At 54.3% G+C, this 143305-nt stretch overlaps 1 protein-coding gene across 1 annotated transcript; it reads right to left on the reverse strand.

Annotated features, from left to right (window-relative positions):
- Positions 1-2999: 2999 nt before the first annotated feature.
- Positions 3000-119537, reverse strand: TENM4 (teneurin transmembrane protein 4). The gene is made up of 16 exons (XM_048494008.1): positions 119342-119537; positions 114708-114868; positions 110862-110918; positions 110665-110743; positions 91353-91473; positions 82289-82550; positions 69013-69280; positions 66045-66188; positions 62870-63119; positions 56357-56377; positions 26358-26530; positions 24787-25022; positions 18759-19055; positions 15506-17120; positions 9157-9299; positions 3000-6062 (listed from the first exon to the last, which is right to left on the reverse strand). Exons 1-16 carry the CDS (start codon positions 119535-119537, stop codon positions 5304-5306), a joined length of 4782 nt encoding a protein of 1593 aa, XP_048349965.1. The 3' UTR covers positions 3000-5303.
- Positions 119538-143305: the final 23768 nt, after the last annotated feature.

Here is a 143305-nt window from a genome sequence, read left to right on the forward strand (position 1 = left end):
ATAAAGCCTAGAGGAAATGCTAATGTAGTGTGTCTAGAATGACTCATACCCTGATCTGGATAATCCAGGCTAGCCCTATCTTGTCAGATCTTGGAAGCTAAGCAGGGTCAGTCCTGGCTAGTGTTTGTTTCTTGCCTTGAAAACCTGGAAGAATCGCCCTGTCAGCTATGACTTGACAGCATTTTTCACCAGATGACTCATGCAGAAGCTGCATAGCCTTCATCGCTCTCTGCACTGATGCTCTATTTTGAACGTTCGACACTTGCCAAAGAAGAAGAGTTTGGATTTATACCCCACCTTTCTCTACTGTAAGGAGTCTCAGGGCGATTCCGCACACGAGTAAAATAGGTTTGACCCAGTTCCCTGAGAAGGGTACTGACCTAGGTTGAAGCCATTGTTGTTCCCCACTGCAACCAGCTTGATCCCAGCTCGGAGGGCAGGATCATCCTGTGCCTCTTCGCCGCTCCATTCCGATTGGCTACTGTTCTACGGCCATGTTCCGTCTATCCCCACACACGTTATAAAAAAAAACTGCCACAGGAATGGAGGGACAAAGGTGGCGTTTTTTGATTGGCCAGCTGTACGCATGCCCGAAACACTCAGCTGTGATTGGCTGAATGGGGGACTCCTGGCGCCAGAGATCTCGTGCAGAGTTACACCCGTCCAAGGTACAGGCAGGGTAATGCTGCTACATTCATCTTGTTTGTATATTTCCTAGAGGCACCCAGTTGGCCACTGTGTCAACAGACTGCTGGACTTGATGGGCATTGATTTTCTTATGTTCTTGAGACTATTGATGTGAAAATTGTAACCCTGCTGAGGATAACACATGGGATGGCCCAGTCCTGAAACGGTTAGATGCCACCAATTTCCTTTAAAATGAATGGGATGTGAGTGGCCCAATTCAGTTCCTTGTGGCCGGGACCCACTAATTTACACAATTTATCTTTGGGGCTGATAGTGATGATGGCAGAAGATGTTGAATGTTGAATGTCCACATGGCCCAACAATATACCCTGGAACGACCCCGTGTTTGCAAATATTTGAGGTTTCCAATGGGAAAAGCAACAACAGTGGACACATCTATCAGACGCTTTAACCACTACTAGTAACCTTTTCTTACAAGCACAACCACAAGACTGTGTTGGAGTGGGTACTTTAGAAGCCGCTCTCCAATTGTGTGGGCCAAAAAGGAAAGCCAATAGGACAGACCAGAGGAACCGAGATTGTGCATCATAGAAATGTGACCTGTAATACGAACATGAGCCAGAATCCTATACAATGCATGTATAGTGGCTTCCATGCAGTGTGACAGGGATTCTATGGCAGATAAATAGCATAAAAAAGGGTTCCCTTGATATAGAAAGTCTGGAATCCACTGCCTTCCTTCCTATCAAGAATCTACCATAGATCACAACTCAACAACTTTTTAGGAACTATTTCCATCTCCAAATGCCACCATCTCCCTTTGTGAATATCCTGCCCACCCCCAACCAACCCCAATTCAACACTTCCTTCCTTTTTCATGTCTTCAAGATGTTTAGAAGATCTGAATAGGGTTTCCTAACTGCCTCCCTGCCCCTCCCCCTCCACCAATACTGGCCAAACCTTATTTGGGCTTATGCTGCCATGTGCATTCAATTTCTGGAAGAGACGTGGTATGATATTCCCTACAGTTGGAAACACAGAAAATGTACATGTTCCCCCTTTTGTTTTTGGTAATAAAAAAGTGGGCGTGGGACAAACAAAGTAAAAGCAATCAGGGGCCAATATCTCTTGATGCCATGTAAGAGTCAGCTTACATTTTAGCTGTCCTTTTCCACAATGAATAGGCTACGCTGCAGAGAATGCTATCTATTTATGCATCCAGATAGGAGACCTCTTCCTATGCTACATTTATCAAATAGAACAGCTTGCAAGGAGGTACCCCCCCAGCTTTGATAAGATCTCCCCTTCTCTTCCCCACAAGCTGTTCCCCCCCTGATAAATGTAGCACAGGAAGAGGTCTCCTGTCTGCATACACTGCAGCCCGATCTTTTTGGCCATATCTGTTCCATCTACAGGGTTGAGTTCCTCATTCTACCAGCCACAACCTCCCACTCTGTTACTCGCCTGAGCGTAGGGACGAGTGGAGAAGCAGGCCAAAAGGCACACAGGAGATCAACATGACCTGCCTCTCTTGGAAGCAGTGCATGCGGTTCACTAGCAAAGCGTGTGCCTTCCTATCTAGCCGTCACAGTTCCCCAAACACTATGCCTTCTTTCTTGCTGCTTAGGAACACAGGGTAAGAACATAAGAAAACCCCTGCTGGATAAGACCAGTGGTCCATCTAACCCAGTATCCTGTTTCACACAGTGCCAACCCGTTCTTCTGGAGGTCTGACAGCAGGACAGAGACCGAGGCCTTCCCCTGACAAGAGCAGAGGAAGACCCTTGTTGGATTATACCAGTGGTCCATTTAGTCCAGCAACTTGTCTCACACAGTGGCCAGTCAGTTTCTATGGATGGGTCCAGCAACAGCAGAGTTGTACACGCTGGAAACCAGACTGGCTGGCCAGGAAGAGCAAGAATGGAACAGGTGAGGACTTGTTCTTATTCCTTCTCAAAATCTCCAGGTGCAGATCTATGAGCTCCCAATAACCCTTGAAATGGGTTGCCTGGGCTTGAGCCCTGTCTTCTTTGGGCCGTATTGGTGTCTGTACACCCCAGCTGGTGCCAAAGACAGTTTAAAATCTGTGCATTCATATTGCAGTTTGCACGTGCATGGTGAATAAGGTCACGGAGCCCCATGTTGCAAGTAGAAGAGAAGAAGAAGAAGAGTTTGGATTTATATCCCCCCTTTCTCTCCTGTAGGAGACTCAAAGGGGCTTACAATCTCCTTGCTCTTCCCCCCTCACAACAAACACCCTGTGAGGTAGGTGGGGCTGAGAGAGCTCTGAAAAGCTGTGACTAGCCCAAGGTCACCCAGCTGGCATGTGTGGGAGTGCACAAGCTTATCTGAATTCCCCAGATAAGCTTCCACAACTCAAGCGGCAAAGCTGGGAATCAAACCCGGTTCCTCCAGATCAGAGTGCACCTGCTCTTAGCCACTGCTCTTAGCCACTACGCCACTGCTGCTCCTTACATCATGACAAAAGTCCTTACATCATGACAAAAGGCCCTTGTGACCTTGTAGTGTTCCTGTAAGTGGCTGGTCTTTAGCAGCTGTGCAAATGAGTGGAAGTAGCAATTTTTAGGAAGCTCTCGCCAGGTTGGTGGGCTTTGGGGGATCCCTACCATTGTATGAAAATGGGGATGTAAAGTCATGGGGATATCCCCACATGATGGTTTGAATGGCCTCCCTCTTTTCGATGAGTTCATACGACCATCTTCTCTTCCTTCCATGTAATGTCTTCTGCTCTGGGGCACTATGCTGGTGCAAAACCAAATTTTCTTTGGAAATTTTATTCTTAAAAACAATACTCTTGAACAGATTTCACCCTTTGAGCATAATCTGACCCACTTTCAAGACTTAGTTGTGGGCACCTAAGGGGTGCACGCACACCTATCTTTGCAATATGTAAAACTCCCTCCATTCAAGGTTACTATATCTCTTGCCTCCACACTGTAGTTTCTGATCTCCATAGCTTTCAACGCCACCAGACATTGCAACAAACAAACCAAACTCAATAAAATCCAAATTCTTTAGAGACCCGGATCTTGGAAGCAGAAGGAATTGCACAGAAAAAGAAGCGGTAGGCAATTCTGTGTAATTTATTCTGGAAGCAAAGGCTGTGTCTCTTCGAATCGTGGTAGTACTGAATGTGGATTTTCTTTGCAACAATCAGACTACACAGTACAGTGAAGACTAGGTCATAAGAACATAAGAACAAGCCAGCTGGATCAGACCAGAGTCCATCTAGTCCAGCTCTCTGCTACTCACAGTGGCCCCCCAGGTGCCTTTGGGAGCTCACATGCAGGAGGTGAAAGCAATGGCCTTCTGCGGCTGTTGCTCCCGAGCACCTGGACTGTTATGTGAAACCACCCTGGTGCTCCTGGAAAGAGGTAAAGCTCAGCGGTGCATCAGTTCAATTTTTAAGGATCTCCAATTAAAAGATCTCAGCAGGGCAAGGAAACATTACGGGGAATTGATACAAGCCATAGCAGACCGGTCTGTTTCCATCTAAGGTATACCTTTATGAAATCACTCAGGGGAGGAGCTGGAAACATCATCAATCCAGCAACAAGCTTAGACTTGGTAAATACCGGCACTCCTGCTGTCAAGGAAGAGTTTGCGTCCTAAAAATTGGACTTGTTAAGACACTGGACTGGGTTTTTACAGAAATACTATATCTTTAAGAAGAATATGCCATTAACAAATATACATCACTGGTGCTTCCTGGCCAACATTACGTGGGAGAAAGTTATCCTCGCAGAATGTGGATCTTCTTTTCCTCTTCCCCCAAGCTGTAATTGGGTTTCAAATAACAACAACAAATGTGCAGGAAAAATGTATTCTCTCGCTCTCTCGCAAAAGCAAAAAAAATAAAAAAGGGACAACAAAATAAGTCTATCGTAGTAAAAAAGACTCGTTTTAAAAAAATAAAAAAAGGTTATTCTGTCTCAGGAAGGGGACATCTCGTCAGTCTCTAAGGTCAAGCAATTTTGCCTTGCTTGGTTGTTTCTCGAGGTCGCCGGATCGTCCGGAAAAGGGATGAAATGTGAAAATGACCTGCAAGTTCTCTTCTTCAGAGGCTTGTGATTGTTTAGAAGGACAATGCCAGGAAGATTTGGAACAGTCTCTGGCGTCTCTATTTTTCTTTTTCCCTGTTCGCACAGCAGAAAATTACGAACACAAACGCTCCTTGCTCCTTACTGGTAATCTGCCCTCACCCCACTCAAGTGTGAAGGCAAAGCAGGGACCCAAGGCGGGAACCTCTCGCTTGCCACAAGATGTAAACAAAGGGCTTACAGGGGTAGCTCTTCGTTTGCCTCCATTTATCACAACAGGGACAGAAAGGACAAAAAAAAAAGGACACACGGATTTCACTGTGTTTGTACTGCGGCGAACACATCCTCTGCTCTCGAGTGGGGGAAAATGATAAAGGATGAGAAAATTTTCAAAAAAGAAAACAAAACGATGTTGCATGAGCTACAGTGCAACTGTATTATCACTCCACCCCCATGTCTCGTTGTTATCTTTCGTGTGTGTGTGGGTTGTTGTTTTTTAATTAAAAAAAAAAGGATTGAGTACAACACAGTCTGGTACGCGGCCACAAAAGAGTAGCTGTCTTTGGCAAGAAATCATCGCGTCAACCCGCTCTGTCACCTTCTGCCCATCTCGCTCTGTCTCATGAAATGGATGTTGTTCACGCTGTCCGAAAGTTCGGGGTACTGCTCCACGGAGATAACGAAATAGCCGTCATAGCCCTGAACCCGCCCCGTGTTTAGCAGCTGCTGCTTTTCCCCTTCTGTCCAGGAGCGGGTCCCCTCCTCCCCGTCCCGCAGTCTCTGCTGCTCCCGTGCCCAAGCTTGGGCTACGGCACGTTGTCGGGCCATCTCAAGCACACGGGTTTTCTCCTCGTCCAAGGTGGTCCCGTAGCGGGTGTTCAGACACAGTGCTCCGTACTGGAGCTGGATGTCCGTGTAACGTCTAGTCCTTCCACTCAGCACTGTGTTGATTTGGGAAACGGTGACGTTGACGCCGTTCTCCAAGGTTCTCCGCCCCCCGCTGAGACCCAGAATGGACAGGTCGCTGTCCGAGGGCCCTTGTTTGACAAAATAGTGGGTGTCCGTTCCCTTGATGGTGAAGTGCAAGTTCTCCAGGTAGTGAGCGTTGTTCAGTATGGCCGCGATCCTCCGCCCGTCCTCGTTAGCCGCACTGATGATGTCGGTGGTCACCCGCCCGTCCTTCATGGCAAACTTGACCCCCTTGCCGATGACAGCGCCCCCGGACGCAAAGTTGTTGTTCTCTGTGGCCTCGCGGCATCCGGCGATACTCGAGCTGTAGATCTGTTCGAAGCGCTCGAGGGTGACAAAGGCCTTCAGCTGTTTCTGTACTTCGCACTGGACTCCCAGGATCGACTGGACAGGGACAGCAAGGAAAGAAAAAGCAAAGGGAAAACCGGTCTTAGAGGTAGGTGGCACAGGTAACATCTGCGTGGAAATTAATGTGCTCCAGTCCTTTAAGGACTGGGAATATTTTCTGTAAATACGTTTTTTAGCTTAATTTCTTCCCCATAGGATGCTGTTGGGTTTACACCATTGCTCTATTTCTATGTACTTAGAGACACGTTTTTGCCCTGACCTGGATGACCCAGATCTTGAAAACGAAGCAGGATCATCCATGGTTAGGTCTAAGATGAGAGACCACCAAGGAAGTCCAGGGTTGCTTTGCAGAGGCAGGCGATGGCAAACCACCTGTTTGTTTCTTGTCTCGAAAACACTACAGGGTTGCACTTTCCACCACCGCAGATACATTTAACTGTGATTTATCTATAGCCCACCAACCGACCTCACACAACATCAGTCAGATGCTCAAGGGGACTCATCAGCAGAGGACAAAAGAGGCAGTGGCATAGTTAGGGGAAGCATGGGGGCGGAGCTTGGGGCGGAGTCATTATACATTGCATAGTAAATGAATGACACATTACATGTTCTCCAAGGTTCAAAAGGCGATTGTCATTTAGTCTTCCTAGGATGACTAGAAAGCCTAAGACGGTCAATGTTGTGTAGTGATTACAGTGTCAGACAAGGACCCCGGAGATCTGGCTCCGCATCTGCGCTTCGCCATGAAGTTTGCTGAACGACTTTGGGCCTTTCGCTCACTTCATTCTCTCAGTCTAACCTACCTCATAAGGGCACGCTAAAAAAGGATAGCAGAGGACCATGTGCACTGCCTGAGTTCCTTGAGGGAAGGGCAGAATAAAAAGATACTAGATTGAGCGATAACGTGGGATGTTATCGTGTGCTCTGCCAAAGCCATAATTAAAAACTTCTCCAGTATCACAAGAGTAGGTGCTGGGCCTTTGAAAAGCTGCTTAATTTTAAGATCTAACGACCTTGAATGCACCCTTTTAATAATACAGCAATGCATAGGGGAAGAGCGCTTTCTTCTCGGCATGAAAAACAACCTGTGTGCTCCGTGGCTGTGAAAATAAAAAGGAAAGGGACGCAAACAGATTATGCAGAGTTCAAAGGAAGAGAGCATCCCGCCTTTGAAACTGTTCTATCTAGTCTGTTTCATCTTCCATCATGAATTTCTCCTTAAGCAAACTAGTGAAGAAGGGAAATAGAAAAAGCCTTTCCGTGGTGGGGGTCGGGGGGGGGAGAGAGAGAGAGAGAGAGCAAACCTCTGATAATACTGCAGCTTTCAGCAAGCCACTGAGATAAAGAGGAATGACATAATATGAGGACTGCCTCGGTCCAGCATTGGGAGAGTTAAGACTGAGATCTGGCTGAGTCCTGGATTTAGAGATATGTTAATCATTACAGAAGTATTTCACAGGAGTTGTCTCAATCTCATACTTCTGCTGGCTTGCAGCGAGGATCGTCTGCATGTTTAAAGAAGGACTCAGCAACTAGCCCTGGGTGAACAGCCCGTTTGCGGTCTACCCCTTTGAACGGAAGAGTGTGAAGCAGGGTAGTACTGCCCAGTGGGTCATATGGGGTCAAACGTCCCCGGGCTGCGGCCATTTAGTCATGTAGGGGTGTGTGTGGAAAATCGCCCCCCACACCCCTCCTCCTTCCCCCTGGGTCCAGTGGTGGGATCCAAAAATTTTAGTAACAGGTTCCCATGGTGGTGGGATTCAAACTGTGGCATAGCGCCAATGGGGCTGGGCGGGGCACGACGGGGGCGAGGTTGGGCATTCCGGGGTGGGGCATTCCTGGGCGGGGCTGTGGCAAAGACGCAGCCGCTGCGCCGGTCCTTGGGTGGGAAACGAATGCACGCAGGCGCAGGCTGCCACGCACGCCGGTGCACCTCCTGCTAGACTGCTTCAAGTTCTGCGCGCTACTGCTGAGAGGAGGGGCGTAACTAAGGCAAAAATCATGTGGCAAAATCACCAATTAGTCACCCCCTCTCGGCACACACAAATAATTAGTAACCTACTCTCGGGAACCTGTGAGAACCTGCTGGATCCCACCTCTGCCTGGGTCCATACAATGACTTCAAGACATAGAGATTTCTCTCTCTGGCAAGGTCGTGGTGGGGGAGGGCGGTCACACATACCGGGGGGGGGGAGGGGAGGAAAACTCCGGGCTATATTTTCCCTAGTTACACCTCTGGTTCTAAGGAATGAGAGGAGCCTCTCATCAGAAGAGTACACATGCTGCCTGTAGAATAGGGATTCCCAGCATGGTGCTTTTAGAAAATGGGTGGAGCCATATGGGGTCCTTGCCCAGCAGGGCATCCGATTGGCCACTAGTTTTACGGACTAATGTTTCAGTTGCTGCTGGTACCATGGTGGTGGTTTGGTTTTCTCTTGCGCCTCTTTTAGTAAATCTTCAAAATTGCCCCTCTTTCCCCTTGCATGTGGCCTTCTTCATTTAGCCATTGGCTCCTCCTCCTGTGGCGGACATTTTGTAGTTGCGCCTGCCACCTGGTTCAGAATTCCAAACGTATACTCAGGTTTAAAAAGAAGAAGAGTAGAAGAAGAGTTTGGATTTATACTCCATCTTTCTCTCTTGTAAGGAGACTCAAGGTGACTTACAAGCTCCTTTCCCATCCTCTCCCCACAACAGACACCTTGTTAGGTAGGTGGGGCTGAGAGAGTTCCAAAGAACTGTGACTGGCCCAAGGTCACCCAGCAGGAATGTAGGAGTGTGGAAACACGGCTGGCTCACCAGATAAGCCTCTGCCACTCAGGTGGAGGAGTGGGGAATCAAACCCAGTTCTCCAGATTAGAATCCACCTGCTCTTAACCACTAAACCATGCTGGCTCTCAGGTTGTGGACCCCTGCTGCATACGGTGCCAAAGTAATCCTAGCACCTTCAGATGAAGGATCTGAGATACCTTCGTCTTCTGCGGCTCCAGCAGAGCTGATGCCAGTTACCGCAGATGGTACGAGGGTAAGGGCTCTGATTCAGCAGTAGGCAACTTTTCACGTTGCTCGATTTAGCAACAAGGCCAAGAGAGGCTCTTCTTGGAGACACAAAAACAGGTGTCTGGTGGGTTACCTTGCTATTGTCCCATTCTTGTGTCTTCAGCTGCGTGTGAGTAAGTTCGTAAGAGGGCTCCACAGTCTCCATGTCGGGCTTAGGATATCCAGGGATGACGTTGTGTAGTTGAAACCCGAAGGTAAGCAGCCAACTGTTGACATCTGGAAGGGGAGAGAAGAAAAAACGGGAAGTCATTTGCTGATTGGACCAGCAAGACACAAGGATGCCGGAAAGAACAGTCCAGTAAGCCACATTTCAGAGTTTGGAACACCAAACCCAGGGGTGTAGCGCCCATGGAGACATGGGATATCCCATGTCCCCGGGTGCACGCCATTTGGTCACGTGGGGGGCCCCAGTCGGGTCCTTGCGTTGGCCACCCCGAGTCTAGGCTGTTAGGGCTGCTACTAATAATATGCAGAGCAGGAGTCACGAAATCCAGCCTGTTGCTCAGGGACACTATATATTTATAAATATTAAAAAGGAAATTAAAATAAGCTCCTTGCTCCCTTTTAACTGATGTGAGATTCCTGTGCTTTTATGCTGAGGAGGGAGAAAGTGGTCCAACATTATGTTGCAGGGGAGGTCCTGAAAAATAAAGCTTAGAAGTGGGTTTCCATTTCTTCAAAACACTTGAGAACGGTTATATATATTTTTTAAAAAAATTATCATTCCTGTGAGTTACTTCGAGAGCCAAATTTTGGCATCTGGAGTATATAAAAATATATTAAATAAAACACAATGTATAGACTGAGAACAAAAATAAATAAATCGGTAGCAAACAAAGAAACCGTCGTGATTTAAAAGCAGTAAATCCTGTACAGAATGTCCTTGGCCAATGAGGAGGCCACGTGACATCAAGAGTGTCTGCAGGTAATGGGTTCAAGGTGCCGGAAAAGAGATTCCACCTAAACATTAGGAAAAACTTCCTGACTGCCAGGGCTGTTCGACTGTGGAGTTCACTGCCTCGGAGGGGGGTGGAGTCTCCTTCTTTGGAGGTTTTTAAAGAGAGGCTGGATGAACGTACGTTGGGGGTGTTTTGATTGTGTGTTCCTGACCGGCAGGGGGTTGGACTCGATGGCCCTTCTGGCCTCTTCCAACTCTACGATTCTATGACTCCAGGTCAATCTCATTGGACCAGGGGAATCCACTGGTCAGACGGCTGAGCTTGAATTTGGGAGATTGGGAGCCGATGTCATACCTCTCCCATGAATTTATCTGCCCTGCAGCAACAGCAGCAGAGCGGTTCCTTCTGGCCATATTTTAGCCACCTAAGGATAAGTTGCTTATCACCCAGCCTTAAGTCCTTCACCAGCAAGATAAGGGAAACTTTTTTTCCCCTTTTGCTTTTATCAGCCGGCCAAGGGGACGGCTTCTCCCGGCAACAGTAGATAGAAAAACCACACTATCAGCTAAGGAACCAAAGCAGAGCAGAGGAGCGAACATCATTCTCTGCTTCCTTATGCGCAAGGGCGTGCAAACCCGCACCTCTGACGATTTAAGACACAGGGGTCAAACTCGCGGCCCTCCAGATGTTATGGACTACAGTTCCCATCCTCCCCTGCCAGCATCATGCAGGATGGGAGCTGTAGTCCATAACATCTGGAGGGCTGCGAGTTTGACACCTATAATTTAAGAGATAAAAAGCAACACTAAAAAAATGGTTTGCTTAACATTTGCTTCAGAACAGAAGAAACTGAGTTCCCCCGATTGACTCATTCGCTATATGAATTATAGTCATGATCCTTTGTGTCAGGCAGAGGATTTTGCTGTGCGTTTGGGACTTAGCCTAGAAGCGCACCAAAGCGAATTCAGTGCGACCTGCTTTCTGCCCCCTTCCCAAGCAAAGTGCTTCCCATCCAGGTCTGATTCTGTGTCATTCATATCTTGATTCTCGAGATGAATCAGCATTACAGACATACAACTGGAGGGGATCACAAGGGGCATCTAGTCCAGCCCGCTGCACAATGTAGAAAATTCACCCCACCCCAGCCCGTAGTGTGCTGAAGGGAGGCGCAGGGTGGCTGGAGCCCTGAGCGCCACTTGGGCAGGTCACGTGGGAGGCACGTTGTTGAGCCGCCACCCACCTTGCAACTGCGCCCCCACCCAAACTCCACATGGAGTTCGGGACGAGGGGCGCAGTTGAATGTGGAGTCGGTTGGCCTGGGCATACCCCACCCGGAACTCCATGTGGAGTTCAGAGCAGGGGGCGGGGCTCGATGCTGGGCTCAGCTTGGCCAGATCCAGCTTTAAAATGGAGCCCGCAGTTTACAGCGGAGCCTCCAGTTTACATGGAGTTCGGGACGAGGGGCGCAGTTGAATGTTGAGTCGGCCGGGCTGGGCATACCCCACCCGGAACTCCATGTGGAGTTCAGAGCAGGGTGGGGCGGCTCAATGCTGGGCTCAGCTTGGCCAGATCCAGCTTTAAAATGGAGCCTGCAGTTTACAGCTCAGCCCGAGCCACGAGGATCCTGAGCCCAGGATCAAACAGAGCAGTTGTGCTGACCAACTCCAGATTTATACCAGTGGCAGAGCTACAAGGGGACAGGGGGATGCGCCGTGCACCGGGCGCACGCCTGTGGGGGCACAGAAAATCGCCCCAGGCCCCTCCCCCTTTTCCCCACCCCGTGGCACCCCCCATGGCGCCCCCACCCTCTTCCCACACTTACCTTAGTTCCTTTCCTTTTTCTAGAACTTTTTCAGGCTGCAAAAGGCTTGTTCACAGTAAAAATGGCCTGAGGAACTACAGTTCCCAGGAGACCTTGGGGCTCACAAGGTCTCCTGGGAAGTATAGTTCCCACCCCTGCTATATGCCCATCATTCCAAGTTGCTCCCATTGGTCCAAAACAATGAGAATCTGGCCGCATCTATAACGAGGCACGATTCAGTCTCGGATCAGCCTTTTGAATGCCTACTGATTTCAATCCGAGACGTTTAAGCATATGCTTTGACTTTCTCACTGAAGCCAGTGGGAAATCAAACTGGCTTTTCCCTCTGGACGGATTAACCTGCCAGAAAGGTAACAGCCTGTTCTTTTGAGACAGAACAGTACATTCTGCACGACACAGGTTACATTTTTGATTCCTGCTACGGCACCTTGCTAGCACATGTCAGAATGAATTCATTTGGGGCCACGGCAAAGGGCATGCCCGGTGCGTACGGAGAGCAATAGAAACGTCGGCTCAATCTATCAGAGTTTCCCACCCTTGGAAACAAAAGCAAATTGTAAGAAAAATTGCCGGGCCGGAGAAACGCATTTACAAAAGCGTGTTACGGAGGCTGACAACGTTAAATTCCAATTAGGCAAGTTTTCCTTCGTCTTATACAAGCTTGGGGCCTTCAACTTTCATTACTGTCTGCCGAACAAAGCAGTCCTACATTGGGGGCGTTTATCAGAGGAGAGGAAAGTTTCTGATTGCAGGATTAACAATGCAGTCCTGAGCAGAGTTATATCCAGTGGTGGGATCCAAAAATTTTAGTAACAGGTTCCCATGGTGGTGGGATTCAAACTGTGGCATAGTGCAAATGGGGCTGGGTGGGGCATGATGGGGGCGTGGCTGGGCATTCTGGGGGCGGGGCATTCCTGGGCGAGGCTGTGGCAAGGACGCAGCCGCTGCGCCGGTCCTTGGGCGGGAAACGAATGCACACAGGCATTCTCTACTGCTGAGAGGAGGGGCGTAACTGAGGCAAAAATCACGTGGCAAAACCACCAATTAGTAACCCCCTCTCGGCACACACAAATAATTAGTAACCTACTCTCGGGAACCTGTGAGAACCTGATGGATCCCACCTCTGGTTATATCCTTCTAAGACTGTTGACTTCGATGGAAGGGTGTGACTTTGTTTAGGGTTAGTTTCAGCATTTGAACCCTTCCTTGTCAGAGCCAATGAGCCTTCGGGGAGGGGGGTATATAAATGTAATAAACAAACAAACAAACAAACAAACAAACAAATAAATGTCAGAATTCCCCGAGGTGGAGCGATTGCTAAGGCCCAGGGGCTCTGGTAGGACCAACCGTGATCGACCCTCCACTCACTTATTCACCACTACTTCCTCGTGCTCCTAGCTACATGTGGCCAAATACCACTGGGAACACGGCTGCAGGAAGTGGTGAACACGGCCAGTGGGCAAAGTCACAAGCAGACAAGCGAAGGGCCCACAAGCAGGTGGACGGGGGAAGAGAAAGGAGGCATGTGTAGGGTCTTGGTGATGGGCAGAAGAGGGGTTAAGAGCAGGTGCACTCTAATCTGGAGAACCGGGTTTGATCCCCCGCTGTGCCACTTGAGCTGTAGAGACTAATCTGGGGAACCAGATTAGCTTGTGCACTCCAGAACATGCCATCTGAGTGACACTGGGCAAGTCAGAGTTCTTTGGAGATCTCTCAGCTCCACCCACCTTACAGGGTATTTGTTGTGGGGGGAGGGGAAGGGAAAAGAGACCCTTTGAGTCCCCTTACAGGAGAGAAAAGGGGGACATCAATCCAAAATCATCTTCTTCTTGAAACTCAGAACAACCCCTGCTTCCTGTTCCGGTACGTGGTATCCAGAGTTATCCCACGGACTCCAACGGCGCTCGTTTTGTTTGGTCAAAGACTGCCGTCTCTTAGGTCTGGTCCACATTTAATGCAAACCGATACCTGTTTTTCATCAGCCTTGTAAGCACCAATTCTCATGGATGAATTAACGCTTAATCGCATTGTTATTTTTAAAAGGCTTGATAAAAGGTCACGATTAGAAAGGATTTATCTGCTGCTCGGCAAGAGAGAGGATCCCTAATGCCATTTATTTAGATGCAATTTAGAATACGGGCCGCCAGCTGATGCACACGGTAATACTCCGGTGTGACGGATAGGAAATTAGAAGGACGTTAATCGCTTCTTAATCCGGTGAAAGGGATGTCTGGCGGAGTCCGAGGAAGTTGTAGGGGAGAGGGGCCCTTCAAGAACGTTTTTGCTTGCTCCTTCACGTACAGGGGTTTTGGGACACAGGAGCGTGTTTGGGGAAAGTGTGGTTGTTGTTCATGATAACACTCAGTACAGAAAATGTCCTCTGCTTCCACTGTTTTGAGTCCTCCTCCATATTGCATGACATCTTATCAGTCTCATCTTGATAAGCTACAAATGAACCTTTTCCTTTTGTATAATCTGCCTATCACAAACCACGGTTGGTTGTAATAGAAAAACAGCAAAGTCATACAGAAGAAGAGAAGAAGAAGAGTTTGGATTTATATCCCCCCCTTTCTCTCCTGTAGGAGACTCAAGGGGACTTACACTCTCCTTGCCCTTCCCCCCTCACAACAAACACCCTGGGAGGTAGGTGGGGCTGAAGGAGCTCAGAGAAGCTGTGACTAGCCCAAGGTCACCCAGCTGGCGTGCGTGGGAGTGTACAGGCTAATCTGAATTCCCCAGATAAGCCTCCACAGCTCAGGCGGCAGAGCTGGGAATCAAACCCGGTTCCTCCAGAAATATCTCAAAATACATAGAACAAATGGCATATAGTTAAGATTTAACAACAAACTGTGGTTTACTGTATCACGAATACTGCACATGGGATTCTGGATCTTGCACATTCCCTCCTTCTCCCTCCTACCGTTGCACAAGGCTAAACATTTCCACTTCCGTGCCAAACCACAGTTTGTTGGTGCATCCAAACCACAAAATGGTGTCTGCTCCCTTCCCTTCCCTACAACCAAGGATTCAAAAGTTGGGTTCGATCTTGGTGTGCAGGTTTGTGTTTTAACTGAGCTGGCCTTGTGCGAGGGTAAGAGGGAGGGGGCAGTGTGAGTCTGAGGATTCTCCAGGCTCATTCAAATAACAAAACACTGAAATTTGGACTTGATTCACACATGGGATGGGTGAGAGCTCCCTTTTTGGAGGTCCTCAAGTAGAGGTTGACGAGCCATCTGCCAGGGATGCTCTAACTTTTGGATTTTCTGCTCCGAGTAGGGGGTTTCACTAAATGGCACACAAGGCCCTTTGCAGTTCTAGGATCCTATGACGTAAACATGGGTTCTTCCTAATAAACTCCCAAAGAAAATCCCAAGAACTCAGAAACGCAATGAATGCAGGTGTGAAAACGTTCTGGGTTTCTACACTGCCACCAGATGGTCTTTTTTTCTGGTACATGTATCTCCTGCTTAGTTGGCCAGAACTCCTAGCACTGCATCCATGTTGCTGTTTATAGGTTCTGCCTACTGCATGCATCTCCCAATGTTCCAGTTAGCTACAACTCATTTTAGGATTGCAGATAGCACCCTCTGAATGTTTTGGGGAGTCTATGGCTTAAGTAAGTCTGTGTGCTGTTTCCCTTCATAAAGTCGTTAGAGTTGATTGACAAGCAACAGAGCAATCAGTCAAGGAAGAAACCTTACCTGTCATGTAACACTTGATATCCTGAGAGTTACTAATAGGGTTATTATTTTTGAACATATAAAGATTGAAAGGCATTATGTTGCTGCTGCTCAGACGTTTCCAAATTTCATGGTCCGGGCTCGTCCACCGACCAGCAAGCACATCATAGTCTCTCTTCCCCATATGTATGAGTTTGGTAAGGGGGTCATAGAGACCTCCTTGGTAACCAATGATGATCTGAAAGTTTGGATTGGTGTCCATGTAGATCTCCCCGTAAGCTGTGTACAATATCTGCTTGATCATTAAGCCTGTCCCACTGAAAACTGCCAAAGGGGTCCCCGTGTTATCGCAGGCGATGTAGAACTCGTCTCCGCTGCTAAGCTCCATGGCAAACAGGTGGCCTTGGAGGTCATAGTAGAGGGAGGTGATCTCAGAACTTGAGTGATTGTAGAGATGGGTGACTTTGGTGGGGCTGGAGAGGTCGGCATAAAAGAACTGCAAATGATGGCCGTGGGCAGTTTTACTGGAGACCCTTCTCCCAAGTCCATCGTACCGATACTTGACCGACCACCCGTTGGCTTTGTTGTACGCCTTGATGAGCAGCCCTGCGGAGTTGTACTCGAAAATGTCGTTCCCCCTTTGCCGCAGGAAGCCATCTTCGTCCATCCTGTACTGCACGTCCCCCAGCCGCGTAATCCTGTCCCTGAGGTCATACCTCAATGGAGTGAGGCGGGCACTGTTGCCGGGACTCAACAAATGGAGGTTTCCATTGAGGTCGTAACTGTATCGCCAGAGCGGCTTCTCATTGATCGACACCGTCTGGAGCTGCCCGTCGGCGTCGTACTCGTACGAATACCTCGTTGTGTTCGCATAAGGGCCGACCTTCAGCTCCTTCTTCACTACCCTCCCCATGTTATCATACTGAACGGTCATCCAATACATGAGGGACCTGAAGATCTCGTACTGCACTTCTTTCATCCGACCATAGGCATCGAAATGCTTCGTGTGAGTCATGACGGCGGTGGTGATAATCTGGTTGATGTCGTAGTAGATCACTCCGAATTTGCCAAATTGTTCCGTTTTACCCGAAACGTCGTCGTATCGATAGAGGTCAATGGGGAGCGGAGTCTCGTTGATCACCGCTTGCATGCTGGTCACCCGGAAGCTGTTGTCGTAGTTGTAGTCAAAGCGGGCGTTCACCATGCCTTCTTCCGTGAAACGGAAGATCTGTCGGTCGATGAGCGGTCCAATCTGTCGGTATCGGATGGTGCAGGTGAACCCTTCGTTCTGCAAGTTGATGGTCTTCAGCATCCCGGCTGTCTCGTCATAGGTGAAGCTGATTTTAGTCGTGTCGTAGAGCATCTCCGCCAGCTTGGAAAGCTTCCCGTATTTATAGATGACCCGCCTCCCCGTCCCCAAATGGTAAGTGTGGAGGAGCTGCTTTTCTTCATTGAAATCCTGAATGACAGAACCGTTGCCCTCTGGGGGCCTGTAAATATTCCTGTAGTAACCAATGGAACGGATCGTTTCCAAGGTCTGTCGGGCTACGTTGGGCATGGTCACGGATGACAAACGATCGTTCTTGTCAAACTCGAAAATGTACTGCCGTTGACTGTGAAGCAGCAGCACCATAGACTGTAAGTAGGAGAGAAAAAAATAATGATCATCCCTCATTTGTAAAGGTGCAAAAACCTTGTAATTCATCAAACAGGACACTGATTTCCTTGTCAAAACCACCTGAAAACGTCCCTCCTTCAGAGGTTATTTGTGATCTAGGGGAGAGCAGAAGTACCCTCAGTTGATGGAACGATGAAAATAATGTATTGAAGGCTTTCACGGCCGGAATCACTGGGGTGCTGTGTGGTTTCCGGGCTGTATGGCCATGTTCTAGCAGCATTCTCTCCTGACGTTTCGCCTGCATCTGTGGCTGGCATCTTCAGAGGATCCTGAAGATTCAGATCCTCTGAAGATGCCAGCCACAGATGCAGGCAGAACGTCAGGAGAGAATGCTGCTAGAACACAGCCATACAGCCCGGAAACCACACAGCACCCCAATGAAAATAATATTGCAGATTCTTGTTTTATGGTACTGACACCCTCCTCCCTCTGCCTCCTCAAAAAACATTTGGGGAAGAAGAAGAAGAAGAAGAAGAAGAAGAAGAAGAAGAAGAAGAAGAAGAAGAAGAAGAAGAAGAAGAAGAAGAAGAAGAAGAAGAAGAAGAAGAAGAAGAAGAAGAAGAAGAGCTGGATAATTATCCCCCTTTCTCTCCTGTAGGAAACTCAAATGGGCTTACAATCTCCTTCCCTTCCCCCTTAACAACAAGCACCCTGGGAGGTAGGTGGGGCTGAGAGAGCTCTGTAGAGCTGTGACTAGCCCAATTTAAAGATTTAGAATAAAAGCCACTGGAGCAGAAGAGAATGCAGCCTTCTCCACCTTGGTTTTTATCGCTTCTAGTGTAGTTGGTTTTATCAAATGCTGTTTTATGGATTAGGTGGTTTTATCTGATTATTTTGGGTACTGTTTTCGTCTTTTAAATTACAGGTCTTATATGTCAAAACAGTTTTTTATGTAGTGTAATTCTGTTTGAACATTGCCCCGAGCCAGACATGGGAGGGGTGATTAACAAATCAAAAAAATAAAAAATAAAACTAAAACCTACAATAGCAGCCGGACAAATACTTGTCAGGGATGCTCTAGGTCAGGGGTAGGGAACCTTTAACACTGAAAGAGCCATTTGGACCCGTTTTCCACGGGAAAAGAAAACACTTGGAGCCGCAAATAATGTTTGACATTTAAAATAAAGATAACACTATATATAGGTTTTTTTTAACTTTGTCTGCTCATTCTGAGAAGCGCATGGATAAGCCGCCCTGCTGCCTGCAGAGGCGGGCAAAAGCAGCCGACGCGGCTGCCGGGAGCGCCGCCCTGCTCCAACGGGCGAGAGGGAAGAAGCCGGCCGCCCAGCCACCCATGGGCGGTTAGTGCGCCCAGCCCTGCTGCCTTCCAGAGTGAGAAGGATGGGACCGGCGGCTCAGCTCGTGGAGCCACAGTGCAAGGGCAGAAGAGCCACATGCGGCTCTCGAGCCGCAGGTTCCCTACCCCTGCTCTAGGTTGATCCAGCACTGAGCAGGGGGTTGGACTAGATGGCCTTTATGGCCCCTTCCAACTCTATAATGCTGTGATTCTAAGGGAAGGTGGAGGATAAACTGAGGGGAATCCACAAACAGTTCCTTAAAAGCTCCTGAAATGTCCCATTCATAGGTGGAACTGACCTTTTCTAAATAAGTGTAGCTCCAGGATTTCCCATCAGCAAAGATCCTGGATGTAATCCGGCCCGACTGGTCATAATCCATCCTTTCTGACATGGTCCCTCGCTGGATCCCAGCAATGTGGCCCCCCGAGGAGTAGGTAACGTTCACTCCGTTCAGCCGGCTGCTGGGAGACCAAAGGCTCGGCCGGCCGGCCTGGTCATACAGGATCCGCAGCGTGAACTTGCGATGATCGTCGTAAATCTTCTCCGTCCTTGTCACCCGGTCAAAGTCGAGGGACAGCAAGTTCCTGTTATGAACCTGTAGCAGACCAGAGAGGAATGAAAATGAGAATTGGCATTGGGGTGACACGGAAAGGCCCGTGAGGATGAATTGCTAACGGCTCTTCAGAGCAAATGCGCCATCATGCTCTTTTTTCCTGGCAAGCTAACAAATTTCTCTTTGTGCAGACAGTTCTAAGCTCTAGGATGAGGGGAGGGAAAAGAAGATGACTGCAAGAAAATAAAATAAGACTGAAACACAGAACTTGATCCCAGCACTGAATACAAATACACTGAAAAAGGTGTCATGGGGTTGTATTGTCGAAGGCTTTCACGGCTGGAATCACTGGAGTATTGTAGGATTTCCTGGTTGTATGGCCATATTCCAGTAGCATTTTCTCCTGACGTTTTGCCTGCATCTGTGGCTGGCATCTTCAGATCCTCTGAAGATGCCAGCCACAAAGCCAGCGTCTGACTTCTTCTAACAGGAAAACAACACCTTTGTCATGGGCTTCTTTGCTTGACCAGTAATAATTTTCAACATTCTCAGATTGGGCTAGTTTGGGCCTTCCAGGTCCGGGCTTACAACATTTGGTGCTTTCAATATTAACAATTCTGATTATCTTGGTTTCCCCTCATATAAACGGCCCCAACTCAGTAGTCCCAGCTTTTCTTGATAGAGTTACTTTTTTGACTGCATTCAGTTGTCATGCCAATCCTGCATCAATCCTAGATGTGCACAAACTTTTGATGGGCCTGCGCACGCACTTCGCTCCTTTCCGTCTCTTTCTGAGCAAAGTGTAATAAAGGGACTGTGTTTAAAACCAACCCTGATTAATATTGGCCCATTTGAATTCACACATCATGGGTTAGTTTCAAACCAGGATTTGTTCAAGCACCATGCAAGAAGGTAAGTATGTGTGCGCCACACAAAACCATAGTTAAGGCAGTTTTAGGCGGGTGGAAGAAGAAGAAGAAGAAGAAGAAGAAGAAGAAGAAGAAGAAGAAGAGGAGGAGGAGGAGGAGGAGGAGGAGGAGGAGGAGGAGGAGGAGGAGGAGGAGGAGGAGAAGTTTGGATTTACATCCTACCTTTCCATCCTGTAAGGAGACTCAAGGTGGCTTACAAGCTCCTTTCCCTTCCTCTCCCCACAACAGACACCCTGGGAGGTAGTTGGGGCTGAGAGAATTCAGTGAGAACTGTGTCTAGCACAAGATCACCCAGCAGGAATGTAGGAGTGCAGAAACACATCTGGTTCACCACATAAGCCTCTGCCACTCAGGTAGAGGAGTTGGGAAACCGGTCCTCCAGATTAGAATCCGCCTGCTCTTAACCACTTCGCCACGCTGTGCTGGTCTGCAGTAGAAGAGCAAGATTCGAGTCCAGCAGCCTCTTAACCATCAATAAGATTTCCAGAGTATATATATGCCAGGGGTCTGCAACCTGCGGCTCTCCAGATGTTCATGAACTACAATTCCCATCAGCCCCTATCAGCACGACCAATTGGCCATGCTGGCAGGGGCTGATGGGAATTGTAGTCCATGAACATCTGGAGAGCCGCAGGTTGCAGACCCCTGATATATGCAAACAGTTGTGAAAGTGGATTGAAAGTGCATTATTCTGCATGTGCGGAAGGGCCTGTACAAGGTATGTACAAGGTGGCCTTTACTGGCATACAAAACAGGACAAAATTTAAAAGCAAAAAGATTAAAAAACACCATTTTAAATTACTAATTTCCAGTATAAAATATGCAAAAGTTTCACAAAAGAGCACATCAGAGCTGTTCAGGAGGTTGGGTATCTTGTAACACTCTTGCCACTGAGAACATTGCATGAAAATGGAATTCATATATTTCGTGCATATCTTGTCGTATTTAGGGCATACAAACAGAGAGTGGTCGAGTGTTTCAACAGTAGCCAAATCACAGGGACAAACCCATGTGTGGAAGGGTCCTGACCCATAGTGTGTTTATTTTTTTCCCAATCTCAGGAATTTGAAAATACCACTTTTTACAAGAAGAAGAAGAGAAGAAGAAGAAGAGTTTGGATTTATATCCCCCCTTTCTCTCCTGCAGGAGACTCAAAGGGGCTTACAATCTCCTTGCCCTTCCCCCCTCACAACAAACACCCTGTGAGGTAGGTGGGGCTGAGAGGGCTCCGAGAAGCTGTGACCAGCCCAAGGTCACCCAGCTGGCGTGTGTGGGAGTACACAGGCTAATCTGAATTCCCCAGATAAGCCTCCACAGCTCAGGTGGCAGAGCTGGGAATCAAACCCGGTTCCGCCAGATTAGATACATGAGCTCTTAACCTCCTACGCCACTGCTGCTCCATTGTTGTATAAAATTCCCTTTTGGGTCAGGAATAAAATACAGTCCAGTTGGCATACAGAAGTTCCCACTCTGGAGGAAAATGTTTTCATATGCACCACAACACAATACAAAAATAAAGTGGGAATTCCACAAGGACTAAAATTTTAAAATGATGTAATTTAAAATGTTAAACGTTTTAGAGAGTATTAAAATACAAATTCGTCATTGGAAATATACATCTAATAGCAAGAAAGAAAGACCACACAGTCACACATAATACAAATGTGGGGGGTAACAGCCGAGAGCCAAAACAGAACCTTGTAATAAGAGTTGTATCTCAGGAGTAATTAACTGCAATTGCAAGGCTAAAATATATGGTTTATAGGGCAAGTTTGCCAGAAAAACATGAAAAATCAGCGTTTTCATGGGAACTCTGTAGCTAGGTGAAATGCTGTGCTGAAGTTTGGAAGGACAGGTTGTTTGCAACTTTCTAATTAGCCACGCTGGGGCTTTGCCGTTGGTAATATCACCTATGTAGTGTGGCTGTGTATGGTGACACTATCTAACACTGTGACTACTATGGCGGATCTCTTGGCACCAGAATGGGAGTGAAATAAAGAGCTGAGCCCAGTGGTGGGATCCAAAATTTTTAGTAACAGGTTCCCATGGTGGTGGGATTCAAACTGTGGCGTAGCGCCAATGGGGCTGGGCGGGGACGATGGGGGCGTGGCTGGGCATTCTGGGGCGGGGCATTCCTGGGCGGGGCTGTGGCAAGGACGCAGCCGCTGCGCCGGTCCTTGGGTGGGAAACGAATGCACGCAGGCACAGGCTGCCACACACGCCAGTGCACCTCCTGCTAGACTGCTTCAAGTTCTGCGCGCTACTGCTGAGAGGAGGGGCGTAATTAAGGCCAAAATCACGTGGCAAAGTCACCAATTAGTAACCCCCTCTCGGCACACACAAATAATTAGTAACCTACTCTCGGGAACCTGTGAGAACCTGCTGGATCCCACCTCCGGCTGGCCTCTATTGCCCCATCCCGGATTAAATAAACAGAAGTGAATTAATGAGACAACTCCCATAACTGGGAAGAGATCGTCTAGCCAATGGTACTAAATTTTTGCCTTTGTGGGAGGCAGTGTAATCGTGAATGGCATTAGAGGAGATGTTTTTCATTCAGAGAAGGTCCAGCGGTTATTGATTTTTAACTCAACTGCAGTGCAAGGCAATCAATTTGGGACAGTCACGGGGCCAATTAGAAGTCCAGAACTCTGTGAAATCCCGATGGCTTGGTAAAGGTGTTAACTTTCAAGGTGGAGGAAACGGGTTCCAGCAAAGACGCGTCAGCCAGGAATGCAGGAAAATGAATTTGCGATGGCTGCTGACCCAGACACAACGTATTGTTTTTATTTATTTAGAAAATGTGTATTCCACTTCTATAAGAACCTGTTCAAAGTCGCTCAAGCCTGAGGGGAAAACATAATGATTCAAGGATGGTAGAAACTTCTTGGCAGCATCTTGGCCCTTTGTCATATTGTTCTGGTTGTCCAGAATGGCTCAGTGGTTGAACATCTGTTTTGCATGCAGAAGGTCGTAGGTTCAGTTCCCAGCAACTCAGGTTAAAAAGTCTGTGCAACAGATATCTTCTTTAGATCCTGCAGAACTGCTGCCAGCCAGAGTACGCAATACTGACCTTGAATGACTAATGGTCCGATTCAGGATAAGGCATATTGGCTTGAGGTTCCGAGACCTGACACCTGGCAGTCTTTGAACAGCGGCTGGACAAGAACTCGTCAGGGATGCTCTAGGGCAGTGATGGCGAACCTTTTCGAGACCGAGTGCCCAACTTGCAACCCAAAACCCACTTATTTATCGCAAAGTGCCAACACGGCCATTTAACCCGAATACTGAGTTTAGAAAAAATGGTTAGCTCTGAGGCGTGCGTTACTTGGGAGTAAGCTTGGTGGTAGTCGGTGGCTTTGCTTTGAAGCAACCGTGCAACTCTTCCAATGGGTGAATCATGACCCTAGGAGGGTTTACTCAGAAGCAAGCCCCATTGCCAGCAACCGAGCTTACTCCCAGGTAAAGGATCACGCTTTTGTTCTTCGCGTGAAAATCAGTGAGGTTTACCAGCGCTTAACAGGGGTACCTACACTGCTTCCCCAAAACCAGGTCTTAGGTTTAATGCTAATAATGAAGCCCAGCGGCCCAGGCCAGCCTAGATGTGTGTGTGTGGTGTGTGTGTGTGTGTGTGTGACTCTATTTGTGCATGCCCACAGAGAGGGCTCTGAGTGCCACCTCTGGCACCCGTGCCATAGGTTCGCCACCACTGCTCTAGGGTGATACTGCGTTGAGCAGGGGGTTGGACTAGATGACCCCTTCCAGCTCTATGATTCTATGTTTCTAAGTCTCGGTTGAGTGGTAAACCATGACCTTGGTCAATATCAGAGACTGTCAACACATTTCCAAGCATGCCGAACTTGTATCTGAATGAGGGCTGAGTCACATGTTGATCTGGTCTGCTCATGAACACGTGAAGTTCCCTTATCCCGAGTTAGACTACTGGTCTATCTAGGGTAGTATTGCCTGGTCTGACTGGCACTAGCTCTCCGGGGGTCTCAGGAGTTTTTTGCATCATTGCCTACTTGAGCTGCTTAATTGGAGATGCTGGGAATGGAACTTGGGACCTTCTACATATACATACCAGATGCACCACCACTAAACCAGGTTTGCCCTGCCTATTATTTTTGGCTCAGCGCCAGCACACTTGTGGCAATTAGCTTGAGAGCCACACTTCCACCTGAGTGGCAGAGGCATATCTAGTAAACCAGATGTGTTTCTGCACTCCTACATTCCTGCTGGGTGACCATAGGCCAGTCACAGTTCTCTCAAAACTCTCTCAGTCCCACCTACCTCACAAGGTTCCGTTGTGGGGAGAGGAAGGGAAAGGAGTTTGTAAGCCACCTTGAGTCTCCTTACAGGAGAGAAAGGTGCGATATAAATCCAAACTCCTCCTCCTCCTCCTCCTCCTCCTCCTCCTCCTCCTCCTCTTCTTCTTCTTGAGTGACGAGGCCACAAAGTTGTAGCTCTTGTGTGTGGATTAGATGGCCTATATGGGCCCTTGGAACTCTGTGGTTCAAGGTTACGAAAAGCCAAACATCGAAAAGCTGAACACCCAACCACTCAGTTGGCTGCCTGTGTGCCCTTGGTGAGCAAGATGTAAGCCACAGGTGGATGGGACCTCCTGCATCCAAAGTAGATGCTCCACCACTGATCCAGGCTCATGGATCCCTGCCATGCAGCAGACATAGCTTCTTAAGTCACCCAACCTAGGGGAAAGACCAGCTCTCATTGCTTATGAAGGTGAATTCAAACCAAGCACGCTTCACTCTGAACCGTGTGAAAGTAACACAAGAACCGAACGTTCGATGTGCCGCAGGGCACGCACGACTCCTTTCACTCACCCGCAGCCTGCGTCCAAAGACTGTGACCTGGCCTCTCGCTTGCTCTTTGCGCTGCCTCCACTCGACCAGGTTAAGGCCGTTGTCAATCGGGAGAGTGACGTTCCTCTTCCCCACGGTGGGGTTCACTGTGCCGGCCAGCAGGTGAGGTTCCGTCTGCAGAGCCACCTCCATGCCGTTGGCCAGCATGAGGCGGAGAGAGCCGTCCGCGCCAATGTAGTAGCTGTTCCGCACTTGATCTGTGGGAGGGATGGAAATGGTCAGATTGGAGAAGCTTCTGAAGGTGTCAAAGATGCTACCAAGCAACTCCCAGCAACTCCCATACACCCTGTGTATGATTTGCTCCTGCTTAATGTTCTTTGAATTGTGTTGTTCACCGCCTGGAGCCCTTCGGGGATCGGGTGGTATAGAAATTGAAGATATAAATAAAATAAAATAAATAAATAAACCATTATGCTCATCTTTACTCAATAGGAGTATAGGAGTACTCAATAGGAATATAGTGTCTAGATCGAGGGATGTAATTGCTTTCCCCGGCTATTCTTTACTCCCTAGCTATGTACTAGGTAATTGTTTACCGACCAAGGAATGGATGGATGGCTGAGTTGACCATGAGCCAGCTGCCAGGATATCTGACCCACAGGGGGCTCGAACTCCTGACCGTGTGAGTGGCAGTTCAAGCACTTAACCACTACGCCACGTGGCTCACAGAGATAGTGGGAGGTAATTCTCAGTTTTTGGAGAGTTTGCCATTTATCCCGCTTATGCCATGTTTATGGGGACACCCTGACTGTGCCTTGACCCCAAATCTCGGCACCGGTGCCAATTAAGGGACGACGTGTCTGCACAACAGGATGGCAGCCCTTTGAGCTCGAGCGAGCTGGAGACTGTCTTCCGGTCAAAAGCCTCAATCTTATCAGAGGCCCCGTTCTCATCTCTAGATGCATAAATCACAGCCAAGTCAATTAATTCCCCGAAGAGCCCCGAACGACAGCTTCCGCGACTTAATTAGACTCCTGAGGTGCGGCTAACCTCCCAGCCCAGCATCCGTCAGACAGCTTAATGTCTCTGGAATCCGCTCGGGCCGATTAAGAGCGGAGATGGCTTGCTTACAAGGGATGGGACCGTTGGGCTGCAATGTAACTTGAATGCGTGAGATCTTTGGTCCGTCAAGGTCTGTGCTGTCTATTCAGACTGGCAGAGGCTCTCTGGGGGTCTCAGATCGATGTCTTTCAGATCACCGGACCCTTTAACTGGAGATGCCAGGAAATGGATCCGGGACCTTCTGAACGCCGAAAGGTTGGTTCACACAGCCACTGGGGCGCGTGCGATTTTCCATCCAGGGTGGGCCGTCGCAGCCTTTTCCTGCAAACCCAAGCCAGGCCAGAGCTCATCCCCAGAGGCGGAGCAAGGGGGAACTGTGCGCAGGGTGCGCACTTGCCCTGGGCCCCTGCCGTAGCACCGTCTGCCCCTGCCCACGGCCGCGCCCCCTCCGCTGCTCTGCCCGGGGCGTTATGCCTCACCCGACCCCGTTGGCCCTATGCCACTGCTCAGCCCGCAATTACTTGGCTCACCTTGCAGCAAGGTATAGAAGGCACCTGAGGCTGACAGGTTGGTTGTTATGGTGACATCATCTTTGCTGGACGTCTCCACTTGGACGTGGACGGAACTGTCAGTGTCACTCCGGAAGCTGCTGACCTGGCCGGTAGGGAAAGTGATGTTGGTGAGACGCCCGAAGCTGTCGTACCTGGAAACGAACGAGAAGATGGATCAGCTGCAGACATGGGAGGGGGCAGACAAGGATGGGAACCTCCCCACCACGGTTTTGGGTTTTAAATAGTTGTCTCCTGCCCTGTGCTCCAAAGAGATAGAAATTAAATATATATATATATTTAAGAAACGGCGTTTCGTGCGCCATAAACTATTTGAGCAACTATTAAAATGTTATCCAACATCTGGGGCCGGGCATTTGTACCGCAGCTCTCTTTGCAGTTTCCAAGATTGGTGGCATCTCACCAGCGTAATGTAGTGGTTAAGAGCAGGTGCACTCTAATCTGGAGAACCGGGTTTGACTCCCCACTCTGCCACTTGAGCTGTGGAGGCTTATCTGGTGAACCAGATTAGCTTGTGCACTCCAACCAGTGGTGGGATCCAAAAAATTTAGTAACAGGTTCCCATGGTGGTGGGATTCAAACTGTGGTGTAGCGCCAATGGGGCTGGGCGGAGCACAACGGGGGTGTGGCCAGGCATTCCTGGGCGGGGCTGTGGCAAGGACGCAGCCGCTGCGCCGGTCCTTGGGCGGAAAACGAATGCACGCAGGAGCAGGCTGCCACGCACGCCGGTGCACCTCCTGCTAGACTGCTTCAAGTTCTGCACGCTACTGTTGAGAGGAGGGGCGTAACTAAGGCAAAAATCACATGGCAAAATCACCAATTAGTAACCCCCTCTCGGCACACACAAATAATTAGTAACCTACTCTCGGGAACCTGTGAGAACCTGCTGGATCCCACCTCTGACTCCAACACATACCAGCTGGGTGACTTTGGGTGAGTCACAGTCCTTCTGAGCTCTCTCAACGGCACTGACCTCACAGGGTGTTTGTTGTGGGGGGAGGGGAGGAAGGGAAAGGAGATTGTAACTCCCTTTGAGTCTCCTTACAGGAGAGAAAGGGGGGGATATAAATCCAAACTCTTCTTCTTCTTTTATGATAGTTGGTAAAAAGTTGCCCATTGTTTGTCATGGTTTGCAGCCCGGGTAACTGAGCATTCTTTTTAAACTGTTATTTTTAATTAGCAGCAGAGGGGTTCTAAAATATTCATGCCCACACACAAAAGCTTCTTTACCACCAAGAGAAAAAAAATCACAAAAGGAAGCCGTTAATGCAGACCTGCGGTAGAAATTCCTTTTTGCCGCCAAGGAATGCTTTCTTTATACACTTCCTTCTTTATTATGATGTTTTCCCTTTGATTTGGCTGTTTCTAAAGATACACGTTGGGCCCTTTCATCTTGCTTTGCAAAAGAGTTTTCTTCTCCGAGCCCGCACCTTGATTCAAACAACTGCGCTCGCTTCGAACCGAGCTCGTGATGGTGAAAAATAAATTAGATATTTTGGAACAATCGGCGACGCGGATATCATTTGAAGAATCTACCAAAGATTGTGTGAGAAAAATGACACAAGATATGGAAAGGCGACCTCGTTGCTCGGGGTTGCTAATGCAAGCTGGCGAGACACACACAAGTTAAGGTGCGTGTGCTTTGAGGTGGCAGTGCCGATGCGGAGAACTTAGGCACGGGCAGATCACTTGATGTCACGAGAAAAACTGATTGATAAAGAAATGAAAAGAAGCTTCTAGGCCAGTGGTGGCGAACCTATGGCACAGGTGCCAGAGGTGGCACTCAGAGCCCTCTCTGTGGGCACGTGCAAACAGAGTGCCCCCCCCCCCCATACATCTAGGCTGGCCTGGAACCGCTGGGCTCGATTATTAGCACTAAACCTAAGACCTAGTTTTGGGGAAGCAGTGTAGGTACCCCTGTTAAGCGCTGTTAAACCCCACTGATTTTCATGCGAAGAAGTAAAGTGCGATCCTTTACCTGGGAGTAAGCTCGGTTGCTGGCAATGAGGCTTGCTTCTGAGCAAACCCTCCTAGGGTTATGATTCACCCGTTGGAAGAGTTGCACGGCTGCTTCAAAGCAAAGCCACCGACTACCACCAAGCTTACTCCCGAGTAACGCACGCCTCGGAGCCAACCGTTTTTTCTAAACTAAAACCTCAGTATTCAGGTTAAATTGGTGTGTTGGCACTTTGCGATAAATAAGTAGGTTTTGGGTTGTAATTTGGGCACTCGGTCTCGAAAAGGTTTGCCGCCACTGTTGTAGGCCTTTAGGCTTGAAAGCAATGGCTGCCATATCTTTTTCACCATACCCTTTCAGAATAGAATATATGGTTAACTGCAACCCCAGTTTATCCCCATAATAACCCCGTTAGGTAGACATGAAGCTGAAGAAGGAGGAGGAGGAGTTTGGATTTATACCCCACCTTTCTCTCCTGTAAGGAGACTCAAGGCGGCTTACAAGCTCCTTTCCCTTCCTCTCCCCACGACAGACACCTTGTGAGGTTGGTGGGGCTGAGAGAGTCCTGAGGGAACTGGGACTGGCCCAACGTCACCCAGCAGGAATGTAGGAGTAAGGGAAACACATCTGGTTCACTGGATAAGCCTCTGCCACTCAGGTGGAGGAGTGGGGAATCAAACCCGGTCCTCCAGATTAGAATCCACCTGCTCTTCAGCACTACACCACGCTGGCTAATGGTCAGTATTTTCTGCTCAGACCAGCTGCCGCTCTCCAGGGCCTTAGGCAGAGGCAGTTCGTATCATCCACTGCCTGGTCGTTTTAACTGGAGATGCCGGATATTGAACCTGTCCCCTTCTGCGTGCCAGGCAGATGTTCCACCATTGAGCCAGGTTCTTCTCCGTGGCTCTCCAAGGTCTTATGTCAAGGATTTTGATATCATCTGCTGCCCGGTCCTTTTAGCTGGAGATACCAGAGATCGAACTTGGGACCTTCTGAATGCCAAACAATGTTCTACCACTTGGCCATGGCCCCACTAGGCAGAGGCGTACCAGGGGTAAATGGCGCCCGGAGACCAATTGTCTCCAGGATGCCCCTCAGGCTCTGCCCCTGCCCTGCCCACCTTGGCTCCGCCCCCACTGCCCTTGACCCCGCCCATGTCACCATGGACATGGGCAAGGTTTAGGGTGCCCACCTCCTCTGGTAGACTCCCCTTAGCGCAGGACTTCCTGGTCGCACGTGGGGGACTCCATTTTATACCCTCGTCTACGGTGACTGCAGAAGAGGGCCACTCGGGGACCGACCCAGGCCCTTGTCCCTAGGAAAATACGCCACTGCCACTAGGTGACCGAGAGTGACTAGCCTAAGGTCGTGCCATGAGATTTACAACCTAGTGCTGACTTGAAACCTGGTGCCTTAGTCTGAAACTGAAATCACTGCACCACACTGTCCCGGAACAAAAGATTGCCAAGAACAGGGGCAGGGGTTCAGGACCCCATACAGCTTTTTACTGCCCCCATGGCTTGCATTGGTGCTGTGCAAAATAAACACTCGTGAAATAATGCGGTCGGGGCACGTCCTCAGGAAATGTGCACGGACCATAAATATTCCACCGCTGCGGCAGCAAAGCCCAGGAACCCCGTGAATCCTGCTGGCAAAGCATTTGGCAAATCTCAGCTGCTGAAAAAGGTAGCAGCAGTGGCGTAGTGGCTAAGAGCCGTGGCTAAGAGCAGGTGCACTCTGATCTGGAGGAACCGGGTTTGATTCCCAGCTCTGCTGCTTGAGTTGTGGAGGCTTATCTGGGGAATTCAGATTAGCCTGTGCACTCCCACACACGCCAGCTGGGTGACCTTGGGCTAGTCACAGCTTCTCGGAGCTCTCTCAGCCCCACCCACCTCCCAGGGTGTTTGTTGTGAGGGGGGAAGGGCAAGGAGATTGTCAGCCCCTTTGAGTCTCCTGCAGGAGAGAAAGGGGGGATATAAATCCAAACTCTTCTTCTAAGGGAGAGCACACATTTCCATGCACAGCTTTTTGTTCTTTCCCATGTTCACAGGAAGCAAACTGAATCATGCAAAACCACGTCACTTTGCTAGCTTTTGCACGGATCACAGAATTTGGCTGTTCCCAGCACACCATTTGATGTCTGTCTGTTCTAAGCGCAGACCCTACTGAAGAGCTGTGCTCAGTGTATGTATCCCTGAACTGTGACTAAGCTAAGCGCAGGGACACAGCCTGACCTAAATTTACTGCCTCGGAGCGTGGTGGAGTCTCCTTCTTTGGAGGTTTTCAAACAGAGGCTGGATGAGCATGTGTCGGGAGTGCTTTGATTGTGTGTTCCTGCATGGCAGGGGGTTGGACTGGATGGCCCTTGGGGGTCTCTTCCAACGAGGGCTGCCTCGGTGGAATGCTCTCAAATGGCTTCTACATTTTCTACTATTTCCTGCAATTTACAACGAATTTCATACTCCAAAGACCATCTGCTAAGAATTAGGGAACGTTTCCTTAAGGAGTGGCTCTCTGCAACTTTACCCCTATCTGTCTTTACAACCACGGAGGAAATTTCAGCACAGGAGGCAGCCATTTCCCGGCAACAACAGATCAGCAAAAACAAGCACAGGCGGCAGAGACGAAGAGGTAAAAGGGCGGGAATTTTAAATAGACTTAAGGGAATAAGGGAATTAAAAAAACCTCCGGCTCCTTCAATCTTTTCTTACCAATTTATGCTCACTTCTTGCCAAGCAAGATAGATGGAAATACTTCATTTTAAACAGATGCAATTCTGAGGATTTTTACAACGATTCGCTCCTATGCTTCTACTGGAAACCTGGCTAAATGAGAGCATTGATGATAATAGCATGTGCATACCGGGTTTCAGATATTTCGTTCAGACAGGGATTGCAGAATTATCAGGGGAAGAAAAGTGAGGAAGGGATTATGTATATACATCAACAAAAGCTGGTGTCAAGGAGACATAACAATAATTCAAAAAATTCTGTGATGAAAATTCTGGAGTCCTTACTTATTAATTGCAAACCCTTTTGTTATTCCCTCTCGAGAGATAGAATTCAGTTCTTGTTTTTTTTGGCTTTATATTCATCTCACAAGCATCTGTAAAAGGCATTAAGAACTCTAACCGATCAGATTAATGGAGGCTGAAGCCAAATAATTCTGATTCACTGGTTATTATTTTTGGGAGAGATTTAAACAAAGCAAAACTTTAAGGGAAGACCTACCAAAATACTTTCAGCATGTCAACTGTGTCCCACCAGAGGCATAGAATATCTTAGACCACTGCTATACAACACTGAAAGATGCTTATCGGTCTTTACTTCACGAAGCAGCTGGTAGGCCATTACTCTGATCATTGCATGATTCAACCTTTGTACCTGCTTACAAACAAAGATTTAAAGCCACAAAACCAATAAACTAAATCCAGTGAGAACTTGGACTGAAGAGGCAAAGTTAAAGCTGCAGAGCTTGCCTTTGACTGTACAGACTGGAATATTTTTAAAGACACCTCTGCAGATTTGGATGAACTCACATGATACTGTAACGGATCACATGTCAGCTTCTGTGAAGAAGATCTTTGTATACCAACCAGGAACTTCTGCGTGATATATAGTAACAACAAACCTTGTCTGTTCTACAGCTAAACTTAAGCAGTTACCGGGTCGTTCCAAAAGAAGAGGCCTACAGTGAAAGGGCATGATAGAATGCTGTACAATCAGGCCAGAAATGTATTAATTAAAAGCGAGATCTGTATGCCAGCAAAAAGAAATCTACTCTGAAAAGCTAAAAAATCAAGTTTTTCACCAAAGCGAAATGAACAGCAAACATGTGGAAAACTCTCAAAAAATATCACACGGTTGAAGCAGTAAACCACCTTCCCAAGCTGAAGGAAATCAGCAATTGGCAAGACGACCTAATTCGGAACGTGTTCTACTGGCAGGTGCCTTGAAAACAATCTGACAGTCACCTTTTCTCCACGGCACCTCTATCTCAGATGCACCAACAATAGCCAAACTTCCTATAACTGAACCCATTTCATTGGGTTTACAACCCCTGGCAGGATCCTTGCGCTGAAGTGCAAGATCTATTTCGACAGAGCAGAAGCCTGGAAAAGCACTATAACCCAGATTAAGATAACACCTTCTTGCTTTTGAAAGTCTGCGCTGGGTCCAATTGGCCCCCATCTTCACCCAAATCTTTAACAAATCACTAGAGATGTGCTATGTTCCTTCCTGCTTCAAACGCTCCACTATCAGTCCCAGTGCCGCTAGAAGCCTTCCCATCAAGGAACTTAACTACTGGCACCTGTTGCTATACCTAACATCTGTAGTTATGAAAACTTTTGAAAGGCTAGTGATGTACCATTTGAAAACCATCAATGATCCACTGTTGGACCCCTTGTAAATTTGGTAATAATCGAGCAAATAGATCGACAGATGATGCTGTTAATATGGCTTTGCACTATATCCTACAGCATCTTGAATCGCCAAAGACCTATGCAAGGGTCCTCTTTGTTGACTTTAGTTCAGCATTCAATACTATCAGACCGGACATTCTTCTAACCAAACTAAATCAGCTAGCAGTACCTGAGCATATTTGTAAGTGGATCACAAGCTTCCTAACAGATAGGAAACAGCAGGTGAAGCTAGGAAAAATTACATCAGACACCTGTAAAATGAGCACAGGGGCCCCCCCCAAGGCTGTGTACTTTCACCACTTCTCTTCTCTCTGTATACCAATGACTGCATCTCAAATGATCCATCTGTTAAAATACTGAAATTTGCAGATGATACAACAGTGATTGGTCTCATTCGAGACAACGATGAAACCGCATACAGACGGGAGGTTGAACAACTAGCCTCGTGGTGCCACTGGAACAATCTAGAACTGAACACACTTAAAACCGTAGAAATGGTGGTAGATTTCAGGAGAAACCCTCCCATCCTACCTCCTCTCACAATACTAGACAACACAGTATCAACAGTAGAGACCTTTAAATTTCTAGGCTCCATCATATCTCATGACCTAAAATGGACACCTAATATCAAAAATGTCATTAAAAAAGCACAACAAAGAATGTTCTTTCTGCGCCAACTCAGGAAGCTCAAACTGCCCAAGGAGCTGCTGATACAGTTCTACAGAGGAATCATTGAGTCTGTCATCTGCACCTCTATAACTGTGTGGTTTGGTTCTGCAACCCAACAAGATCGACACAGACTTCAGAGAATAATCAGAACTGCAGAAAAAACAATTGCTGCTAACCTGCCTTCCATTGAGGACCTGTATACTGCACGGGTCAAAAAAAGGGCTGTGAAAATATTTACTGACCCCTCGCATCCTGGACATAAACTGTTTCAACTCTTACCCTCTAAACGTCGCTTCAGAGCACTGCACACCAAGACAACTAGACATAAGAACAGTTTTTTCCCGAATGCCATCACTCTGTTAAACAAATAATTCCCTCGATAATGTCAAACTATTTATTATATATTTATTATATAATTACTGCACTACTTTTTTCATCATTCCTATTACCCATCTCCTCCCAATTATGACTGTATGACTATAGCCTGTGCTGACATTTCATTTTATTTTATGATTTTACATTTTATGTTTTTATTACTATTGATTGTTTCCTGATTGCTTACTAGACCTATATGACAATCATTAAGTGCTGTACCTTATGATTCTTGACAAATGTATTTTCTTTTATGTACACTGAGAGCATATGCACCGGAGACAAATTCCTTGTGTGTCCAATCACACTTGGCCAATAAAGATTCTATTCTATTCTATTCTATTCTATTCTATTCTCTACGATTCTATGTTCTATCCCTATTCGTCTCTCCCTCCTGCCTTTATGGAAGCCCTAAATGGCTGCCTAATTCAGTTTAGTAAGGTAGGCACTTCTGAAGCGGCCCGGTGTATCCTGGTATTTGCAGGCAGACAAATCCTCCCCCAGTCAATTAATTTCAGCTAAACCGGCTGGGCCCCGCTTTTGCAGCAGAAGGATTTAGAGGAAGTCCGGCCACTGTCACAACCTCATATTCTCATGTTCTCTTAACGCTCAGGCTTGTTCACCCCCCCCCCCCCCCTCCCCCCCGCCCCCCCCCCCCCCCTCCCCGCCCCCCCCTCCTCCCACCCCACCCCCCCCCCCCTCCACCCCCTCCCCCCCCCACCCCCCCCCCCCCCCCACCCCCCCGCCCCCCACCCCCCCCCCCCCCCCCCCCCCCCCCCCCCCACCCCCCCCCCCCCCCACCCCCCCCCCCCCCCACCCCCCCCCCCCCCCACCCCCCCCCCCCCCCACCCCCCCCCCCCCCCACCCCCCCCCCCCCCCACCCCCCCCCCCCCCCACCCCCCCCCCCCCCCACCCCCCCCCCCCCCCACCCCCCCCCCCCCCCACCCCCCCCCCCCCCCACCCCCCCCCCCCCCCACCCCCCCCCCCCCCCACCCCCCCCCCCCCCCACCCCCCCCCCCCCCCACCCCCCCCCCCCCCCACCCCCCCCCCCCCCCACCCCCCCCCCCCCCCACCCCCCCCCCCCCCCACCCCCCCCCCCCCCCACCCCCCCCCCCCCCCACCCCCCCCCCCCCCCACCCCCCCCCCCCCCCACCCCCCCCCCCCCCCACCCCCCCCCCCCCCCACCCCCCCCCCCCCCCACCCCCCCCCCCCCCCACCCCCCCCCCCCCCCACCCCCCCCCCCCCCCACCCCCCCCCCCCCCCACCCCCCCCCCCCCCCACCCCCCCCCCCCCCCACCCCCCCCCCCCCCCACCCCCCCCCCCCCCCACCCCCCCCCCCCCCCACCCCCCCCCCCCCCCACCCCCCCCCCCCCCCACCCCCCCCCCCCCCCACCCCCCCCCCCCCCCACCCCCCCCCCCCCCCACCCCCCCCCCCCCCCACCCCCCCCCCCCCCCACCCCCCCCCCCCCCCACCCCCCCCCCCCCCCACCCCCCCCCCCCCCCACCCCCCCCCCCCCCCACCCCCCCCCCCCCCCACCCCCCCCCCCCCCCACCCCCCCCCCCCCCCACCCCCCCCCCCCCCCACCCCCCCCCCCCCCCACCCCCCCCCCCCCCCACCCCCCCCCCCCCCCACCCCCCCCCCCCCCCACCCCCCCCCCCCCCCACCCCCCCCCCCCCCCACCCCCCCCCCCCCCCACCCCCCCCCCCCCCCACCCCCCCCCCCCCCCACCCCCCCCCCCCCCCACCCCCCCCCCCCCCCACCCCCCCCCCCCCCCACCCCCCCCCCCCCCCACCCCCCCCCCCCCCCACCCCCCCCCCCCCCCACCCCCCCCCCCCCCCACCCCCCCCCCCCCCCACCCCCCCCCCCCCCCACCCCCCCCCCCCCCCACCCCCCCCCCCCCCCACCCCCCCCCCCCCCCACCCCCCCCCCCCCCCACCCCCCCCCCCCCCCACCCCCCCCCCCCCCCACCCCCCCCCCCCCCCACCCCCCCCCCCCCCCACCCCCCCCCCCCCCCACCCCCCCCCCCCCCCACCCCCCCCCCCCCCCACCCCCCCCCCCCCCCACCCCCCCCCCCCCCCACCCCCCCCCCCCCCCACCCCCCCCCCCCCCCACCCCCCCCCCCCCCCACCCCCCCCCCCCCCCACCCCCCCCCCCCCCCACCCCCCCCCCCCCCCACCCCCCCCCCCCCCCACCCCCCCCCCCCCCCACCCCCCCCCCCCCCCACCCCCCCCCCCCCCCACCCCCCCCCCCCCCCACCCCCCCCCCCCCCCACCCCCCCCCCCCCCCACCCCCCCCCCCCCCCACCCCCCCCCCCCCCCACCCCCCCCCCCCCCCACCCCCCCCCCCCCCCACCCCCCCCCCCCCCCACCCCCCCCCCCCCCCACCCCCCCCCCCCCCCACCCCCCCCCCCCCCCACCCCCCCCCCCCCCCACCCCCCCCCCCCCCCACCCCCCCCCCCCCCCACCCCCCCCCCCCCCCACCCCCCCCCCCCCCCACCCCCCCCCCCCCCCACCCCCCCCCCCCCCCACCCCCCCCCCCCCCCACCCCCCCCCCCCCCCACCCCCCCCCCCCCCCACCCCCCCCCCCCCCCACCCCCCCCCCCCCCCACCCCCCCCCCCCCCCACCCCCCCCCCCCCCCACCCCCCCCCCCCCCCACCCCCCCCCCCCCCCACCCCCCCCCCCCCCCACCCCCCCCCCCCCCCACCCCCCCCCCCCCCCACCCCCCCCCCCCCCCACCCCCCCCCCCCCCCACCCCCCCCCCCCCCCACCCCCCCCCCCCCCCACCCCCCCCCCCCCCCACCCCCCCCCCCCCCCACCCCCCCCCCCCCCCACCCCCCCCCCCCCCCACCCCCCCCCCCCCCCACCCCCCCCCCCCCCCACCCCCCCCCCCCCCCACCCCCCCCCCCCCCCACCCCCCCCCCCCCCCACCCCCCCCCCCCCCCACCCCCCCCCCCCCCCACCCCCCCCCCCCCCCACCCCCCCCCCCCCCCACCCCCCCCCCCCCCCACCCCCCCCCCCCCCCACCCCCCCCCCCCCCCACCCCCCCCCCCCCCCACCCCCCCCCCCCCCCACCCCCCCCCCCCCCCACCCCCCCCCCCCCCCACCCCCCCCCCCCCCCACCCCCCCCCCCCCCCACCCCCCCCCCCCCCCACCCCCCCCCCCCCCCACCCCCCCCCCCCCCCACCCCCCCCCCCCCCCACCCCCCCCCCCCCCCACCCCCCCCCCCCCCCACCCCCCCCCCCCCCCACCCCCCCCCCCCCCCACCCCCCCCCCCCCCCACCCCCCCCCCCCCCCACCCCCCCCCCCCCCCACCCCCCCCCCCCCCCACCCCCCCCCCCCCCCACCCCCCCCCCCCCCCACCCCCCCCCCCCCCCACCCCCCCCCCCCCCCACCCCCCCCCCCCCCCACCCCCCCCCCCCCCCACCCCCCCCCCCCCCCACCCCCCCCCCCCCCCACCCCCCCCCCCCCCCACCCCCCCCCCCCCCCACCCCCCCCCCCCCCCACCCCCCCCCCCCCCCACCCCCCCCCCCCCCCACCCCCCCCCCCCCCCACCCCCCCCCCCCCCCACCCCCCCCCCCCCCCACCCCCCCCCCCCCCCACCCCCCCCCCCCCCCACCCCCCCCCCCCCCCACCCCCCCCCCCCCCCACCCCCCCCCCCCCCCACCCCCCCCCCCCCCCACCCCCCCCCCCCCCCACCCCCCCCCCCCCCCACCCCCCCCCCCCCCCACCCCCCCCCCCCCCCACCCCCCCCCCCCCCCACCCCCCCCCCCCCCCACCCCCCCCCCCCCCCACCCCCCCCCCCCCCCACCCCCCCCCCCCCCCACCCCCCCCCCCCCCCACCCCCCCCCCCCCCCACCCCCCCCCCCCCCCACCCCCCCCCCCCCCCACCCCCCCCCCCCCCCACCCCCCCCCCCCCCCACCCCCCCCCCCCCCCACCCCCCCCCCCCCCCACCCCCCCCCCCCCCCACCCCCCCCCCCCCCCACCCCCCCCCCCCCCCACCCCCCCCCCCCCCCACCCCCCCCCCCCCCCACCCCCCCCCCCCCCCACCCCCCCCCCCCCCCACCCCCCCCCCCCCCCACCCCCCCCCCCCCCCACCCCCCCCCCCCCCCACCCCCCCCCCCCCCCACCCCCCCCCCCCCCCACCCCCCCCCCCCCCCACCCCCCCCCCCCCCCACCCCCCCCCCCCCCCACCCCCCCCCCCCCCCACCCCCCCCCCCCCCCACCCCCCCCCCCCCCCACCCCCCCCCCCCCCCACCCCCCCCCCCCCCCACCCCCCCCCCCCCCCACCCCCCCCCCCCCCCACCCCCCCCCCCCCCCACCCCCCCCCCCCCCCACCCCCCCCCCCCCCCACCCCCCCCCCCCCCCACCCCCCCCCCCCCCCACCCCCCCCCCCCCCCACCCCCCCCCCCCCCCACCCCCCCCCCCCCCCACCCCCCCCCCCCCCCACCCCCCCCCCCCCCCACCCCCCCCCCCCCCCACCCCCCCCCCCCCCCACCCCCCCCCCCCCCCACCCCCCCCCCCCCCCACCCCCCCCCCCCCCCACCCCCCCCCCCCCCCACCCCCCCCCCCCCCCACCCCCCCCCCCCCCCACCCCCCCCCCCCCCCACCCCCCCCCCCCCCCACCCCCCCCCCCCCCCACCCCCCCCCCCCCCCACCCCCCCCCCCCCCCACCCCCCCCCCCCCCCACCCCCCCCCCCCCCCACCCCCCCCCCCCCCCACCCCCCCCCCCCCCCACCCCCCCCCCCCCCCACCCCCCCCCCCCCCCACCCCCCCCCCCCCCCACCCCCCCCCCCCCCCACCCCCCCCCCCCCCCACCCCCCCCCCCCCCCACCCCCCCCCCCCCCCACCCCCCCCCCCCCCCACCCCCCCCCCCCCCCACCCCCCCCCCCCCCCACCCCCCCCCCCCCCCACCCCCCCCCCCCCCCACCCCCCCCCCCCCCCACCCCCCCCCCCCCCCACCCCCCCCCCCCCCCACCCCCCCCCCCCCCCACCCCCCCCCCCCCCCACCCCCCCCCCCCCCCACCCCCCCCCCCCCCCACCCCCCCCCCCCCCCACCCCCCCCCCCCCCCACCCCCCCCCCCCCCCACCCCCCCCCCCCCCCACCCCCCCCCCCCCCCACCCCCCCCCCCCCCCACCCCCCCCCCCCCCCACCCCCCCCCCCCCCCACCCCCCCCCCCCCCCACCCCCCCCCCCCCCCACCCCCCCCCCCCCCCACCCCCCCCCCCCCCCACCCCCCCCCCCCCCCACCCCCCCCCCCCCCCACCCCCCCCCCCCCCCACCCCCCCCCCCCCCCACCCCCCCCCCCCCCCACCCCCCCCCCCCCCCACCCCCCCCCCCCCCCACCCCCCCCCCCCCCCACCCCCCCCCCCCCCCACCCCCCCCCCCCCCCACCCCCCCCCCCCCCCACCCCCCCCCCCCCCCACCCCCCCCCCCCCCCACCCCCCCCCCCCCCCACCCCCCCCCCCCCCCACCCCCCCCCCCCCCCACCCCCCCCCCCCCCCACCCCCCCCCCCCCCCACCCCCCCCCCCCCCCACCCCCCCCCCCCCCCACCCCCCCCCCCCCCCACCCCCCCCCCCCCCCACCCCCCCCCCCCCCCACCCCCCCCCCCCCCCACCCCCCCCCCCCCCCACCCCCCCCCCCCCCCACCCCCCCCCCCCCCCACCCCCCCCCCCCCCCACCCCCCCCCCCCCCCACCCCCCCCCCCCCCCACCCCCCCCCCCCCCCACCCCCCCCCCCCCCCACCCCCCCCCCCCCCCACCCCCCCCCCCCCCCACCCCCCCCCCCCCCCACCCCCCCCCCCCCCCACCCCCCCCCCCCCCCACCCCCCCCCCCCCCCACCCCCCCCCCCCCCCACCCCCCCCCCCCCCCACCCCCCCCCCCCCCCACCCCCCCCCCCCCCCACCCCCCCCCCCCCCCACCCCCCCCCCCCCCCACCCCCCCCCCCCCCCACCCCCCCCCCCCCCCACCCCCCCCCCCCCCCACCCCCCCCCCCCCCCACCCCCCCCCCCCCCCACCCCCCCCCCCCCCCACCCCCCCCCCCCCCCACCCCCCCCCCCCCCCACCCCCCCCCCCCCCCACCCCCCCCCCCCCCCACCCCCCCCCCCCCCCACCCCCCCCCCCCCCCACCCCCCCCCCCCCCCACCCCCCCCCCCCCCCACCCCCCCCCCCCCCCACCCCCCCCCCCCCCCACCCCCCCCCCCCCCCACCCCCCCCCCCCCCCACCCCCCCCCCCCCCCACCCCCCCCCCCCCCCACCCCCCCCCCCCCCCACCCCCCCCCCCCCCCACCCCCCCCCCCCCCCACCCCCCCCCCCCCCCACCCCCCCCCCCCCCCACCCCCCCCCCCCCCCACCCCCCCCCCCCCCCACCCCCCCCCCCCCCCACCCCCCCCCCCCCCCACCCCCCCCCCCCCCCACCCCCCCCCCCCCCCACCCCCCCCCCCCCCCACCCCCCCCCCCCCCCACCCCCCCCCCCCCCCACCCCCCCCCCCCCCCACCCCCCCCCCCCCCCACCCCCCCCCCCCCCCACCCCCCCCCCCCCCCACCCCCCCCCCCCCCCACCCCCCCCCCCCCCCACCCCCCCCCCCCCCCACCCCCCCCCCCCCCCACCCCCCCCCCCCCCCACCCCCCCCCCCCCCCACCCCCCCCCCCCCCCACCCCCCCCCCCCCCCACCCCCCCCCCCCCCCACCCCCCCCCCCCCCCACCCCCCCCCCCCCCCACCCCCCCCCCCCCCCACCCCCCCCCCCCCCCACCCCCCCCCCCCCCCACCCCCCCCCCCCCCCACCCCCCCCCCCCCCCACCCCCCCCCCCCCCCACCCCCCCCCCCCCCCACCCCCCCCCCCCCCCACCCCCCCCCCCCCCCACCCCCCCCCCCCCCCACCCCCCCCCCCCCCCACCCCCCCCCCCCCCCACCCCCCCCCCCCCCCACCCCCCCCCCCCCCCACCCCCCCCCCCCCCCACCCCCCCCCCCCCCCACCCCCCCCCCCCCCCACCCCCCCCCCCCCCCACCCCCCCCCCCCCCCACCCCCCCCCCCCCCCACCCCCCCCCCCCCCCACCCCCCCCCCCCCCCACCCCCCCCCCCCCCCACCCCCCCCCCCCCCCACCCCCCCCCCCCCCCACCCCCCCCCCCCCCCACCCCCCCCCCCCCCCACCCCCCCCCCCCCCCACCCCCCCCCCCCCCCACCCCCCCCCCCCCCCACCCCCCCCCCCCCCCACCCCCCCCCCCCCCCACCCCCCCCCCCCCCCACCCCCCCCCCCCCCCACCCCCCCCCCCCCCCACCCCCCCCCCCCCCCACCCCCCCCCCCCCCCACCCCCCCCCCCCCCCACCCCCCCCCCCCCCCACCCCCCCCCCCCCCCACCCCCCCCCCCCCCCACCCCCCCCCCCCCCCACCCCCCCCCCCCCCCACCCCCCCCCCCCCCCACCCCCCCCCCCCCCCACCCCCCCCCCCCCCCACCCCCCCCCCCCCCCACCCCCCCCCCCCCCCACCCCCCCCCCCCCCCACCCCCCCCCCCCCCCACCCCCCCCCCCCCCCACCCCCCCCCCCCCCCACCCCCCCCCCCCCCCACCCCCCCCCCCCCCCACCCCCCCCCCCCCCCACCCCCCCCCCCCCCCACCCCCCCCCCCCCCCACCCCCCCCCCCCCCCACCCCCCCCCCCCCCCACCCCCCCCCCCCCCCACCCCCCCCCCCCCCCACCCCCCCCCCCCCCCACCCCCCCCCCCCCCCACCCCCCCCCCCCCCCACCCCCCCCCCCCCCCACCCCCCCCCCCCCCCACCCCCCCCCCCCCCCACCCCCCCCCCCCCCCACCCCCCCCCCCCCCCACCCCCCCCCCCCCCCACCCCCCCCCCCCCCCACCCCCCCCCCCCCCCACCCCCCCCCCCCCCCACCCCCCCCCCCCCCCACCCCCCCCCCCCCCCACCCCCCCCCCCCCCCACCCCCCCCCCCCCCCACCCCCCCCCCCCCCCACCCCCCCCCCCCCCCACCCCCCCCCCCCCCCACCCCCCCCCCCCCCCACCCCCCCCCCCCCCCACCCCCCCCCCCCCCCACCCCCCCCCCCCCCCACCCCCCCCCCCCCCCACCCCCCCCCCCCCCCACCCCCCCCCCCCCCCACCCCCCCCCCCCCCCACCCCCCCCCCCCCCCACCCCCCCCCCCCCCCACCCCCCCCCCCCCCCACCCCCCCCCCCCCCCACCCCCCCCCCCCCCCACCCCCCCCCCCCCCCACCCCCCCCCCCCCCCACCCCCCCCCCCCCCCACCCCCCCCCCCCCCCACCCCCCCCCCCCCCCACCCCCCCCCCCCCCCACCCCCCCCCCCCCCCACCCCCCCCCCCCCCCACCCCCCCCCCCCCCCACCCCCCCCCCCCCCCACCCCCCCCCCCCCCCACCCCCCCCCCCCCCCACCCCCCCCCCCCCCCACCCCCCCCCCCCCCCACCCCCCCCCCCCCCCACCCCCCCCCCCCCCCACCCCCCCCCCCCCCCACCCCCCCCCCCCCCCACCCCCCCCCCCCCCCACCCCCCCCCCCCCCCACCCCCCCCCCCCCCCACCCCCCCCCCCCCCCACCCCCCCCCCCCCCCACCCCCCCCCCCCCCCACCCCCCCCCCCCCCCACCCCCCCCCCCCCCCACCCCCCCCCCCCCCCACCCCCCCCCCCCCCCACCCCCCCCCCCCCCCACCCCCCCCCCCCCCCACCCCCCCCCCCCCCCACCCCCCCCCCCCCCCACCCCCCCCCCCCCCCACCCCCCCCCCCCCCCACCCCCCCCCCCCCCCACCCCCCCCCCCCCCCACCCCCCCCCCCCCCCACCCCCCCCCCCCCCCACCCCCCCCCCCCCCCACCCCCCCCCCCCCCCACCCCCCCCCCCCCCCACCCCCCCCCCCCCCCACCCCCCCCCCCCCCCACCCCCCCCCCCCCCCACCCCCCCCCCCCCCCACCCCCCCCCCCCCCCACCCCCCCCCCCCCCCACCCCCCCCCCCCCCCACCCCCCCCCCCCCCCACCCCCCCCCCCCCCCACCCCCCCCCCCCCCCACCCCCCCCCCCCCCCACCCCCCCCCCCCCCCACCCCCCCCCCCCCCCACCCCCCCCCCCCCCCACCCCCCCCCCCCCCCACCCCCCCCCCCCCCCACCCCCCCCCCCCCCCACCCCCCCCCCCCCCCACCCCCCCCCCCCCCCACCCCCCCCCCCCCCCACCCCCCCCCCCCCCCACCCCCCCCCCCCCCCACCCCCCCCCCCCCCCACCCCCCCCCCCCCCCACCCCCCCCCCCCCCCACCCCCCCCCCCCCCCACCCCCCCCCCCCCCCACCCCCCCCCCCCCCCACCCCCCCCCCCCCCCACCCCCCCCCCCCCCCACCCCCCCCCCCCCCCACCCCCCCCCCCCCCCACCCCCCCCCCCCCCCACCCCCCCCCCCCCCCACCCCCCCCCCCCCCCACCCCCCCCCCCCCCCACCCCCCCCCCCCCCCACCCCCCCCCCCCCCCACCCCCCCCCCCCCCCACCCCCCCCCCCCCCCACCCCCCCCCCCCCCCACCCCCCCCCCCCCCCACCCCCCCCCCCCCCCACCCCCCCCCCCCCCCACCCCCCCCCCCCCCCACCCCCCCCCCCCCCCACCCCCCCCCCCCCCCACCCCCCCCCCCCCCCACCCCCCCCCCCCCCCACCCCCCCCCCCCCCCACCCCCCCCCCCCCCCACCCCCCCCCCCCCCCACCCCCCCCCCCCCCCACCCCCCCCCCCCCCCACCCCCCCCCCCCCCCACCCCCCCCCCCCCCCACCCCCCCCCCCCCCCACCCCCCCCCCCCCCCACCCCCCCCCCCCCCCACCCCCCCCCCCCCCCACCCCCCCCCCCCCCCACCCCCCCCCCCCCCCACCCCCCCCCCCCCCCACCCCCCCCCCCCCCCACCCCCCCCCCCCCCCACCCCCCCCCCCCCCCACCCCCCCCCCCCCCCACCCCCCCCCCCCCCCACCCCCCCCCCCCCCCACCCCCCCCCCCCCCCACCCCCCCCCCCCCCCACCCCCCCCCCCCCCCACCCCCCCCCCCCCCCACCCCCCCCCCCCCCCACCCCCCCCCCCCCCCACCCCCCCCCCCCCCCACCCCCCCCCCCCCCCACCCCCCCCCCCCCCCACCCCCCCCCCCCCCCACCCCCCCCCCCCCCCACCCCCCCCCCCCCCCACCCCCCCCCCCCCCCACCCCCCCCCCCCCCCACCCCCCCCCCCCCCCACCCCCCCCCCCCCCCACCCCCCCCCCCCCCCACCCCCCCCCCCCCCCACCCCCCCCCCCCCCCACCCCCCCCCCCCCCCACCCCCCCCCCCCCCCACCCCCCCCCCCCCCCACCCCCCCCCCCCCCCACCCCCCCCCCCCCCCACCCCCCCCCCCCCCCACCCCCCCCCCCCCCCACCCCCCCCCCCCCCCACCCCCCCCCCCCCCCACCCCCCCCCCCCCCCACCCCCCCCCCCCCCCACCCCCCCCCCCCCCCACCCCCCCCCCCCCCCACCCCCCCCCCCCCCCACCCCCCCCCCCCCCCACCCCCCCCCCCCCCCACCCCCCCCCCCCCCCACCCCCCCCCCCCCCCACCCCCCCCCCCCCCCACCCCCCCCCCCCCCCACCCCCCCCCCCCCCCACCCCCCCCCCCCCCCACCCCCCCCCCCCCCCACCCCCCCCCCCCCCCACCCCCCCCCCCCCCCACCCCCCCCCCCCCCCACCCCCCCCCCCCCCCACCCCCCCCCCCCCCCACCCCCCCCCCCCCCCACCCCCCCCCCCCCCCACCCCCCCCCCCCCCCACCCCCCCCCCCCCCCACCCCCCCCCCCCCCCACCCCCCCCCCCCCCCACCCCCCCCCCCCCCCACCCCCCCCCCCCCCCACCCCCCCCCCCCCCCACCCCCCCCCCCCCCCACCCCCCCCCCCCCCCACCCCCCCCCCCCCCCACCCCCCCCCCCCCCCACCCCCCCCCCCCCCCACCCCCCCCCCCCCCCACCCCCCCCCCCCCCCACCCCCCCCCCCCCCCACCCCCCCCCCCCCCCACCCCCCCCCCCCCCCACCCCCCCCCCCCCCCACCCCCCCCCCCCCCCACCCCCCCCCCCCCCCACCCCCCCCCCCCCCCACCCCCCCCCCCCCCCACCCCCCCCCCCCCCCACCCCCCCCCCCCCCCACCCCCCCCCCCCCCCACCCCCCCCCCCCCCCACCCCCCCCCCCCCCCACCCCCCCCCCCCCCCACCCCCCCCCCCCCCCACCCCCCCCCCCCCCCACCCCCCCCCCCCCCCACCCCCCCCCCCCCCCACCCCCCCCCCCCCCCACCCCCCCCCCCCCCCACCCCCCCCCCCCCCCACCCCCCCCCCCCCCCACCCCCCCCCCCCCCCACCCCCCCCCCCCCCCACCCCCCCCCCCCCCCACCCCCCCCCCCCCCCACCCCCCCCCCCCCCCACCCCCCCCCCCCCCCACCCCCCCCCCCCCCCACCCCCCCCCCCCCCCACCCCCCCCCCCCCCCACCCCCCCCCCCCCCCACCCCCCCCCCCCCCCACCCCCCCCCCCCCCCACCCCCCCCCCCCCCCACCCCCCCCCCCCCCCACCCCCCCCCCCCCCCACCCCCCCCCCCCCCCACCCCCCCCCCCCCCCACCCCCCCCCCCCCCCACCCCCCCCCCCCCCCACCCCCCCCCCCCCCCACCCCCCCCCCCCCCCACCCCCCCCCCCCCCCACCCCCCCCCCCCCCCACCCCCCCCCCCCCCCACCCCCCCCCCCCCCCACCCCCCCCCCCCCCCACCCCCCCCCCCCCCCACCCCCCCCCCCCCCCACCCCCCCCCCCCCCCACCCCCCCCCCCCCCCACCCCCCCCCCCCCCCACCCCCCCCCCCCCCCACCCCCCCCCCCCCCCACCCCCCCCCCCCCCCACCCCCCCCCCCCCCCACCCCCCCCCCCCCCCACCCCCCCCCCCCCCCACCCCCCCCCCCCCCCACCCCCCCCCCCCCCCACCCCCCCCCCCCCCCACCCCCCCCCCCCCCCACCCCCCCCCCCCCCCACCCCCCCCCCCCCCCACCCCCCCCCCCCCCCACCCCCCCCCCCCCCCACCCCCCCCCCCCCCCACCCCCCCCCCCCCCCACCCCCCCCCCCCCCCACCCCCCCCCCCCCCCACCCCCCCCCCCCCCCACCCCCCCCCCCCCCCACCCCCCCCCCCCCCCACCCCCCCCCCCCCCCACCCCCCCCCCCCCCCACCCCCCCCCCCCCCCACCCCCCCCCCCCCCCACCCCCCCCCCCCCCCACCCCCCCCCCCCCCCACCCCCCCCCCCCCCCACCCCCCCCCCCCCCCACCCCCCCCCCCCCCCACCCCCCCCCCCCCCCACCCCCCCCCCCCCCCACCCCCCCCCCCCCCCACCCCCCCCCCCCCCCACCCCCCCCCCCCCCCACCCCCCCCCCCCCCCACCCCCCCCCCCCCCCACCCCCCCCCCCCCCCACCCCCCCCCCCCCCCACCCCCCCCCCCCCCCACCCCCCCCCCCCCCCACCCCCCCCCCCCCCCACCCCCCCCCCCCCCCACCCCCCCCCCCCCCCACCCCCCCCCCCCCCCACCCCCCCCCCCCCCCACCCCCCCCCCCCCCCACCCCCCCCCCCCCCCACCCCCCCCCCCCCCCACCCCCCCCCCCCCCCACCCCCCCCCCCCCCCACCCCCCCCCCCCCCCACCCCCCCCCCCCCCCACCCCCCCCCCCCCCCACCCCCCCCCCCCCCCACCCCCCCCCCCCCCCACCCCCCCCCCCCCCCACCCCCCCCCCCCCCCACCCCCCCCCCCCCCCACCCCCCCCCCCCCCCACCCCCCCCCCCCCCCACCCCCCCCCCCCCCCACCCCCCCCCCCCCCCACCCCCCCCCCCCCCCACCCCCCCCCCCCCCCACCCCCCCCCCCCCCCACCCCCCCCCCCCCCCACCCCCCCCCCCCCCCACCCCCCCCCCCCCCCACCCCCCCCCCCCCCCACCCCCCCCCCCCCCCACCCCCCCCCCCCCCCACCCCCCCCCCCCCCCACCCCCCCCCCCCCCCACCCCCCCCCCCCCCCACCCCCCCCCCCCCCCACCCCCCCCCCCCCCCACCCCCCCCCCCCCCCACCCCCCCCCCCCCCCACCCCCCCCCCCCCCCACCCCCCCCCCCCCCCACCCCCCCCCCCCCCCACCCCCCCCCCCCCCCACCCCCCCCCCCCCCCACCCCCCCCCCCCCCCACCCCCCCCCCCCCCCACCCCCCCCCCCCCCCACCCCCCCCCCCCCCCACCCCCCCCCCCCCCCACCCCCCCCCCCCCCCACCCCCCCCCCCCCCCACCCCCCCCCCCCCCCACCCCCCCCCCCCCCCACCCCCCCCCCCCCCCACCCCCCCCCCCCCCCACCCCCCCCCCCCCCCACCCCCCCCCCCCCCCACCCCCCCCCCCCCCCACCCCCCCCCCCCCCCACCCCCCCCCCCCCCCACCCCCCCCCCCCCCCACCCCCCCCCCCCCCCACCCCCCCCCCCCCCCACCCCCCCCCCCCCCCACCCCCCCCCCCCCCCACCCCCCCCCCCCCCCACCCCCCCCCCCCCCCACCCCCCCCCCCCCCCACCCCCCCCCCCCCCCACCCCCCCCCCCCCCCACCCCCCCCCCCCCCCACCCCCCCCCCCCCCCACCCCCCCCCCCCCCCACCCCCCCCCCCCCCCACCCCCCCCCCCCCCCACCCCCCCCCCCCCCCACCCCCCCCCCCCCCCACCCCCCCCCCCCCCCACCCCCCCCCCCCCCCACCCCCCCCCCCCCCCACCCCCCCCCCCCCCCACCCCCCCCCCCCCCCACCCCCCCCCCCCCCCACCCCCCCCCCCCCCCACCCCCCCCCCCCCCCACCCCCCCCCCCCCCCACCCCCCCCCCCCCCCACCCCCCCCCCCCCCCACCCCCCCCCCCCCCCACCCCCCCCCCCCCCCACCCCCCCCCCCCCCCACCCCCCCCCCCCCCCACCCCCCCCCCCCCCCACCCCCCCCCCCCCCCACCCCCCCCCCCCCCCACCCCCCCCCCCCCCCACCCCCCCCCCCCCCCACCCCCCCCCCCCCCCACCCCCCCCCCCCCCCACCCCCCCCCCCCCCCACCCCCCCCCCCCCCCACCCCCCCCCCCCCCCACCCCCCCCCCCCCCCACCCCCCCCCCCCCCCACCCCCCCCCCCCCCCACCCCCCCCCCCCCCCACCCCCCCCCCCCCCCACCCCCCCCCCCCCCCACCCCCCCCCCCCCCCACCCCCCCCCCCCCCCACCCCCCCCCCCCCCCACCCCCCCCCCCCCCCACCCCCCCCCCCCCCCACCCCCCCCCCCCCCCACCCCCCCCCCCCCCCACCCCCCCCCCCCCCCACCCCCCCCCCCCCCCACCCCCCCCCCCCCCCACCCCCCCCCCCCCCCACCCCCCCCCCCCCCCACCCCCCCCCCCCCCCACCCCCCCCCCCCCCCACCCCCCCCCCCCCCCACCCCCCCCCCCCCCCACCCCCCCCCCCCCCCACCCCCCCCCCCCCCCACCCCCCCCCCCCCCCACCCCCCCCCCCCCCCACCCCCCCCCCCCCCCACCCCCCCCCCCCCCCACCCCCCCCCCCCCCCACCCCCCCCCCCCCCCACCCCCCCCCCCCCCCACCCCCCCCCCCCCCCACCCCCCCCCCCCCCCACCCCCCCCCCCCCCCACCCCCCCCCCCCCCCACCCCCCCCCCCCCCCACCCCCCCCCCCCCCCACCCCCCCCCCCCCCCACCCCCCCCCCCCCCCACCCCCCCCCCCCCCCACCCCCCCCCCCCCCCACCCCCCCCCCCCCCCACCCCCCCCCCCCCCCACCCCCCCCCCCCCCCACCCCCCCCCCCCCCCACCCCCCCCCCCCCCCACCCCCCCCCCCCCCCACCCCCCCCCCCCCCCACCCCCCCCCCCCCCCACCCCCCCCCCCCCCCACCCCCCCCCCCCCCCACCCCCCCCCCCCCCCACCCCCCCCCCCCCCCACCCCCCCCCCCCCCCACCCCCCCCCCCCCCCACCCCCCCCCCCCCCCACCCCCCCCCCCCCCCACCCCCCCCCCCCCCCACCCCCCCCCCCCCCCACCCCCCCCCCCCCCCACCCCCCCCCCCCCCCACCCCCCCCCCCCCCCACCCCCCCCCCCCCCCACCCCCCCCCCCCCCCACCCCCCCCCCCCCCCACCCCCCCCCCCCCCCACCCCCCCCCCCCCCCACCCCCCCCCCCCCCCACCCCCCCCCCCCCCCACCCCCCCCCCCCCCCACCCCCCCCCCCCCCCACCCCCCCCCCCCCCCACCCCCCCCCCCCCCCACCCCCCCCCCCCCCCACCCCCCCCCCCCCCCACCCCCCCCCCCCCCCACCCCCCCCCCCCCCCACCCCCCCCCCCCCCCACCCCCCCCCCCCCCCACCCCCCCCCCCCCCCACCCCCCCCCCCCCCCACCCCCCCCCCCCCCCACCCCCCCCCCCCCCCACCCCCCCCCCCCCCCACCCCCCCCCCCCCCCACCCCCCCCCCCCCCCACCCCCCCCCCCCCCCACCCCCCCCCCCCCCCACCCCCCCCCCCCCCCACCCCCCCCCCCCCCCACCCCCCCCCCCCCCCACCCCCCCCCCCCCCCACCCCCCCCCCCCCCCACCCCCCCCCCCCCCCACCCCCCCCCCCCCCCACCCCCCCCCCCCCCCACCCCCCCCCCCCCCCACCCCCCCCCCCCCCCACCCCCCCCCCCCCCCACCCCCCCCCCCCCCCACCCCCCCCCCCCCCCACCCCCCCCCCCCCCCACCCCCCCCCCCCCCCACCCCCCCCCCCCCCCACCCCCCCCCCCCCCCACCCCCCCCCCCCCCCACCCCCCCCCCCCCCCACCCCCCCCCCCCCCCACCCCCCCCCCCCCCCACCCCCCCCCCCCCCCACCCCCCCCCCCCCCCACCCCCCCCCCCCCCCACCCCCCCCCCCCCCCACCCCCCCCCCCCCCCACCCCCCCCCCCCCCCACCCCCCCCCCCCCCCACCCCCCCCCCCCCCCACCCCCCCCCCCCCCCACCCCCCCCCCCCCCCACCCCCCCCCCCCCCCACCCCCCCCCCCCCCCACCCCCCCCCCCCCCCACCCCCCCCCCCCCCCACCCCCCCCCCCCCCCACCCCCCCCCCCCCCCACCCCCCCCCCCCCCCACCCCCCCCCCCCCCCACCCCCCCCCCCCCCCACCCCCCCCCCCCCCCACCCCCCCCCCCCCCCACCCCCCCCCCCCCCCACCCCCCCCCCCCCCCACCCCCCCCCCCCCCCACCCCCCCCCCCCCCCACCCCCCCCCCCCCCCACCCCCCCCCCCCCCCACCCCCCCCCCCCCCCACCCCCCCCCCCCCCCACCCCCCCCCCCCCCCACCCCCCCCCCCCCCCACCCCCCCCCCCCCCCACCCCCCCCCCCCCCCACCCCCCCCCCCCCCCACCCCCCCCCCCCCCCACCCCCCCCCCCCCCCACCCCCCCCCCCCCCCACCCCCCCCCCCCCCCACCCCCCCCCCCCCCCACCCCCCCCCCCCCCCACCCCCCCCCCCCCCCACCCCCCCCCCCCCCCACCCCCCCCCCCCCCCACCCCCCCCCCCCCCCACCCCCCCCCCCCCCCACCCCCCCCCCCCCCCACCCCCCCCCCCCCCCACCCCCCCCCCCCCCCACCCCCCCCCCCCCCCACCCCCCCCCCCCCCCACCCCCCCCCCCCCCCACCCCCCCCCCCCCCCACCCCCCCCCCCCCCCACCCCCCCCCCCCCCCACCCCCCCCCCCCCCCACCCCCCCCCCCCCCCACCCCCCCCCCCCCCCACCCCCCCCCCCCCCCACCCCCCCCCCCCCCCACCCCCCCCCCCCCCCACCCCCCCCCCCCCCCACCCCCCCCCCCCCCCACCCCCCCCCCCCCCCACCCCCCCCCCCCCCCACCCCCCCCCCCCCCCACCCCCCCCCCCCCCCACCCCCCCCCCCCCCCACCCCCCCCCCCCCCCACCCCCCCCCCCCCCCACCCCCCCCCCCCCCCACCCCCCCCCCCCCCCACCCCCCCCCCCCCCCACCCCCCCCCCCCCCCACCCCCCCCCCCCCCCACCCCCCCCCCCCCCCACCCCCCCCCCCCCCCACCCCCCCCCCCCCCCACCCCCCCCCCCCCCCACCCCCCCCCCCCCCCACCCCCCCCCCCCCCCACCCCCCCCCCCCCCCACCCCCCCCCCCCCCCACCCCCCCCCCCCCCCACCCCCCCCCCCCCCCACCCCCCCCCCCCCCCACCCCCCCCCCCCCCCACCCCCCCCCCCCCCCACCCCCCCCCCCCCCCACCCCCCCCCCCCCCCACCCCCCCCCCCCCCCACCCCCCCCCCCCCCCACCCCCCCCCCCCCCCACCCCCCCCCCCCCCCACCCCCCCCCCCCCCCACCCCCCCCCCCCCCCACCCCCCCCCCCCCCCACCCCCCCCCCCCCCCACCCCCCCCCCCCCCCACCCCCCCCCCCCCCCACCCCCCCCCCCCCCCACCCCCCCCCCCCCCCACCCCCCCCCCCCCCCACCCCCCCCCCCCCCCACCCCCCCCCCCCCCCACCCCCCCCCCCCCCCACCCCCCCCCCCCCCCACCCCCCCCCCCCCCCACCCCCCCCCCCCCCCACCCCCCCCCCCCCCCACCCCCCCCCCCCCCCACCCCCCCCCCCCCCCACCCCCCCCCCCCCCCACCCCCCCCCCCCCCCACCCCCCCCCCCCCCCACCCCCCCCCCCCCCCACCCCCCCCCCCCCCCACCCCCCCCCCCCCCCACCCCCCCCCCCCCCCACCCCCCCCCCCCCCCACCCCCCCCCCCCCCCACCCCCCCCCCCCCCCACCCCCCCCCCCCCCCACCCCCCCCCCCCCCCACCCCCCCCCCCCCCCACCCCCCCCCCCCCCCACCCCCCCCCCCCCCCACCCCCCCCCCCCCCCACCCCCCCCCCCCCCCACCCCCCCCCCCCCCCACCCCCCCCCCCCCCCACCCCCCCCCCCCCCCACCCCCCCCCCCCCCCACCCCCCCCCCCCCCCACCCCCCCCCCCCCCCACCCCCCCCCCCCCCCACCCCCCCCCCCCCCCACCCCCCCCCCCCCCCACCCCCCCCCCCCCCCACCCCCCCCCCCCCCCACCCCCCCCCCCCCCCACCCCCCCCCCCCCCCACCCCCCCCCCCCCCCACCCCCCCCCCCCCCCACCCCCCCCCCCCCCCACCCCCCCCCCCCCCCACCCCCCCCCCCCCCCACCCCCCCCCCCCCCCACCCCCCCCCCCCCCCACCCCCCCCCCCCCCCACCCCCCCCCCCCCCCACCCCCCCCCCCCCCCACCCCCCCCCCCCCCCACCCCCCCCCCCCCCCACCCCCCCCCCCCCCCACCCCCCCCCCCCCCCACCCCCCCCCCCCCCCACCCCCCCCCCCCCCCACCCCCCCCCCCCCCCACCCCCCCCCCCCCCCACCCCCCCCCCCCCCCACCCCCCCCCCCCCCCACCCCCCCCCCCCCCCACCCCCCCCCCCCCCCACCCCCCCCCCCCCCCACCCCCCCCCCCCCCCACCCCCCCCCCCCCCCACCCCCCCCCCCCCCCACCCCCCCCCCCCCCCACCCCCCCCCCCCCCCACCCCCCCCCCCCCCCACCCCCCCCCCCCCCCACCCCCCCCCCCCCCCACCCCCCCCCCCCCCCACCCCCCCCCCCCCCCACCCCCCCCCCCCCCCACCCCCCCCCCCCCCCACCCCCCCCCCCCCCCACCCCCCCCCCCCCCCACCCCCCCCCCCCCCCACCCCCCCCCCCCCCCACCCCCCCCCCCCCCCACCCCCCCCCCCCCCCACCCCCCCCCCCCCCCACCCCCCCCCCCCCCCACCCCCCCCCCCCCCCACCCCCCCCCCCCCCCACCCCCCCCCCCCCCCACCCCCCCCCCCCCCCACCCCCCCCCCCCCCCACCCCCCCCCCCCCCCACCCCCCCCCCCCCCCACCCCCCCCCCCCCCCACCCCCCCCCCCCCCCACCCCCCCCCCCCCCCACCCCCCCCCCCCCCCACCCCCCCCCCCCCCCACCCCCCCCCCCCCCCACCCCCCCCCCCCCCCACCCCCCCCCCCCCCCACCCCCCCCCCCCCCCACCCCCCCCCCCCCCCACCCCCCCCCCCCCCCACCCCCCCCCCCCCCCACCCCCCCCCCCCCCCACCCCCCCCCCCCCCCACCCCCCCCCCCCCCCACCCCCCCCCCCCCCCACCCCCCCCCCCCCCCACCCCCCCCCCCCCCCACCCCCCCCCCCCCCCACCCCCCCCCCCCCCCACCCCCCCCCCCCCCCACCCCCCCCCCCCCCCACCCCCCCCCCCCCCCACCCCCCCCCCCCCCCACCCCCCCCCCCCCCCACCCCCCCCCCCCCCCACCCCCCCCCCCCCCCACCCCCCCCCCCCCCCACCCCCCCCCCCCCCCACCCCCCCCCCCCCCCACCCCCCCCCCCCCCCACCCCCCCCCCCCCCCACCCCCCCCCCCCCCCACCCCCCCCCCCCCCCACCCCCCCCCCCCCCCACCCCCCCCCCCCCCCACCCCCCCCCCCCCCCACCCCCCCCCCCCCCCACCCCCCCCCCCCCCCACCCCCCCCCCCCCCCACCCCCCCCCCCCCCCACCCCCCCCCCCCCCCACCCCCCCCCCCCCCCACCCCCCCCCCCCCCCACCCCCCCCCCCCCCCACCCCCCCCCCCCCCCACCCCCCCCCCCCCCCACCCCCCCCCCCCCCCACCCCCCCCCCCCCCCACCCCCCCCCCCCCCCACCCCCCCCCCCCCCCACCCCCCCCCCCCCCCACCCCCCCCCCCCCCCACCCCCCCCCCCCCCCACCCCCCCCCCCCCCCACCCCCCCCCCCCCCCACCCCCCCCCCCCCCCACCCCCCCCCCCCCCCACCCCCCCCCCCCCCCACCCCCCCCCCCCCCCACCCCCCCCCCCCCCCACCCCCCCCCCCCCCCACCCCCCCCCCCCCCCACCCCCCCCCCCCCCCACCCCCCCCCCCCCCCACCCCCCCCCCCCCCCACCCCCCCCCCCCCCCACCCCCCCCCCCCCCCACCCCCCCCCCCCCCCACCCCCCCCCCCCCCCACCCCCCCCCCCCCCCACCCCCCCCCCCCCCCACCCCCCCCCCCCCCCACCCCCCCCCCCCCCCACCCCCCCCCCCCCCCACCCCCCCCCCCCCCCACCCCCCCCCCCCCCCACCCCCCCCCCCCCCCACCCCCCCCCCCCCCCACCCCCCCCCCCCCCCACCCCCCCCCCCCCCCACCCCCCCCCCCCCCCACCCCCCCCCCCCCCCACCCCCCCCCCCCCCCACCCCCCCCCCCCCCCACCCCCCCCCCCCCCCACCCCCCCCCCCCCCCACCCCCCCCCCCCCCCACCCCCCCCCCCCCCCCCCCCCCCCCCCCCCCACCCCCCCCCCCCCCCACACCCACCCCCCCACCCCCCCCCCCCCCCACCCCCCCCCCCCCCCCCCCCCCCCCCCCCCCCCCCACCCACCCCCCACACCCCCCCCACACACCCCCCCCCCCCCCCCCCACCCCCCCCCCCCCCCACCCCCCTCCCCCCCCACACCCCCCCCCCCCCAGCCCCCCCCCCCCCCCCGCCCCCCCCCCCAACCCCCCCCCCCCCCCCCCCCCCCCCCCCCCCACCCCCCCCCCCCCCCACCACCCCCCGCCCCCACACCCCCCCCCCCCCTGACGACTCAGCCTGGCAGGCCGGGCTCCATCTGTATTGCTTTCCAGCGACAGCCAACTGGCAGGGTATTATTTCATTTACCTGCACGTCACTCAACCTGAGCGAGTGGCATCTACTCCAGGTGCCCTGTGGGAATCTGCCATCCATTTTGATCAGGCCCTGGTGCACGCCGGTATCATCAGCACAGCCGGGCTGAATGTCAGGCGGCGGGCTGAGCCGCTTGTAATCACCGGAGGTGGGCAGAGCGAGGCATTAATAACTGCACGGTGACATTCCCTCATACCTCGTTCGCCTCAGGACATTCATAGCACTTTTTGGCAGGCCTTATCTTCAGATTGGAGAAGGCCTCGGAGGTGATTTAAACAAGTGTGAGGAACCAACTGACACCTCTATCCAGCCACTGTGGTTGGGAGTTACAGATTTCTGAGAGCTCTGAGGTTTCATATTTACCTCAGAACATGGGGGCCAGACCCTGTTACCCCTTGCAATATTATCTGGTTTTATGGTTGTGAGGATGAGTGCTTGGTATAGTAGGGAGGGAGGAAGACTCACTCTAACAACATTCTGGCTATACAACCAGAAGTGATGTCACTTCAACCTGGGATGCTCTAGAATTCGACTCAAAACTCTATGGTTTTCGCTACAGAGTTTGGGTTGGTTCCTAAACCACCATGGAGTGTGGTAACATCACTTTGGTTTACGGAACAGGAAGTGACATTCTGGCTGCGAGGGGTGCCATTTTGGGCTGCCCATTTCCCCAGCCGCAGCTCGATAGGCCTATTGATTGAGTCAAGGCAGGCAGCGGTGTCTTCTCTCTGTGATACACCTCTGAAGATGCCAGCCACAGATGCAGGCAAAATGTTAGGAACAAGATGTACCAGACCATGGCCACACGGCCCGGAAAGCCCACCACAACTGGTTGAGTCCAGCCACGAAAGCCTTCGAAAATGGGACTGTTGTTCTTCAACATAAGACACAGGTGTCAAACTCGCGGCTCTCCAGATGTTATGGACTACAGTTCCCATCATCCCCTACCAGCACGATGCTGGCAGGGGATGACGGGAACTGTAGTCCATAACATCTGGAGGGCCACGAGTTTGACACCTATGACGTAAGATGTCTCGACCTCCGACAACATAGGTGTGAAACTCACAGCCCTTCAGATGTTATGGACTACAGTTCCCATCATCCCCTACCAGCAATGTGCTGGCAGGGGATGACGGAAACTGTAGTCCATAACATCTGGAGGGCCGCGAGTTTGACACCTATGACGTAAGATGTCTCGACCTCCGACAACATAGGTGTGAAACTCACAGCCCTTCAGATGTTGCGGATCGAAGTTCATCCCCGCCAGCAATGCTGGCAGGGGATGACGGGACCGTAGTCCATAACATCTGAGGGCCGCTGGCGACACCTATGGTAAGATGTCTCGAATTTATCGGGCCTAGGTGTGAAACTCATATGGACTTCGTTCTTCATCCCCTACCAGCAATGTGCTGGCAGGGGATGACGGAAACTGTAGTCCATAACATCTGGAGGGCCGCGAGTTTGACACCTATGACGTAAGATGTCTCGACCTCCTACAACATAGGTGTGAAACTCACAGCCCTCCAGATGTTATGGACTTCAGTTCCCATCATCCCCTGCCAGCAATGTGCTGGCAGGGGATGACGGGGACTGTAGTCCATAACATCTGGAGGGCCGCGAGTTTGACACCTATGTCCTACAACAACTTGGTTGCAAAATTCTGATGCAACATTCCCCCCCCCCCCACCCACCCAGGATAGTCCAGCAAATTCCATGAAGTGCAGCAAGCAACCCCTCCCACCTTGACCTGATACCATTATTTTTTTTAAAAAAAGGATAAGAAAGAAAGGAGCAGGGAGAGAAAGTGAAAATTCTTCCCTGGTTGGCTTACCTATGTCTGAAATCTTTATTTCTGACAGTAGAGCAGGAAAGCAGAAGGGAGTCGAGAGAGAGAGAGACAGAAAGAGAGAGGGAGGGAGGAAGGGAGGGAGGGAGAGGAGCAGAGACAGGGTTAGTGGCTGAGCTCCCAGCACGATTAGCAGGCTGAAAACTTGACGGTAACAACTGCGCCATAAAGCAGTCGGCAATCATAAATAAAGACTTAACAAGCCCGACACTGACACATTTCACACGGGAGATTACTTGTCAGAGAACGGATGTGGACGCTCCTGCCCGTCAACGGGAAAGTTGTATTTTGGCTGCTGTTTGATTTGCGGTGGTGAGTCTCGTGGGGGGTACAGTGGTCTTCCAAGCTTGCCTATTCCCCCACGATTTGCTTCCACCTGTACACTTCATTTCTCCGGACAAGACTTCCTCGTCCTTCGGGACGATCATGCAAATCTCAGGAGCAGTCACACTGTCATTCCCCACAGCCCCTCCCCCACAAACCCTCCTGAATATCATGCCATGACAAATACATGGGCCACCCAGCCCATGACCAAAATCCGTGAACTTTGCACTCTGCCGTAAAAGGTCTGATGGCACTCTTCCCCAAAAGCAAGGAGCCCTACATGGCTTCTGTCTTCTCCCCTACGTTCCTTCCCAGGAATTAAGATGACAGGGACAAGACCTCCAGACTGTCCCATCAATCAAAGAAGCTCACCGCAGGGCCTTTTTGGTGGCAGCCCCGTTATTATACAACAGGACTTCCGATCTTCAGGAGGCAGCTGGATGGTTTTATTTAGGGCTGCATTTGGTTATATGTAGTAGCTGGTGCCATCCTGGGCAGAGTTACACCTTCCTCAGCCTGTTGACTTCAATGGAATTAGGTTTAAGACTGCACTGTTAATGTAAGTGAAAGGCCCTTCGTAACAAATGGGTCTTCAACCTAGTTCAGAAGGGCCTCAGGGAGACAGTCACTCCAGGGACGTAAGTATAGATTTTTTTAGGGGGGGTGGGGTTGGGGGTGGGGCCACTCTTCTTCTTCTAAACTGAGGACCTCAGATTCTCCCTTTAAATCCATGCTGAAGGGGGTGAATTTAAAAGGAGAATCTGGGGAAATTTGGGGGGTGCCTGCTGTCAGGGGTGCAATGGTTAAGCTAGAACAGGGGTAGGGAACCTGCGGCTCTCCAGATGTTCAGGAACTACAATTCCCATCAGCCCCTACCAGCATGGCCAATTGGCCATGCTGAAAGAGGCTGATGGGAATTGTAGTTCCTGAACATCTGGAGAGCCGCAGGTTCCCTACCCCTGAGCTAGAAGCACCAAAATTTCAGGGTATCTTTAGGAGTCTCTCCGAATGATACCACCCAGGTTTGGTTCAGGGGGTCCAAAGTTATGGACCCTCAAAGGTGTAGCCCCATCTTCTATTAGCTCTCATTGGAAACAATGGAGGATGGGGGCACCCCCTTTGGGAGTCCATAACTTTGGACCTCCTAAACCAAACCTCACCAAACCCGGGTGGTATCATCAGGAGAGTCCCCCAAACAATCCCTGAAATTTTGGTGCTGCTAGCCCAAACAATGCACCCCCTGCAGGCCATAAACCGGAAAAGCACTAAAATATTTTTAAAACCCACAAACGGGTAGGTGGAGCTTCGGACATGAATGGGGTTTTTTTCAAACCCGAGAACCCCCCCTTACCTACATCTATGAGTCACTCTCTACTCCTAGGGGACGGTATTCCAAAAAAAGGGGGAACCAAGAAGCCGTTCTCTCTTTGAGTCCCTTTAATTGGTGGAAAACTCCCTGCTCGGGAAGAAAACGCCAAAGTCGAATCGAGGGAGTGGAACCATGAGGAGCCAATGGTTTACAAACTAGGGTTAACATCCCTGGGGGTGGGAGATTCCTGGAGATTGGAGGGTGGGGTTGGAGTATGGACGTGGCAGGGTTTGAGGTATGGAGGGAACTCAGCGAGTTATAATTCCTCAAGATTTTGGAGTGGAGCCCAGCGAAGGGTGGGATATCAGCATGGAATGATAGCACAGAACAGGGGTCCCCGATGTGGTGCCACGGCCAGAGGCATATCGGGGGGAAATGGCGCCCAGAGACAACTCCTTCTCCGGGCGCCCCTCCACACACCCCATGCTTGGGGGCAGGGCTCGGGGGCGTGTGGCTGGGGCACATGCCGTTTGGTCATGGGGGGGGGGCATCTGGCGCCCTTCCACATAACCAAGAGACCTGTGCCCGGGGACATGGGTGATCCCATGTCCTTATAGTCCAGTGGTTCTCAACCTTCCTAATTCCACGATCCTGTAATACAGTTCCTCATATTGTGGTGACCTCCAACCATAAAATTATTTGTGTCTTGGTTCCTAAGACCATCGGAAATATGTGTTTTCCGATGGTCTTAGGCGACCCCTGTGAAAGGGTCGTTCGATCCCCAAAGGGGTTGTGACCCACAGGTTGAGAACCGCTGATATAGTCCATATGCTTCTGGCCACACTGTTACCGATACCCACCAAGCGTTTTTAGGAAGTGAGTGGGGCCCAGTGAGGTTTTTCCCAGCGAGGCTTTCGATTGGCCACTGGAGTTTTGATTGGCTGCGTAGATTTTTTTAAAAGTCGATTCAGTCATGGCTGCCACCATAGCCCAAAGATGTTCACTACCTTATGGTGAACGTTTGCGAGAAAATGTTTTCGGACAACAGTCTCTTTTTAAAAGGCCTCCTGTTAAACAGAACTTCTTCCTGAAATATTGAGGCAGCCAATCTGTAGCTGAACCCACCGCTCTGTGCCAGAATTGTGCCCCCAGACTCAAAATGGTTGGGGACCCCGGCACAAAGTTCACACTCCAAACCAGCCGTTTTATCCAGGAGATTGGATCTCTGTAGTCTGGAAATCAATTGTAATTCGGGGGAGGAGGGGGTTGTCTCCAGGCCCCACCTGGAGGTTGGCAACTGTACTGCAAAATGGGCCTTACAGTCGGCTTTAAGTTAAACCCAAGCGTGTTCTGCCGGTCACTGTGTCTCTTTGTTTTGTAGGAAGGTACCAGATGCTTTACTGCACGAGATTCAAAAAGCGGCCACAGGAGGGCGACACCGAGGCCGCTTCCAGGATTCTTGAGCAAAGTCCGCCCCCCTTGCTGCAAGTTTCACGTTATATAATTTGTTATGATTGATTTTAATTTTTTTTGGGGGGGGGGGGATAAAAGTTTCACTCTTTACAGGTAAAAACAGGGAACCGCGAGCAAAAGTCACACACCTCCCCTAGCGGCAATCTTTTTGAAACCTTGCTTTGTTATCGTTTCTGTCCCCACCCCCTGCAATGCAGGCCACCAATCCTCCATAGAGAAACTGGTGTTCATCTCCAAGGGAATGCTTCTTTGTAAAGGCACTGTTTTTGTTTTTTTTTAAACCCTCAATTTGTGCCAAAAAAATTGCAACCCTCGGTCCGCAGATGGCTGTCGAGTCGGGGCAAGCTGGACAGGAAGTCAGCTCAGCTTCCCTTTGACAGGATCTGGGGAAATGGAGCACAGAAGAAGTAGGAAGGATCGTGGGAGGGAGTTTGTCGTTCGGTCGTGGGCTTCAGGGTATCGGGTTGACCTTTTTGGAATCTGTGGAGTCTTGATTCAGGGTCTTGACCCGTGGAGCCTGGGCGGGTGGGGGGTACCTGGTGCCCCCCCCCCCAAAAAAGCACACTGATCAGCCATTTCCAAATCTCTGATGTTCCCCAGCCCTCAGGAAATCTGGCTTGCCCCAGCCTGGTGGAAAACTCTGCACGAGAACACCGGGGCCCTGCGGGACTTAATGCAGTTCTGCAGGACCTCTAAGACAGAGCCGTTCCGCCAGCCAGCCATATGGTTGAGGCAGCTACGGTTAACATCGAAGGCTTACCCACCAACATCAGTTACAATCCCCTCGCTGGGGTGGGTTCCACACTGAAAGATTTGCAGTGCAGATGCCACGTGGGTGGTTCATGTGGGTGGAGCAGCAGCGGCGCAGGAGGTTAAGAGCTCGTGTATCTAATCTGGAGGAAGCGGGTTTGATTCCCAGCTCTGCCGCCTGAGCTGAGGAGGCTTATCTGGGGAATTCAGATTAGCCTGCGCACTCCCACACACACCAGCTGGGTGACCTTGGGCTAGTCACAGCTTCTCGGAGCTCTCTCAGCCACACCTACCTCACAGGGTGTTTGTTGTGAGGGGGGAAGGGCAAGGAGATTGTCAGCCCCTTTGAGTCTCCTGCAGGAGAGAAAGGGGGGATATAAATCCAAACTCCTCCTCCTCCTCCTCCTCCTCTTCTTCTTCTTCCTCTTCTTTTTCCTCTTCTTCTTCTTCTTCTTCTTCTTCCTCTTCTTCATGCTTTTGTGGGATGTATATTATTTATTGTTTTCTATGTATGTTTTACAAGCCCAAAAGGGGGGAGCATATTAAATTTAATAAATAAAATAAAAATCTGATTGACAGCATATCTCCGGAGGCTTGGAAGGAGGGCTTTCTTAGGCCCAGTACCTGTTCTAACTAGAGACCCAGCAGAACAACTTGAGTCCTTCTGCCCTGCCAAGCATGTACCTGACCACTGACCTGCAGCATCTCCTGCGAATCCAATCTACTTTTGCTAGGAGCCAGGGTGGTGTTGTGGTTAAGAGCAGGTGGATTCTAATCTGGAGAACTGGGTTTGAATTCCCACTCCTCCACCTGAGTGGCAGAGGCTTATCTGGTGGAGTGGGGAATCGAACCTAGTTCTCCGTATTAGCCACTCAGGTGGAGGAGTGAGGAATCAAACTCATTTCTCTATATTAGACTCCACCATTCTTAACCACGATACCACGCTGGCCCCATCAGGTAGCTGCAAGAAAAATGCACGCTGAACTTCAAAGTCCACAAGAAGAAGGAGTTTGTATTTATACCCCACCTTACCCTCCTGTAAGGAGACTCAAGGTGGCTTATAAGCTCCTTTCCCTTCCTCTCCCCACAGCAGATACCTGGTGAGGTAGGTGGGGCTGAGAGAGTCCTGAGAGAACGGTGACTAGCCCAAGGTCACCCAGCAAGAATGTAGGAGTGCAGAAATACATCTGGCTCACCAGATAAGCCTCTGCCACTCAGGTGGAAGAGCTGGGAATCAAACCCGGTTCTCCAGATTAGATCTCTACTTGAAGCCCTGAAGAGCTGCTGCCCGTCTGACTAGACCAGCGTTCCCCAATGTGGTGCCCACGGGCACTGCCCTGCCCACCAACAGCTTTCCTGGCACCCCCCAAGTGGTTTAAAAGGTGGGTGAGGCTTTGGCCCAGTACTGCTTCTGGCAAGCCGTGTGCAGGCAAGAAAGTATTTTTAAACAATATTTTTATTTTAAAAGGGGTTCCGTTAAGCACAGCATCTACCTAAAATGCTGAAAGGGGCTACCACTAGGGGTATGCATAACCTCACTCCTTAACCTTCTGTGGCTGGCACCGCCTCGTGCAGCGGCCATTTTGTGGTTGTGCCCTCCACAGCGTGCCAGGGTTTGAAAGATGCCCGTAGGCCAGACCTTTCAAGTAGACCAGTGATGGCGAACCTTTTTGAGACCGAGTGCCCAAATTGCAACCCAAACCCCACTTATTTATTGTAAAGTGCCAACCCGGCAATTTAACCTGAATGCTGAGGTTTCAGTTTAGAAAAAAATCAGTTGGCTCCGTCTTCCTCCGCCCCACCCGCTCGAGCAGGGGCCAGCCTGCTCTAGTCTCCAGCAAGTCCTGCGTGCATTGCTCTGTGCCTCTCTAGCATCTCTGCCTCCTCTGCGCCCCCACCCCCCACTCCCCGGGCCGCAGCCACAGGCACCAGCCCGCCAGCCGAGTCCTCCCTGCTCACTGCGCATGTCGTGCTCAGTGGCCCAGGCCAGCCTAGATATGTGTGTGTGGGTGTGTGTGATTTTCCGTCCCGCCCCCACATGACAAACTCTGTGTGCGCATGCCCACAGAGAAGAAGAAGAAGAAGAAGAAGAAGAAGAAGAAGAAGAAGAAGAAGAAGAAGAAGAAGAAGAAGTAGTGGCAGTAGAAGAAGAGTTTTGGATTTATATCCCCCCTTTCTCTCCTGCAGGAGACTCAAAGGGGCTTACAATCTCCTTGCCCTTCCCCCCTCACAACAAACACCCTGTGAGGTGGGTGGGGCTGAGAGAGCTCTGAGAAGCTGTGACTAGCCCAAGGTCACCCAGCTGGCGTGTGTGGGAGTGCACAGGCTAATCTGAATTCCCCAGATAAACCTCCACAGCTCAGGCGGCAGAGCTGGGAATCAAACCCGGTTCCTCCAGATTAGATACACGAGCTCTTAACCTCCTACGCCACTGCTGCTCCTCTAAGGCTCCAAGTGAGAGCTCCGAGTGCCACTTCCGGCACCCATGCCATAAGTTCGCCATCACTGGAGTAGACAAACCCGACCTTCATGGACCAAGCCTCTGACTCAATATAAGGCAGCTTTATGGGTATACATGGAAAAACACCACACAGGAATGTCTGTAAAAATTGACCCCCCTCTCACCGGGCAGCCCGCCATACCTTAATTCCAGGATGTTGATGACGTTCCCGGAGGGGAAGATTCTCCGGATGTAGTTGAAGTCTCCCACGTAGAGGCTCCCGTTGGACCCGCATGTCAAAGCGACCGGCGCCAGGAGCTTGTTCCCGTCGGCGAGGCCGTTGCAGCTGGGGCAGGAGATGCTCCGCCTGCGCCCGTTTCCCATGATGCTCCCGATGATGGGCGGCTGCTGTGAAATGAACTGGTTTTCCCCGTTCCCCTTATGCAGGATCCCTGCAAAGTGACAGAGGGGAAAAAGACATTGGGGTGCAAATAGTTGCTGCTGAGGCAGTTGGGATACATAACCGCGTGAGCCACGTGGGCAATGAGAGCAATGTAAGCAGCAGCAGAAGGAGAGTTGGATTTATATCCCCCCTTTCTCTCCTGAGGAGCCGCGTGGCATAGTGGTTAAGTGAATGCACTGCCACTCACACGGTCAGGAGTTTGAGTCCCCTGTGAGTCAGATATCCTGGCAGCTGGCTCATGGTCAACTCAGCCATCCATACATCCATTTCTTGGTCGGTAAATGAGTACCTAGCTCATAGCTAGGGGGTAAAGGATAGCTGGGGAAAGCAATGGCAAACTACCCCCCAACAGAAGAAGAAGAGGAGTTTGGATTTATATCCCCCCTTTCTCTCCTGCAGGAGAGTCAAAGGGGCTTACAATATCCTGCTCCTCACAACAAACAATCTCTATGAGGCGGTGGGGCTGAGAGAGAGCTCCGCCAGAAGCTGTGATCAGCTCCAAGGTCACCCAGTTGGGATGCGGTGGAGTGTACAGGCTAATCTGAATTCCCCAGATAAGCCTCCACAGCTCAGGCGGCAGAGTGGGGAATCAAACCCGGTTCCTCCAGATTAGATACACGAGCTCTTAACCTCCTACACCACTGCTGCTTGCCTATAAAATCACTGCTCGCAGTGGTACCCCAGGGTCGAACACGACTGAAGGGGAAACTTTACCTTTTTCTCTCCTGTAAGGAGACCCAAAGGGGCTTACAATCTCCTTTCCTTTCCCTTCCCCCCCCCCCCCCGCTGCTCCCCCAACAAACACCCTGTGAAGTAGCTGGGGCTGAGAGCGCTTCAAAGAACTGTGACTAGCCCAAGGTCACCCAGCTGGCATGTGTTGGAGTGCACAAGCTAATCTAGTTCACCAGATAAGCCTCCACAGCTCAAGGGGCAGAGAGGGGATTTGAACCCGGTTCTCCAGATTAGAGTGCACCTGCTCTTAACCAGCACACCACTGCTGGCTCTCTAAAGCAAGATCTGCCTCCCTGCTTTTTTAACGTGAAAACGGGCAGTTGTGTGGCAGTTGGTCCATTTGGCATCTCCCTATATCTCCATTTTGGCCCCAAACAGCTCAGAAGCTGCTGTCCAGTCAGAAACAGCCCCTCACTTCCCTCTTCTGAACGTGTTTTGGTGTACGCGGGAGCAGGCACAGAGAAACTGAGAAGTTGCTATGGATCGGCCTGCTGCCCCCACTATAGCCTCTACATAAGAACATAAGAACTAGCCTTCTGGATCAGACCAGAGTCCATCTAGTCCAGCACTCTGCTACTCGCAGTGGCCCACCAGGTGCCTTTGGGAGCTCACATGCAGGAGGTGAAAGCAGTGGCCTTCTGCTGCTGCTGCTGCTCCCGAGCACCTGGTCTGCTAAGGGATTTGCAATCTCAGATCAAGGAGGATCAAGATTGGTAGCCATAGATCGACTTCTCTTCCATAAATCTGTCCAAGCCCTTTTTAAAGCTATCCAGGTTAGTGGCCATCACCACCTCCGGTGGCAGCACATTCCAAACACCAATCACACGTTGCGTGAAGAAGTGTTTCCTTTTATTAGTCCCAATTCTTCCCCCCAGCATTTTCAATGGATGCCCCCTGGTTCTTCTTTAAAAAAAAAGATACCTAAAGTTTACAAATGGAAAAGAAAGCTTGCTGTAAATATAGTCTGATGTCCCCCTCAATTGCCCCTCCCAACCCAAGGTATCATAGAATCATGGAGTTGGAACAGACCCCAAGGGCCATCAAATCCAGCCCCCTGCCATGCAGGAACATACAATCAAAGCACTCCTGACAAGTGGCCATCCAGCCTCTGTTTAAAAGCTTCCAAAGAAGGAGACTCCACCCACTCTGAGGCAGTCGAACAGCCCTTAGCATCAGGAAGTTTCCTCCTGAGGTTTAGGTGGAATCTCCTTTCCTGCACCTTGAACCCATGACCCCTGGTCCTAGTGTCTGGAGCAGCAGAAAACAAGCTTGCTCCCTCACCAACATGGCATCCCTTCAGATATCTAAACATGGCTATCATGTCACCTCTTGACCTTCTCTTCACTATCCTAGTGGAAGTAGCAAATTAGGTAGGAAAACAGAACTGAATTTCTTCTCCAAGGCAAATCTCCTACTTCCACCATGCCTATCTCCTTCGACCCTCTGCTTCTTGGAACCGTAAAGGTTTGCTTGCAACAAAGAAGAGAAGAAGAAGAGTTTGGATTTATATCCCCCCTTTCTCTCCTGCAGGAGACTCAAAGGGGCTTACAATCTCCTTGCCCTTCCCCCCTCACAACAAACACCCTGTGAGGTGGGTGGGGCTGAGAGAGCTCCGAGAAGCTGTGACTAGCCCAAGGTCCCCCAGCTGGCGTGTGTGGGAGTGCACAGGCTAACCTGAATTCCCCAGATAAGCCTCCACAGCTCAGGCGGCAGAGCTGGGAATCAAACCCAGTTCCTCCAGATTAGATGCACGAACTCTTAACCTCCTACGCCACTGCTGCAAAGTTTTGATCAGACCCGTGGCATGCATCCCTGGACTTCCTTCCCTGTGCTGCAGACGGGAGGCGTTCACAATGCTTTCTTGCGAGACGGCACGGCAAAACACAAGCCCTGCCACAAAGAAGTCCTTGCAGCGGAACTATAGAAGTCCACCCCTCCCCACCGATTCCATGGACGCGCACCAGAAGTTGGCACACTATGTAGGTTACGATAAATAATTTGTTAGCAATTTACGTGGCTCTGTGTGTCTCCCTCCCCTTTTGGCTGAATTATTAATGGCGAAAAAGCAACTACACACGGTGGAACTGTGTCAGCCTGGTGCTATTTTTATGGTTGCAGTGGGGGCTGGGGGGGGGCTGGGGGCGGGGGAGCGAGCGGTAGAGTTGGGAAGGAGCCAACGTACCACTCTGGATGTTGAGAGCATGGTGCTTGTCCAAAGACCAGCCTCCGAGTTTGGACGCGTCGATTTCGTAGCCCTGCAGCACCGCCGTCCTCTTCTCCCAAAGGATCAAGTCCGGACACGATTCGTATTCGAACCCCACTGAGACTGGGGGTGGGGAGAAGAGAGAGGGGGGGAGAGAGAGAGGGGGGAGAGAGAAACCCATTATTTAATTGACTCAGTAATTAATGTGCTACGTCCAGTAATTCAAGCCACCAATTCAGGATTTTCATTAATTGTCATGAACTTGTATTACAGTCACAATGGGTGACATCGACGCAATAATATTTACAAGACTATGGACATTGTTGGTTTAACAAATACATGATTATGGACTTCATGCAATAAATTCATGCAATAAATCATGCAAATACATGATTATGGACTTCATGCAATAAATTTATGCAATAAATTGTTGCATGAATTGGATTTAGTGGAGATATATATGTATTATGAAGATATAATAGTTTGATAAGTCGAATAGCCAACAATTTGGCATACTTTACAAGAAACTAACAGGTAATATAAATTGCTTGGGCCAGCGCCTATGTGCCACGCGTGTTTGTGAATCTTAGATTAATTGACACAGTATCATAGAATCATAGAGTTGGAAGAGACCACCCGGGCCATCAAGTCCAATCCCCCTGCCATGCAGGAACACACCATCAAAGCACTGCTGACGGATGGCCATCCAGCCTCTGTTGAAAAACCTCCAAAGAAGGAGACTCCACCGCTCTCCGAGGCAGTGAATTCCACTGTCGAACAGCCCTGACTGTCAGAAAAACCTCCAAAGAAGGAGGCTCCACCGCCAAGGAGACTTCGTGTTCAGCAGCAACTTATCACAGGGCTTGGTCAAAAAGGCCTTTGTGCAGATTGAAACCAGTTTCTGATTGAAAACACCGTTACATCCATGCAGAGTTTCCCTCTCGAGAAGCTACTGAACATTTTTAAAAAAGGTCAACCTGACAATAGAGGTCGAACAGACGCACTGATTATTTTAAAAAAACCCGGCTCCATCGGAGAGACGTTTCTTAGCGACAAAGCACTCCAGGTCTCCCCGGTTTGCAATTTCGATCTTTTAACTCAGCAATGCTCGTGCGTGGCACTTTGACATGCTACTTGTGGCTCCTTTGAGCGCTGCTTCCAAACGGGGCTCCTGGGTCACGTTTCAGTAAAGTGGGCAAGGTGACTGCCTGGTGGGGGAAGCTGGCGGTTGACAGGAGATCAGAGGCGTAGTGGAGGGAAATGGCGCCTGGGTCAATGGTGCCTGATTTTGTGCCTCCTCCCACGCCGATGTGGCTCGGATGAGCCAAGTCGGTGAAGGGGAGGAAGGGTGTGGGGGCGATTTTGCACCCCGCCATGGGCACCATCCAATCCTCCCCGGTGCGGATGAGCCAAGTCGGCGTGGAGGAGGCGTGGGGGCCCCCTGCACCGACCTGGGAGCTGAGTCAGCATGGGGGAGAAAGGGTGTGGGGGGCAATTTTTGCGGGGGCCCCCCACGTGATAGGATGGAGTGTGCCCAGGGACATGGGACCCGACATGTCCCCATGGGTGCTCCGCCTCTGCAGGAGGTTCCCACCTTGAAACTGGAGCAACAGGTACGCGACAAGTCAAACCTGAAGTGCGGGTCTCTTGCTAGGAATGGAAGTAAATATGGCTCTTTTGGCTGATGACAATTGTGAACGTGGTTCTCTGGATGGATACCATTGTTCTAACAGCAAAGGGACGTCCAATGAACAAGGGCAGGAGAACATATATGAAGCTCTCTCACAGTGCTTCATACTGATCTATCCAGATCAGTACTGCCTGCTCTGACTGCAAGGGGTTCTCCAGCATCTCAAGTTGAGGTCTTTTGCATCACTTCCTTTTACATCCCTTCCTTTTACATCACTTTTAATTGGAGGTGCCGGAGATCGAACCTGGGACCTTCTGCCTGCAAGGAAAAGGTTCTTCCCCTAAGCCGCAGCCCCTTCCCATGTGGAACAAGGCTACCAAGCAGGGATATCACTCAACACAATGCGCATGACCCTCTCTAGAATGGCAAGGTTTTGGTTTCAGAGTGGAACTAAACTTCTTAAAAACTTAGGTGGGGCTGAGAGAGTTCCGAAAAACTGTGACTAGCCCAAGGTCACCAAGCCTTTGCCACTCAGGTGGAGGAGTGGGGAATCACACCCGGTTCTCCAGATTTATTTATTTGTTTGTTTGTTTATTTAATATACCGCCCCATCCCCAAAGGGCTCTGGGCGGTGTACAACATAAAACCATATATAAAATCATCATGGTACAACTTCCATAAATATAATAAAAACAGCAATGGTGTCCTAAGAGAGGCATCTCACTTAAACCTAATCCTCCTAGAAGGAGGAGGGAGAGGTAGTGGGTCCCGATAATATTGGGGACTCATGGAATGGAAGGGGGGGGGCACACTCAGCGGCTGGTCTCTCCAAAGGCCCAGTGGAACAACTCAGTCTTACAGGCCCTGCGGAAATCGCCAAGGTCCCGCAGGGCCCGGACAGCTGGAGGGAGAGCATTCCACCAGGCAGGGGCCAGAGCCGTAAAGGCCCTGGCCCGAGTGGAGGCCAGCCGCATCATTGAGGGGCCAGGGATCTCCAGTAAGTTGGCCTCTGCCAAACGCAGAGGTCGAGCTGGGACATATGGGGTAATGCAGTCCCGAAGGTACGAGGGTCCCAGGCCGCGTGAGGCCTAAGATTAGAATCCACCTGTCTTAACCACTACACCATGCTGGTTCCTGCTTTTACCTTCACAACAGTCCTGCAAAGTAGATTAACGGAGACTGGTCCAAGGTCACCCAGTGAGTGTCACTGCAAGGTGAGTGCCCGAACCCAGCATTCCCAGTTCCTCGTCTGACCCCCTCCAATCACACAACCTCTCCAACAAAACCATTGACGAGACAACACAAGCCGTCTCTTACCAAAGGCTTCCGACAGCCCGTACACCTTCTGATTGTAGACGTCCGTCTTGTCCCACACAAAGTAGTAGGAGAGCTCCGGACCCGCGGCGAACCACTTCCGGAAGAGGCGTCCCTCAACCGCGACCATGAGGTGGACTTTCATCAGGTTGAACGGGATGGTTGGATGGGTCAAGCTGATCCTCAGGACGGATTTGTAGCCGGACGTGCGGCTGCTCAGGTAGCTGAGCTTTATTTTGCTGCCTGAGATTTTAATCTCTTCTTGTAAAGCCTGGAAAACAAGTGCAACATACCGGTGAAACATAAGAAAGAGCCTGCTGGATCAGACCAGAGTCCATCTAGTCCATCACTCTGCTATTGCAGTGGCCCACCAGATGCCTTTGGGAGCTCACGTCCAGGATGTGAAAGCATTGGCCTTCTGCTGCTGCTGCTGCTCCCGAGCACCAGGTCTGCTAAGGCATTTGCAGTCAGGATTGGTAGCCACAGATCGACTTCTCCTCCATAAATCTGCCCAAGCCCCTTTTAAAGCTATCCAGGTTAGTGGCCATCACCACCTCCTGTGGTACCATCCCCTCCTGTGGTGAACGTTATTCAGTGATACAGTTGGCCAAGCAAATAGAATGACAGAAACTCTGTTCTGAAAAATACCTGAACAAAACGTCGCTAAGAACCAAACACCAACAGGCCCAGATTATTGAACTGTTCTCAAAAAGGCGGTTCTAACCAGAGCTGACCTTCTTAGCTTCTGGGATCTCACAAGATTGGGCTAGCCTGGGCCATCCATGTCAGGGCAAAAGACTTACAAAGGTAGTTTGTCATTGACTGCGTCCATGAAATAATCTTATACCTCCTTGGCAGTTTGCCATCCAAGTACTAACCAGAGGTGACTTTTTTTAGCTTCCGGGATCTGATGAGATCAGGCTAGCCTGGGTGATCTATGTCAGATTTACAAAGGTGGTTTGCCACTGCCTGCCTCCATGTAATAACCTTAGACTTCCTTGGCAGTCTCCCATCCAAGCACTAACCAGAGCTGAGCTTCTTAGCTTCTGGGATCTGATGAGATCTGACTAGCCTGGGTGATCTATGTCAGGGCAAAAGACTTACAAAGCTGGTTTGCCACTTCCTGCCTCTATGTAATAACCTTACACTTCCTTGGCCGTCTCCCATCCAAGTACTAACTAGAGCTGACTTTGCTTAGCCTCCAGGGTCTGACAAGATCAAGTTAGCAGGGCCCGGTGGCACGCTGAAACAGACTTAAATGTGTTTTTTCTAAACCTTCTGCCATTTCACCACCTACGGAACGGTGAAGTAAAGCACATTCTGATATATATTCCAATATGAGTTTCAGGAACAACATACAACCGTAGGGTTCATTCAGCCCAACACATCTGCAATGTTATGAGCGGTAGTAAAAATATGTACCGTGTTTTCCCCAAAATAAGATAGGGTCTTATATTAATTTTTGCACCAAAAGATGCATTAGGGCTTATTTTCGGGGTAGGGCTTATTTTAGGGGAAATGCGGTACCTTCACAATTCATTCAGGCGGGCTCTCGGCAGCCCGTCACGTGTGATGCAAGCCGCGTCCTCATCGGCAGGGAGCACCTTGCTGGATCACACCATCCTGATCTGTAACTACCGGTAGGGCTTATTTTTGGAGTAAGGCTTGTATTTCAAGCATCCTCCCAAAATCCTGAAAAATCACGATAGGGCTTATTTTCGGGGTAGATCTTGGTTTTCGGGGAAACACGGTATTCCAACACACATTCCTATATTCAAGCCAAACACCGGGAAGGAAGGACAGAAGGCCTATGCATAGATAATTAGAGAAAACAGGGTGGAACAGCCCCTGTTTGTGTGTGTATAAATATCTTAGCATGACAGGGATCTATAATGAACAAAGGCACACCATTTACAGAATTTTCCTGAAAGCTTTGATGACACAGTGAACAGCCTCAAAACCCCCCGACTATCCGGAGCTTAATTTCACACATGCTGAATAATGCACTTTCCGTCTGCTTTGAGTGCACTCTGCAAATGGTTTTCGCTCCGTGAAATGGCAAAGTCCACTAAAGGGCACTGGAAATGGACTGAAAGTGCATTATTCAGCATCTGCGAAAGTGCCCCTTGGAGCCTGGGCGCCAAAACAGGATCGGCCTGATTAGTATTTGGACGTGAGGCCATCGAGGAAGACCCGGGGGGCGGGAAACACCTCTGCTTATCTCTCGCCTTGGAAACCCCGCGAAGGGGTCACTGTAAGTTGGCTGCGACTTCACGGCGCTTAAATATAAAAGGACACGTTGACATGTTTTCGACCAATTTTCAGAAAACTTTTCTAACAGCTCAGAAGCCGGGAATATCTGCACAGACAGAAGCAAGCTGAAGCATAAGAACATAAGAACTAGCCTGCTGGATCAGACCAGAGTCCATCTAGTCCAGCTCTCTGCTACTCGCAGTGGCCCACCAGGTGCCTTTGGGAGCTCACCTGCAGGATGCGAAAGCAGTGGCCCTCTGCTGCTGCTGCTGCTCCCGAGCACCTGGTCTGCTAAGGCATTTGCAATCTGAGATCAAGGAGGATCATGATTGGTAGCCAGAGATCGACTTCTCCTCCATAAATCTGTCCAAGCCACTTTTAAAGCTATCCAGGTGAGTGGCCATCACCACCTCCTGTGGCAGCATATTCCAAACACCAATCACACAACGTGTGATAAACGCTCATCCTGACCACAGAAGCCCAAATTGCTCCGTCTCTTGGAAAAGGAAATGTGGAAACAGCTGTGTCCACTGACATGTGTGTTGCTGATGAAAAGGGAGCACATTCATACCATGTTCACAACTGTTTGCAAGTGGATTTTACTATTCCGCACAGTAAAATCTAGCTTCAAAGTGCATTGGAAGTGGATTGAAAGTGCATTATTCTGCATGTGCAGAAGGGGCCAGAGACTTCCTTTCCTCTTTGTGGAGCTCACAATGCAGTAGGATGTGTGATATAGAGTCTACTTCCCTTGAATTTCACACATGTACCCTCCTGCGCTGTGGGATCTTTTAAAATCTTCCCGCTACATTGGCAGATGAAAAAGTGTCAAAACAGGCCCTAGAAAAAGCCCAGTGGCATTTTGCGGATGTAATATTAGATACATAGGGGGTGGCCAAAATTCCCGATCAGGATTTCAATAATTTATATAATAAGTTTATTATATAATAATAGCTGGCGTTTTAATTACATTTGCAAAAATTCAGCCCGTTCTTTCCCTCTGCCAGTTAATTTTAACTATACAACAATAATATAATTACATTTTCATGTAATTTCATGCTATTATTATATAATTACATTTTCATGTAATTAAAACGCCAGCTATTATTTCATGTAATTACATTTTCATGTCAGGGCTGAGGATGTAACAGGATTGAGGATGTAACGGCCAGAATCACTGGGGTGTTGTGCGGTTTCCCGGCTGTACGGCAGTGTTCTAGTAGCATTTTCTCCTGACGTTTCGCCTGCATCTGTGGCTGGCATCTTCAGAGGATCTGATAGGCGCCAGCCACAGATACAGGCGAAACGTCATGAGAAAATGCTATTAGAACACGGCTGTACAGCCGGGAAACCGCACAACACCCCAATAAAAGGATGCTTTGTGCAATTAGCAGAGACCCCCAAATACATCCTGAAAAGGGTAATTCACAAGCCAAGAGCGGCTGCAAACCCATAGCTCGGAAAAGCAAAAGCACAGTGGCTCTCATAATTATTTACGCTGCCCGATGCAGCCTTTTTCATTTGCATAGCTTGCTGTGTACAAGGGTGAGAAACAACAGAACTGGGGGAAAGCCAGGGTATTTTTCCTTCTTTTAAAAAAAATTATGTATTTCACAAGCTTAGCAACCAGGCATGCTGGGAATCGAGGCAGCTGGTTGCAAGCGGAGCAGTATTAGGTGAAGAGGGGGGTGCAGGGAGAAGTCCTTTAATGCGATCTGTCTTCGCAGCCAGATCGCATGGGAGAGGGGCAAGCAGAAATAACTACCGAGGATGCAACGCCTTGTGCAATTCCGTGTTAGGAAATTATTGCTTCTCTCAAGTGTGGTCCGCCTTTATTGATTGACTGCTGTAACGAACTTGCCCCACCCTGAAGGGCTGGTGTACAGCAGGCCAAAGGGAGAAGGCCTTAGCAACAGCCAGAAAAAGAAAAAAAGGCTCCACAAGGAGAGAACCGACCTGATTGGCTGAAAAAGGTCCAGTAACGTTTGGCAAGAGCTAGGGGGAGCCAGTGGGCTTAGAGCACTGAGAGGAGAGTTGAGTTCTGATCGGAGTCGGTCAGAGAGAGAGCAGAGCAGAGTCTGGCAGAGAGGAGTCTGTCAGCTCTGGAAGAAGAGGATTCTGTCTCAGCAGAGTTGGCTGACAGAAGTCCAGTCCCTGTCTAAGCGGTGTATGCTTGACAGAGAGAGGAGGCCCTGACTGGGTGCAGATTGAAGTGCCCTTCAGGAGCTTGGCGGTTTTAAAACTGCCCAGACCTATCTAGTCTGCCTTGCCCCTGGGTGTATCACCAGAATCACCAGTCTGGGAGAAGCCAGTCCAGAGGCAGGGAAGCCATATTAGGACTAGTGGGAGAGAGGGAGGCCAAGTGTGCCAGAATCTCCTGGGCTTGGACTGTGTGCTTGGGTGTGATCAGTGGGTATTGGAGCAGTGAGGAATAGTGTCTGCGTGCGTAAGGGAATTTAATTGTTCAAAGCTAAATCTTCCCTTAAGAGACACCTGCGTGTGTCGGTGTGCATATGAATCTGAAGTAACATCTTAAGACAAACTTATTCTGAAACCAACAACCGTAAAACCCCTCCACTTTACCTGAGAAGCCTCCTTGCGAAAGCCAGCAAATAAACGTTTCAGTTTTGTTCATCTTTTAAAACCTTTCCAGTCATTAGTATTTTTGTCTGTGTGTCGGTGTTCCCCAGTCAGGGTGGTGGCCGTGTGGAAAATCAGGATTGGAAGTGGGCTATATAGAGAGAAAAATATTGTGGTGGCAGCGCATGAAAGCAGAACTTATATATAAGTGGCTTTCTGTTTACATTGGCGGCAAGCGGCGGGATCCGAGTAATATCTAGATCCAGTAACAACACGCTGAGGAAAGCCCATTTCATTTTGTTTTATTTTATTTTACTGATTTCTGTGAGGAAAAGCAGTCACTTTCACCTCACACAATGGCACCACCTAAGACACAGGAAGAAGCTGGTGAGGGGAAAGTCACAGCAGATGATATTGAAGCATTTGAAGGAATTGGTCAGGAATTAGAGATTTTGAAACCTAAACTGGCCAGTATAGATGCTGGGATTGAGAAAGCTAAGATGGCTTCTGGAGATGAAAAAGCAAAATTAGAGGCTAGAGTGATGGCCGAAATGAAATATAAAAAAGGTAGAAGTTGAAATAGTTAAATTAAACGGGCTGAAAGGGCCAGAAAGAAAGAGCCGTTTAAAATGGCGGAAATCGTGAGGCAAACATGAGCCACGAGAAGGACATGTTTGATTTGAGAGTGAGGGAAATGAAGCTCAGAGCAGAGCTGCCCATCCCCCACACTGTTGTGGAATTTCCCTCATCAGATGAGAAAATGGAAACAGTTTCCAGGGTTGCCAGTGTACCAGATAAACTGGAGGGAAATCTTTTCCCAAATGCTGATGGGAAACCCTCAGAATGGCACCCAGAAGATGCAGTTGGAAGTGACAACGCCAACCCTGCAAGGTGTGCCTTGCCAACATTTAGAAGTCCAGGAGGCGCAGAAAACTCCTTAACGCCTGACTTTGTGAACCAGGCTGAGTCTGCAGCAGACCCAGAGTTGCAGATGGACAGTGTTCATGCTGACTGGTGCCAAGAAGACCAGAGGCAGGATGAGTTCCTGAAAGAACGGAAGGAGACAGCTGAGCTTGCTGACCCAAAAGCTATCAAGGTGGTTCCAGTTCAGTGCCAGGCAGTTCCAGAGGTGGAGGCGGTTGCCAACGCCCTCCCAACGTGCCCAGCGGTGCAGCTGAACAACGTTCCTGCGGAGCGGTACCGGGAAGTTCGCAAGACGATTCCTGTGAGGGAAAAGGAGGCGCAGTTGCCAACACCCTCCCAACGTGCCCAGCGGTGCAGCTGAACAACGTTCCTGCGGAGCGGTACCGGGAAGTTCGCAAGACGATTCCTGTGAGGGAAAAGGAGGCGAAGAAGACTGCCAATGTCTGCCTAACCAACTTTGCGCGGCAGGAGGTTCCAGTTCCTGAAACGGATCCAGAATGCAGCAAGAGCTGGGACATTGTTGTACAGGACTTGTGCAGGACAGTGCAGGTCTGGCAGAAACATCAAAATGAACTGAAAGCAGCAGCAGCCGCAGACCTCAACAGAGCGCTTCAGCAGCCAACGATGAGGACTGTTGTGAAAGCCCAACATTGCAGCTGCCCAGCAGAAGACCGAGCTGAAGTTTTGAATACCAGACTCAAGAGGAAATTTGAGGGGACCGGGGGAGGTCAATCTGGTATAAAAATGAAAGGGTCTGATATGCATTATTTGATAAGTGTGTGTTCTGGTGGAGGGCACTGTAAGAACGTGCTTTATGATGAAATGACAAAGCCTTACCACAAAAGAGGCAAAGTGGTAAAGAAAGCCAGAGGTGTAAAACCTCAAGCTTTTGATTTGGCAGAAAGGGGTAAGTTTAGAAGGAAATTTACCTTGCCTAATGTGGTGTCACCATCCAAATTCACCACCGCACTCAAAAGGCAACTTAACCTTGCCATGAGTGAGGCATGGAATGTCCAGCTTAGGGATTTGGATAACCACTCATGAGGGAAGCACCTTTTACTGGAGGGAAAAGGGAAAATTTACCCTGTGCTTAGAGCACCCACCCAGTAAAGACATCTGAATAGAAACAGGTAACAGAGAATGTATGTAGGCATTACTGAGTTTAAAAATGCTTGTTGAAATATAATGCCATTGCTGGAAATTGCTATTGAAGTATAATATAGGATTTATGGTAAGTTTAACCTGGTAAGAATGTTTATGGTAAGTGAACTTTAAGGTAAAAACTGAATGCATGTGAAAATGTGAAATTTTATGAAAACTGTTTTAAGTTTTGTTGTTAGCGATGTGTAAGCTTTATTTACACTGCTGCAACGCAGGTTTGCCGCCTCAGTAGTCCACATAATGTTTTAGGGAAAGAGGGACATATGTAAATCGAATCTTGCCCCACCCTGAAGGGCTGGTGTACAGCAGGCCGAAGGGGCAAGGCCGTAGCAACAGCCAGAAAAATAGAAAAAAAGAACCTCTACAAGGGAGGGCAGAGCCTGATTGGCTGAAAAAGGTGTCCAGTAACGTTTGGCAAGAGCTAGGGAGCCAGTGGGCTTTAGGAGCACTCGAGAGGGAGAGCTTGAGTTCTGAGTCGGAGTCGGGTCAGAGAGAGAGCAGAGCAGGGAGTCTAGCAGAGAGGAGTCTGTTCAGCTCTGGGGAAGAAGAGGATTCTGGTCTCAGCAGAGTTGGCTGACAGAAGTCCAGTCCCTCCTGTCCTAAGCTGTGTGTATGCTTGACAGAGAGAGGAGGTCCCTGACTTGCAGGATTGAAGTGCCCCTTCAGGAGCTTACGGTTTTAAAAACTGCCCAGACCTAACTAGTCTGCCTTGCCCCTGGGTGTATCACCAGAATCACCCAGTCTGGGAGAAGCCAGTCCAGGAGGCAGGGAAGCCACATTAGGACTAGTGGGAGAGAGGGGAGGCCAAAGTGTGCCAATCTCCTGGAGGCTTGGACTGTGTGCCAGGTGTGATCAGTGGGTATTGGAGCAGTGAGGAATAGTGTCTGCGTGCGTAAGGGAATTTAATTGTTCAAAGCTAAATCTTCCTTAAGAGACACTCCATGCGTGTGTCCGGTGTGCATATGAATCTGAAGTGTAACATCTTTTAAGACAAACTTTATTCTGAAACCAACAAGCCGTAAAACCTCTCCAGTTTACCTGAGAAGCCTCTTTGTGAAAGCCAGCAAATAAACGTTTCAGTTTTGTTCATCTTTTAAAACCTTTCCAGTCATTAGTATTTTTGTCTGTGTGTCGGTGTTCCCCAGTCAGGGTGGTGGCCGTGTGGAAAATCAGGATTGAGTGGGCTATATAGAGGAAAAATATTATTGGTGGCAGCGCAGAAAGCAGAACTTATATGAGTGCCCTTACGTTACAACTGCTGTTTTGCAGGAAAGGTCAATCATGGAGGGAAACGACACCGAGCCAGTGGTGATGGAAGGCGCAGGGGAGGGTACGGCACGGAACGAGGGAGCAGGGAGAGAAACATCAACATGCTAACGCTGCGATTCCAAGCTCAGTTTAGACACCATGCGACACTCTAAAAACGGGTAAGGTAAAGCCAAGCCGGAGGGGGAGGGGGGTTCTCTGTAGACCTCGAAGAGGGATTTCACAGGAGGATTCTAGTTTCAATAGGGCAGCTGGGTAGGTCTGCAGTAGAAGAGCAAGGTTCGACTTCAGTAGTGCTTTAAAGAGCGACAAGATTTCCAGGGGATAAGCTGACAACAGAGGTGGAGCGCTCACGGGGACTTGTGGGGACACATATCCCTGTGTGCATGCCAGCTGGTCCTGTGGGGGTGGAGAATCGCCCCCCCCACTCCTCGCCTCAGCCCCGTCCCACCAGGCTGCTCCTTCGGCCATTTTTAGACCGTCGCCCCTTATGCCTCTGGCTGCCAAGAGTTAAAACTCCCTTTGACAGACAGGGGCCTCCATTCCTAATTGTATCTGATGAAGCTTTGACTGTCAAAAGCTTATACCCAGAGGTGGGATCCAGCAGGTTCTCACCAGTTCCCGAGAGTGGGTTACTAATCATTTGTGTGTGCCGAGAGGGGGTTACTAATTGGGCCTGCTTTTCCGTTAGAAATTCCATTAGGTCCAAAAATCATAAAGTCCTGTTATTTCCTATGTGGCTGGTTAGTGAAGGTAGAAAACGGGATAATTCTCCCTGTTGGGCTGTTTTAAAAACATGTTTTAGAAAGATGGTAAAGTTCCTTGTTGAAGGAAAGTCTCCTTCTTTTGATGTCTAGAAACAAAATTAAGTATTTGAAAATATTAAGTATTTGACAGGTAGTCAATTAGAGGAGAAGTAGTTGTTTCTGTGGGCAGTAGACGATAGGACTTGCTATAATGAGTTTAAATTACGGACAGAAAGATACCAGCTGGAAATTAGGAATTTTTTTTTACAGTACGAGTTTTTTACAGTAACAGAGAAATTATTAATGCCCCGCCCCCAGAATGCCCAGCCACGCCCCCTGTCGTGCCCCGCCCAGCCCCATTGGCGCTACGCCACTGTTTGAATCCCACCACCGTGGGAACCTGTTACTAAAAATTTTGGATCCCACCACTGCTTATACCCGAGAAACCCTGTTGGTCTTGCAAGGTGCTAATGATACGAATCCTGCAGCAGGTTGCGAAAGGACTACCAGAGGAAGTCGCTGCCCTGTTTCGAGGATTCCACCGCTGGCTGTCCAGGCAGGTGAAAGCACCCAGTTCTGGTCATATTGCAAGGAAAAGGGATTACGTACCAAACTTTTTGGGGGGGAGGGCAGTGATGTCACAGCTGATTTATGGCAACCCTGTAGGTTTTTCAAGGCAAGAGACATTCCAGAGGTGGTCTCCCAGGTGGTCTCTCAGAGTTTGGATTTATACCCCGCTTTTCTCAACTGAAAGGAGTCTCAAAGCGGCTTACAAACTCCTTTCCCTTCCTCTCCCCACCACAGACCTCTTGTGAGGCTGAAAGAGTTCTGAGAGAACTGTGACCAGCCAAAGGTCACCCAGAACGTTTCATGTGGAGGAATGCGGAAACAAACCCAGTTCAGGAGCAGCAGTGGCGTAGGAGGTTAAGAGCTCGTGTTATCTAATCTGGAGGAAGCGGGTTTGATTCCCAGCTCTGCTGCCTGACTTGTGGAGGCTTATCTGGGGGATTCAGATTAGCCTGGGCACTCCCACACACGCCAGCTGGGTGACCTTGGGCTAGTCACAGCTTCTCGGAGCTCTCTCAGCCCCACCTACCTCACAGAGTGTTTGTTGTGAGGGGGGGAAGGGCAAGGAGATTGTCAGCCCCTTTGAGTCTCCTGCAGGAGAGAAAGGGGGGCTATAAATCCAAACTCCTCCTTCTCCTCCTTCTCCTCCTCCTCCTCCTCCTCCTCCTCCTCCTCCTCCTCTTCTTCTTCTTCTTCTTCTTCTTCTTCTTCTTCTTCTTCTTCTTCTTCTTCTTCTTCTTCTTCTTCATAAAATCGTAGAGTTGGAAGAGACCCCAAGGGCCATCAAGTCCATCGCATTGGCTTTCTTGGCCGCCGCGTCACACTGCTGGCTCAGTTCAACAGATTAGAGCTCACCTGCTCTTAACTGCCACACCATGGTGGCTCCCTGCCTCTAAATATGCTCCCATACAAATATTTGTCAGGGCTGAGGATGTAACAGGATTGAGGATGTAACAGGGCCACGTTCACCCAGCGAATTTCCACGACAAAGCAGGGATTCAAACCTGGGTTCTCAGAGCCTTGTCAGACACCTTAACCACTAAACCTTGCCGGTTTTCTCCTTCCTTGAACAATACAGGAGCATTCTCCACCAACAGGCCTTCAAGCAGGCAAATAAGTCTGAGAGGAGAACACGGCCCCAGGTTCTCCGGTTTCCTTTTGCCTACTTTGTTTTGCTTTTGCAGAGCAGCTCCGAGTGGATAAATGTGGCCTTTTCTGCTTCACGTTTCGCAGCAACCCAATTGTAAATAATGTGGCTCTGGGACTCAATTCCCTCCCCCTCTTTCTTCCCATTTTCCCCCAACAGTGACAATTGCAGATTTTCGCTGCTGGGGACCGCTGTTAACCAACATTTCCCCGTCGGTCGGTCAGTCGGCTGTGAGCAGAAACAAGCGACGGCAACGAGACGAGGGGCGAGCTTGAAATATTGAAAGGATGCAAATGCTAGGTAAATTAGCTGAGGGCTCTGGAAAGGAGAGAACCTTTGTGCTTGAGGGAAGGCATGGGTGTGTGTGTGTGTGGGGAGAAAGGGCACGGCTGCCTTGGCCAGAGTAAAAGAAAGCAGAGCTGCTCCTTGAAGATACTGGCGTTCTTGAATAGCCAAACAGTCCGGGACCCAGGACTATTCGCCGGCCAGTGTTTTTATAGCCCTGGCCCCGGCCTGGTGGAATGCTCTGCCTGGTGAAATCCAGGCCCTGCGGAGTCTGTTTCAGTTCCTCAGGGTCTGCAAAACAGAGCCGCCGGGCCTTTTCTGTCAAGCCGGCCGGACATCCCCTCCCGCCTTAAAATTACCTCTTGTCCTCGATTGGCTACAACATGTGCACTTGCTACGCAGTGGCGTAGATGGTTAAGAGCTCGTGTATCTAATCGGGAGGAACCGGGTTTGATTCCCAGCTCTGCCGCCTGAGCTGTGGAGGCTTATCTGGGGATTTCAGATTAGCCTGTGCACTCCCACACACGCCAGCTGGGTGACCTTGGGCTAGTCACAGCTTCTCAGAGCTCTCTCAGCCCCGCCCACCTCACAGGGTATTTGTTGTGAGCGGGGAAGGGCAAGGAGATTGTCAGCCCCTTTGAGTCTCCTGCAGGAGAGAAAGGGGGGATATAAATCCAAACTCCTCCTCTTCCTCCTCCTCTTCTTCTTCTTCTTCTTCTTCTTCTTCTTCTTCTTCTTCTTCTTCTTCTTCTTCTTCTTCTTCTTCTTCTGCTCCCATGTTGGATTTTTATGCCATCTGTTGTATCTGCTTTAGATTTTATGATGTTTTAATGTTTCTATTTATTGTAGTTATGGTGCATGTTTTTATGGTAAGCTGTCTTGAGTTGCTAGAGATATGGCGGGATATAAATACACGAAATAATAAGTAAGTAAGTAAGTAAGTAAGTAAGTAAGTAAGTAAGTAAGTAAGTAAGTAAGTAAGTAAGTAAGTAAGTAAGTAAATAAATAAATAAAGCGTCACATATGAATCAGTCACACCAAATCAGACCGTTGGTAGCTCTCCCCGGTCTCACGTAGAGGTCTTTCACGTCTCCTGTCACCATGTCCTTTTAACTGAGGGTACCAGTGATTGAACCTGGAAACTTCTGCATTCCACGCAGATGTTCTTCCACTGAACCACGGCCACTACCATAGGGCGTGGTTCAGTGATGGACCAGGCTACAGGACGTTACAAGTGGGTTCAGCCAGAGCAGACAGTGGCCCTAGGCAGGTCCAAAAGAGGGTGTAATTAACTCTTTCCTGTCCGGCCACCACCTCTGCTGTTTTCACAAGATATGGAGCCCTGGTGAGCAGCAGTGGCGTAGTGGTTATGAGCAGGTGTACTCTAATCTGGAGGATTGTCCTCTTAGGCTCCTCCGTTCATCGGAGGGGAATCTCCTGGCCCCAAGGATATCCGGCCAGCTTCCACGAGGGCCAGGGCCTTTACTGTCCTGGCCGCAACCTGGTGGAATAAGCTTCCGAGGGCCCTGCGGGATTTACAACAATTCTGCAGGGCCTGCAAGATGGACCTCTTCCGCCAGGCATTTCCATCAAGCCAGCTGGGTTTGATTCCACCACAGTTGTCTTCCCGAGGGCAAGAGAAGAAGAAGAAGAAGAAGAAGAAGAAGAAGAAGAAGAAGAAGAAGAAGAAGAGTAGTAGTAGTAGTAGTAGTAGTTTGGATTTATATCCCCCCCTTTCTCTCCTGTAGGAGACTCAAAGGGGCTAACAATCTCCTTGCCCTTCCCCCCTCACAACAAACACCCTGTGAGGTGGGTGGGGCTGAGAGAGCTCCGAGAAGCTGTGACTAGCCCAAGGTCACCCAGCTGGCGTGTGTGGGAGTGCACAGGCTAATCTGAATTCCTCAGATAAGCCTCCACAACTCAAGCGGCAGAGCTGGGAATCAAACCCGGTTCCTCCAGATCAGAGTGCACCTGCTCTTAGCCACTACACCACTGCTGCTCCAAAGAGAAAGAGTGCTTGGCGCCATTTGACTGGGTGGTTCTTTTAGTAGACTGTATTTTATTGTATTTATTGAATTTACTGTGTTTAAATGTATTTATATATATATTTTAGTGGTTGTACGCCGCCCTGAACCCTATGGGGAACGGGCGGGGTAGAGAGAGATGAAAATAAACAAACAAGCAAACAAGATATGGGATACCAAAGCTTTTTGCTGTCTTTTGGCAAACAGCAGTTTCATTGAGGCGGATTCCAAGGCTCCTTCACCACCACAGCACAGCCTCGGCAAGCAGGGACACAGCCGGCTGCCCTGTGAAAACATCCCGCCCCCCTCCTCAGGTCGGTCCGCACCTGGATTTCCAGAACGATGGGGCCTCTCTCGGAACAGGCGCTGGCGAACGCTGTCAGGGGAGACGGCGAGACGACAGGGTTGGGCCGGGCAAAGTTGCTGAGGTCGCAGCTCGGGATGTCGTTTTCTTCATGCCTCATGACGATGGTTTCCATGACGAAGAAGCGGTCCCACGGCAACCAGAGCGTGTGTTCTTGGGTAATGAAAGGAGCCCGTTCAAAATGGAGGATGATGGAGATCCCACCGTTGGTGACAAGGTCGAAGCTGCGGATAAAAACACACAAGGGCAGGGGGAAAGAAAACAATCGAATTAATATTAAGGTGTCGGCTGCCGCGGCTGCTGAGAACCACTGCGAGAACTGCGAAGACGCCTTGAATGTCCTTACAGGAGAGAAAGCTGGAGTATAAATCCAAACTCTTCTTCTGCTTTATAGTATCTTAACAATTTGTACCACTGAGGAAGGCCTATTGGCCAAAATTTAGTCGGTTTCAATGGATTTTTAAAAACTATTTGTAATGTATTCAAGTTGTGTTACCCTGTTTCCCTGAAAATAAGACATCCCCTGGAAATAAGACATAGCAGAGGTTTTGCTGAAGTGCTAAGTATAAGGCATCCCCTGAAAGTAAGACGTCGCAAAGTTTTTGTTTGGAAGCATGCCCCCGCGAACAGAACAATAAGACATCCCCTGGAAAAATAAGACATCCCCTGAAAATAAGACATAGCACATCTTTGGGAGCAAAAATTAATATAAGACACTTGTCCGATCAGATTACTGTGCCAACTATCTGTACATTCTGTGCAACCCCAAACAACGCAGAGTGTACACTTTGGCTCGTTTTAATGCTCTACCTAACGCTATGACTCTTGGCAGGTATAATAACACTCCATATGAGAACAGGTTATGTCAATGTAACATGGCCGTTGTTGAGACGGCTCAACATGTACTATTGGAGTGTCCAATATACGAGTCTATACGCTCCATGTACATCTGTCCATTGGTAGAGAGCTCAAACGCTGTCAGGTTACCATCTGTGATGAACTTTCTACTCAATGGGTCCTGTGATCTTGTATGTGAGAATGTTGCAAGTTTTTTGAGGCACTATTTGGTCAGGCGCAATCATTGTCTACATAGTAGTAATGGTTAATTAATTTATATGTGTGCGGTTTACAAGGCGTGGTTGTGAACGTTTAACATTGTTTTAATGTATTTAATGTATTTAATGTTTTAATGCATTTTAATGGTTTAATGTCTCAGTTAGTAGATAAATGCCTCTTTTCTACTTTTCTACTAACTCTGTAGTTTATAATGCCAATAAAGGCTTTGGAATTGGAATTGGATACACGAGCTCTTAACCTCCTACGCCACTGTTGCTCCTGGAGTTTGTAAGCCGCCTTGAGTTTTCTTACAGGAGAGAAAGATGGGTATAAATCTAAACTCTTCTACTCTTCTTCTTTTAAACACTCTATTGCATAGGTGTCAAATTCGCGGCCCTCCAGATGTCATGGACTACAGTTCCCATCATCCCCTGTCAGCATGATGCTGGCAGGGGATGATGGGAACTGCAGTCCATAACATCTGGAGGGCCGCGAGTTTGACACCTGTGCTCTATTGTATTCACCTTTGTTTCATCATAGCAGCAAGTCAGTTTGGCTATTAGGTACTCACATGCACAGGGGATTCCCAGCAAGAAACTGTTTTCCCAGCCACAATTATTAACAGAATCATCAGCGATCAACACGAATCACCATCAAAGAATTCCATTCTCGCCAACAGCGTTTTACCCTTGCACCTTCTCCAAGCAAATACGTTGCTTGGCAACTTAAAAATAAATAGACTGGTATACAGACTGAGGAACCTCCCCAAAAGGTAATATCACTGACAACTGTGCTATAACTTCCAGCCAGTTAGCATAAAACTTCACTGCTAAATCTCTCCGGGTAAACTATGCAGAGATGCAAAAAGCCCCACAGGTATTAAGAGTGATTTTGATATAAATTCCAATTTTATTTTACGACCATTTTACAGCTGCTGGTACGTAGCTTCTGTCATAAACTTCCACGTAGAAGGCAAATGTTACTTACTTTTTCTCTTTTTTTTTCCTACGGTGGGTTTCAGATAGTTAGTTTATTGTGACACGTTAGCAGCATTTTTCCTGCACCGCACATTTATAAGGGGGGGGATTTAATGTGACTTAAGGTAGCAGAAGACCCATAAAAGGATGTGATTATGCTTTTTAAGTATTCATAAAATATGTTACCTTCAATTTACACATCCACCTGGATTTCTGCCCATGACAGTCAGAAGGCATAGAGTTAGAGGAGACCGTGAAGTACGGTTAGGGAACGTCTGCCCAGTGTCAGTTCTGGGAATCGGATACATTCTCAATATGACATAATCAAACAGATGCTCGGGGCTTCAGTGTAGCCGGCTAGGGATGCTCTGTTAATTCTCCACATCGGAACTCCTCTGAAGGTTTGTGAGTTCTGGACTCCCTGGTTTTGTTCCCAAAGTATGCTTCAGTAGGAAGGACAGATTTCCCTCTGTCAGTTGAGAGGTCCCCAAAGAAAAACTGGGCCTGTCTGGTCTAAGAGCACAGACCATGCCTACATCTATGGAACCAAGCTCATTTGGCACACACTATGCCCGTGGTGGCAAACCTATGGCACTCCAGATGTTCATTGATTACAATTCCCATCAGCCCCTGCCAGGGGCATAACGAGGCAGCCCTGGGCAAACTGTAGCCCTGGGCAAAACCTGAGTTGGATGCCCCCCCCCCATGGGCGGCCACTCCACCACGACCAAATTTTTTTTGCACCAGGACATTGGTGCCTGCAGGGGGTGCATTTTTAGACATATCAGCACCATAATTTCATCATATCATCAGGAGACTGTCCTTATGCTATTTCCCAGGTTTGGTGAAGTTTGGTTCAAGGAGTCCAAAGTTGTGGACTCCCAAAGGGGGTGCCCCTATCCCCTATTGTTTCCAATGGGAGCTAATAGGAGATGGGGGCTACAGTTTTGAGGGTCCATAACTTTGGCCCCCCTGAACCAAACTGCACCAAACTTATGGGGTATCATTAGGGCAGTCTCCTGATGAGACCCTGAAAGTTTTGAGACTGTGCCAGGGTTGTTTAGGAATCTTGGTGTTGGGATTCTAGAATACGCCTGCACCCCAAGCATTCAGTTCCCTGGTTCAAGTCAGGGAGATCAGTCCCAATTCTGGGAGATGCCCAGACCCCACCTGGTGAGTATAGATCTAGGTTTGGAGGTCTTAGCAGTGGTGGGATCCACAATTTTTAGTAACAGGTTCCCATGGTGGTGGGATTCAAACTGTGGCGTAGCGCCAATGGGGCTGGGCGGGGCACGCGATGGGGGCGTGGCCGGGCATTCGAGGCGGGGCAGTGGCAAGGATGGCAGCAGCTGCGCCCGAGTCCTTGGCGGAAGCCGAATGCCGCGAGGCATGAGCTGCCACCTGCGCCTTGGTGCACCTCCTGCTGGGCACTTCCAAGTTCTGCATGCTGCTGCTGTGAGGAGGAGTAACTGAGGCAAAAATCACGTGGCAAAATCACCCATTAGTAACCCCTAGGCACACACAAGCGGTAGTAGCCTGCTCGGGAACCTGTGAGAACCTGCTGGATCCCACCTCTGGGTCTTAGTACCCCTACAAGGGAACCCACCTTTCTCTTGTGCCAAAGCAAAGGCTCACCTGATGCCTACTTTACAGCCCTTTAGATGCCAGATTAAAAAAAGGTTTGCTTTTGCTTTTAACTTGAACGTTTTGATTGTTTATTACAGTCTGCTTCTAGCCTGGGGAGCGTTTTATGAAGATCGCCTTAGGCTGCTGAATATCGTTTTATGGTGTTTTTATGCCCCCACATCCATTTTTGTGGCTTGTTTTTATTACCGATAAACCGTGTGCTGCCACGTTTTACCATTTTTTTGGTTTTTACTTTGCTTCGGTCTCAAGCGTGTCCCTGCAGAGGGGGCACAGAAGTGTTCCTAAATAAAGAATTAAATAACATCCCATCGAGGCTCCCGTGTTTATAAAATAGCAGGTAATTTTCAGATAAGTAGCCCTGTCAGTCTGCAGAAAAATAAATAATAAAAAAATAGAACAGGAGTCAAGTGACACCTAAAAGGTGAATGAGATATATTCTATCACGAGTGTTTGGGAGAAACAAACCAATTATAATGGAATAAATTGTGTAATGCTCCCTGGCTCTTGTTTTACTGTATATGTCGCTGGTCCTCCACAAATGTTTCCAGCCTGCCAGTTAAGATCTGCCTCTCAAGCCAGCGTGGTATAGTGGTTAAGAGCAGGTGCACTCTAATCTGGAGAACCGAGTTTCATTCCCCACTTCTCCACCTGAGCTGAGGTAGAGGCTTATCTGAAAATGAACCCAGTGGTGGGATCCAAAGGCCTCTTAGTAACAGGTTCCCTGTGGCTACCTCAGCAAAGGGGGGCAGAGGCGCATTACCCTAGGCAAAACACTGAGCCCTGCTCTATAGGCAAAACCTGGAGTTGGATGCCCCCCCCATGGGCAGCCACCAACCACGACCCCTAATTTTTTTTTGCACCAGGTCATTTTCTAAATCATCATCACATTATAGAAAATGCCCCAACTCACAAATCTGAACACAGCAATGAGTGAAACCACACAGGTTCTTTGATAGAGACTGGTGAGATAAAAGGTAATGTAAAGGCTGAGAATCCATGAATTGCAGTACCTGAAAGGGATTAACCCAGTTCAGGGAGTTGCATTATTATTTTATTATTTTATTTATTTATTATTTCGATTTTTATACCGCCCTGTCCCCGAGGGGCTCCGGGGGACAATTAGTTGCAATTGCTATATGGGACCTTCACGTTCAAAGGCAGGATGCCTCTCGGAGCAAGGCGAGGCGCGGAGATGGAAAGGAGTGGACCCAATTAGTAGTAACCCCTCTCTGCAATGCACACAAATAATTAGTAACCCACTTCTCAGGGAACTGGTGAGAACCTGCTGGATCCCACCTCTGGGTAAACCAGATGTATTTCCGCCTTCTACACTCCTGCTGGGTGACCTTGGACTGAGCTCAAGCAGTTCTCTCAGAATCCTTCTCTCAGTTCCCACCCACCTCACAAGGTGTGCCTGTTGTGAGGAGAGGAAGGAAAGGAGGTTGTAAGGGCACCCTGTGAGCTTTCCTTACAGGGAGAGAAAAGGGGATATAAATCCAAACTCTTCTTCTTCTCCCCTCTGTGCCCCTGCATTTCAAGAGGTGAGGAGGCAGGTGGAGACGACAGACAGGGCATTTTCTGTGGTGGCATCTTGCCTTGGGAACACCCCTTCCTTCCCCTTTGAGGCTAGCTTGGTGCCTACTTTAGTTTCTTTTAGGTGCCAGGCCAACTATATATCTTTTAACCAAAGCTTTTAATTGGGGATTTTCAATGGAATGAAAAGTCTCCATCTGAGCTTACTCACGTTGTTAGTCATGTCATATCTACTGTTGCTTCCATTGTTTGATGTTATATTATTATGTTTATGATGCTATAATCTGTTATTATGCTATTATGCTGCTATGCTGTCGTTATGCTGTTTTCATGCCCCTGTGATGATGTTAGAAGAAGAAGAAGAGTTTGGATTTATATCCCCCCTTTCTCTCCTGCAGGAGACTCAAAGGGGCTTACAATCTCCTTGCCCTTCCCCCCTCACAACAAACACCCTGTGAGGTAGGTGGGGCTGAGAGAACTCCGAGAAGCTGTGACTAGCCCAAGGTCACCCAGCTGGCGTGTGTGGGAGTGCACAGGCTAATCTGAATTCCCCAGATAAGCCTCCACAGCTCAGGCGGCAGAGCTGGAAATCAAACCCGGTTCCTCCAGATTAGATACACGAGCTCTTAACCTCCTACGCCACTGCTGCTATGTTATGAAATGTTATTACGTTGATTATGTCACGATTATTGATATTTTGATATTTGAGATATTACGTTTATTGATGTTGGTGCTGATATTACGATTGTTGTTGCTATTCTGCTGGTTGATTTTGCTATTATATTGTTGTACGCCACCCTGAGCCTTTCGGGGGAGGGCGGTGTATAAATCAAATTCCCATTCCATTTTTATTGGGTCTACGTCTACGCTCACTTCCATTAAACGTTCCTGTGCTACAAATTAACACTCTCCCTGCATAATCGTCTGTAGAATGACTCTGGTTTGAACCCACCGATCTCATCGGCCTTAGATGAGAGTCCGTCTGTACAGGACTGCGCCTCAGTGAGAGTGCTAACACAGCGTACCAGACACAAAGCTGATTAAGGTTTTCAGCGGGTAAGGAAGCCTCCGTCAATTTTCTTTCGGGGCTATCAGGTCAGGGAGCTGCACTCATCCAAAGCAACAAGCTAAAAGAGATCACGCACTTGATGCTTTTAACTGCAGATGCCGGGGGTGGAAACGTCTGCATGGAAAGCAGATGCTCTACGCAGAAGTCACTCTCACCATAAAGGTCTTCCTTCATACACTGGCCATTGGGGCAGGGACTTCTCCACGCCTCCCTCTTGTCAGCAGATTGGAAATGTTTGATTGTCAGAGGTGCCCTGGCTCCAGAACACATCACCCAAAGAGATATGCCCGCGGCCCAGGCCCTTCTAAATAATGCTACTTCAGTTTATTTTTAATGTATGGTCGGCTGGGCTTCTCAATGGGTTGAATCGCAACAGGGTGCTGTCCTGGAAAGGCTGGTCATTGCTCCTTAGCCTGCTTCACAGCGGAGTGGCTGGTCCAGAGTCTTTCAGAGGATCTGATGGTAGGAATGGAAAGCAAGTGGAGTATATATACCTGTGAGGTCAAAAGGTGAGGCCATCTGAATAGAGTAGCCTGGCATGTGAGTCACAGAGAAGTCTGTAGCATGGGAGTAACAATGAAGATAGCGAGGTCAATATTCTATTCAGATCCATTCACCTATTGACCTTGCTATCTTCATTGTTACTCCCATGCTACAGACTTCTCTGTGACTCACTTGCCAGGCTACTCTATTCAGAGGGCCTCATCTTTTGACCTCACAGGTATATATACTCCACTTGCTTTCCATTCCTACCATCAGATCCTCTGAAGATGCCAGCCACAGATGCAGGCGAAACGTCAGGAGAGAATGCTGCTAGAACACGGCCATACAGCCCGGAAACCACACAGCACCCTAGTTTATTTTAGTTTATTTGATTTGTACCTCACCCTTCCCCGGCAAGGCCAGGCTCCAGGCAACTTCCAGCAATAACACATATACAATAAATCATTAATAGTATCACATTCAAACATATATTGTCGAAGGCTTTCACGGCCGGATTCAACTGGTTCTGGTGGGTTTTCCGGGCTGTGTGGCCGTGGTCTGGTGGATCTTGTTCCTAACGTTTCGCCTGCACCTGTGGCTGGCATCTTCAGAGGTGTATCACAGGGGGAAGTCTGTTACACAGATGCAGGCGAAACGTTAGGAACAAGATCCACCAGACCATCAGTCGCTACACAGCCTGAAATATAGTTTAAAACAGAACCAGTTATTCTTCAGAACATATAGTTTGTGGCCTCCAGATGTTCATGGACTACAATTCCCATCAGCCCCTGCCAGCATGCCCAAGTGGCAGGGCTGATGGGAATTGTAGTTCATGAACATCTGGAGGGCCATAGTTTGAAGACCCCTGGTTTAAAACCACAAATTCTATTCTGATGTTACAAGATGGCGTCCTGGACTGTGTAACCACCTGTCAGGAACGGAGCCTGGTGTATGTAATTTGATTGCAATTCTCATGTAACCTGATTGATATGCAACTTGACTGATGTGGAAAAGGGGCTTTCTTTTTCCCTTCCTTCCTCTTCTGATCTTTATGGTTTTAACACGGATTGTAGATAACTAGGCTAAATGATCTTGGAGAGCCATCCCCTGAGAGAAACAGGATGTGCCTGTTGCCCACACCTCAGACTGCCTGACTGTGCCATAGCAAAACACGCTTCAATGTTCAAGGGGTAATGAATCTGTGTTGTCCTATGAGGTCCTGAAGCCATCTGTCATGAGCCAGTCCCTGGAAGGCAAGGAATCTGATGAAGAGCCAGACTGACACCATAGACCAGGAGCTGGCTCCTTGAGAGGACAGGTAAGTCACAGAGCCAAGCCCTTCCCTGCCAGTAGAGGCTGAGTCAGATGCAGTGCAGCTGGGAGAGCCTTCAGCAAGCTGAGCTAAGTGATGGGCTAGCTACACAAAGGAGGCAAAGGGAGGCAGCAGCTCAGTATTAAAAGGAGAAGTGCCTGCATTGCAGCTCTGTGTGGCAAAAGGCTCTGTGAGCTAGGAACAGCAGCATCAGAGGAGGACTGAGTCCTTGCAATGGTTATATATCCGTGGTGGCGAACCTTTGGCACTCCAGATGTTATGGACTACAATTCCCATCAGCCCCAATTGGCCATGCTGGCAGGGGCTGATGGGAATTGTAGTCCACAACATCTGGAGTGCCAAAGGTTCACCACCACTGCTATATATAAACCCGGTCTTGGGCTTGGCTCTGCCTGGGTGCAACGAGCCAACGTGGTACAGTGGTTAAGAGCAGGTGCACTCTAATCTGGAGAACTGGGCTTGATTCCCCGCTCTGCCACTTGAGCTGCGGAGGCTTATCTGGTGAACCAGATTAGCTTGTGCATTCCAACACATGCAACCTGGGTGGCCCTGGGCTAGTCACAGTTCTTCAGAGCTCTCTCAGCCCCACCTACCTCACAGGGTGTTTGTTGTGAGGGGGAGGGGGAAGGGAAAGGAGATCGTAAACCCCTTTGAGTCACCTTACAGGAGAGAAAGGGGAGATATACATCCAAACTCTTCTTCTTAAATTCCACCGGGAAGCACCAAAAACTGCCTTCCTGCTTAGTTCCTCTGAACCTCAGTTCCCAGCCTGTCTGCCTGCTTCCATTCCTGGACTACCTGACTTTGGACCTGCCTGACCACACCTCTTCCTGCCACTCAGACTGCCAGACTATGCCATAGCCGACGTCCGCCCGCAGCACCCCACGATGCACTCTACCCCACCAAAGATGGGAGAAGGTCGCCGTACCTGCCGTCTTGTCGGCTGATCGTGTAGCCATAAAGGGGGTTGTTGGCGAAGCTGATGTTCACGCCGACAAGCGGGGTCCCGTCGGATGTCATCACCTGCCCACGGATCACACAAGGGTGGCTGCGCAGAAGGGAGAAAGAGAAAGAGTTTTAAACTTTTGGAAGAGATGGGAGATTCTGCGGACAGACCGTAAGCACGTGGCATTCCTTGGCTGACATTCGCTGTCCAGGTTTCTTAAGGGCCTTGGTACTACTTGGTGCGCTACTGGCCAGTTCCCAAATGATTTGTTCACCTTTTTTTTTTCAGCAAGGAAGAATATTCCTGTAAGAGGGGAAGAGAGGAGAGGTATGGGGTAGATGCTTGCCCCTCGCCTCACATTATCAGCACAACAGTCCTGTGTGGTAGGCTGGACTGGAGGGGAACAACTCGTCCCAAGATTACCCTGTCATCTTTTGCTTGCATAGTGGGGCATTTGAATTCTAGCCTCCCAGATTCGAGGCTAACGTATTAACCATCATACCACACTAACTCTGAAGAGGCACAATTTGGGAAAAGCTTGACGGTCATCCCTTCCACATTGCAGGGGCTAGGGGTGTGCCCCCCGCCCCCCCCCCCCGGTGATCTGGGAAATCCACATAAATCCGCTCCCTGGCTTGCCTGTCGGTCGAGGGAGGGAGGGAGGGAAGGGATGCCCGGCCTGCAGTTACTCTGCAGTTGCTGGTGGCCACAACGTGACAGGCGTCCTCTCTTGTGGGTATTTTATTGCATTTTTATTGTATTTTATGTTAATTATCACTGTTTTTTTTTAAAAAAAAAATTGCTTAATTATTGTTGTGTGCTGCCCTGAGCCCTTCAGGGATGGGCGGGGTACAAATTTAAGAAACAAATAAATAAAACAATAAAACACCAAAAATAAAAAAATGATGTTAAAATATATTAACTACATTACAATTTTAAAAAATAAACTCAGCCTAAAAATGTAGACCATACCTCCCTCCCTCCCTCCCTCCCTCCCTCAGATGCTGTGACTGTATCATGAAAATTAACTTCTTGTGAACTATTATTCTGAAATCCTATTTTATTGTGCGCTTCTGGAGAACACAGATATACTTCACAACCAGATTGCCCCCTTTTGATGTATTTTGTTTCTCACGAAATTTCCTATAAAAATAGAAAGTGTGCCCCATCTCGTCGCTTCACTCAGGAGGAACCAAACGAGGAGGTAACAGAGCCCTCCGATTAAAGCTTATTTCTTTCGACCTCTTGCCTCTCTGCTTCCACTATTGGACTGGAACACTGAGATACAGAACTGGTCACAAACTGGGACGTATCACCTTTACTGCTCTCAACAAGGGACAAAAAAACCAGTATTTTTAAAAAGATTCCAAAGCGACAGTCCGGTCACATTGAAACCGGGGGGTTACAAAGAGATCGGGGCGGCACGAACGAATCCGTACTTGTCCAAATGCAGCCGAGAGGGACGAGAGGAAGAAAAATGATGTAGAGGCTAACTACCACACTTCGCCTAATGAGTTTTTTTTTTTAAAAAAAGGATCATTCCCCCAAGTGATAAAATTTGCCCCATCTGGGAAAATCAATTAAAACCATGCCTCGTAAGCATCTGGCCTCTCATGGGTCAACTCATCCTTTCTGGAGGCGAGACTACCCACAATGCAACGGGCCCCCAAGGAACCTGGTTAATGCTAATTTAGGCAGCCATTTCCTTCAGAAGACCTTGGTCTAAATGCAATCACACCGCAAAACAATTTAAGTGGCATTTAAGTTTCTCTCGGCCCTGCTCAGGAAGGTCTCTTGATATATGTACATAAAATGATCTCTCCTGTTAATAGGAGGGAATTCATTTCAATCTGTCCTAGCTCTGTCAATATGGGTCTTCAATAAAACTAGATTTCTTGCAGTTGAAGACACAGCAATCCACTAATCAATTAATATATTCCCCTCTTATGAGTTTGCTTACGTTTAAAAGAAATTATTTTGCAAACCTCCATGATGCGAGTTGGGAAGAACTCTTTTAATTGAAAACAACTCTTTGGTTGATATTCTTAATTAGTCCTTCCCAGAGCCCTGATTTCTTAAACGGACCTCTGGGATTTCCTCAATATTTGGGAAAGACAAGTTTGCTTCTGAATTGCGAGAAGGTAAGATGATAATTCTGGCATACAGTAATTTGAGACTGTCATATTATCAAGTAATGCATAATTCACCAGGACTAAATTAATGCATCTGTAATCTCGTGGGTGAAATGGACAGTTTCTGTGCCAAGCAAAGGGAGAGTAGAGATCATTGCCTCAAAAAGGGTCAAGGTGGAAAAAAATCCTATATTCCAAGGCATGCACTATTCTGTCAAGCTAAAAAATACACGAGGAGGGATATATTTGTGTCCACTTGCACCAGAAAGACCAACAAGATTTGGGGTGAATCAGCTTTCAAGAATCAAACTTCCTTTGTCAGATACAAGCAGGAACAGACGTCCCTATCTGGCGAAGGGAGCCTTAATTCTCAAAATATTACACCCCCCCAAATCTCATTGTCTTTAAGTTATTGGACTCAAATCTGAAAATTACATGTATCTTAGGGCAGTGGTGGCTAACCTTTGGCACTCCAGATGTTATGGACTACAATTCCCATCAGCCCCTGCCAGCATGGCCAATTGGCCATGCTGGAAGGGACTGATGGGAATTGTAGTCCATAACATCTGGAGTGCCAAAGGTTTGCCACCACAGTACTTAGGGGCTTTGAAGAAGAACCCAGAAAGAACTAAAGAGACCACCCAGCCCTTCTCTTCTTCATGTACAAGAGTCGCAAGTGCCTGTTTTTTGTTCATTCATAACATATTTATTTATTTATTAATTCTATGTATATTCTACGTGTGTTCTTTCTTCACGCAACGTGTGATTGGTGTTTGGAATATGCTGCCACAGGAGGTGGTGATGGCCACTAACCTGGATAGTTTTAAAAGGGGCTTGGACAGATTTATGGAGGAGATGTTGATCTCTGGCTACCAATCTAGATCCTCCTTGATCTGAGATTGCAAATGCCTTAACAGACCAGGTGCTCAGGAGCAGCAGCAGCAGAAGGCCATTGCTTTCACATCCTGCATGTGAGCTCCCAAAGGCACCTGGTGGGCCACTGCGAGTAGCAGAGTGCTGGACTAGATGGACTCTGGTCTGATCCAGCAGTCTCGCTCTTATGTTCCTTTATAAATATACCCACAATTTCCATCACTAAAGTCCCTCAAGGGTTAGGCGTACAGCTTCACATATAATACCCAAAGTGTTTTGCACTTATTAATTCCGCACCACAACACAATCGAGTATCACGGGCTGGACTGGGTTCAGAATTCTAATTCTCCGAGAATGGGACCCTCGGCGGACCCGAGTTAGAATTTATGGAGCTAAGAAATGGCAAATGCAGTTCAAAGTAGCAAAATGCAAAGTGATGCACATAGGGGCAAAAAATCCAAACTTCACATACACGCTACAAGGGTCAGTGATGGCCACTAACCTGGATAGCTTTAAAAAGGGCTTGGACGGATTTATGGAGGAGAAGTCGATCTATGGCTACCAATCTTGATCCTCCTTGGTCTCAGATTGCAAATGCCTCAGCAGACCAGGGGCTCAGGAGCAGCAGCAGCAGAAGGCCATTGCTTTCACATCCTGCATGTGAGCTCCCAAAGGCACCTGGTGGGCCACTGCGAGTAGCAGAGTGCTGGGCTAGATGGACTCTGGTCTGATCCAGCAGGCTCCTTCTTATGTTCTTAATTCCTGCTCAGTCACTGGATTACAACTGCAACCGTGGGTTGCCACAAGTTGGCTGTGACTTGCCAACACTAGCGTTCACCCACGTAGCCAACTGATGCTAAGGGAAGTTCAGATTTAACAAACGGTCAGGCACATTCTTGGGCCACCTGTCCGTAACGCAAGCGAATTGCGACAAGGATTGGGCATATGCCAGGCAGAGGAAAACGAAACAGGCAATTATCTTCAGCAGCAAGCAGTGTGCCAACCAGCCACTGTCAGGCTAAATGTGCGGACCGAAATCCTTGACAGTCTGCTGCAGGGGATGGCGAAGTGTCAGGGATGGACGAAAGGAGTATGACAGATTTGCGGAGGAGCTGACAGCAGAGGCAGACAGAGGGGAAGACAACAGAAAGGAAGCAAACAAACAAATACTGAATAAAAATAACCCCACAACCATTGGCGCAACAAGATAATTCTAGGGAAGGTTTTCTAATAGAAAACAGGAGAGCCATAGGCCGTTTCCCCACTTTTAAAAATGACGTCGGTTTCATCCGACGTGGACCTTTTCAACGCGGGGATTGTGTTCCCCGGCTTCCCCACTGCCCCGCGCTCTGCGCAGGGTCATCAAAAGGTGCCGTTTTCAGCAGTGCCAGAAATGACGCACGCTGAGGATGAGCGAGAGTGGCAGAGTTGGGGTGGCTGCGTTGTCGCCGCCCCTGTAGTGGGGAGTGCCGCTAGACCCCGTGCTACTTGGCAAGAGTAGCACACAGCAAACGGTGAGTGGGGAAAGGCCCACAGTAAACACGAAGCTGCTAAAAACAGCAGGTGGACTTTTCGGTGTCCTGACCGGCCTGTAACCTTTGGCTGAGCTCACCCCCTCTTGTGAGATCACGATGGTTTGATTTTGGGAACCCGTGGAATGGCATTCTGGGTGGACTGGCCTGATCTAGTATTTTAGCCCAGCACCATGTTAAACACCAACCAGATTTCTGGGGTATCAGCTTTTGATATCAAAGCTCCCGTTGTCCGACATGTGATAGTTTCAGGAGGGTGGCCATGTTGGTCTGAAGAACAGCTAGACTTGAGTCCAGTAGTGGCTTGGAGACACACACGCAGCAGTGGCATAGTGGCTAAGGGAGCGTAGAGATCATTGCCTCAAAAAGGGTCAAGGTGGCGTAGTGGCTAAGAGCAGGTGCAGCAGTGGCGTAGTGGCGTAATGACGTAGTGGCTAACAGCAGGTGCATTCTGATCTGGAGGAACCGGGTTTGATTCCCAGCTCTGCCGCCCGAGCTGTGGAGGCTTATCTGGGGAATTCAGATTAGCCTGTGCACTCCCACACATGCCAGCTGGGTGACCTGGGGCTAGTCACAGCTTCTCGGAGCTCTCTCAGCCCCACCCACCTCACAGGGTGTTTGTTGTGAGGGGGGAAGGGCAAGGAGATTGTCAGCCCCTTTGAGTCTCTCACAGGAGAGAAAGGGGGGATATAAATCCAAACTCCTCCTCCTCCGCCTCCTCCTCCTCCTCTTCTTCTTCTATCTGACAACAGCTTTATGGTTGAAAGCTTATACCTCGGAAATCTTGATGGTCTCTTTTGGTGCTAATGGGAACTAAATTCTAGCTCCCAAGTTCAAAAGAGGGAGCCAACTTTGGAGATAGGCATTGGGGAGCAGGCTTGATTCACAATCTGGAGAACCTAGGGTTTGATGCCCTACTCCCTCTCCACACTGAGTGGCGGAGGCCATTCAGGTGAGTCAGTTTGTTTCCCGTGACTCCCTAATGTCTCCTGCTGGGTGACCTTAGGCTAGTCACAGTTCTCTCAGGACTCCCTCAGCCCCACCCACCGCACAAGGTGTCTGTTGTGGGGAGAGGAAGGGAAAGGAGCTTGTAAGCCCCCTTGAGTCTCCTTAAAGGAGAGAAAGGTGGGGTATAAATGCAAACCCCTCTTCTTCTAATAGGGGCATGATGGGCATGCAAGGCGAGGATTCTTCCAGCAGCCTCTGACCTTCGTGGGAATTTTGTCCAAAGGGAAAACTGTGATGCTGCTGCAGACAGTAGGAATTCAGTAAATATTGAGTCCCTGGGATATGTATCGTCTCTCAATGCTGGAGCCTTGGCAACAGAGAAAGAGGAGCAGGCTAGACACCCAGCAGCCAATTCCCAATTTGCCAATTCCTCTATACCAGGGGTAGGGAACCTTTAACACTCAAAGAGCCATTTGAATCTGCTTTCCAAGGGGAAAGGTTACATTTGGAGCCGCAAATAATTTTTTTTGATTTACATTTGAAATAAAAGATAGCACTGTATATAATGGGTTTTACCTTTTATTCCGCTCATTGGCCCTGAGAAGTGCATGGATGTGGTCCCGCCTTGCTGCCTGCAGGGCGTGGGTAAGGATGGGAGCTGAGCGGCTGCGGCCTCACCGCCGCTGGGAAAGTGCGCCCACCCCGGCTCCAACAAACGGGCAGGCGCAGAGGGGAAGCCAGGAGCGCGCCCACCCCTGCTGCCTGCAGGAGTGGAGGCAAGGGATGGGGCCAGCGAGCTCGAAGCCTCGCGGGAGCCGCAGTTCAAGGGCAGAAGAGCCACATGCGGCTCTCGAGCCGCAGGTTCCCTACCCCTGCTCTATACTTATCTCCTACTGAAAACGAAGATTAAGCAGATACAACAGCATCTCCTGACATCTTCTCTCCTTTTTTGCATCCCCTTTTCTACCAGCTCTCGCTAGGATAGCTAACTTCCAGGTGGGCCCCGGAGATCTTCCCGCATTGCATCAGATCCCCAGACAGCCAAGTCCGCCAACCTGAAAAAAATGGCTTCTTTGGAGGGCGGGCTTTATGGCGCTATGCCAGTGGCGGAGGGCCAAGGGGACGGGGGGGGGGCGTCGTGCACCGGGTGCACGCCTGGGGGCACAAAATCACCCCTGGCCCCTCCCCCTTTCCGCCGTCCCCCGCGGCGCCCCCCTGTAGCACACGCACATTCCTAGTCCTCATCTCATACTTTGGTTTTTTCATTCTTTGTGTAGTCCTTTTTTTGAGGAATAAAAATCCAGGCTCTAGTCACAGTTCAGGGGAAAGCTGCCTGAGGGAAACTACAGCCCCTGAAGACCTTGGGGGCTCAAGGCATAGTCTGTCAGGCAGCTTTCTCCTTGAACTGTAACAAAGGGGCCGCCTTTTCTGTGCCCCCCAAAAAATGCACTACAAAAAAGAAAAGGAACGAAGGTAAGTATGGGAAGGGGGTGGGGTGCGTGTGCGTGCTGCGGGGGGGGGGGTGCTGCGGGGAGGATAGGGGGCGGAAAAAACACTCTGCGCACCGGGTGTAGTTTGGCCCAGCTACGCCTCTGCGCTATGCCCTGCCCCAAATCCCGCCCTCTGCAGCGCAGCCACCGATTCTCCAGGATTTTTCCAACCTGGAGCTGGCAACCATACCCATCTATTGGTTGCTTCGTCCACAACGTAAACAAGGGCCCTTCCACACCTGCAGAATAATGCACCTTCAATCCACTTTCACAGTGGTTGCAAGTGGATTTTGCTATTCTTCACAGCATTGAGTGCATTGAAAGTGCATCGAAAGTGGATTGAAAGTGCATTATTCTGCACGTGCGGAAGGGGCCCAAGAAGTAACGTGGAACATTTGTGATCTCGGCTCCTAGAAATTTACTGTATGATCAGTACAGTGGCGTAGGAGCAGCAGTGGCGTCCCGGAGGCCAGAGCTCGTGTATCTAATCTGGAGGAACCATTTGATTCCCAGCTCTGCCGCCTGAGCTGCGGAGGCTTATCTGGGGAATTCAGATTAGCCTGGGCACTCCCACACACGCCAGCTGGGTGACCTTGGGCTAGTCACAGCTTCTCGGAGCTCTCTCAGCCCCGCCCGCCTCACAGGGTGTTTGTTGTGAGGGGGGAAGGGCAAGGAGATTGTCAGCCCCTTAGAGTCTCCTGCAGGAGAGAAAGGGGGGATATAAATCCAAACTCTTCTTCTCTTCTTCTTCTTCTAATGAAGTCCATGTTTACGCTTGGGGCAGAGGGGCCGCTCTTTCCGATGAACGCTGCAAACTTTCAAGACCGTCAGATTTTTCTTTGTCAGTCTCAGTAATGACTTGGTTCGGAGACTGACGGAAGCGCACGGATCAAGAGGATAGACGAGGATTTATTTGTGATGGCCCCCTGGAGACTGGTAGTGATTAAAGATGTTTGAATGCCAGAGAGAGAAAGAAACGGACAGGAGTCACTGGTCGGCTGTCAGTCATCTGACAGTCAGCCGAAGCTTTCCGAGGCCGCTTTTGACGGTGCACCTTAGAGCGTGCACAAAATATGCCTACTTTCCCCTGGCCAGAAGTGTGCTGTTAAGTCAGGCATAGTTGCCAAACTGTTGGGATGTTTCCACTCTCAAACCCTGAAAATATGCTTGGCTGAATAGATTTCTGAGCAGTAGGGGGAAAATGTCAGGGATCAACCCAACTTTTTTTCATAAGAATAGCTTCAGATTTTTGTTTTTTAAAATGGCATGTACTCTATGGGGCAAAGGATCCTTTTAATTTTGGGGAGGGGTTTGTTGGCTGATGTTCGTAAAGATCCATCTACATTGATGGTGGAGGGAAGAATTGTCAGAGAACAGCCAGTTTATGGTGACCCTGTATGATTTTCAAGGCAAGAGATGGACAGAGGGGGTTTGCTTTTGGCTGTTGCCATGCAGCGACCCAGGACATAAGAACATAAGAACTAGCCTGCTGGATCAGACCAGAGTCCATCTAGTCCAGAACTCTGCTACTCGCAGTGGCCCACCAGGTGCCTTTGGGAGCTCACATGCAGGATGTTAAAGCAATGGCCTTCTGCTGCTGCTGCTGCTGCTGCTGCTGCTGCTCCCAAGCACCTGATTTGCTAAGGCATTTGCAATCTCACATCAAGGAGGATCAAGATTGGTAGCCAGAGATTGACTTCTCCTCCATAAATCTGTCCAAGCCCCTTTTAAAGCTATCCAGGTTAGTGGCCATCACCACCTCCTGTGGCAGCATATTCCAAACACCAATCACACGTTGCGTGAAGAAAGAACATACGTAGAATATACATAGAATTAATAGAATAAATAAATAAATATGTTATGAACAAAAAACAGGCACTTGCGACTCTTGTACAAACATCTTACTGCTGCTCCCGAGCCCCTGGTCTGCTAAGGCATTTGCAATCTGAGATCAAGGAGGATCAAGTTTGGTAGCCATAGATCGACTTCTCCTCCATACATCTGTCCAAGCCCCTTTTAAAGCTATCCAGGTTAGTGGCCATCACCCCCTCCTGTGGCAGCATATTCCAAACACCAATCACACGTTGCGTGAAGAAGTGTTTCCTTTTATTAGTCCTAATTCTTCCCCCAGCATTTTCAATGTATGCTGATGTTTGTTGGCTGATGTTTGTAAAGATCCATATACATTGATGGTGGTGGAAAGAATTGTCAGAGAACAGCCCGTTTATGATGACCCTGTAGGATTTTCAAGGCAAGAGATGAACTGAGAGGGTTTGCTTTTGGCTGTCGCCATGCAGTGACCCAGGAATTGTGAGTGGTCCCCCATCCAAATATGATCCAGGGCTGACTTTGCTTAACTTCTGCGATCTGACGAGATCAGATCTCACCGACAATACCGTGTTCAGTTCTGAGCACTGCAATTCAAGAAGGACAATGACAAGCTGGAACGGGCCCAGAAGAGGGCAACCAAAATGGTCAAAGGTCTAGAATCCATGCCCTACGAGAGGAGACTTAGGGAGCTGGGGATGTTTAGTCTGAGGAAGTGATGGTTAAGGGGGGGGAGGACATGATAGCCATGTTTAAATATTTGAAGAGATGTCATGTCGAAGAGGGAGCAAGCTTGTTTTCTACTGTATCAGACACCAGGACCAGGAGTCATGGGTTCAAGGTGCAGGAAAAGAGATTCCACCTAAACATTAGGAAGAACTTCCTGACAGTCAGGGCTGTTCGACAGTGGAATTCACTGCCTCGGAGAGCGGTGGAGTCTCCTTCTTTGGAGGTTTTTCAACAGAGGCTGGATGGCCATCCGTCAGGAGTGCTTTGATTGTGTGTTCCTGCATAGCAGGGGGTTGGACTTGATGGCCCTTGGGGTCTCTTCCAACTCTATGATTCTATGAGAGGGCTAAACTGGGCCATCCAGGTCATAAGACTCTGCGGTCTTCATTTCGGCTCCCCACCGAATCTCAACTCATCAATGTGTCACAAAGAATGAAGGAGACCTGATGTTATAAATTGCTACCCCAAACTTCCCACGGCTCAGGAAAGGACAGTGGGTGGAAATACTTTTAAGTAGAACAAGCTGCTCTGGTTTGTTCTGAGTGTCCAGGTTTTTGGGAAAACGTGCCCTCTAGTCGTTAATAAATTCAGTTAGGCCAAAAGTAGAGGGGAAACAGGAATCCCTTGAAAAAACAAACACACACTGTATTTCTTGGCTCGAAATACACAAAATGTCATTCCTCCTTTGAGCCTGGAGAGAGGAAGACGTTAAAATGTCTTTTGAGCCACTAATGAAAAGATGGAGCAGTTACACGCTTGGCTTTCCACAGCTCTCTGTTATGTCGCTATTTCAACTGGCATCGTGGTTGTCGAGTTGTGTTTCGAACCAGACTGGAAATAGCAGCCCCAACCATGAGCGTGCCCTGTGGACTTTGTGGGCATTCATTGGATGTGGACTTTGTGGGCATTAATTGAAAATGCTGGGGGGAAGAATTAGGACTAATAAAAGGAAACACTTCTTCACGCAACGTGTGATTGGTGTTTGGAATATGCTGCCATAGGAGGTGGTGATGGCCACTAACCTGGATAGCTTTAAAAAGGGCTTGGACAGATTTATGGAGAAGTCAATCTATGGCTACCAATCTTGATCCTCTTTGATCTGAGATTGCAAATGCCTTAACAGTCCAGGTGCTCAGGAGCAGCAGCAGCAGAAGGCCATTGCTTCCACATCCTGCATGTGAGCTCCCAAAGGCATCTGGTGGGCCACTGCGAGTAGCAGAGTGCTGGACTAGATGCATGGCGCACCCCCCGGCCCCCTGGTAGCTTCGCCACTGCCTACAAGACTCAAGTGCCTGCGTAAGTTTCTAAGGCACAGGTTAGCTCATTCCCCCTGTCCCCAGAAAATCGCAAAACTAGACTGTCTGACAAAGTCCAGGGAAACCAATGACCTGTAACTGTCTGCTTTTTGGAGAACATCTTACAGAATTACACTCTGGCTTTGTAACAAACCAGGCGAATTTTGCTGGTGTTCGACAGACAGACAGACAGACAGACAGACAGACAGACAGACAGACAGACAGACAGACAGACAGACAGACAGACAGACAGACAGACAGACAGAGGAGATATAAAAAGATGCTGATGAATGGCTCCAGCACATGAAATGTGAAGACCTGTCTTCTCCCAAATATCAACAATTCTGCATTATTCATGGGCCGGGAGGAAAACGCCAGGTGCTCATGAAAGCCTGTATTGAAATGAGCGTTTATGATGATAAAACAAGTGGCCGAGCTAAATCCCGAACGCCGGGGGCGTCTCTCCACATCACCGCGAACGAGAGGATAACGAGTGCTCTTCTGCAACTCGATCATCCTCTTATTGATTTCCCGGCCACTCACTCTGGCTGTTTACTTTGTACCTTGAAGCCATTTCGCTGTCCGTCACCGTAAGGTTCATCACGAGATGCGCTCCAGGTATCAAGCTTTGGCGAGTGACGCTCAAGAGCCTGTTCCCTTCTGTCTGGAGTGGCAAAAGGTCATAGGACTGCGACAGAGGGCTAAAAATACTTGATCAAAAATAAGCGGAACCAAAAAGGGCCTTGGGCACAAATGGCTTTAAAAGGGGGAGCAGACAGATTAATGGAGGACAGGTCTATTAGTGGCTACTAGCCGTGGTGACTAAAGGGAACTTCCACACTCAGGGGCAGTCAACCTTAGAACACCAGTGTCAGGAGGCAACATCAAGGGAACCTCTCAGCTCTATGCCTTATTTCTCCAGAGCAACTGGCTGTTCATTATAAGGGACAGGATGCTGGACTAGATAGACAACTGGTCTGATCCAGCAGGGCTCTATTATGTTCTCAGTTTCAACCAGTACTAAGTAGCAGCAGTGTCATATTAATTTTTGCTCCCAAAGATGCGCTGTGTCTTATTTTCAGGGGACGTCTTGTTTTTCTGTGTTCTGTTCGTCGGGCATGCTTCCAAACAAAAACTTTGCTACATCTCACTTTCGGGGGATGCCTTATATTTCGCACTTCAGCAAAACCTCTAGTAGGTCTTATTTTCAGGGAATGTCTTATATTCGGGGAAACAGGGTAAGTGCAATGATATAGCTGCTTTGGGCTCGTTTGGAGGTTCTAGCAGGGGAAGACAGCTATCGTATCCCTTTGACCGAAGAACAGTACACTCCTCGTATCTGGGATGGTCGTCCTCTTCCACCGAGCGTGCAGCTTTGGGAGGGACACGCATGACTCCACCGAACGTAGTCCATACAAGGGGCGTTATTGGCTTAATCCCCCCAAAAGCTGATTCGGCCGCCTGCATACGTTATGCAGATTATGCATATATTAGCCTATTATTCATAATTTATTCTGGTTCTGTTATTTATGGGGGAAGTGCAAAAGACCATGTATTGTCCACTGAAAATGCTGCTTTCATTGTTGGGTACTTAAGTTTTGAACATCAGCAGTAGCCATTCAAACCCACCATATCAGCCTTAAGGGGAAAGGATCTTCAGATCCTGAAATCTGTATTGGATACAAAGTTTTGCACTTATGTTATCCCAATCCTATCATCATGACAATAGCAGAAAAAGGACCGCTGAACAATTTTTTATATTTTACATTTTTTCTCCCCCCCCCTCCCCCCCAGGAATTCCGAGTGAGCACATGGCCACCCCTGTTCTCCAATTTATTCTCACAACAACCCTGCAAGGTAAGTTAAGACGAGAAAGTGATATGACCTACAGCGCCATCTTGAGTGGAGCTAGAGCAGGGGTGGGCAATTATTTTTTCCATGGGGCCGCATAAGAAACAGAAAATATTGTGGAGAGCCAGGCCAAAAGGCAGGGGGGCGAGGCGCTTTTGAAAGCCCCGCAGAAGCCGGCAGCCAAGGCAACCGGCTTCTGTGGGGCTTTCAAAGATGCCTCGCTCCCCAGCAAGGCAGGTTTTGAAAGCCCTGTGGAAGCCAGCAGCCAAGGCAACTGGCTTCTGCGGGGCTTTCAAAGACGCCTCGCTCCCCAGCACGAGAGGGGGGCCAGTCAGGGTCATCTGGCGGGCCGGATGTGGCCCGCGGGCTGTATAATGCCCAGGTCTGAGCTAGAGCCTTCTCAGTCTACAGCCATTAATGGGTTTATACTGGCTTAGGGTGATGCTGCTATTTAGTTTCTCGGTAGAGAGGAATTTGAACTAACACTTGTAGTCTAACTGCACAGCATTGACCTTTGCAAGAGGATTGGCTGAGAAAATTGGTTCGAGGCAATATCAGTTTGTGACCTTTCTCCCGTTAATTTTTCAAACCTGTAAGCAGTTCACCTTTGCAAGAAATGAAACATCCTAGTCCTTGATGCATATTTCGGAAAGTCATTTGCTTAACCTAATATTTGATTTCAGGTAGGGCGGAATCTCTGTATCACACGTGTGTTTGTGACGTGCACCCACCTTATAGCGCCCCCTGGTGGGGATTTCAATGCAAACAATTAAGCAGAGGGCGTCTGCCATTGCCTTCCTCTGCACAGACTTTGTTAACGCAGGTTAACCAATAAAGTAAGAGAAGCTCAAGAAAGCTCAAGCCGATACAGAATAAAATCAGTTTGAATTTTATTCAGCCAACTGGGCCAAAAATAGCATCAGAGGAGCCTAGTTAAAATGGCAGTGTGCTCTTACTTTTATAGCATTATAGCAGGTTACATTCAAAATGGCAGAAAAGAATACACCCCAAAATGCCCACATCATCAGTCATACAGAAAGGTGGAGTTTTTCCCTTTTCCCAAAACATTTGGGGATGTCCAAGGCCCTTATTGGAAGGTGTCGGCACCTGATTCATTGACGCAAGATGAACTAGGGCAGTGGTGGCGAACCTTTGGCACTCCAGATGTTATGGACTACAATTCCTATCAACCCCTGGTGGGGGTTGGTGGGAATTGTAGTCCATAACATCTGGAGTGCCAAAGGTTCGCCACCACGGAACTAGGGCCTGTTTCTTTCTTATCTCTATTGCCTTTTGTTGCCCTTTTTCCTAGACAAAGAGCCTAAACATTTTCATGTTTCCTTCTTCTGTCTCCTAGAAGAAGGACAAATTCAAGGTATCTAGTCGGGAACAACGAGACCTTAAAGCAGTTGAGTTTGCACATGCTGTATAACTCTGAACAAGGGGCATTCTGTTGGGCTACTCAAGAAACTTGCCTAGTAACAGGGAAAAGTTGAACAGATTCTCAAGCCTGCATCTTTACTTTGGTCAGCTGCATTATGGTTGCCAACTCCCCTTTACAGAAAGAAAGTAAGGGGGGTGGGGGAGAAGAAAACCTTTGCGATTTAACAGAGTATATCCTTCTGGAAGTATATCCTTCTGGAAGGTGGGGGGCTTAACGCAGGGGGGTTAGCACAGAGTTCATCTGCCTTTGGTTCCTTCTTTAGTCCTGAGAGGTGGGGGCTTTTGTCCTGAGAGGTCGGGACTTTAGTTCAGTCTCTGGAACAAATTTTTTTAAAAAATTTGTTTTAAATTAATAAGCGACATATTTATTTGACAAATGAGTGCGCGTGCAGATAGCTCCAGGGGCGAGTGACTAAAAAAGATTTAATATTTAAATATCTAAACAAATCCAGATATGAAGGCAGAAAAGCCAGCAGGGGGGGATGGGGGCTTTCCAGTGTTTTGTACTGAGTGCCAAATACATGTATGACTATCTCTGCCACTAGGACAGAAGTGGAGTTAAGGTGTGCCCCTCGCTGCAATGAGCTCCTGGCACTCCAAGGAGCGTTAATGCGTTTCTCTTGAAGCCAAGGTGAAAGCAGACCTGGAGAAGCTTTCGAAAGAGGCAGAGAGAGGGGTGACAGACAAAGGCTTCTCAGAGGGACCCTAACAGCCGGATCCCACTTCCCAAGGTGACATCTCTTCAGATGTCATGGAGAATGAAGGTCTCTTTGGGGACGGAGGGTGCCAGTCTCGAGGTGGTGGAAAGATGCTCTCCCTTAGATGGGATCCCTTCCCTTAACTGGTGATCCAGCTATCCTCTGCAAGCACTGGAGATACCCTCCGAGGGGAGTGGTGGGGCTCCTTGTAGTGCCGGTGATTCCCGATCATTAGAAATGTCTTAGAGAGTTGGGTTTGTGAGAGGCATTGATGACCGCATGGTGACTTGCCTGCCTGGTCGCTGAAGGTTCGCGGATGTCGCGCTTTGTCTAGATAGGGAAAAACTGTTAGACGAACAGTGCTGGGGTGGAGTCAGCAGTTGTGGTCCCACATTGGCACCAACGCATATTGGGAAATGTAGCCAGGGGAGGTTCTGGAAGCTAAATTTGGAAGGCTGCTAGGAAACGGGTTGAAGTCCAGGACCTCCAAGGTGTGGCATTCTCAGAAAATGCTACCTGCTCCACAGCCAAGAGGGGCTTAGCCAGGCAAGCCGGAGATACAGAGTCTCAATGCGTGGATGAGAGAAGGTGGTGTAAAGGCAGAGGGTTTCAGATTTGTCAGGGAACTGGGGAACCTTTTGGGACGAGGTAGGCCTGTACAAGCGTGGGCCGGGCTTCATGCTTAAACTAAAGAAGGGAACCAGGCTGCTGGCGCCAACATTAAAAAGGTGGCAGAACAGCTTTTAAATACCTTGATCACTGGGGGAAAGCTCACAGGAGCTGAGGCGGACTTACGGTTCAGAATACAGTATCTATGGGGATGCGTGACAGCAGAGAGGGAGGTTTTTTCTAAAATCAACCACATACAAGCGAGGAACACAGCAATGTGCATGTGACAAGGGATAGAAAGCGTCTACAAAAGACTTGAGGGTAAAGCACATAAATCCCAGGTTAAGGACAGCTGGTAGTGCGAGTATACAGGTGTCTCTATGCTTGCTAATAGTAGAAGCATTCAACCCTAAAATGGGGGGAGTTAGGAGTACATGAGTTTTGAGGAAGGGAGGGACTTTTGATATAGTGGGCATTACAGAGACATGGTGGAATGAGGGAGAACCAGTGGGATGCTGTTATACCCAGGCTACAGGCTCTATAGGAAGGATAGGACAGAGCGCATTGGGGGTGGAGTTGCCCTTTACATCAAAGCATTATATATGGTATCACATAAAATAGACGAAATGCAGGGAGCTGGTTCCCCACTTACAGAATCACTGTGGATTATCCAATACCAGAGTGTGAAGGACAGTAGTTTTAATATTAGGAATATATTATCGCCCCCCCAGGCCAAAGTGCACAAAGAGAGGATTCTGAGATGGAAAAAAGCGTTCAGAAGAGGCCAACAAAGAAACATAAAAATGTGGCAATTGGTAATGGGTGATTTTAACTATCCCCCACATATAAACTGGAAAAATGCATGTTCACGGAGTCATAGTAAGCAGGAGAGAGCATTCCTGGATTATGCTGAAATGACTGTGGCTTACAGAGCGAGATGGTTGTGGAACCAACCAGGAGAGAAGGTCTGGATCCCAGATCTAATTCTAATGTGGGACCCAGGACCTGGTACAGGAGAAGATCCAAGTGCGTTGTTGGAGCCAATAGGGAACAGCGACCTCACAATGTTGCCGGAATTCAGTATCTCAGCATGCGAACAGAGGTGGCAACTACTGGCCATGTAGTTACATTCGCACTAGAAAGGGAAATTTCTGCAAAGATGAGGGGGATAGTGCACAGGAAGCTGAAAAGGAAAATCAAAGAGAATCAAAACTGTCCAGCAGGGATGCTTGGAGGTTATTTAAAAAACACACAGTAATAAAAGCTCCCAGCTGGAATGTGTTCCACAGGTTAGAAAAGGCAGCACCCAGTCCAAAAGAAAGCCACCATGGTTAACACAAGAGGTTGAGGAAATTATTAGGAAAAAAAGGAAATGTAACTTTTAGAAAATGGAAGTCCAGCTGGACTTATAGAAGAATAAGTGAGAGATGGGAACACAAATGGTGGCAAAAGAGAAGCAGTTAGTTGGCTGTAAGGGAGGCAAAAGGATTATGAGGAACGCATTTGAAACTGCTAACATCAAGAACCAGCAACAAAACAAAGTTCTTCAAATTTACATCAAAAGCAGGAAGCCAGCAAAAAGGGAATGCCGTAGGCCCAAGTTAGATGACAAAGGAACAAAGGGGTGTGCTAAAAGATGGCGTGGAGACAAAGCCGAGAAGCTTGGAATTAGAATTCTTTGCATCTGTCTTCACTCCAAGAGGAGGTGAGGGAGGAACTGATTCCTGCACCCTGAGACCAAGCTTCTTAGGAGGCTGGGAATCCGAGGAGACTAGTGAAGACTCAAGTGGTAGACAAGGAAGAAATTACTGGCAGCCATTCGATAAAACTAAATGTTACCAATTCCTGGCCCAGATTGCATTCACTCCAAGAGTTCTTAAAGGGAGCTCTGCTACGAAATTGCTAGATCTTCTCACTTTAATAAGTAACTTATTTATCCCTGAGGGAAAATCAGGGGCTCCATCCCTGAAGACTGGAAGATAGCCACGTCACACCAATCTTTAAGAAAGGATCTATAGGGGACTCCGGGAAATTACCTGGAGGCCAGTCAGGTTTGACATCAATGTTCCTCAGGTAGAATTAGTTGAGAATCTATCAGTTAAAAGATAAAATTATAAAAACATGTAGAAAAGCAAGACCTGCTGAGAAAGGAGTCAAGCATGGCTTTTGCAGAGAGCTTGAAATCCCTGTCTTACAAAACTTACTAGGAAGTTCTTTGAGGGTGTAAACAGACACATGTGGATAAGGGGAGACCAGAGTGGACATTTGTCTACTTGGATTTCCAAAAGGCTTTTGACAAAGTTCCTCACCCAGAGACTGTTGAGAGAAACTCAGCAACGTGGAAGGAATAAGAGGGGAGATCCTCCTATGGATTAAAAACTGGTTGGAGAAACAGGAAACAAGAGAGTGAATTTGTAGTAATGGGAAGTTCTCACAATGGAGAGATGTCGGGAGTGGTGTCCCCCAAGGATCCGTTTTGGGACCAGTGCTCTTTAACCTTATTCATAAATGCCGACCTGGAAGTAGGGGTGGTGTAGCGCGGTAGCCCAAGTTTGCAGATTTGATACCAGAATTATATGTATGGGTGGTGGCAGAGACCACAAAGGATTGCGAATTCCGCCGACCTTTGATAAATTAGGTGAGTGGGCTCCAGAAATGGCAAATGCACAGTTCAATGTAGCAAAATGTAAAAGTGATGCACACATAGGGAGCAAAAAAATCCAAACTTCACACATACACGCTTACAGGGGTCAGTGCTATCAGTCTGAACCAAGGAAGAGGATTTAGGTGTCTTAGTTAAGATGAGTTCCATGGGAATGTCAACTCAAGTACATGGCAGCCTGTAACCAAAAGGCAAACTCTATGCTGGGGATCATTAGAAAAGGGGCAACTGATAATAAAACTGCAAAGATTGTCATGCCCTTATATACAAAGCAGAAACAGTGGTCGCGTAATAATTGGCCAGTAATTGTGTCCAGTTCACAATGAGTCACGCATCTCCAAAAAAAGGATATTGAGGAGATAGAAAAGAAAAGTGCAAGAGAAGGGCAACAAAAGGATGATTGAGGGGACTGGAGCACCTTCCTATATGAGGGAGAGGCTAGCAGCCGCTGGGACTCTTTAGTTTGGAGAGGAGGCGGAGGCTGACTGAGGGGATATGATTGAAGTCTATAAAATTATGCATGGGATAGAAAATGCTGACAGAGAAGAAATTTCTCTCTTTCTCCACAATACTACTAGAACCAGGGCATTCATTGACGAAAGTAATGCTGGGGGGGGAAGAGAATAAGGACTAATAAAAGGAAACACTTCTTCACGCTAGCGTGTGATTGGTGTTTGGAATATGCTGCCACAGGAGGTGGTGATGGCCACTAACCTGGATAGCTTTAAAAGGGGCTTGGACAGATTTATGGAGTAGAAGTCGATTTATGGCTACCAATCTTGATCCTCTTTGATCTGAGATTGCAAAATGCCTTAACAGACCAAGGTGATCCGGGAGCAACAGCCGCCATGGAAGGCCATTGGCGGATTCACATCCTACATGTGAGGCTCCCAAAGGCACCTGAGGTGGAGCCACCGCGGTAGCAGCAGAGAGCTGGACTAAGATGGACTTTGGTCTGAGTCCAGCTGAAAAGCTTGTTCTTATGGTTCTTATGTTCTTTCTTATGCCTTCCTGTGCTTCTACATCTTCATTAGCTAGGAGGTCTCCCCTTCCAGAGTACCGCACCCAGCTTAGCTGGCGCAGATCTGACAAGACTGGGGAGAAACTATACATCGGGTATCATTCCACCAATTCCTCCCCTATCACATACCCACTGTGGCTTTTATCATGCATATGAATCAAGGTTTGCAAGGTCTTACTTACCACTTCGCTTTGAAAGCGGTTCTCTCTCAGCGAGGAATGACGATGGTGCGTTGCTGTCCTTGCCCACAAGCGAACTTGATGCCATCGTCAGAGAATGAAGTGCAGGTTCTGCTGGGACACTCGTGGGAGCTAGAGTCTCTTTGGATGATGATATCCAGGGGGGTCGGGGAGGAGAACCCAGGCAGAGGGTTGAGCGTGCCTGGCACAAGGGCTGGAGGCAGCAGCGGTCTGGATCCATGCAATCCACTGAAGCCATCTGGAATTTTTTTACAGGAAGGAAAGGAAATGGCTTGAGAGAGAGATGAAGTTTGACAACATCCAATGCTATTTTGTGATCCCCATTCTGAAGAGGCGAAACTTCTGAACTAGCTTTTCACCGTCTGGTTGTGGCGGGTTTTCCGGGCTGCATGGTCGCGGGTCTGGTGGATCTTTGTTCCACCGGGCCTTTGGTGAGGCCAGCCACGGATTCCCCCCCTCTAGGATGCCCCTTGTGTTGCGATGCCCTCATTGGCACTTCTGATATACTATCTAATCAATACTCGTCCCCTCCGGCCTTGGGATCGAGCGCCATATATTATTAAGCTGCTGCTGTGTTTTTTTAGGGTTATAGATTTTGTAGAATTGTTTTAAGTTACCCTAGATTTTATGTGGCAAAATGTAAAATGTTTTTTAGCCTGCTCTGTTTAATGCTATTGTATGTATTGCTGTTTGCAGGCTACGGTTGTCAATGCCGCCTAGATTCCTTAACCGAGGGGATGGGGCGGTTTAAGGAAAAATCTAACAAACAAACAAACAAACAAACAAGAGCAAGCAAGCGAAGCAAGCAAACAACAAGCAAGCAAGCAAGCAGAAGCAAGCTGCCAAGCAAGCAAGTAGAGCAAGTAGAGTAAGTAGTAATGTTTCACCTGCATCTGTGGCTGAATACTTCAGAGGTGTATATCACAGAGTTAATGTTACACACTGTGTCGGAGGAGAGTGAGAAGGGAATGTTTAGTGGCAGTACATACTGTCCATGTCCTTCCTTCCCCACCTTGGGACATGGACAATATATACCACACAAAACATTCCCTTCCTTCTCACTGGACACAGTGTCTTTCTTAACAACTAATTCTCTGTAATACACCTCTGAAGATGCCAGCCACAGATGCAGGCTCAACTGCGTTCCAGGAACAACGATTAGGATCTACCAGACCACGCCACACAGCCCGAAAACCCACAACAACCAGTTGAATCTGGCCATGAAAGCCTTGAGGAGAATACATTTAAAGATATTACACTTTGGCAGAAAAAAATGAAATGCACAGACATGGGATGTGGTGACGCCTGAAGCTTGATAGCACTACATGCAGAAAGGGATCTGGGGAGTCTTAGTAGACCACAAACTGAACATGAGTCCAGCAGTCGCATGATGCGGTGGCCAAAAGAAGCCGATGCGATTCTGGAGCTGTATCAATAGGAGTGTAGTGTCTAGATCGAGGGATGTAATTGTACCCTCTGTATTCTGCATTTGGTTAAAAGACCTCACATTAGGAATATTGTGTACAGTTCTGGGCACCAACAATTCAAAGAAGGACATTTAACCTTGGCAAGCTGGAATGGGTCCAGAAGAGAGGGCAAACAAAGATAATGGTAAAAGGTCTGGACTCCACTTAGAGGCTTAGGGAGCTGGGGATGTTTAGCCCGGAGAAGCCGAGAGGTTAAAGGGGGGGACATGATAGCTATGTTTTAAATATTTGAAGGGATGCCATGTCAAAGAGGGAGCAAAGCTTGTTTTCTGCTGCCTCAGGAGACTAGGACACGGATACTTAACGGATTCAAGGTGCAGGAAAAGAGATTCCACCTAACATTAGGAAGAACTTTCTCACAGTACGGGCTGTTCAACAGTGGAATTCACTGCTTCAGAGCGTGGTGGATTCTCTACTTTCTTGGAGGTTTTTCAACAGAGGTCGGATGAAGACATCTGTCAGGAGGTGTTTTGATTGTGTGCGTTTCCTCGCATTGCAGGGGTTTGGACTTGATGGTCTTCGGTCTCTTCCAACTCTATGATTCTAACACTAACCCTTTGAAGGACCAAGGGTCTGATTCACTATAAAACAGAAAGTGATAGGCCAACCTTCTTTTCGGCAGACCGTGTGCTCAACTGCAACCCAAAAACCCACTTATTTATGCGCATAAAAGTGCCAACCACGACGGGCAATTTAACCTGAATACTGAGGTTTTGTTTAGAAAAAATGGATTTGGCTCTTGAGGTGTCGCGTTACTCAGCCAGTAAGTTTGGTGGTAGTCGGTGAAAGCTTTGCTTTTGGAAACAACTCTTTCAACGGGTGAAACACAACCCTAGGAGGGTTTACTCAGAAGCTAAGCCTCATTGCCAGCGCAACCGAAAGCTTACTCCCAAGGTAAAGGATCAGCGCTTTAGTTCTTTGCATGAAAATCAGCGGGGTTTAACAGCACTTAACAGGGTTACCTACACTGCTTCCCTCAAACTAGGTCTTAGGTTTAATGTTAATAATCCTGTTTCCAGGCCAGCCTAGATGTGTGTGTAGTATTATTATTAATGTGTGTGGGGACTCTGTTTGCATGTGCCCACAGAGAGGGCTTTGAGTGCCACCTCTGGCAACCCGTGCCATAGGTTACGCCACCACTGCTATAAAGAACTTTGTGAGTTCAAAACATTTTGCAATTTATGTGTGTGTCGGCAGGTCTTTGGAAAGAGACCATTTGTCTGCCCGGAGCCCCTGGAGGAGCTGCAGCCAGAGGAGGGCCCGGTGCAGAGTTAAGATGGACCACTTCAAGAACAGATTCTACCGCGGCTCAACCCGGAAAGCAAGGAGCTGTGTCTCACCGTCGCCACAAAGCCACGTGGCCTGTGAACAACAATATCTCCCCTCCCACTCCATCCCTTTCCTGGTTTCCCCATTGCTCCAGGCTCCGGGCCAAGGCCATGAGGAATTTGTCTTTAAAACATTGAACTGGGCAGAGTGTCTTTCAGGAGAAAACCATCAGAGGAACATCTGCTACGAGGCACAAATGCTATGAAACAACCTTTATACCTTGCTTTTTCTTCCTGTCTGTGCGATGCTTTGTTTTACTTTCCCCTTTATCCCGATCAGGTGTAAGTATGACAAAGGGTCTTTGCCACTGACATCTTTAGGGCTCCGGTGATCTCAGAAAATGGGTCTGGGATTCAGCTTGCCTGCTTCCCTTTGACTTTTAATAGGTGTTATAGGATTAGCTCGTCTTCAGGTTGGGGGAAATCTTCAAGAGCTGCTTGGTATTGTGAGGCATTCAGAAAGAGAGAAATAAAGGCAGGCCTCAAACGTGAACTCTAAACAGGAACAGCAATTGACATCGGTCTTTTTCTCTAGCAAGCTTTGATTTTCTTTCTTCCCTTTTCTAAATGAAATCAGATATCACCAAGAAGTCGTCGGGGAGAAATGAATTACGGTCGATTAAACGGCACCTTCCTGACATTCTGCGATCACTGTAGCTATTTCGCCGGTGTTGAAAGAAAAAACCCCACATTTACAAAGAAGTTTCTCCTAGGAAGGGAAGTGCTACTAGCAAAAATTAAATACTTTTATTACAACGAAGAGTCCTGTCTTATCTGACAGATCAACCATTCCAGCATGAATTTCCATTTGTCAAGACTCAAAGAACCTCCTGTGGATTCCAGTCAACTTAGGTGAGGTGTAAGTCTTGATTACATAGATGGGCCTTTTGAGCTGTGGGAGGTGTCATCAAGGTGAGTAGAATCCTTCAGGAGGAAATTCACCCCAATATTATTTAACATCGAATGCCAGCTCAGTCAGTGCCTTTTATTAGCATAAAACAGGTAGGGAAACCTGCGGCTCGAGATTGGTCGCGGCTCTTCTGCCCTTGCACTGTGGCTCCACGAGCCGAGCTGCCAGCTTCATTCCCGCTCAGTTCTGCAGCGGTGCGCGCATTCAACTGCCTGCTGCAGATCGCCATTAGCGCCATCGGCTTTCTACCGCCTCGCTGGGGATGGGCGGCACTTTCCGGGCGGACAGCGCGTCGGTTTCACCGCCATCTCTTGCCCGCCGCAGGCAGCAGGACGTATGCGCATCTTCAATTGCCTCGCGGGTCGGCTGGGTAAAAAGCCGCTGGCCCCTCTTGCCCACTCGTTCAAGCCGGGCGGCGTTTCCGGGCCGGACGGCAAGGCCAAGTCATGGGCCCCAACTTGCCCTGCAGGGCAGCAGAGCTGGTACATCCATGCGCCTCAGTAATGGTGGAGTAAAAGGTAAAAAAAACCCCAATATATACAGTGTTATCTTTATTTTAAATGTCAAAAATTATTTGCGGCTCCAAGTGTTTTCTTTTCCCGCTGAAAACGGGTCCAAATGGCTCTTTGAGTGTTAAAGGTTCCCTACCCCTGGCATAAAACAACAACATGATGTGAAAACATCGATATGGTCCTGTTGCCAGCCTATTTCATGTCCAGAGCATAGATGGGCCAATTGCCTTCCAGATGTTATGGATTGCCTTTATTCCCCGCCAGCAGCCGGCTAACGCTTCATGCTGGCAGGGGATGATGGGAACTGTAGTCCATAACATCTGGAGGGCTGCGAGTTTGACATCTATGCTCTGGACTAATTGGGCAACAGGATGCATATCGATGTTCTTTTTTTTTCTTAGCATGACCTTCCTGCCATTTTCAACCTAACATATCATCCAGGTGTTTGGGCAGGTCCATTGCGGAAAGCCAGAAATTAATAGACCAATACATGCATTTCTGAACAGGTACCACCGCAGTGTTAAACAATGAAGATAATGCCAACATTTTTGTTTGTTTTGTAGACTGGGTAGCCTCTTCCAAAAAAGGCAAACGCCCCTCATTCCTTGGAGAAATAACGCCACCTTTTTTTGGTCCTATTTTGTCTAATTTTAATCTGGAGGAACCGGGTTTGATTCGCCGCTGTGCAGCTTGAGCTGTGGAGGCTTATCTGGGGAATTCAGATTAGCTTGTGCGCTCCCACACACGCCAGCCGGGTGACCTTGGGCTAGTCACAGTTCTGAGCTCTCTCAGCTGCACTCACCTCACAGGGTGTTTGTTGTGGGGAGAGGAAGGGAAAGGAGATTGTAAGCAGAGGTGGGATCCAGCAGGTTCTCACCAGTTCCCGAGAGTGGGTTACTAATTATTTGTGTGTGCCAAGAGGGGGTTACTAATTGGGTCTGCTTTTCCGTTAGAAATCCCATTAGGTCCAAAAATCATAAAGTCCCGTTGTTTCCTATGTGGCTGGTTAGCGAAGGTGGAAAACGGGATAATTCTCCCTGTTGGGCTGTTTTAAAAACATGTTTTAGAAATAGGGTACAGTTCCTTGTTTAAGGAAAGTCTCCTTCTTTTCATTTCTAGAAACAAAATTAAGTATTTGAAAGTATTAAGTATTTGACAGGCAGTCAATGAGAGGAGAAGTCGTTGTTTCTGTTGACAGTAGACGATAGGACTTGCTACATTGAGTTTAAATTACGGACAGAAAGATACCAGCTGGACATTAGGAACTTTTTTTTACAGTAAGAGTTCTTTACAGTAACAGAGAAATTATTAATGCCCCGCCCCCGGAATGCCCGCCCCCGCCCCCGCCGTGCCCCGCCCAGCCCCATTGGCGCTACGCCACTGTTTGAATCCCACCCCCATGGGAACCTGTTAGTAAAATTTTTGGATCCCACCACTGACTGTAAGCCCCTTTGAGTCTCCTACAGGAGAGAAAGGGGGGGATATCAATCCAACTTTCTTCTTCTATTCACAGGCATGGAGAGTACTGTTTGGATCTGAATCTTTTACACATCTGGCTGCGGCAAAGGCTTCTGCTGCCTTGAGCCTGCCATAAATAGAAAGGCTTGCCGTGGTCTCCAGTTTCATGTGAAAGAAAGAAGAAAGTGGTCTTTGTTTTACAGCTTGTATTCTTTGCAGAGAGGGAAACGGAGATGGGGGGAGATGCTTCTCCCCTTAGCCCCCGTTCCCTGCTGCCAAACCTTTTTTTTTTTTTTTGCAAGAGAAGTAATTTGGGCTAGTTAACGCACCAGATGTGCGAAACTATCTGAGGAATTCCATAACATTAAAAAAACAAAATCCCAACCTCTGATCCTTTTGCAACAGAGAATCCAAAGCTTGGCTTGGCTTTCCCGGTTCCTCGTGAAAGAACACAAAGTTTTGCACTCCGGAGCTGGCTAGGAGCAGTACGGGGGTCGCGCAGCCCTGCGGTTTACAGAATCAAATTATGCATTCCTCCGTATGCCTTGCAGCAGGCTCTCTCTTAACCTCTAATCCAAACCTTAACAGTCAACTGGAGTTTTCTTTGTAACTAGATAAGCTGCTGTTAATAGCCCATTACATATACGAGACTTGCCTGACATTGCTCAACGCGGGGCGATTCCACACGGGCAAAATGTAACGGGTCGGGAGGTGTGAAAAGAGCGTTACGGCGGAGAAGTTGCCACAGAACTCGCCCCCCAAACGCTTCTAACCCATTTTGTTTTGCTGAACCAGAGTTAAATGAAAGTTGCTAATTTATTTATTTATTTATTTATACTTTAAGCTTCTATACCGCCCCGTCCCCGAAGGGCGGTATAGAGACTTTTCCCCGAAGGGCGGTATAGAGACTTTTCCCCTTTAACCCGTGTTTCGTACGCTTCCTGGTTGCCTGTGCCAACTATGGCAATTAGGAAACGTCCTGTTCCTCCACCCCCCACCCCCCGCTTTTGTCCACAATTATGGTGGATTCTGTTGGCAGCCGCCATTAGGGTCGAATCTCTAGGCGGCCACCATTTTGTGCCAGTAAGTTTGTGGAAGTGGCAATTCTCAGGAGGGGAGATTCTCGAGTGGGGGGATTCTCGGATGCACATTTCGCAGGGAAACAAAGCATTTCCTGCGCGAAACATCCGGCATCCTGTCGCTGGGTTCCCAGTGATCCTGGATGGCACCTGCACCCACTTTGCGAATGGCGAGACGGGCAACATGGGTTCATTTAACCTGTTTGTGTTGTCTGTACAAAAGGGTTGGTGAAGTAATGGGGTGGATTTAAAAAGGTGTTCTACTGCTAGCAGAACAGCCCTTCCATTGGTGGAAGAGAGGGGTGACTTTTGTTGATCCTTTCCTCTGGCTGCAAACTGCCACCACCCTAATGCTGTTTGTGACCCCCATGACCCCCATGAGCAGAATGTTGGGAGGAATCCTTGGCCTGAAATGGGACATGGAATTGGGAAAGTCCTCTTTTGAAAATTCCCCTTTGAGCATGTTATCTTGGGTCCAACTATATAAATGTGCCCACAAATCCATCTCTTCCTATCCATCCGTCCGTCCGTCCGTCCGTCCGTCCGTCCGTCTGGCCGGCCGGCCGGCCGGCCGGCCGGCCACCCATCCATCCATCCATCCATCCATCCATCCATCCATCCATCCATCCATCCATCCATCCATCCATCCATCCATCCACCCATTCTTCCACCCATTCTTCCAGCTACCCATAGTGTAGCTCCATACCAAAGAGCCAGCAGGCTGTAGTGGTTAAGAGCAGGTGGATTCTAATCTGGAGAACTGGGTTTGATTCCCCACTCCTCCACCTGAGTAGCAGAAGCTTATCTGGTGAACCAGGTTTGTTTCCACACTCCTACATTCCTGCTGGATGACCTTGGGCGAGTCACAATTCTCTCAGAACTCTCTCAGCCCCACCCACCTCACAAGGTGTCTGTTGAGGGGAGAGGAAGGGAAAGGAGCTTGTAAGCCACCTTGAGTCTCCTTACAAGAGAGAAAGGGGGGATATAAATCCAAACTCTTCTTCTTCTCCCCTTTGTGCCCCTGCATTCAGAGGTGAGGCAGGTGGAGACGACAGACAGGGCATTTTCTGTGGTGGCATCTCGCCTCGGGAACACCCTTCCCCTTTGAGGCTAGTTTGGTGCCTACTTTAGTTTCTTTTAGGTGCCAGGCCTACTATGTATCTTTTAACCAAAGCTTTTAATTGGGGATTTTCAATGGAATGAAAAGTCTCCATCTGAGCTTACTCACGTTGTTCGCCATGTCATATCTACTGTTGTTTTCATTGTTTGATGTTATACTATTATGTTTATGATGTTATAATCTGTTATTATGCTATTATGCTGCTATGCTGTCGTTATGCTGTTTTTATGCCCCTGTGATGATGTCATTATGCTGCTATGTTATGAAATGTTATTATATTGATTATGTCATGATTATTGATATTTTGATATTTGAGATATTACGTTTATTGATGTTGGTGCTGATATTACGATTATTGTTGCTATTATGCCGGTTGATTTTGCTATTATATTGTTGTACGGCACCCTGAACCTTATATTGTTGTACGGCACCCTGAACCTTATATTGTTGTACGCCACCCTGAACCTTATATTGTTGTACGCCACCTCCTCCTCCTCCTCCTCTTCTTCCTCCTCAAAGCTGTCATAGTACAACAGCTAAGATGAGGATTGTATCATGCATCTGTGCTTGTGGAAAAGAAGAGGCCACCGCATTCAGGGAGGAGTGAAGAGGGAGCACAGGCTTTGTGTACCCAAGATCCCACATCCATGTTTACAGGTCAAGAGCCAGCGTGCCACTCTATGGCCCTTCCCAACAGCCTTCAAGCCTTTCCTTGGTCCTCAAACCAACTCAAACACACAGCAAACTGAACTGGCGCGGACACCTACCTCCGTCGTTGTCTTTCCCGTCGCCGCACGCCGTCTCCATGGAAGTGTCGCAGCCCGCTCCTCTCCAGCCCAGCTGGCAGGCGCAGTGCCACCCATTCAGGTCCAGCATGCACCTGCCGTTGCCGTTGCACAAGCCAGGACATCCCTCTGTGAGGACAAAAGGAGAAGACAAGTCCTGTTGCTCTGTGAAAACCATTCGAAGATGAGAATGTGGGGGCAGCGCTGAGATTACAGGGCAGCCTTTCTATGCAAAAAAGGCATTTGCGCAATCTTACTGCCCGCTTTGTTTTCATAGGAGTGTATTTGTATTCTACCGAGTCATCCTGTTTTCTCTGGCGCAAGTAGTGGTCTGCCAAATGCAAGAGGATCAAGCAGAGAACCCCCCCCCCCCCCCCGCCATGCCCTTCATGGAATGAATCCCCAGAACCCAACCTACTGGTTCTGGGTATCTCCCGGAGAAATTCTTTTTTTTAAATAATATTGAGTCATTTTTCACCCTCATTTGACATTCACGTCTCTTGCAACACATCCCGGTCCATCAGATGTATTTTTATGTTCAATGTATTGTCGAAGGCTTTCACGGCCGGAATCACTGGGGTGCTGTCCAGTTTCCGGGCTGTAGAACATGGCCATACAGCCCGGAAACCAAACAGCACCCCAGTATTTTTATGTTCGTTTTGAAATACCCTTTCTCATTTTCATACAAAAGAATTTGAAGACCATTAGAACAATCTCCAGGGGAAAGAAACTCTGGCCCCGCCTCAAAATAACTCCACGTTTCTTTATTCCAAAAATATACGATCAGTATTTTTGCCCTGGTTAAAAAAAAATATTAGTTTTTGTTTTTCACATTTCAAATCCATGCATAATTCAAGTCATTGAACTATTTCCACGATTGTTGTGAGTTCTTCCTGGCCCACTAAGTACGGTTAGCACAACCTCTGCCTCTACTTTCCAATGACTGGACTGTTTCACTTTCCCCCCCTATGCATTCATACATAAATTTTGTGCCTGGTTTCATACAGATACATTTTCAGAAAGCCAATAAAGGTGAGGAACGAAAAGGTGCAAGCATATGGGGGAAAGGTGTGTGTGTGATTTATTGATCTGGATGTAATAGTTTCCTTCCATTGGGGGAAGAAGGAATGCTTTGGTCTGATGAAGCTCCCCCCGCCCCCAAAGATGAAAGTCTTTCTGAAATGGAAGACGCCTCCTTTAGTGGAACTACAGTATACAGCTCACTGACTTTGGGTGACATCAACAATTTATAATAGGCCCCTTCCGCACATGCTAATATGAATGGGTATAGGATGTTTAAAAAACCATTTTGGGGGAGAGGGACTTAGAACAGATCCCGCCCTCCCCCAAACGAGTTTGTGTAACCCCCATGCTCAGAATGAGTTGACCCAGAAAGGGGTGGAGACTCAAAGCAGCAAGAGGCTGCAGAGCTCATGTAGTTTGGAGGAGACAAGGCTACCAGACTCGGACCTTGATTTGTATAGTCCCTTAACACCTTGTTAAGGTAAACTGCAATGTTGTTGGGAACTACTGGGAAGGCAGTTGTTTATTTTTGCTATGTTGTAAATGTTGGAGTTTATTGTTTCAGGGTTTTTTGTGTTTGTAAAGGGTGAGATTTCTCCTGGAAACCTTCATCATGTTGAATCCTGTTCACCAAGCCCTTGGAGTCTACAGGAGCCAACCCACTTGCAGAGAAGAATTGGACTTGGCAATATCAGCAGACTGTAAATATAAGGATTTGAAAATGAAACCTGAACAGAACCTTGAAGTGTGATGTTAAATGTTGATGTTTGATGTTATATGTTAAGAAAGTAAACCATGTTTTTTTAAAAAATTTGTTGTTGCAAACTCATTCCAAGTTCTGCCCCACAGAACCCACAGAGGTTACATTTGCTCCATGTCATTTTCCCCAAATCCGTTTTATTTTAAAATCCCTAAACCAGTGAGTCTCTTCAAAAATCCCTGTTTGGAGCTGCAGTGAGCGAAAGGCTGGGCCGGAGGCGCTTTATTCGCCTCCCTTTCCCTTAAAAATTTTTTTGTGTGGCTTATATCTGCGTAGCTACGCAGGTGCAGATGGGTCACATCGTGAGACATTGGCATGGCTGTGGGGGTCAATTTGTACACGCCTGCGTAGCTACACATCGGTGGGAAGTAAATTAAATAGATGCATCTCCGTGCAAAGGCGCGACAGCAACCCGTATTATTTCCGTGGGCTCCAATCATTGCCTGCACAGATGCACGTGAACGCAAAAACAGGAAAACAGGTTCCTTTATCCCGACTGCAACCCGTTATACATTTGCTGCGCGGAAGGAACGACAGAGAAATCATCTTCATGACTTTTTTTTTCACCCATGCCAATGTGCTCTTTGGCTTCTAATTTGCCCACCTTTGTATCATAACAAAGCAAGGTTGTGAGCCAGAGATAGTTGAGGGGGAAAAATAACAGCCACTGACCTTGTGATTTATTTTGCACGGAATTCTCATATTTTATCACATTTCCATCGAACACAGAAATAATTACTTGCTTCAAGGTTGGATCCAACCAGCTTTTCAGCTCCGTCTTGCTTAATCCATCTCCTCGTTGTAGATCCCATCCCCTGTGGCTTTTAACCATCTGAGCCCCACAATTCCTGGCAAAGACTTCTCAGTAGTCTGAAAGGACGGCTTCTCCTTCTTTTACCAGCAAAAAACTGGCTGTATCCAACCCTCTGGCCCCTTCCGCACATGCAGAATAATGCATTTTCAATCCACTTTCGCAACTGTTTGCAAGTGGATTTTGCTACACAGTAAAATCCAGCTGCAAAAAATGCATTGAAAGTGGATTGAAAGTGTATTATTCTGTGTGTGCGGAAGAGGCCTCTGTTGACCTCCCTCCGGCATTATTTCTATTCACATCCCCAGCCAACGCCAACAAAAAGTCTCAACTTTTTTAAAAATGATGACTACTCATAACATTACTCAACCTCTTTCAAATTCTTAGGCACAAAAAACACAGGTCTACCCTTAAATGTATACCGTTTGTCTTACAAAATCTGAAATTGTTTCACATTCACAGCGTTAGAACATTTATTGGTTCTGAATAAAGCAAGGAAGGTGTGGGGCGTTATATGAATGATGTATCTGTTAGGATGATGTTCTTGTTATGGATGAGGGCTGTTGGGTTAAACAATAGCGTTTGGAGGGTTGTAGAGTTAAAACAGAAGGAAATCTGCTCACTAGGTCTGCCAAACCCTGGTGGGATCGGGAGATCCAAGAGATCTACAGAGAACTACAGACAGCAGTTCTTCTGGAGGAAATGAAACCTTTCAAAACCTTTCAAACCTTCTGGAGGAAACCTTTCAAAATGATTTGAGGCAGAAACGCCATGGAGTTCCGCATTGTTTTCACCTCAAATTTTTTTTACCTCAAAATGTTTTATTTTCAGCCTCAAAATGTTTTTAAATGATTCTTCGGCTGAAATGTTTTGAAAACAACTTCGGTTCCTGTGCGATCTATTGACGATATTTCCCATACTTCTCTCCTTCTTTGAACTTCCTCCCTGGCACCGTTTTCTGAGCTCTCTCAGCTCCCTCTTGCCTATTTATTTGCAGCATGTCTCTGTTTGTTCTTTTATGGAGGGGGGGGGGCAATCTTCGAAGCATCCCCTATACGAGAGGTAGAGAATGCGGCATAAGGCTGTGCATTGACGCATCAATTCAACACAAAACTAAAAAAAGGGGGGGGGGAAATCACATAATGGCAGACAGAAATCATTTCAAGGGGTTGAGTGCAGACATATTTCACTGTAAACAGGGGGACTGAAAACGCTTTAGGGCAGTGGTTCTCAACCTGGGGATCGGGACCCCTTTGGGGCTCAGACGGCCCTTTCACGGGGGTCGCCTAAGACTCTCTGCGTCAGTGTTCTGTAAAATGGATAATCTGTAAAATGGATAAATGTTACGGTTGGGGGCAGTGGTGGGATCCAAAAATTTTAGTAACAGGTTCCCATGGTGGTGGGATTCAAACTGTGGCGTAGCGCCAATGGGGCTGGGCGGGGCACGACGGGGGCGGGGCATTCCTGGGTGGGGCTGTGGCAAGGAAGCAGCTGCTGCGCCGGTCCTTGGGTGGGAAACGAATGCACGCAGGCGCAGGCTGCCACGCACGCCGGTGCACCTCCTGCTAGACTGATTCAAGTTCTGCGCGCTACTGCTGAGAGGAGGGGCGTAACTAAGGCAAAAATCACGTGGCAAAATCACCCATTAGTAACCCCCTCTCGGCACACACAAATAATTAGTAACCCACTCTCGGGAACCTGTGAGAACCTGCTGGATCCCACCTCTGGTTGGGGGTCACCACAACATGAGGAACTGTATTAAAGGGTCGCGGCGTTCGGAAGGTTGAGAACCACTGCTTTAGAGACCTTTTAGGGAATTTGTGCCACTCTCTGGCCCCTTCTGCATGTGCAGAAGAATGCACTTTCAATCCACTTTCAAAATTGTTTGCAAGTGGATTTTGCTATTCTGCACAGTAAAATCCAGCTGCAAAGTGCATTGAAAGTGGATTGAAAGCGCATTATTCTGCATGTGCGGAAGGGGCTTCTGGCATTACACTGCACTGAGGACCATCCTTAAACTCACCCTGCTCAGCCCCCCCCCCCACTAAATCCCCATTAACTTTCTACCCTGTGGTTGTCAACTTTATTACTCAACGCGTGCGCAGCCTCCATCTTGCTGCAACATGGTCAGGATAACGGGCCATTCAAACCGTTCCTCCGCGAAAAGGCTTCACCGATGTGCCTCGACGCAGATGCTTTCCGCTCGACGTTCGAGCGGCAACAACCAGCAGCACACTTGGAAGCAAGGGGCGGAACAATCGGGCCAAGCCGGTTGTTTCAAACATAGTGACATCCCACCCACCCCGCCCCCGCGCGCCTGGTCCGGTAAGGCTGTTTACCTGGATTAGCAAACGATTCCCTCGCAACTTTTCAAGACTGGTAGCCGGAATGATCTGCTGCTAATGATCTGAGCAATTAAAGGTCTTTAATTAGTCCCAGCCATAAGCCTTCTAAATCCCCCCAGAAAGCTCCTCCTACAGACGTGGCATCTCCAATTGAGATCTGATTTAAAGATTAGAGGCGGATGTTGAAAGCGGGACGGGTGCGAGATGGGGGGGGGTTCTTTTGTCCCCCCCCCCCCAGCAAGGGAGAAGAGGAGGAGGGCTTTGGTGGGAAAGGAAATGATTCCAGATGGGCGCGATGGAAATTGTGGGAAAAGTTAACGTTTGTGGCAGAGAGAAGGGGGAGGCGTAGTGAGAAAGAGGGAGGCTAGGATTTAAAGGTCGCCCAACACTACATTTTACTGAGGATACTGATTTTCTTGTCCTCTGCAGATCCCTGTTTGTTTTTTAACGTGACCCTCATTTATAGGCAGCTGTCTGAATAGCCCAGACTAGCCCGAGCTTGTCAGAGCTCAGAAGCTAAACAGGGTTGGCCATGCTTCGCACTTGGATGGGAGACCACCAACGAACTCCTCAGCTGAGGTAAACGGCGAACCGAACCACCTCTGCTCGTGTCTTGAAACGCCAGTAGGTTACAACTTGACAGCACTCAATTATTATTATTTACATATATCTATAGGGATGTGAGGATAACTCTACCATTTACCTGGGCATGGTTCCCTTCAGACACAACACAAAATGAGGGTGAATTGAACAAGCTGGAATGGGTCTAGAGCAGCGGTGGCGAACCTATGGCACGGGTGCCAGAGATGGCACTCAGAGCCCTTTCTGTGGGCACGTGTGCACAGAGTTCGTCATGTGGAAGGGGGTGAAAAAATAACCCGCCCTACACATACAAATCTAGGCTGGCCTGGGCACGATCCTTTACCTGGGAGTAAGTTCAGCTGTTGGAAATGGGGCTTGTTTCTGAGTAAACCCTCCTAGGGTTGTGATTCACGGATTTGAAGCGTTGCATGGTTGCCTCACTAAGGTTACTCCCAAGTAATGCGCACCTTGGAGCCAACCATTTTAGTTTTTTCTAAACTAAAACCTCAGTATTTAATTGCCGTGTTGGCACTTTGCGATAAATAAGTGGGTTTTGGGTTGCAATTTGGGCACTCGGTCTCGAAAAGATTCGCCATCACTGGTCTAGAGGACCCAAAATGGTCAAAGGTCTGGATTCCGTGCCCTACGAGGAGAGACTTAGGGAGCTGGGTATATTTAGTTTGGTGAAGAGAAGGTTAAGAGGTGACATGATAGCCCTGTTTAGATATTTGAAGGGATGTCAGGTTGGTGAGGGAGAAAGCTTGTTTTCTGCTGCTCCAGAGACTGGAAAAGAGATTCCACCTAAACATCAGGAAGAACTTCCTGACCGTCAGGGCTGTCTGACAGTGGAATGCACTACTTCAGAGGGTGGTGGAATCTCCTTCTTTGGAGGTTTTTAAAGAGAGGCTGGATGGCCATCTGTCAGAAGTGCTTTGATTGTGTGTTCCTGCATTGCAGGGGGGTTGGACTTGATGGCCCTGGGGGTCTCTTCCAACTCTATGATTTCATGATTCTAATGGGTTCAAGGTGAAGGGAAAGAAATTCCACCTAACATTAGGAAAAAACTTCCTGACAGTAAGGGCTGTTCGGCAGTGGAATGCACTACCTCGAAGTGTGGTGATTTTTGGAGGTTTTTAAAGACAGGCTGGATGGCCATCTGGCAGGAGTGCTTTGAATGTGTGCTCCTGCATTGCAGGGGGTTGGACTTGATGGCCCTTGGGGGTCTCTTCCAATTCTATGATTCTACTGAGGAGCAGCGTGATCATTCCTGATTTTAAGCCTTTAAAAAACTGAAACAGGACTTGGGGTGGCAGCAATTCAACAGAGGAGCGGCCGTGTCCCAGTGGTAGAACGCCTGCTTGGCATACAGAAGATCCCAGATTGAACCCTTCTTTCTTTTCACATGGGGGAAGAAGCAAAGACAGCTATGGTGCAGTGATTCGCCTTGATTTTATATCTGGGAGAATTCCAGGTCCTACCTTAAGGTTGGTAACCCATGCGACAATGAGATTCATGAAGTTGTTGTTAGCATGCTCTATCAATCCACTGTATGATTCAGCTGAATAAATTCACCTAGGGCATGCAGAAAGGTTAGGGAAAATGGATTTCCAGCCACAGAGAGCCAGCGTGGTGTAGTGGTTAAGAGCTGGTGCACTCTAGGCTGGGGAACCTGATTTGATTCCCCACTCTGCCACATGAGCTGTGGAGGCTTATCTGGTGAATCAGATTCGCTTGTGCACTCTAGTCACAGTTCTTCGGAGCTCTCTCAGCCCCACCCACAGGGTGTTTGTTGTGAGGGGGGAAGGGAAAGGGATTGTAAACCCCTTTGAGTCTCCCACAGAAGAGTCTGCTTCTTCCTTCTAAGCCCCTTGAGTTTCCTACAAGAGAGAAAGGGGGGATATAAATCCAAACTCTTCTTCACAGCAATCACTGATTTGGGGATTTCAACCAGGAACATGTTAATAATTAAGAAAGACTAAAGGACACGAGCAATGCTCACTTCAAACAGTGCATTCTGCTCACGTAACCAAGAATTACATACACTGGAAGTTTCAGCAATTGCCAATGTCTCCACGGTGCATTGTAAAAAGGAGAGGTTTACTGCAGACACATTCCTTTTAACCTGCGGCAAACTTTATTGAGTCTCATTCCTTTCCACTTCCCGGCCTGCAAGGGATGATTCAGACTATCTGGACAATGCAAGCATTTTTATAGAAAACTTGTTTTGTTGTTGTTGTTGTTTTTAAAAAAGGACAGATCCCAGGAAACTGGACTTTTAGAGAGTTTTTGAAAATCTTGTCTTCATCTCCTTCCTCTTCCTGTCTTTAACTTTTGATATACTTTTTGCCCCTCCCTCAGATGAAAGGCGGAAATCTGGAGCAATCAGGACATACAAAACATCATATGAGCAAGGGGTTCTGATCGTGCTGTCTACTGGTGACCTACCGATTCTTTTTCAAGCTGGCTGCTGTCCTTATTCCATAAAGGGAGTCCAAAGAGGCCCTTCTGCTCCTTGATCCAACAAAGGACTCTTTTGACAAATACCGCATCAAACAATTCAGGGGCATTTCGTCCCCCTGGGGCAATTAAGAGAAGAGAGCTCGGCTGGCACCAAGCAAGCGCCTCACCTCCCCCTCAATCCACATTTGGCAACAAACGCTATCCTTTGTGGATGTGGTCTCTGCTCTTAGCAGGCTAATTGGCTTGCGAGATTGGCTTTGCTCATTCTTCAGGATTAGCGTTTGTTGGGCCCCTGTTACTGTCTCTGTTTGTAGTCCCGGTTGACCCTCCACCTTAGGACTGTCCGCGAGAGACAAGAGACAGACAACAGGTCAAAAATTTGGGCTGGAGGGTTGCAGCCACCCGATCGTTACGCAGGAACAGCCGGGGGGGCCTACTGCAAATTCAGAAGCTGCTGTCTGAATGAGGCAAGTCCTTGACTAGTTCTTTTAAGCAAGGGTGTTGTGGGTTTTCCGGGTTGTGTGTCCGTGTTCCGGCAGCATTTTCTCCTGACGTTTCTCCTGCATTTGTGGCTGGTATCTTCAGAGGATTTGAAGACGCCTGCCACAGATGCAGGAGAAACGTCAGGGGAAAACGCTACCGGAACACGGCCATACAACCCGGAAAACCCACCACACCCTAGTGATTCTGACCGTGAAAGCCTTCGACGATATATCTTCAAAGTAACTTTGTGTCCTGACTTTGCAGTACTTTTCCCGGTCCTGACTGGCCAGTGATACATAATAGGGGTGGTCTGGACAGTCAAATCCAGACGCAAAGTGCACTGGGAGTGAATTGAAAGTGCATTATTCCGCATGTGTGAAAGTGCCCTCAGTGGTCCCTTGATGAGTTTACATTGGACCAATATGACAGACAGAGCCAAGTGTAAACCCCCCCCCCCCCCGTGCCCATTTCATATTTGCCTTTGAAGCCTCGTGGGGGAAAAAGAGGGAACAACACAATGGTGGGATCCAAAAATTTTAGTAACAGGTTCCCATGGGGGTGGGATTCAAACAGTGGCGTAGCGCCAAGGGGGCTGGGCGGGGCACGACGGGGTGTGGCCGGGCATTCCGGGGGCGGGGCATTAATAATTTCTATGTTACTGTAAAAAAACTCTTACTGTAAAAAAAAGTTCCTAATTTCCAGCTGGCATCTTTCTGTCCATAATTTAAACTCATTATAGCAAGTCCTATCGTCTACTGACATCAGAAACAACTACTTCTCCTCTAATTGACTGCCTGTCAAATACTTAATACTTTCAAATACTTAATTGTGTTTCTAGAAATCAACAGAAGGATACTTTCCTTCAACAAGGAACTTTACCATATTTCTAAAACATGTTTTTAAAACAGCCCAACAGGGAGAATTATCCCGTTTTCTACCTTCGCTAACCAGCCACATAGGAAACAACAGGACTTTATGATTTTTGGACCTAATGGAATTTCTAACGGAAAAGCAGACCCAATTAGTAACCCCCTCTCGGCACACACAAATAATTAGTAACCCACTCTCGGGAACTGGTGAGAACCTGCTGGATCCCACCTCTAGAACTACATCTTTTAAGTGGCCTCCACAAACTTGGATTTTTTTTGAATATTAGACAAACTTTTAAAAAATGGTTCTTTGATTATTCAGAAGATCTCTTTTTTAAATCAACTACTATTTTTTTAAAAAGTCAACCAATTAAATACTGCAATCCTATACATAGAACCATAGAGTTGGCAGAGACCCCAAGGGCCATCTAGTCCAACCCCCTGCAATGCAGGAACACACAATTGAATTATTTGGCCCTGTGCTGGCAGGCCCAGGCTAGTCTGATCTTGGCAGATCTTGGCAGCTGAGCACGGTTGACGCTGGTTAGTACTCGGATGGGAGACCGCCAAGAAAGTTCGAGTTTCCTACGCAGAGGCAGGCAATGGCCAACAACCTCTGAACGTCTCTTGCCTTGAAAATCCGATAGGGTCGCCATAAGCTGGCTATAACTTGGAAGACAAAACAAACGAACAAAGGCTGATTCCGCATGGGCCAAAAACAGCAGTGTGAAAATGGTGTGAAAACAGTATAATCCCTTTTACACCGTTTTAAACCCTTTTATGCCATTTTCACACCGTTTTCACACTGCTGTTTTTGGCCCATGCGGAATCAGCCAAAGAAACAAACATATGGATAACTAAACAAACCCGACCTCATTCATATAGCAGGATAGGAGTCCATTCCTTGCAGAATATCTCCCCTACCTGTTATTGACGTGCGGCTATAACCATCTGCCCCTTCCACACAGCAAATGTATAACGGGTTGCAGTCGGGCTAAAAGCACCCGTTTTCCTGTTTTTGCGTTCACATGCATCCGTGCAGGCAGCGATTGGCGCCCACGGAAACAATCCAGGTTTGCATGGCGTGCCTTTGCACAGAGACGCGTCTATTTTGTAAAATTACTTCCCACCCATCCCTAGCTATGCAGAAATGCACACGTGAACCTCCACAGCCATGCCGATATCCCACGATGTGACCATTTGCACCTGCATAGCTACGCAGATGTAAGCCACGAATGTTTTTTAAAAAGAAAAGGGAGGCTAATAAAACACCTCCTGCCTGGCCGTTCACTTGCAAGCGGCTGCAACCCGGGATTTTTGAAAAGGATCGCTTGTTTAGTGATTAAAAAAAAATAGGTTGGGGGAAATAACCCGGGGCAGACTCGTTTTGGGGACGGGATCTGTGTGAAGTCTTCCCCCCAAATGGGTTTTTAAAGCGTCTTACACCCGTGTTTACTGGCTTTGGCGTAGAAGCAGTTAAGAGCTCATGGCGTAGGAGGTTAAGAGCTCCAGTGGCGTAGGAGGTTAAGAGCTTGTGTATCTAATCTGGAGGAACCAGGTTTGATTCCCAGCTCTGCCGCCTGAGCTGTGGAGGCTTATCTGGGGAATTCAGATTAGCCTGGGCACTCCCACACACACCAGCTGGGTGACCTTGGGCTAGTCACAGCTTCTCGGAGCACTCTCAGCCCCACCTACCTCACAGGGTGTTTGTTGTGAGGGGGGAAGGCAAGGAGATTGTCAGCCCCTTTGAATCTCCTGCAGGAGAGAAAGGGGGGATATAAATCCAAACAACTCCTCCTCCTCCTCCTCCTCTTCCTCCTCCTCCTCCTCCTCCTCCTCCTTCTTGTGCGGAAGAGGCCCATGTGGTACTCAATGCTTTCTGACAGGCAAAGGTGCTTTATCAGTTTGAGCTCTGCAAATGCGGGCCTCACACTACGCGTAGTTGTGCTACTACAACAGAGGAGTAATTTCGAAAGGATGTGTGTGTCCAATTCAATCAGGATTATTGTCAGCTTGTCAGACGTATCAAGAAGGCATTAGTTCCCTGTGGCCCAGGCACCTAATGATATATAATTAGCTGCACATTTTGAAATGGCCGGTAATATTTTCCAGGTTTTTTTAAAAAAAAAACACCGGGGGAAAATCAATTTGGCCATTTGGGCTCTAATTTCACAAATTAAATTAATAAACTGCGGCTCCACACCAGGAGGCCCCTGAAAAATAAAGATTGTTCAGGAATAGCTTTAATGGCGAGACATTGCGGGTGTGTGTGTGTAAAATGAACAGCGCTGTTTTCAGAAACGAAAACAAAACCCAGTTTAAGAGGATCAAGGATTGAATCTCACCTCATTTTGATTTTAGTAATCCTCAAATCTGACTTTCGTAAGAACATGAAAAGAAATGCGTCTCACGCAATGGCCGAGCAGTTGCTATGGAGGTTCAACAGCAGGGCGTAGGCCCAAAGCCTTCCCTTGATAAGAACTGCAGAAGAGTCCTGCTGGATCAGACCTGTGGTCCACTTGGCCAGGCCTCCTGATTCACACAGTGGCCAACAACAAGGCATAGAGGACAAGGCTTTCCCTTGACAAGAACACCAGAAGAGCCCTGATGGATTTGACCAGTGATCCATCCAGTCCAGCAACCTATCTCACAAGGAAGCCAAGAAGAAGAGGCAGAGGATGATTTATATCCCACCTTTCTCTCCTGTATGGAGTCACAAAGCGGCTTACAAACTTTTCCCCTATCTCTCCCCAGAACAGACACCTTGGGCGATTCCGCACTCACTAACTCAACCTAGGTTCATCCCGTCGGGCTGAAATTGCCGACCTAGGTCAATTCCTCCGTTACAGAAGCGGGGGGGGGGGGTACTTTTCGACGGCGTGAGTCTCCCATTCCGCACACGCCCAATATATTCGTCTGTGATTGGCTGAACGGGCGAATTGAAGTGACGGAGATTCCCCACTTTACCAGTTTCAACCTGGGTTCGCCGAAAAAGCTGTACCTCCCTGGTGGAGTCGGAAATTTAACGTGGACATATATCAGTGGCTTCCAATTACTGTGACTGTGTAGAGTACATAATCATTATGGATGTCATGCCATTAATAACATGATATGAATAAATAATTTATGTTTTAATATTTATGTGCACTTTATAACATATGCAACGGGCTCCACGCTAGCTTAATTTAGCCCTGATCTTAAAGTAAAAGTAGAAAGCAAAAGTAAAAAGACTAAATTTTCATATAGACCATAATGATTAGTAGCTGCTCACCCAGATACCCTGGTAACACCCAATACCCAGATACCCTGATAATACCCTGATACCACCCAACATATTTTAAAGATTTTCACAGCAATAATTCCTGGCTGAACAGAGCTGGAGGGTTGGTCCAAGGACAAAAGCCAGGGTAAAGATTGCTTCCATTTAAGCTAAGAACTAACAGACTCTACAGTTCACAGAACGAGACACACTCACCTGGTCGTCGTCCCCTGAGTCACGTAACTTTTAAAAAAAGTTTTAAACATGGCTGCAATGACCACTGTCAATTTCTCCCCTCTCCTCCAGGCTAGGTGGGTTTGGGGGGACAACGAGAAATGGGATGGAGAGGAAAGAGGAAACACCGACATGAAGTGAGTGTGAGATGATGGCACGCCTAGAAAGATGGTGTCGCAGAGACGTTTTCGTTTTCCGGCCTAAATGCCCCCAAAGTCAGCCTTTCTGGGCATCAGGCAAGCGAATATGATGAAATGGAGAATAGATGTGACCTAGGTTCAGTTTGGTTTGGGGTTTTTTTTGGGGGGGGGGGTGGACTTGATTCAGACCACAACGACAAACAGGGGAGAAAAAAGAGGAAGGAAGAACGCCATACCTTTCACTACCTTATCCAGATAGTGAGCTTGGGGGGAGATAAAAGACAGGACATTTAAAGTATAGGATTGAGTCAAGTGCAGTACAGCTTAGTACAAAGACAGTGCAGGAAGACACAGAGGCAAAGGAAAGGAGGTTGCGGTACTGGGAGGGGAAGGGAAGCTGGAGACGGGGAACCGGCAACAACAGACGGGCCAAGCAAGGGTAGCAGGAAAGCAAGAAAAAACGGGATGGAGCAGAAACCCCTGAGGCCAAAGAACTGGGAGATCACCCTCTGTCTATTCATTCTGGGCCTACAGAGCAAGATCAGCTCAGAATAAATGGAAGGGGGTTTGAAGATCTTTCCCCTAGGGGGACAACCACATAATCTTTTCTTTCTTTCTTTCTTTCTTTCTTTCTTTCTTTCTTTCTTTCTTTCTTTCTTTCTTTCTTTCTTTCTTTCTTTCTTTCTTTTTCTTTCTTTCTTTCTTTCTTTCTTTCTTTCTTTCTTTCTTTCTTTCTTTCCAGAATAATGTCAGCAAAAGGGGCGGGTTCTTTCCCTCTCTTCCAGGAAACTGGCAGTTCGTATCCCTTAATTCTTCCCTACCCGTTTTCAAAGCTGATTCAAAGCATTGGGGTCTGCAACCTGTGGCTCTCCAGATGTTCATGGACTACAATTCCCATCAACCCCTGCCAGCATGGCACACAATTGCTATCACTATTTCATAATAGATACACTGGTGACTCCCTAAGAAGGCAGTGTATGGGAAACAATATTGACCGTTAAGCCCATGTCTGGGACACTGTAAACTCTTCTGCCGGATTCTTAGTTTTGGGGAAAGTTTCTGTGTTCTCGCTCGGTCTCAACGGCAGTCGTGAGCTGACGCGCTTTCACAGCGATCTTTGAAGCAACGCTCTGCTGCTAGGAATTAACCTCTTGGGGAGGGGGGCAAGTACGAGGAAGAGATGAAGCAACCCAGCCGGGGGAAAGAGAGCTGAAACAGCTGATCTGAGATCACACCAAGAGCATAAAATCTGCTCGGAAGTCTCAGCGGCCCGAGCAGACAGCTCCAACTCCTCAGAACTGTCGGCAACTTCAGAAGCGGGAGGGAAATGTGATTTTGGGGCCAGGGATGATTTTCAGCGAAAACCGTCTCATTTTGCTTCCTTCCTGCCAAGTACTCTGCTCTTATCTATAACTAGGGCTGCGGAGCGTTCCTGCTCGAAGTTTGGGCACCATTCCCACACTCCTCTCAATCTGGCTCTCAGATGACTCCTCGTATTTTCCCGTTTCCCTCCCTGCCCTTCCGCTCTTGCCTTGGCTCAGGAAGACCACCCATCTAGCAAGGCCACGACCCTGAGAAGAATCCCCCCACTCATCTTTCAAGTCTAGATTCCCTTCCAACATCTAGTAGGTAAACGAAAGCAGGAGATGCGTATTCATAAGTGAGATGGGAGGGCAGATTAATGACTGAAATCTAGGCCGAAAACGGGAGAACCTTCCGGTAATTCGGCACATTGAAGACGCAGCAAACACAACGTCTCAGGAAGCCGCTCAAGTGGAATCATCTGCTAGATACAGCATCGGACCTCACATGTTGCTGGTGTATGTGTGTGTATAAGCATATGCCTGTGTGTGGAGGAAGAGAATATTCATTAATGCCCTGGGGCGCTTCCTCTCTTTGTGCCAATTTTACGAATCAAAGTGGCTCTTGAATGCCACTTTTGGAGAAAATGGAGAAGTAGAGTATGGATACCTGCCTTTTTGCCCTTCGTGAGACAATTAACCCCTCCTCCCCCAGCAACTGATCCATATCTTGAATAACACCTGAAAACCTCCCCCCCCAACCCCAGCTGCTTTGTTCAATCAAAAAACACCTGGGAAGTTTCAATTCGGTTGTAAGTAGTTTTGATTCTTCACCTCCACGCAGGCGTCTAAATGACGCAGCCGGGAGCTTTCTCACCCCAGAAGAGCTTCGTCGTCCACACAATCCTGTCAGAAAGTTCGGGAAGAATTGGTCACGCATCAGATTGTGGCAAAACGTATGGTGGAGAACTGGGCAAAATGCTCTTCTGCACAGACTCTCGGAGGTAGAACGGGCACTGCGTCACCGTGGCAGTGTACTCACAAAATGGAGTCAAGCAATATCACCAGAGCTGTTACACCAGCAGGTGACGTGCTGTAAAATGCTCTGCAGAATGTGACAGGATTTCACGGACAACCAAGGCTGAATGTATTGTCGAAGGCTTTCACGGCCGGAATCACTGGGGTGCTGTGCGGTTTCCGGGCTGTAGGGCCGTGTTCTAGCAGCATTCTCTCCCGACGTTTCGCCTGCATCTTCAGATCCTCTGAAGATGCCAGCCACAGATGCAGGCGAAAGGTCAGGAGAGAATGCTGCTAGAACACGGCCATACAGCCCGGAAACCACACAGCACCCCAACCAAGGCTGATTCCGCATGGGCCAAAAACAGCGGTGTGAAAATGGTGTGAAAACAGTATAAACCCTTTTACATCATTTTAAACCCTTTTACACCATTTTCATGCTGTTTTCACACTGCTGTTTTGGGCCCATGCGGAATCAGCCCAAGTTACCTCAGAGTGAACAAGCTCATCCCAGGGTAGTTTGCTTGCCAGTTGTCTATCTAGCACACAGGTGTCAAACTCGTGGCCCTCCAGATGTTATGGACTACAGTTCCCATCATCCCCTGCCAACATCTTGCTGGCAGGGGATGATGGGAACTGTAGTCCATAACATCTGGAGGGCCGTGAGTTTGACACCTATGATCTAGCATGTTTATGTCTTGCCCTTTCACCTCAGAACTGAGATAAGCACGAATGGCTTTCCCGACACCATTTTACACTCGTGTCAATCCCGTGAGGGAAAGAAGGCCGAGAGCAAATGGTACGGGGTCACCCAGCGGGCTTCCATGGAAAAATGGGGATTTGAACATGGCTGTCTCCTCAGGCTTAATCACTATACTAACGAGGCTCCCTATATGCCTGTGGTAGGCCAGGGAAATCACTAAGCTCATACAGACTGGGTTGCAGTCTTAAAATAAAAATTATCCTTTTCTCCCATGCCACTACTAATACGGAGATCTCAGCAGGTTTTTTAATTGATTTCTGCCAGTCAGTTATTGAATTTTTTTATTCAAAATCTTTATTTTCAGCCTCATAGGAACTCAAGACGACTTACAACATAATCCCCTTTCAGAAAGGGAGGCCTACGAAATCGAATAATTAAAGGATCGAAGAAAAAGAGTTTGGGTTCATATCCGGCTTTTCTCAACCGTTAAGGAGTTTCAGGAGCTTACAAGCTCCCTTCCTTCCTCTCCCCACAACAGAGACCTCGTGAGATAGGTGGGGCTGAGAGAGTTCTGAGAGAACTGTGACTGGCCCAAGGTCACCTAGCAGGCTTCATGTGGAGGAATAGGGGGGGAAACCATGGTTCACCAGAATAGAATCCACCGCTACACCACACTGACTCTATAATAACGTATACTTCTGTAAGAATGGAACACGTGGCGATGACTCACTGCCTGCCAATCTTAGAGGCCAGGTCTATCCATGACTTTGAATCGCTGATAGACCTGCTCTCCAGAAGGCCGATCCACCCACCATGGGAAGTAACGGATAGACCTGGCCTCTGCTTAATGGGAGGTAGACCAGCCCTCTGCTATTTCTCTCAACGAGTCTGTGAAACTTCAAAGACACATCCTCTAAAAAAACGTTAAAAAGTAAAACTAGATATTACCGAAACTGACAAGAAGAGCAGAGTTCAGTCATGTACTTTATTCAATAAGAAGACAGGGAGCAGCGATGCCTATACTGCAAACATCCTGGGAGATCATCTCAAAATGGCGGCTGCAACAGAGCAGTTCAGTGGCAAATCACCGGGGGGGGGGGGGGGGGAAATTTGCAAAAATTCCAGTGGGTGGGGAAGAAAGGCAGCTGGGGGGGGGGGGGGAAAGGGCTGTCTCCTGAAATGCTCCATTTTCCCCCTTTGTCCCTTACTTTCAATTGCAGGTAGCCCAGCCCTCCGGAGAGCAGGTCTACATACAATTGAGAGTAATGGGTAGACCTGGCCTCTGTACCCTTTATTAATGGGAGGTAGACCAGCTCTCCGCCTGGCTGTGATTCTCAAGCATTCAGCACTAGGCTTGCCAATCTCCTGGTGGGGCCTGGAAATCTGGAATTACACCTGATATCCCAGGGGTAGGGAACCTGCGGCTCTCCAGATGTTCAGGAACTACAATTCCCATCAGCCCCAGTCAGCATGGCCGGCAGGGGCTGATGGGAATTGTAGTCCACAACATCTGGAGAGCCGCAGGTTCCCTACCCCTGTGATATCCAAACCACAGAAACCAGTTCCCTTGGAGAAAAGGGTTGCTTTGAAGGGTGGGCTCTTCTCTTACAATGTTCACTGCTGATTTAAACATATTCTGCCTCGATGCTGCCCCCCCCCCCACCGACAGCTGTCTAGTGCCTGTTGTGTTGTTCACCACAATGGGCTTTACTGCCAGTTTATTATTAGAATTAGGACAAATAAAAGGAAACATTTTTTCACGCAATGTCTGATTGGTGCTTGGAATCTGCTGCCACAGGAGGTGATGATGGCCACTAACCTGGATAGCTTTAAAAAGGGCTTGGACAGATTTATGGAGGAGAAGTCAATCTATGGCTACCAATCTTGATCCTCCTAGATCTGAGGTTGCAAATGCCTTAGCAGACCAGGTGCTCGGGAGCAGCAGCAGCAGCAGAAGGCCATTGCTTTCACCTCCTGCAGGTGAGCTCCCAAAGGCACCTGGTGGGCCACTGCGAATAGCAGAGTGCTGGACTAGAGGGACTCTTATGTTCTTATTAAACAAATTAATAATGATAAAATGAAATAAAATATGTAAAAATGACAAGTTAAAGTCAACAATTTAAAACTTCCAGGAGGCGGAAGAAGTAATATTTATTTAGACTAGTATTAGATCTAATATTTATTTACTATACAAGAGCAGGGGGGTAAGTTTGTTTTTCTCTGTTCAGCTGACAAATGACATGAGTACATTTTTCACAGCTGTACCTTCTTCCCTGAGGTTAGGCAACGCTTCCCAACTTTACAGAAAGTAGTGGGACGGGTATCTTTCCTTCTGCCTGCAACTGCATTGTTGAATACACCTTTATATAAAAGTTCTCTGCGCTGACGAAACAAACATATTTCCCCTGACATTTTCATTTTCTATTTGCAGTACTTTTAAAAAAGCAAAGACATGCTTTTCCATCAGCCTGAACATATACGGTCCTGTAAGGCGGACGTGATGCCCGATACAGTTGATTGAGTTTTTTGGAAACGTAGCAAAATCTGCAAGTGAAATAGTGGGTTTTCAGGGAGAATTATTTCTAAAACATTTCGAAAAGAGGGAAATCCCAGCGTTGTCCTCTCCAGTTATTTATTTTAAACACACACACACACACACAAAATTGGTTAAACAATTTGTGTGCGCTGAACTGAACTGAACGCACAGTCCGGTCGCATCAGCAATGCTACATGTCTGGATGAGTAAACCCTTCCAGATGCTATTTTCATTCTCATGAAATAATATCTCAATTCTCAACCACTCTCATGCATGGGTAAGTAGCATACGTGGCTGCGAACAGCAGGAGTTTGAGGCAGCTGGCTATAGCAGGATTCAGCCCTTGTATGTGGTTCTTGAACACCTTAGTCCTTCCTCCTGAAGTAATTAGCTAGGAGTGGAAGGGCTCATGGGCTTGGTTATAAGACGAGATGACACCTGACAACTGGTGTGGTGAATTGGTTAAGAGTGGTGAACTCTAATCTGGTGAACCGGGTTTGATCCCCATTCCTCCACATGAGCAGCAGAGTCTAATCTGGTGAACCGAGTCTGTTTCCCCACTCCTCTACATGAGCAGCAGAGTCTAATCTGGTGAACTGGGTTTGTTTCCCCACTCCTCCACATGAGCAGCAGAGTCTAATCTGGTGAACTGGGTTTGTTTCCCCACTCCAACCACATGAGCAGCAGTCTAATCTGGTGAACTGGGTTTGTTTCCCCACTCCAACCACATGAGCAGCAGTCTAATCTGGTGAACTGGGTTTGTTTCCCCACTCCTCTACATGAGCAGCAGAGTCTAATCTGGTGAACTGGGTTTGTTTTCCCATTCCTCCACATGAGCACCAGACTCTAATCTAGTGAACCAGGTTTGTTTTCCCATTCCTCCACATGAGCACCAGACTCTAATCTAGTGAACCAGGTTTGTTTTCCCATTCCTCCACATGAGCAGCAGACTCTAATCTAGTGAACCAGGTTTGTTTCCCCACTCCTCCACATGAGCAGCAGAGTCTAATCTGGTGAACCAGGTCTGTTTCCCCACTCCTCTACATGAGCAGCAGAGTCTAATCTGGTGAACTGGGTTTGTTTCCCCACTCCAACCACATGAGTGGCAGACTCTAATCTGTTGAACCGGGTTTGTTTCCTCACTTTTCCATGTGAGCGACAAATTCTGGTGAACCGGGTTTTATTCCCCACTCCTCCATATGAGAGGCTCCAATCTAGTTAAGCGGGTGCTTCCCCACTCCTCCGTCTGAAGTCTGCTGGGTAACCTTGGGCTAGTCACAGTTCTCTCTGAACTCTCCCAGACCCACTTACACCACAAGGTGCATGTGATGGGAAGGGGAAGGAAAGGTGATTGTAAGGCACGTTGAGACTCCTCAAAATGAAGACACCACTTGCTGGAGCTGTTGTCTACTCCCACAATTCGTTTTAATATTCTTTACTCATTGAATATTGGTGATACTGACTCTTTCCATTGATTGGAACGCAATAGGAGTGTTGCAGGTCTCGTGCCTTATGGACAATGTTTATGACATCCTATACAATGCCTTTGAGGATTTATTACTAAGTACAGTCCCATGACGTTTCTTAAGTCGCCTATGTGCCCTCATTATATGTTTTGTTATTACCTTTATATCCAGTTGAATATTACTGATCATAGAAGCACAATATATCTTTATGAATAATCTTTATGAACGGTTTATGAATTATCTATTGAATTTATACTCAAACTAATTGCGTATACCAATTAGCTCATTGCCTTGTATCACTGTATATACAGTCCATGTTTCTTAGGCTTGGCTGGCCTAAAAATTTTTAGTATTGGTTTGACTGTATATATTTGCTGATCTGTTTAATATGGATTCAACTAAGAGCCAGCGTGGTGTAGTGGTTAACCGAGTTTGATTCCCCACTCCTCCACCTGAGTGGCGGAAGCTTATCTGGTGAACCAGATGTGTCTCCGCACTCCTACATTCCTGCTGGGTGACCTTGGGCCAGTCACAGTTCTCTCAGGACTCTCTCAGCCCCACCTACCTCACCAGGTGTCTCTTGTGGGGAGAGGAAGGGAAAGGAGCTTGTAAGCCACCTCGAGTCTCCTTACAGGAGAGAAAGGTGGGATATAAATCCAAACTCTTCTTCTTCTTCTTCTAAAAGGACAAATGAAGCAGGTGGGGATTTTCACATAATAGCTCGAGAACAGTTCTTGAAAGGACGGAATTGAGGAGGAAAGGGGGGGGTCTTACTTTTTTCCTCAGGATCTACTGGGAATACTGACGGACGCTTCCTTCACCTGTGGCAGCCCCTTCTAGTAACGTTACCTGTGCGCACGGCAATGACAGGCATGCACTTAAGTTCAGCGCTGGGACGTTACGTTGCTGAGGGTGAAAGCAGGCAGGGAGACAGGAGACACCTGGAATTATCGTGGACAGAGCAGGACGCCATGCGGGGAAGTCACAAAAGGATGAGGGAGATGCTTACCACAAACACACAGTATGGTTCCAGGCCAACGTCCTTTCATCTTTGCCAATACTGCTACCCCTTTTTGGTTTTTCAAGCGAGTTGGGGTTTGTTTGGTTTTTTGAGGTGTCTCTTTATGGTCTATATATTTATTCTTTATAGGCCTGTGGGCCAAGCAGCTAAGTACGGGAGTTGAGTTGAAAAACAGACCGGGGTTCTCTGTAGGTTCTGGGCATACTGAAGGACAAACTCAGTGGTAACACGACAGGTGGCCCCTATTTATATTGTTGTGATACTGTACCAGCCTTCTCTCCTGGTGCCCAGCTTGAAATCCATGTAGATCTTCTACAGAATGCTAAACCTGCTGCTGGTAAGGGTTGGGGCCTCCCTACTCCTTATCTGGGAAACATTTCCCATGTATTTGTGTTCTTCTTTCTGGAATTCCTGCCTTTTTCAAAAAAAGAAAGGTCTTTCCGTAGCACAGCTACGGAAACGAACCTCCACCGGCACACATTATAAATTATGCCGGTGGAGACTCGGGGACTGTTCGCACCATAGCGTGCAAGCAGCCCCAACGTGCGGAATGATGCACTTTTAATCCACTTTCACAATTGTTTGCAAGTGGATTTTGCTATTCCGCACAGTGAAATCCAGCTCCGAAGTGCATTGAAAGTGGATTGAGAGTGCATTATTCTGCACGTGCGGAAGGGGTCGTATAGATCGGTATCCTTGCCTATTGCCTGGTTGCCGTCACGCTACCCGACAAGTCAGGCTCAGCACGTCAAAAAGTGTACGGAGAAGGTGGGGCGCAGGAACAGTCGGAGGTGACTATACGAACCAGCCGGATTCAGGGCTGTTGAAAGAGCGGATGCTGGCGTCTGCTAAAACGAATTAGCAGGGAAAGAACGCAACAAGTGGTCGGCACGGAAGGCATGCTTTAGCAAAAGGGCGGAAATGACCTGGGTAATGATGAGTTGGAGCAACAGCTGGGGCGAAGGGACAGTGCAAAACTTCTGATCACAACGAGTGTGCCGAAGTTTGGATGTCCTTAGGGAGGCGGAAGCTGTCATGCAAGCAACGATAAGGAGACATGGGGTGCTAAGAAGGATCAGATGGTGACGGGTCATGGAACGCAGTGTGGGTAACACCACCCTTATGTGACTGATGCCAGAAGATCCGGGGAAAACATACCCTTGTGGGGAACCAACTTAGGCTGTGATCCTAAGGACACTTTCCTGGGAGTAAACCCGACTGAATAATATGGAGCTTAGTTCTGAGTAGGTTTGCTTAGGACTGCTCTCTTAGAGGCTGTTTCCGCACAGCTACGGAAACAAACCTCCACCGGCATACATTATAAATCATGCCGGTGGAGACTCGGGGACTGTTCGCACCGTAGCGTGCGAGCAGCCCCAACTTTCTCCCCAGCCGGAGAGGTGGCTCCGCACAGAGCCACCTCTCCCTCGGTCCCCTCCACTCACTTCTTCCAGTCACTCTGGAGGGCTGGAGGGACATGCCCACGCTACTCTCTGACCTCCAGGGATTGGAGGGCAGTGTGGGCGTGTCCCTCCAGCCCTCTAGAGTGACACTGGCAGAAGAGGGGAGAGGAGGGGAAAAGCGGCATCTTCCCACCAGTACGGTTCGCACCGCACTGGCTTGAAGATGCCACTTTAAAAAAACCTCGCTCATCAAGCGAGGTTTAAAAGCAGCGTCTTTGTGCCGCTTGGGGGGAGCCAGGACGGCGCTGCTGTGATGCAGCAGCGCCTCCTGTGCAAACAGTACCCCAGGGACCGGTTTTTCCCTGTCCCCAGGGTGCAGTTTTTTAGCCGTATGGAAAAGGCCAGAGTAATTTAGCATGGGGGGGGGGGGGGACTACTTAAACTGGAGACTGATGTATGGTTTTGAAGATGGCATGTATGGTCTCCTCCTACTAGTCAAATGGGATTTGACCAACAACAGCAGACAGACAAGCAAGGGTACATACTGCGGTCAACAACCAGTGAATTGTCCCCTACCATCAACTCTCTCTGAAATCAAGTGTCCCTCTTGGGCTCAACTTTCTTTCTTGGGAGGTTCGTAAGAAAAGGTCCGGGAGACATTAGCCTAGGCTCAGGTCAGATGCTTGGTGGCTTCCACAGGACTAGTCACGGGAGCGTGTGGGGGTGGCAAGGGTGATTGTGAACAGCAGGGATCACGAGGGGGAGCAGACCACAGGAACGAATCCCTTCACATGGGGCTGCAGTGTGAGCAATTTCAGTGGCTCTTTTCTGAACTGCTACGATTATGCAAATAATTATTATTATTATTTTATTATTATTTATTATTTATAGGCAGCCTCACCCCCAAATTGTGGTAGCCATGTGTACGTGCGCCATGTAGAGTGGTCAGTTGATATGAGCAGCACCTCTACGCATTCCCTGGCCAGCTGGCAAGCCTGCTAGGAGCCCTGCGTGCATCTAGTGTCTAGATCGAGGGATGTAATTGTACCTTTCTATTCTGCATTGGTTAGACCTCACCTGGAATATTGTGTCCAGTTCTGGGCACCGCAATTCAAGAAGGATATTGACAAGCTGGAATGGGTCCAGAGGAGGGCAATTAAAATGGTAAAAGGTCTGGAATCCATGCCTTATGAGGTGAGACGTAGGGAGCTGGGGATGTTTAGTTTGGTGAAGAGAAGGTTAAGAGGTGACATGATAGCCATGTTTAGATCTCTGAAGGAATGTCATGTTGGTGAGGGAGCAAGCTTGTTTTCTGCGGCTCCAGAGACTAGGACCAGGAGTCATGGGTTCAAGGTGCAGGAAAAGAGATTCCACCCAAACATCACTTGCTGACAGTAAGGGCTGTTTGACAGAGAAATGCTCTCCCCTGGAGTGTGGTGGAGTCTCCTTTGTTGGCGGTTTTTAAACCGAGGCTCGTTGGCCATCTGTCAGGAGTGCTTTGATTGTGCGTTCCTGCATGGCAGGGGGTTGGAC

This window comes from Sphaerodactylus townsendi, linkage group LG04 (assembly GCF_021028975.2).
Source record: "Sphaerodactylus townsendi isolate TG3544 linkage group LG04, MPM_Stown_v2.3, whole genome shotgun sequence".
Classification (NCBI taxonomy): Eukaryota; Metazoa; Chordata; class Lepidosauria; order Squamata; family Sphaerodactylidae; genus Sphaerodactylus; species Sphaerodactylus townsendi.

Coding starts and splice junctions, on each gene's coding strand:
- TENM4 (XM_048494008.1), bottom strand. CDS start 119,537: ATGGTTTTCACAGAGCAACAGGACTTGTCTTCTCCTTTTGTCCTCACA. Junction 91,474..110,664: donor GAACCGCTTTCAAAGCGAAG/TGGTAAGTAAGA, acceptor CCCTTCTGCGCA/GCCACCCTTGTGTGATCCGT. Junction 6,063..9,156: donor AAGAATGGGACAATAGCAAG/GTAACCCACCAG, acceptor GTCCCTGTCCAG/TCGATCCTGGGAGTCCAGTG.